We start from the raw sequence: 144,179 nt of genomic DNA on the forward strand, positions 1-144,179 counted from the left end.
CCAGCAAAGCAAGCACGTGCTTGGGGCGGCACAATTCCAGGGCGGCATTTCGGCCACCCTCTTGCCCCCTTTTTTTTTTGGCTTGGGCAGTTGCGCTCTCAGAGCTTGGGGTGGCAAAAAACTTAGAGCCAGTCCTGTATTTACATAAGCTTTATGAAGATAAGGAAACATGATTGAGAGGTGTTTTGGTTTGGTTCACCTACACAGAACAGACATCAGACTTGAAGCCACAAGCAGACATTTGCAAGTCTCCTAAAGCCTTGTCATCATATGCTGTACTAGGTTGTCTCTTTTACTGTGTAACCATTGCTCTCCTGTACCATTTCTGCCTTCTTGTGACTTGATGAACCATGGTGTAAAAGGTAAAGATCAACAGAGATTTTCTTTAAAAAAAGACAGGTTTCAGAGTAGCAGCCGTGTTAGTCTGTATTCGCAAAAAGAACAGGAGGACTTGTGGCACCTTAGAGACTAACCAATTTATTTGAGCATGAGCTTTCGTGAGCTACAGCTCACTTCATCGGATGCATTCAGTGGAAAATACAGTGGCACTGAATGCATTCGATGAAGTGAGCTGTAGCTCACGAAAGCTCATGCTCAAATAAATTGGTTAGTCTCTAAGGTGCCACAAGTCCTCCTTTTCTTTAAAAAAGAGTAGCAGCAGCAACTGCATCATACCCAGCAAAAGTAAAACCTCAGAGAAAATGTTTTCCTACAGTGCCATCTTGTGGCTCTTGATTATTCTAACATCTACAACATTTTCTAATGCCTGTAAATTCACTTGATGGAAGCTCTGTTCTTGAGGATGACACACGATTGTATTTGGGGAACTGTGCACACAATGTTTTACAGCTTCCGTCACATTCCACCACCGAGGTGCGTGTGTGGGGAGGGGGGGGAAGTGTGTGTTGGAGGGATGGAGAAAACATTTCCAATCAATATGCATGCTTTGATTGCCTCCTAACCTATGCCATACCCCCTTCTTTGAGCAAAAAGGGGTTAAACCCCATGGAGAATGGCTGGTACTGTTACAAATAGTTCTGTGTTGCACAGAGGGAGACTCAGGGATACCAGGATGGCTTAGGGTAATAAGTAAGATCAGAATCAGGCCCAGACAGGTTTACCATGTTCACAGAAATGACCTTTACAAAATAGAGTTTTAAATTTTTGATAGTCTGGATAGATAGCAAATGTGGGTGAACAATTTTTGCGACATAACAGCTGATCTAAGTATCTCTCAGTATGAGTCTGCACTGTTGTGGGTGTGAATTCATGTTCTGTAATGTGACATTCAAGTGACAGAGCTGACCCTGGATAATGAGACAGACACCATGGCATTTTTGGTACCGATAGCAATTATTTGATTACATTTTAACCTATCTTAGAGCACAATATTGGATAACTACTGATCCAATGTGGCCAAAAGAACCAAACTTGTGATTCACTTTTTGAGAACGTTAGTCTTCCCCAGATAGAAAGCAAGGGACCATTTTAGAGCCAATTTGTAGCAAAAAGTCTTAAACTATGTGAACGGGACAGAGAAACATGGTGTTTGTACAGTGCCTAGCACAATGGGGTCCAGGTCCATGTCTAGGGCTTCTAGGTGCTATCACAATACGGCTAATGAATTATAATACTAATAACGTGAATGATTAAGAGAACTACTAAGAGCTTGAGCCTGCAGATACTTCCTACCAAGTATAGTATTTATTAGCCTGAAGGGGCATGCAACCTCAATGTCTTTTTTCAAAATGTGTTGCTATTTACTAGGAGTTGGAACTCACCTGTATTACAAAGCAAAGTTGTGAACAGGGAGGAAAAAAATCTTCCAAACAAAGATTTTGAGCTTGTGATAAGTTGATGTCACTTAAGCATGGCCAAGCCCTATGACTTGACTCTCATAGATGAGGTATTTGAGAGGAAGGAGGTTTAAATACAAATTCCCTTGTAAATCTACAGGAATCATTTTACCTCTCGTAAGTTCACAAGACCAAAACATGAACTGTTAGAAAGGTTGTTGCAAATTGTACTCTGATAAAAGTAGGAGGTATTCAGCCAGTGCATGTGGGAAATGGTGAACCATCAACACACCAAAAGTAAGCAGGCATCCTGCAATGCAAGAGGCTGCGAGAGCCTGACAAATCTAAGGGCCATCAGAACATAAAAATGGCCATAATGGGTCAGACTAATGGCCCCTCGAGCCCAGTTTCCTGTCTTCCAACAGTGGCCGTTGCCAGACACTTCAGAGGGAATGAACGGAATAGGGCAATTATCGAGTGATCCATCCTGTCATCCAGTCCCAACTTCTGGCAGTCAGAGGTTTAGAGCCAAAATGTAAAGAAGGAGGACTGACTTCTTTCTAGAGCTAGATAAAGAAGAGATAACGGTGAGAGTGATAGAGTAGATTAGAAGAATCTGAAGAGACATAACTTTTTGTGGGGGGTGGGGGGGAAATCAAAGCTGACTGGGGGATTTAGCTGCACAGCTTTCAAGTTCAGTGGCAGCTGTGAGGCTAAATTCCCTACCTGGCTTTGAAAATTCCAACTCAGATGTTTATGGCCCATGACGGGTGAAGCTTTTGAAGCCATGAGGGAATACATTCATCTTGGCTGAGATGAGACAGCAGGAGCAATAGAGAATTTATGCAGACAATGTGCCATTTACAAGTTCTCCAGCATGTACCTCACTAATGTGACAACTCCACAAGTTGGGCTGTCACATCTTTTCCTTGCATTCCTAGTTAATGCACTCTACACCAGACTATAGTCAGACCAGGGAGAACAGAAGCCCAACTGTACCACGTTTCCATTCCTTGTAGTATCTGCCAGTGGCCTATATTTTTTGCTTCCATTCATTTGGGTATGGTGCTGCCAGACAGTTATTGTAGCCACACTGCTTGTTTGATGTTAAATAAAGTTATTTTATCAGCGTCTCTCGTTGTCAAGATGTTATGTGATACTGAAAGCAGCCGTACTGTCAATGATATGTAACCAAAAGGAATTTATTACTCTTCAGATCAAAATCATGGTGCACCAAATGAAAGCCTAACTTTCTCCAAAGCACAGCTCTCTATCCCATAATCAGCAGCAGCCACCAGGATATATTTGATCTGTCACATGCATATTTCAGCAATGACAGTGCCCCTAAGTTCATGGACAAGGAAATTCTTCTTTGTTTTAGTCTAAATGCAGTCGTCTGTCACGACTGCTGTGATAATGGCACGATTTCAAGTCCAAGGACTCAACAGGTATGCAGTCTCCCAGAATCACAGTAAGGGCAGAGACCACATTAATAGTTATTCTCTGGCTCGTGAAGAGTGCCCCACGCTGTCCTCTCCTGAAAAGAGCTGAGTTCTTCAAAATTCTGGCATTTTATGCACATCAAATGATGAAAATCTCCAAGAAATGGTTATGAGGGTCCACCAGTGCTTGCATCACCATGGAGCGGTAATCACTGATATTCCCATCTTCTTTGGGCTGACATGGCTGGCTCAGAATGGGCTCGGGGTTATTTCTCAATGTCACCTGCACAGTTTGGGCAACTTAAGTGTTCAAAACCCTCCAGTCACCTTAATCACACCTCCAGCAGCATTTGAAGTTTTGCCATGTACACCTCCAGCACAACACCCTGAACAATGAACTTCCCAACCCACAACTGGCGTCCAGTAAGCATCCAAGGTAGTCAGTTTCCACAGGGTGATCACCATGCTTATTTCCATTGTGATCAGAGTCCTCATTCTGGTGGCCTGGTGCTGTAATGTGGTGGAAAGTTCCTCAAACAGGCACAGAAATGTCTCCCATGCCTTGGAAATTCTGCAGTCAGTGCTACTCATTCCAAGTCCTAAGAACAACTTGTTCTACCAGTTAATGAGTCGTAGTCATGGCCTCAAAGTGTTGCTCTGCCTGGAACAGGCTAGCATGGGGCAGAGAGAGCAATGCCTGCATCCAAGAGCTGTAGCTTGAAGTCCATGAACCACTGATTTTGGTCTCTGATTGCCCACGTGCTCTACACTGTTGCCTTTGGAATTCCTTGGACAATCTGTGCTGAACTTTAAGGTCTTCAGTCACCAAATATGCTCACTTAGCAGAGAGCGAGCTCTGATCACCCCAGCCTGAGCTCCCTTTTCAGAATAAATTGCCCAAATGCCAGCAATTCTCCAAGAGTTAAGGGACTTCCTTCTACAAATCCTTTAGGATGTCAGAACACCGTGCATGACTTTCCAAAATTCAGTGCTTTAAGGAGCTCTGTCAGAATCCATTGGATAAGAACCCAATGGACTGTGCAATTGCATCAACTGATTCGAGTGCTGCGTGTGGACACAGGCGAGAACTGCACCTGAAGTAGGGTGGCTTGTGCACTGCATCACAGCTACTCACACTGGCTCAATCACATCAGTTCAACTTCTAATAGCACAATTCACTAGGGTCGGCAAAGCTCCTGAGACACAGTGATTTAAGTGACCAGGCCACTGCTACCACTACTGGAGGTGAAATGTTAAGAAAAAATGTCAGACACAACAGAAGCTTGTTCCAACTATTACACTTGGACATCTAGCAATAACTGCCCCTCAGGATACACGGGGCTTAATTAATTAATTATGCTAGTCTGAAACCCAGGCCACATCAGCTAATTTGTCCTCCTAAATCTCCTGATTTCAGGGAAATTTTACATGTAGATTTTATACTTTCCAGTAAAGGATAGTGAATTTAGCTGGTTATGAAAGTGTAAACTGCTGGCATTATAATCACATACCTCCCACTTAATCAGAGGACTTTAACTGGGATGTCACTCTGGCAACAAATGTAGTGAATGGCAACCATCACTTCTAAATTTAACTGATCTCTTCTCTTCGTTGGAGCTCTTACTTGCCTTGCTCAGGGGTATTACAGTTCAGAGGACTCTACTATCTTACTAGTGGAGGACTAACACTGACTGAGGAACTGGCCCCAGTAGCGTAAGCCTGCTTAGCAATGACGGTGCTCCTCCCAGGAGATATTTAAATGAAATGGAGGTGGATAAGCTGATAAAGCTGTAAGTTTATCAAATATTAAGAATTTCTGGTGCAAAAACTCAGCATCAGTTATCACAAGATGTTGACACTAACAAAACACAACTTGTTTTCTGACATACACTCAGGTTACACTGGCATCCTTGTCTTGCCCAGGCTGTTCAAGATCAGCTGGCATTTTCTCTATAAAGGAAAAAGAAATACCAAACACAGTGTAAAGGCAGAGTTAGGGTAGTGTTTAAAATCTCCTTTGCTCTAAACTAATGCTCTTGCTTTCAGGTTTTATCATTGACTCATGGCTCTTTTCACGCCACTGTTAAATGTTACTTATTATGGGCCAGATTATGGTATCCTCACACAGTGGGAGCAGCGCTTTACTCCACCATCAGTCCCATTCATTTCAATGAGGCTACTTGTGAAGTAAAGTGCTCCTCCGTGCAAGATAGGGTGGCAGAATCTGACCCTAAAGGATCATGCAGAGACCACAGAGTTAAATCCTGACCATCCTTCTCCATGCTGGCATGGCAGGATAGGATTTATCAGGTCTTTGCAATGGATCCTCACCTCCTGTGAGCAGGTTAACCCGACTCTTTGGTTGGTTCCTCCATGCACCCAACACGAGAGTTTTTGCAGAGCTGGGGCTGACTGGGAGGAGAGAGGGGGCAGGGCCAGTGTATCCACCAGTGCACAGATGCACCTGAAGGAGCAGTGGGGGCTATTGCAAACTCAGGGCTGCAGTATTGGCCATGGTGAGACTCATTCTTCATCCTAGGGAAGAGGAAAGGATTTTTCCTTTTCACCATGCAGATCCCCTACTTCTCCCATGCCAAAAAATTGGGGTGATACCGAATAAATTGGGCCTGTTGGCATAGTTTATTGGTCTAGAGGCTGGCTGCCAGTGTTTATTACTATACAGTTAAGGAATAGGTACTAAGGCAACAACACTAACTGAAACACCGAGGTAATACTCTAACAATTAACAGTTTAGATTAACTTTTAAATCAAATCCCTACCTTTCTTCTTGCGCTTGTGGTCCTTAGCATCTTCTCTAAGTAAATCCAGTAAATAGCCACCAATGTTTTCACTCCTATCTGTTTGCTTCTGCACAATTTGCTCAACTTCTTTGTTTGCTCTTAGCAAAGGGTTGGCACACTTACTGCAACACATTAAAACTGCAACTGAAATTGAGTCCTATACAAAGGAGGAAAGATCACAAGACCTAGGGTGAAATCCTAACTGGCATTGACTTGAGTAGGGCCAGAATTTCAGCCCTAGAAGTTAAAGGAGTTTCAGGCAAGGAAAAGCACCCGGACAAAGGCTTTGCCATCTCTGAGGTTTTCTTCCAAGGTCTTCTCTGCTTTTTCACCATATATTCCACACCTCCTTCCCAGTCTTTTATAAAATCCATTTGCATCAACTACTTTAGTTATCATATCTTTGAACTAGAGATCGTCTATTTATTTTGCATAATTTTGAACCAGCTAGAACAATGTGAGTTCAGATGGTTCACTCAAATTTATTTAAATTAAATTATTATTTAAATTTAAATTAGGAGAGACTGAACAATGGAAGCGAAGAGGAAGAAAGCAAAAAAAAATCTAATGAAAATGTAGATACTGTTGATCAAATCCTTGGTCCCATTAAATCTGTTTAAATGGCCATCTGGGATCCCCCTTGGGTAGATCACATGGCCAAGGAAACAACCATGGAATTGCACTCCAACAGTCCCTGGTTGCTGGAATGACCTGAGGGGCTGCCGTAGCCAGTGCGACTTTGACCAGTCCTGAGGATCTGGCCCTCTGGTGTTAGAATAGCATTTTGGTATTCTTCTATCCTTAACCCATAGCATAGGTTTCCCTTTTAGCTAAATTTAGTTTTGTATTTGATCACCCTTGATAAAACATGGATATTGCATGGGGGTGGGGGAGATTCTCAACCTGGAGCTACTTTTGGGAATTACCAAAGATAGTTCATGCGATTTGCAAAATTACGAACTCCATGAGGCTCAACCATCCCCAGTGTCAATCAATGATTCTAGTACGGCAAATATGGCCAGCAAGTTCTTGCATAGCTACAAAACACCAAACCCTATCTTACAGCACCCCTTTAGGAATTCTGAAGTATGAAATGAAAGGTGCTCAATAAAGATCTATACCAGTAGGACTCAGCTGTAGACTATCCATGTATTTTTCAAGTATCTGCCCAGTAGGTCACCTTTCCCACTTATCCTGGCAGGAGGTGGGACGGGTAAGCCAGAAGAGGAAACACCAGGGCTATGAAAGAGAGAAGCTCAGATACCATGGTGATGGGCATGGTACAAGAACCAGAACTCAAGGAAAGGAAAAATTATGTGAAATGGGGATGGGAACATCAAAAAAAGCCCAGGAGAGGGACAACAGAATAGAAAGGAAAAGGTAGGGGAGAAATAACAGAAGTGTATCCTGTGTAGCTCAAATTTCCCACATGACAGAAGGCAGAGAGAGAGAGAGACCATTAGTGAGGAAGTATGAAGAACAAAAACCCATTGACTGTAGTGACTAATTATAGCATTGACTAGAATGAGGCATACTGCGGGTCGGAGCTCGGCAAGTACTTTAGCTATCCAAGTGCTGGGGCATCTCCTGAGTAGACAACCAATCATTTCTAACTATGCCCAAGCGTATGGTGATCTGGAGATGTGTCTAGAACTAGGAAGACAACCAGAAAATTGGTGACCTGAGCTAGAACTGGACCAGAGGTGAAGGCTAGAGTACATATAAAGAAATCCCGCCCCACCCTTCTGCCTGTAGATGTGGAGGTCCCTAGATACAGAACTGGTGCAAGTGCTGCTGTGCAAAATGGCATAATTCGTGGCAGCTGATGAGGAGCTCAACTCTGCAGAAGCTCTCTACGTAATCTTTTATTGGGAGGTTTGAGGCAGGCCTAGGAGAAGCCTGGTGTTTCTGGTGAATCCACGGCCCGATGCTCCAAGAGTTTTGCCAGCCATCACGGAAGCCAATTTTTTGTAGCTCTAGAACGTAATTATAACTCCCACCCCACCAGCTACATTACAAACAACATTAATGTTGCATGCAGGACTCCACTGTCAACTGTTCTGCCATGTCTCTGGGATGCTGATGCAGCCATCAGAAATTCCTCCCAGATACCAAGGTATGGCCCATTAGAAGAATGTTTGTCAAGGCCCCCTCCTCTATCAGCAGCCTTCTTAAACTACCAAAACTCTATCAAAGTTACTACATTATAGGTTTGCTTCTTTCCTAGAATTCCAATATATGATGCTGAAAATAAAAACTATTTAGCATCTGGTTAATCACCAGATTACAAAAGCCCTCTTAGCAAAAGAGCACTATTCCTAGTTAAACTGTGTAATGAAAAAACCACAAAAATGAGCATTTAAACTTTAACGCGAGTTCTCTCAAAAAGAACAAACATTAATTCATTTTCAAGCAATTTTTTGAAGATCATTTTATGCTAATTTTTCGCCTCCTGGTTCCAGAGACACCGACAGCTCAGTGTAGCTCTCTGCATTCTGAACATCAGCTGTTGAGCATAGTGTAAGTTGTAATGTAGCAATTGGCACAGCAGGATTTGTCTAAATGTGGAACTCTCCAGCAAATAGCCATCTGGCAAGCCGCAGCATTAGCGGGAGTGTGTGTATGCATGCCCACACACAGCCTCCTGTTATCTTTTCAGTACAGCAAATTGCACACTTGGAAAACATTCTTAAGAAAAAAAAAGGCAGTTCTGGCACCTTAACTGAGCTATACGTGTTATATGAAGTATTATCCATTCAATATGAATGTCCACCTTAGGCGAATAAATCTTTCCCCATTACCATAACAGCATATATATTCCGAACGGCACCATAATATCAATATTGTAAACCGTTTGCATAACATTCACTTAATGTTTCATACATTCCTGATTCAGTTGCATGTCACTACCTGTGCAAAAGCCATTTTCCTACCTTAAATAACTTCACCATTTTGCAGAACTGTCCTCTAAGATTGAGGTGAAAGAAAAGGTTTTGCCCTCCCTCTACCGGTGAGGAGAGATGGCGCAAATATGGAGCTGTTTTCTTGTTTCCTTCCACTTACCCTTATATTACAAGGAACGATCAATCGCTCTTATCACTGGGGGAATATTTCCCCTCCCCCCGCTTTCACTGCTGTTTCTGAGTTTTCTCTGGATCTAGGATACCTGCTAGTGGACACCATGGTGAACCACCATCTAGACACCAGCCCATGTTGGGTTGGGCAAATGTTGGGTTGGGCAAGAGCTGGGTGGGTTACCAGGGCTGCTATTCATGTCCTCACCCCAGCTGCTGCACTGCAGCTTCCCCTGTAAATAACTGAGACACTGCCAGACTAAGACCCAGATTGGCAAAATTATTTAGGCACTTAACTCCATTGATTTCCATGGAAGTTAGGTGCCTACGGATCTTTGTGAATCTGGCCCAAAGTGGTCATGTGGTTTGTTCTACTTCTTGTTTGTCAGCTTTGCGTTCATGAATTGTACTTGTTGGTGCCCTTTTACTCTGGGTTAGGGGAGGATAATGGGGGAAATAACACAAGAATGGCCATACTGGGTGAGACCAAAGGTCCATCTAGCCCAGAATCCTGTCTTCCAACAGTTGCCAATGCCAGGTGCCCCAGAGGGAATGAACAGTACAGGTAATCATCAAGTGATCCATCCCCGTCGCCCATTCCCAGCTTCCGGCAAACAGAAATTCTGGCAAATTTCTTTTAATGGTTAAAACAATGGGGTACTGGGAAGGGCCTAGGTGGGTCGCTCCCCACTCACTCCCAGCCCTGCATGTGTCCCAGAAGCACTCCCGTTGCCGTGCTCTCACTTCTGCTGGGCCAGAACTTTTTCCAAGTCAAATTATTTTTACTTTTTACGGGGGGTTTTAAAGTAAAACTTTTTTTTTTATGTTTATACAATAGACTTGACTGCTTTCTGCCCTCTTCCCCCTTAATGGCTTTAAACAAGTCTACAGTCCACACTTCCAAGTTACTGCGGTAGTGTGATATGTGTTTAGATCAGTGTCACAATATTTTCTTACCTTCCCTGTAAATATGTACAGCAGAAAAATGGCAGACACCCCAAAATAATCATTCCTCCTATTCCAAGTGCAAACAGTCGCAGTGTCAGCTGAAGTCCTGTTGGTTCAATAGAAGTATATATTAATTATGTGTGATCTAGAGAGCTAGATTCAAGCATACTTGACTGATGCAATTGAGAAAACAACATCTAAGAAAACCAGATGTGTTTAACTAGTCCTGTTATGTGAGCAAAATAAGCAGATGTTAGAAATGAGTCCAGATTAAAAAGATCAAATCTGGAATCTGATCTGAATCCAAACATCACAGATATTTGATAGGTTCAGAGGGAAGCCTCAGTTTTTTAGAAGTAACTTTTGATTATGTATGCCTAGAGCCTAAAAATGAGGCTCCTCTAAAGGTATTTCAAATTGGGCACCCCAAAAATTAAGACACATAAAATCACCAGCCAGTCATGAAAATTTAGGCTGCTGTTCCAGTTCAGAACCACCTCCAGAGGTGCTGGAACAATTTTTATAGTAGGGCTGCTGAGAGCCATTGAATCAAGCTGTAAACTCTGCATATAATGGAAACCACTTCAAGCCAGAGTGTGCAGCAGCACCCCCAGGACCCTTAGTTCCAGCACCTCTGGCCATCTCTGCTAGAAATGACCTTTCACTGTTGCAGTATTGATGTCTCTAGCTCAGTAGTTCTCAAACTTTTGCACTGGTGACTCCCTTTCACATAGCAAACCTCTGAGTGCGCCCCCCCCCCCTTATAAAATTAAAAACTTTTTAAAATATTTAACACTATTATAAATGCTGGATGCAAAGCGGGATTTGAGGTGGAGGCTGACAGCTTGCAATGCCCTGAAGGGTCCCGACCCCCAAGCCCCAGCTTTTGCAACATTTTTCTTAAGGCCTGAGCCTGTTCCCATTAAAGTCAACAGCAAAACTCCCAAGATCAAGCCCTTGAGTCCCCTACAGAAATGTGAGTGCCCTGAGTCTAATGTCTGTTAAGTGTTTGCCTTTTGTTAACAGATTGATCTCTGCAGTTATGATGCACACAGCATGTGTTTCCAGGGCCATAAGTGTGTGTGTTTTCTTTGGACATGTGTTTTACACCCTGGAGTATTCACAGAGCCAATGAATTTACAACTAGGTAACTAGGTAAAATATTAGGCCCTTGATGCTTACCTCCAAACAATAAAAGCTTAAATTAAATGAGGAATCAAGCAGTTGCTGCTAAATAAGCATATTTAATGTTAATGTTCATTTCCGTGCATGTCCTGGAACTGAAGTAGAGAGCTGTAATTCACTGTATATCTTTTGTCTCCACTATGGCGACCGGTCTTTTTACATATAACATAGCCAAATCGTAGACTGAATATTATTAAAGACTTTATGACTGAGTCATGCCTCTCACTAATTTACAGATGCTGGTAGCTTGACTCACACTGAATAGTACCTTACTCTGTGAATAGCTCCCCCTCAAGCCAGTGGAATCACTCCTGGAATAAGATGGTACTAAACTGGAGTAAAGATATCAGAATGTGATCTTACTTTGGTTTGTTGTTTCCATTATTAGTGCTGTGTGCTCAAATAAATGGAAACTGAATTAACTTATGAATATTTCTTTGGGATTTCATGGAAATATGAGGCCAGATCTTCATAACAATACAGACACCCCCACTAAGGAAGACATCATTCAATCCATCAAATCCTTAAAAAATGGGAAAGCTCCTGGCAAGGATAACTAGCATGCAGAATTGTTCAAGGTAAATCCTGAGTTAGCCGCATCTATCCTGGCCCCTCTATTCACCTCAGTCTGGGAAAGGGAAAAAGTGCCAGGTGAGTGGACCAATGGGATTATCGTGAAGATAAAGAAAGGAACTCTCAGTGATTGAAATAACTGGCATATCATCACACTTTTATCTGTGCCAAGCAAAATATTGTGCAAGATCATAGTCCAGCGTATATCAGAGGCAATCAATAGCGTTCTCAGAAAAGAGCAAGCCAGTTTTTGGAAAGGGTGTGTGTGGATGCACAGAGCAGATCCTCACTCTACAAAACAATAGGACAATGCTTAGAATGGCAATGACAACTCTACATAAATTTCATAGACTTTGAGAAGGCTTTTGATAGCATTCACAGGACCAGGCTATGGCGCATTCTGTGGGCATATGGAATTCCTCTCTATATAATCAACATTATTAAAAGCTTCTATTCCAACATGCAGTGTTGATCACAGCAAGCTCAGTTTTGAAGTCAACTGGGTAATGTGGCGTACAACAGAAGACGTGCCAAAAGGCATTAAATGGACACCCTTCTCATCGCTTGAAGATCTGGACTTCGCAGATGATCTCACTCTCCTATCACATACTCAACACCACATACAAGAAAAAAACAACTCGACTCAATGCATTCAGCCAGCAAATTGGACTGAAAATCAACTGCAAAAAGACAGATGATTTGACCTTTAATATTGCCTAACCATCACCAGTACGGATAGAGGATTATGTTCTCACCAATGCAGAAACATTCACATATTTGGCAGCACCATCTGCCAGGACAGCAGAACAAGTCAGGACAGCCGAAACAGAATCAGTAAAGCCAGGAACACCTTCAGGAGCTTAAATACAGTCTGGAAATCATCAAAATACAACACCAAAACCAAATTCAAGATTTATCATAGCTATGTACTTTCAGCACTACTTTAGAGAGCAGAATGCTTGGGCATGAAAAAGTATGACACGTCCAAACTGTCTTCATTCCATACAACCTGCCTCAGAAAAATCCTCTGTATCTTTTGGCCCAGAACAATCTCAAATGAAGATCTATTGACACAGTGCAGCCAACAAGATATGAGCAGCATCATTGCCAGGAGGCACTGGAGATGGATTGGCCATGTGCTTCGGATGGAAACTGATTCCCTCACCAGAGTAGCAAGAAGATGGAAACCTGAAGGCAAGCAAAAATGAGACCGCCCGAACACAACATGGCAAAGAGCTGTGGAAGCCGAGCTGAAAAACCTGGGGCACAGCTGAGGAACTATTGAAAGACTTGCCAGAAAAAGACAGGAGTGGAGGAGTTTCATCACTGGCCTAAATGCCAGTGGCGTAATGGGAACATGGTGATGGTCTTCAGCTCACATAAATTGGTGTAGCAGCATTCAAGTCAATGGAGATATGCTAGTTTATATGAGCTGTAAAGTCTGGCCCACCTCAACTAGAAATTACCTTCCATTGTAATATTGATGTCTAACTTTTTCAGAGTTTTCTTAGGGCTTGATCCTGTTCCCACTGAAGTCAATGGCAAATCTCCCAGAACTACTCTAGTCTAGTATCTTGTCTTTGACAGTGCCCTGGATATAAACCCATATCCATTAGGGTTGTCAATTAATCGCAATTAACTCACACAATTAGCTCAAAAAATTAATCATGATTAATTGCAGTTTTAATGACACTGTTAAACAACAGAATAGCAAGTGAAATTTATTAAATATTTTGGATTTTTTCTACATTTTCTACATGATCTGACCCCTTTATTACATTATATGCAACCAGGACAACAAGCTATAGCTTATCTGTCAGAGTGGTACACTGAAAAGTTAGGGTAATAAACAGAAGAACACAGAATCTGAGCCGATGATGCATTTGGCTAAGAGAATTCTGCAACAATTCACAGGACTAACTTACTGTCTTTGAGTGGAGAAAAGCACTTCAGCTGACTGCTTTTTTTGGAAGAGTGACAACACCTATTTTTCAGACAAGTAGTCTTGTTAATATTCTCTCCTGCTTGGCAAGCAACTACTGTTTGATCTTCTTTGGGCCGACAAGCTTTCAAAAATTAAATAAAGCATGATGTTTCAGTTCTCAGAACAAATCTCAATCAAATAATTACATAATTATAATTTTATTCAATAATTATACAGTTGTATATTTTATAATATTATGATAATTATATATATTCAGCATGTTTTCATGGGGAACACATTCAAGGGAATGGTATAATCAATTTTTGGATATGGAACAATCACTCCATATTAGATTATAAACTTCTTAGGGGCAGGTATCATCTCTTATGTATTTGTACAGCACCTAGCACATTGGGGTCCTGGCCCATGATTAGGATGCCTAGGCGCTGTGGTGGTAATAAATAAAATAAAATAAAATAAAATATATAAATAAAACAACAACAACTAAAGCTCAAAGGAAGCTTCGATCATATAACCTAAGACACCTTGAAAGAACTGTTGATGTTTTAGGAACAGAAACCTTAATATATTTAAGTATAATCTAAATCGCACAGTGTCATGTGCTTCTAATTTTTAAAGTTTTAAAAAATAACTAGAAAAGGAGATTTAGCTTTCTGAGCAGAGATCTGCTCATAAAGAAAATGCAACACAAAAACCCTCATAAGTTTTCATTCTAGTACATGGTTTTCTGAAAGACCGACCACACGGTATGCTGCAGCTACCTATATATCTCTTTGCCTGATACTTAATGGTATGCACCTACTGGGAAGTCATTTTCAGCCAGCAGGGACAAAAAACCTAAGAAAATATCATCCAGATGGCTACAGTACGTTTGAAATATATTTAAAATTTGCTGTTTAATACCTAATTTTTTCAGAAACTCTGTATAAAGGTCTAAATGTATAAAATATTTATGAATAATGGGACATCTCCAACATGTTATGTGCAATTTACTTTTCAGTAAAACGGGTATTTGCAGTGTTCAAGAAAGTAACTGTATTTCCCAAACAAAGCATATGTACTTTCACATAAAAGACTTAGATACAAATATGAACATTAGAAATTATTAAACGGGGCGTGGGGAGAACAGGGCATTCAGTAAAACTACGACTACGTATCTTCCCTTGTCAGGCACTTACACAGCAATTGTGGGACATCATATAGATCCTGCTAAATTCACTTTTATTGCATCCTTGATCCTGTACCCATTGAAGTAAATGGCCAGTTCCGTTAAGTAATACAGGATCAGGTATTTAAATCAGTTACTCTGTTATGTCTATGGGGCTAGATCTTCAGCTGGTATAAATTGGTGTAGCGCCAATGACTTTCAGTGAGGTTATGCAGATTGACACCAGTTGAGGATCTGCATACCTATAGTGCTGCCCATAACGGTTTCCCTTTTCCTTATTGCTCTCAGATCTCATTAGGGAACTACTCTTGCAGTCCTTGAACATCTGAAAGTCCCATATTGAAATCAAAGGAGCACTGGGTGAGTGAAGACTTTTAGCATCAAGTATCATGTGGTCAATGTCTACAGCAATATTTATGGACAAATCACATCAACTACTTCCTTTCATGCACTGCTTTGCAAGTGTCCAGTGTTACATGGCATGAATATAACACTGCGAACATGTCTATAACATGTCATTAGAGTGAAGGACCTTACAGCAGGCAATAATCATGCAACAATGAAAGCAAATCTATGTTCCAAATGTAGATATAATGTCACATGGCTATAATGCCACTTCTAATAGAACCTGCTAAATGACATTGTAACAAGATTTTACCGATTGGGTTGAATGTTTCAAATACGTTGAATGCACGGAAAAAAAAAAAGAATACAATACAATGATCACAGCAACACTTACTCCCTGGATTGAAGAAATTTAATAGAGCTTCCGATATATCTTCTAGCTTCGTTTTAGGTTTGTTGGGTGCCACTTCACTTCTTTTTACAACATCCTGAAGTGGTGAAGCAAAACCTGAAAGCTCATAATGATTAGCTCATTACTATCAATATATACATAATTAATTACATGCAATGACATTTTCATACTGATTATCTTTTATTACAAAGGCATTTATAGTCATTATGAATTGTGCCTACTGATAGCTAGCAGGGTTAAGTATAAATGTCTTTTTTGGCTCTATTCAATTATATTACTTTAATTTGCTTCATGAAGCAAGATGAACAAAGAACTATCGCTTTGTATAATTTAAATTATACTAAAGAACACTTTCCATCAGAAATTGTCAAGATCTAAAGCATTACTGTTCATACACAAGCTGTAGATTACTTAAAACCTGCACCATATAACAGTAGATGTATTTCCTTTTCATTATTTATATAATAGCAGCCCTTTAAGGTCTCATCTGAGATCAGAATCTCATTGTACACTGTACCAACAACCATAAGAACCAGTCTCTGCCCCACAGAGGTCAAACTTAATAGCCATGTCTATACTTACGTCTAGCTCGACACTGCTGCAATCGATGCAGCGGTGTCGATTTAGAGGGTCTGATGAGGACCTGCTAAGCTGATGGCAGAGCACTCTCCTGTTGACTTCTGCACTCCAACTCCCCAAGAAGCATAAGGTAAGTTGGCAGGAACGCATCTCCCATTGACACAGTGCAGTGTAGACACCTAAGTCTACCTAAGTTATGTCGATGTCAGTTACGTAACTTACGTAACTGAAGTAGCGTAACTAAGGTCGACTTACAGCTGTAGTGTAGACCAGCCCAAAGGTAGGGGAAAGGAAGTATCATCACTATCCATATTTGGCAAGCGGTGAAATGAAGCAGAGAGAGATTGCCAAGGCCACACAGGAAATCTGTGGCAAAGGCAGGGGTTGAATCCAGACTGCCTATGTCTCAGGCCAGTGTCTTAACCACAAGACAATCCTCTTTCTTGGTACAACAAAGATAATAATTGAAAATGAAGAAATTCATTACACAATACCACTGAGGCAATATCAACAGATGGATTAAAAGGAGAGGTGGTGAAACCTGAGAGCAAAATGTAATGAATCACCAGGACTCATGAGTCAACACAAGGCTGAGTTCCAGCATCTCATAGCTGAGATATTAGTGGCAGATATTGCGGAAATGTTGGTTGGCTAGCAGTCATCTTACTTTTCAATAAAATTTGTGGCCATTTCTTGGAAAAACTGTGAAATTACAAGTTCCCCTCCAGAGGCTAGGCCATATAAGAGAATAAGATCCTACTATTGCTATCAGCTTATGGAGTTACTCCTGTAATCAAGTGGCAGTGGCAACTGATTATACTGCTGATGAACCTGGTCGAGCCCAGGTTTCCCCTTCTTATGGAGAACAATCCAAGCCTATTAAAGGAACATGCATGTGGCTCCATACTAAGAACAGAGAGCTACGAAGCTGCAACTACCCTGCACACAAATAGATCCCTGCACGGTTGAAAAATTTATATCTGTATCTGATCCGCAAAAATGATCCACAGATATTGAAGATTTGCAGGGCTCTAGACTTAAAATCTGGATCTGCATCCGTTAAAATGGTCTGTGGATATCTGTATTTACATCCATAGCTGTGGATATAAAGCAGATATCTGCAGATTGGCAGGACTCTATGCACAAACACAGCTTGTACTATGGAGATTCTGAGTGTGTGCATCCATGGCTGGATGTAAACTCTCCCTAGACTATTAGGAGTTGAAGGTGATTAAAAAGTAATTTCCCCTCATGTTAGAGCAACAGACTCTTCCAGATGTGTCTGAACCCTTTCAATATCACTCCTGAAAAGTACTCACAGCGGAGCAACCAATGGTTCTTCCTCTCCCTGCAGGCAAAGTGTGCTGCATTTGTGGTGTGACATCCCGAAGAGCAAAGGGTCAAATGTGAGTGTGGATCCCTCATGTTCTGTTATGCGTGTTTGACAATACAGGGTGTGCTTCTACTCATAGCACCCATTGCCTGACAACTTGGCTTGCCATAAGTCCCCTTAAGCCTTCCGTGCTATCATTGTACAGGGCCCAAATACGTCACTTAACAGGCTTTCTGGCTCTCCTGATTTCACCCTTTGACAGGCTGAGTCAGATTGTCAAATGGGATCACTCTAATTATTTCTTTATGGCAGAAAAATCTATAAAAAAGGTAAAAAAGAATAAAATTCAATACCTGGTAGAAGACAACAGACAGCTGTTTCCCATCTAAAGCCTGGACAGACAGGCAAAAGAGATGGGCTACAATTTGGGGAGAGAAATATTTTTTTAAAATTTAACATAAATCAATCTGCAGCATCCTGTGCAATTTGAAACACTGGAATTTCTATAGCACTTGGCGTACTGCAGCCAAAAATAACGTTGATGAGACAATAGCTTACTTTCCCAATAGTAAAATTACTTGCTACTTCTATTAAAATACTTTTTGCAGTACTCACTTGGACAGATGCTAGGAGACATCACCAAAATCACACAGTTCCCCCAAAAGTGAGTACCAGTCACCATTTGCATCATTACTGCAACAAATCAGAGTTATACGTGCATTTAAGTCACCATAACTCAAAAGCCTTTCTGGATTTTTCCTTTTTGTAGGTTTGTAAAAATGCAACATAGGAAGTTGGACAGAGCCACAGTAGAAGGAACTGTATCTTCCTCCATTAAAGAAACAAAGAAACAAACGAAGCACTTCCAAAATGTGATGGTCAGGGGTTTTCAAAAGTGACTAGAGATTTGGGGTATCTGAAATTTTGGGTGTTTAATGTGAGACACCTTAAAAGGGGACTGATTTTCAGAGGGAGGGCAGGGCATTCAGCACTTTTTTTTTTTTTTTTTTAAGAGACTCCCCGTTTGAGGGAATCTCAGGGTGGATGTCTAAAACTGAGATAAACCCAATCTCTAGTCATCTTTAAAAATCTTCCCTCAGAGTGTTAGTCCAGGTTAAGAGGCCAAGATTGAAAAAGCAAAGCCTTTGGGTCTTGAGATTCTAGTCATCGCTCAGCCAGTTAAGTTCTTCATCCTTCCAAGCTTGGTCAATAGAGATCCTGTCAGAGTATGAAGGGCTTTTGGATGAAGGCATTACAACAGAGGCCCTGTCCATCCTGCCTAGTCACAAAAGGTCTCATGGCACTTTAACAGTTGGTTTGACCTGGTATCTTCAGACAACATTTTCCCTCCCCACTACTCTGCAGGATGCTGCGCAACATTGATCTGGCTGTTAACTTATTTTCTCCCCTGCTGATGACTCTCTCTTCAACTGTCATACAGATTAAGCTTTTAAAGCATGCTGGGATCCTGAGGATGAAAGGCTCATCATGATTATTTGTATTGTGGTAAAACCTAGGCGTTCCAATTGAGGGGATCAGGACACCATTGTGCAAGGTGTTGGACAAACGGATATAAAAGTAAGATGGCATTTTATTCATAGTCCCCTTAAAATGGTTTTCTTTTGAGTGATCAAGGAAACCCAGTGAGACGCTGCTAAAGGAGGAGAAAAACACTTGTGCAGTGGGATGGATTAATATTGTAGAATACTATAGAAAAGGATTGGTGTCAGAGAACAGAAACAAAGAGCCAGAAGACACTGGAGGAAAATTCCTGATTTCCCTGCTCCAGACACATCTCTGCTATCTACCTTCGCCGCAGTCATAGCAGAAACAGGCAGATGTGGGATGTTATGTCTCAGCCAAGGAGTCCCTTGTGCAGGTATAATCACTGCAAAGCTGTCCGGGGCAGGAGAGGAAGGATAGTAAGGCAGCAATGTCCATGACAATAGGAACCTCTGTTACCAATGGGATAGGTCACAATAGAGAATACACAGGTGATAGCAGTGCGCCAGAGTCTTTTGTCAGAGATCTGGGGGAAAGGGAGAAGTCAAGTCAGATGCAGGATAGGGAATTTTATTCCCCGAAGAAGCCAGTACCAACTGGAACAGCATAAGTTATTGCCTAATAACTTAGACTGCTCCTGTCCTTGTGCTAGACCTAGAGGTACAGGCCTTATTTCCCACCCACCCCCAACACCGACATGGGAAACAGCAGGACATAATTTGTTTCAACTTCATTGTAAAGAGACTATATCTGAGCACTCCCAAACTCATGTATCAGTGGAGAATTGAGAGATGACTTAACAGATCTGAGTGAATTGAACTAAAACACAAATCCTTCTCTATTTTCTGAAGCCGTTTGACTAAAAGTGCCTTTCTGGAGCCTTTAAGATTTTAGGAGTTTCACCTTGGGCTGCAGGATTACGGAAATCTGTGTTTACCTGAAAACTTCCTTTGTGTAATAAGGTCCACAGATCATTTACAATAGGTACTGCAGCCTGGGGGCAGCTGCACCTGTCAGTCGCTGAGCAGTGAATGCCCAAAGCTCCTGAAGTTCCCTTCAGTTGAGAAAACTTCCATGGTCAGGAGTACTTGTGGCACCTTAGAGACTAACCAATTTATTTGAGCAGAGCTTTCGTGAGCTACAAAGTGAGCTGTAGCTCACGACAGCTCTGCTCAAATAAATTGGTTAGTCTCTAAGGTGCCACAAGTACTCCTTTTCTTTTTGCGAATACAGACTAATACGGCTGTTACTCCTCTGAAACCTTCCATGGTCAGGGTAATTCAAATCTACTTTCCTACATTACAGATTGGTCACCAGCCCACCAAACTAACTTACGGTGAGTGATCTATTTCTGGGTGTTGGGGCCATTCTGCAAAGCTGACTTCTGCCAGGCAAATTTTGGGTGTTCATCTCTGAGCACGCTGTGCACATTGAGATAGGACACTGCTCCATCCAGGTCAGGAGAATCATTTTGTTCCAACTGGTGAACACTGTGCTCTCTTTTTCTGGCACCCATTCCCATATCGCTGTGTTTGCCCTTTAACTCTCTGTACAAAACCCTAATCAAAAATTTTATTCTGGAAGAAATTAATTTCCTTCTTCCCTAAAAGCCAGTATTATTGCTATCAAGATCCTGTACAGATGTTCTAGAGGCACATGCAAGATCAAGTAGTAATAATCAAAGTTGGGACAATTAAAAAGGCTGCCATCCATCCATCTGCAAAGGTCTGAGGCTGGTAAACTGGGTATACTTGAAGACAAGACTCCTTTAGGAACTTTAGATGTTTCTGCTAGTCTCCGATTCTCTGAGGCTAGAAATAAGATTGGGAGCAGATTAAAATGTTCTGAAGTAGATGATGGATGATTTCATTCATGTTGTGGCCTTTCCATGAGTTAAGTGGGGAATGGGACAAAGCTGTTCCTGAAATTCTTGCACAGTTCCACAGGGTACCGTCTCTGGACTATACCCATGATGGACCTCATTTGATCAAAGCTATTGGTAGCCCTTTTGTTGCCTGACAGCCTGGCACTGATCAGGGGTCTAACTCCAGCTCTGGGGCAAGAGTGCAGTTACTGATCCTACATTTGCTCTAGTATCACATGTAAAGCAGTATTTTCTATTGTTGCTCTTCACACACTTCAAACTTGCCTGATCACCTCTATTCCTTTCTATAAATTCTGGCAAGGGTCAGGAGTCTAAATTGACTTTTCTGATGAGTGAATAGCCTCAGCTTTCCATAAAGCTTCCCACAGTATCACAAAGATAGCTGAGAACTGATATGCCAGAGCACCAGATCCCAAGGATCAAAGCCTCATATACATGCATGAATCAGAACTGAATCTCATTATCTCCCCCGCCCTTTAGGATGTGTGATTTTTTTTTTTTTTAGGTTGAGACAGACCATACCTTGCAATGCCATCCACTCAAGTGAGCACTGCTTCTGAAAGGATGCCTGGACCACTTAGGATATCAGCTGACAGTTCATATTTTTGTTGTTGTTGCCACTTCAGAGCTTTCATGCCCAAAAGAAGCTGCTGAGATGACACCTCCCAGAATGTAGCTACCGGGGCCCAAAGGGGATCTGAATAGCAAGGCCACTCTTTCAGTTAAAGTTCTCCCCCCGTTAGAAATGCATAATCCCTGGCCACCAGAGAAGATGGCCACATTTCTCTTTGGTAGTGACACCACATTAAATTTTGACTGCTGCACAATGAGGAACATCTTGGCCTTATAAAATGGAGACTGGCACAAAAATAAAGAAATGGTGGGCCAAAAGGACCCTTATTACTTGCCTCTTCCACATCTGGGCTGCTGTCCCTCTCATGACTCCATAGTCATCTGCTGTGGGAAGGAGGTAGAGGTGGTGGTGAGACATGGTAACCTGCAACAGAAACTGGGAACAATACTTTGCACATTGGGGCAGGGTGACCCACAACAGCTAGGGATGACAGTCTGATACTTCTCCAATCTTTTAAGTGTGGCAGGAAATCAGTCTCCCTGTATTACACCTTCCCAGGCTGCATAAGGAGGAATATGTAACTGTAGCTAGAGCAGGGCTGCTGCTGACCTAAGCATAATTTCAGAATACCATATTGAGTACTCTCTTACCTGACAGTCTATCCTCTGGTGGTTTATATTTAAACCTATTTTACTATTTGTTTCTCTAAATCTGATTTGGACTGCTGGCCTTCCTCTCGTGAGTAGAGAATTGCCTTTGTGTGGGGTGTCTGTGTCTGAGTACTTAGCATATCCCTAGTGCCTGGCAGTGATTCATCTGCCAGGCTGCACTCTGTGAGGGTAAACAGGGGAACTGTAAACTGAGAATTATACCCCAAGATGCACTCAGTGAAGGTGAGCAGGAGAACAGTGTTAGTTTTATTATTTATTTGTTTTCCCCATGGGGAATTTCCCCCTGTAATTCTGCTAAGTAGGGGGTGGTGGGATGAGGGAATCTCCTATTATACTAGATTTCTTATGATCAATAAATAGAACACCTATCCTCCTTGATGAGGCTATATGCCAACTTTCAAACCTCCCTCCCAATAAAAACTAGCTGGGAAACAAAGAAAGGAAAAGTGATTTTCTCCTTACTTTTGAAGATACATTTGTTATTTTAGAGGGTTTGTGTTTAATCCTATTGAGCTTAAATCTTTGGCATCATTCACAAATACCTTTCACTGTTTAAAAAAAAAACTTTATTTTTTAAAATAATTTTAATCCATTAGACCATACTTTATAAGTTACCAGTAGGATCTGAACCCAAGCATCAGACATGTTGCACTTTCAAGCTTTGTAACAATGCATGATTTTTCAAAATAAAATTTACATTTAGATTTACAATTTATGTTTTTGAAATTTACTAACACTTAAAAACATTGAAATTTGAATTGAAAGGGATACATGTTTAACTTTAGCACACAGAAATACTGTAAAATATGCCATTACCCCAAAAATGCATTTGAAAATGGAATGTGATTAGCCCATCAAATTGAAGTTTTAGTAATTAGTAATTCACATATAACCTAGTTAGCACCTTATTGAACTCAGCCTTTGAGTGTAAAAAAAATCTAGTGCATATTGTAATAGCTCAACATGTATTGTACAATTTCACCAAAGAGGTTCCGTTTTTTTAGCATTACCTGCCAATTTTTGAAAACTGGTAACGTTTCAGAAGCTTTCTACAACATATGGAACAATGGCTACAGTTAAACTTTAACAGAGAAATATAGGCTCTCTCTACTTGTTATAAGTGGACTGTTTTTAAAAGCAATCATTTATAAGGATTGCATCAACATCAGTTAGCAGAGGAAGATCAAACTTTATTGAAACTGCTTGCATACAAAATATATTGCACTATAACCAAACAAATGTCAACATAAAATCCAATCTGTTGTAGCTAATATGTACAGAGAATATTGCCCAAGAGCGGTTACATTACAAGGTCAGTCTACCTTGGTTAATTATCTACAGTATTTTAAACCAAACAGTTTACAGATGATGTGTGCAAGGTACCAATTTCTGTTTTCAAATACTATACATTCCCAAAATAAATAACTAGAAATCAACATTAATGTTTGGCAATACTTTTTAAGACATTTTTATATGTGTTAAATCATGTGCAGTTTGTTGCCATTTTTATATGCGTACTTGTATGCAAGGAAAAACAGTGGAATGAAAAAAGCAAAGAAACAAAACTCACAAAATACATCAGAGGCAAGATCATGTTTGTACAGTTCTGTACATAATCAGTGGCACTCCTACTGGAGTAAGTTTAATAAAAATAGATTAAAATGAAAGTCCTCATACAGTTTTACCCAGTAAATTTAATTCATGATCAGAAATAAAAAGAAAAAAAAGTACGTTTAAATCCCCCTTTATGTACTTTGCATCAAGTTCCCTAACTCCTTCCAAACCTGCTTGTGAATCAGACCTTGTACCTCAAAAAAATTATGAATTATTCCTGCCTCCAATGTTAGTTAGCTATACTACTCCCTGCACTTAACAGGTTATCACATGTGGGAATGTTCTTCTTATCTCCCTTGAGATAAGCTCCAAATTAAAATTTTGAACAATTTCAAAACTTTTGTGAGGATGAAGAAAGGTTATTTTTAATTGGTCATCTGGCCAAAAAGCAGGCACACATTATTAGCTTGTGAACAAGTTACATTTGTTCCCTCAGTAACAATGAATTTTTAGTTTCCCAGAAATGGAAAGATTTTTTTTTAAACTTCTTGTACTGTCTACAAAAAAATTACACCCCGTCTCAATAACACTATTTGCCAAATCTTCAGTGCAAAAGAAATCTCCTATTCTTATAACTGCCTAATCTGATGCTTATGTAAGGAAAAAATTATGGAAAGCATGCATTCTTCTATAAAGTACTAATGTCTGACAAGGTTTGCTACATATATTTTACATTTAGTGTTTCCAACTCATCTTCCCTGATTTCTGCATCCAAATATAATATTCCTACCTGCCAAGATATAAAAAAGGCACAGATCATACAACTTTTTTTGCTAATGAAAATGACAAATTGTTACATCACACATATTTCAGAGTCCACTAAAATACTGAAAAAGTGGACCAAAATGTGAACTGACACAGGACATAAAACGACATAGCATTTCATGAAGAACTTGTAAGTTAGATTGAAAACAGAAGCCCAATTTATTACTGCAAACACTATTTATTCTGAAAATTGAAATTGAGCAGTGATTTTTGACCCAATGCGTTAAAATGGTACAACTGAACAAAAAGTATACCAATGCACAGCTCAGTATTTTTAAAACAAACGAAAAGAATCTCATTGTTTGAAGTGCAAGATGTACTTGAAAGCATTTTTCAGAAGTTCAGATATTTTTATGCAAATATTTGTATAACTTCTTATTCTGAAAACAACTGCATACTGCTGATGTTAAAAAAGGCTAACAGAACTTTTATGTTCATTTCATGCCCTGCGCCATTTTGCCTACTATTTGTCTTTGGCCTAACAAGTTTCTCTAATGTGGAATAAGAATCACTGAAACAGTATAGGAAATATGACTTTAGAATTATGCAGTTTAGGGTACTCCATTCACCAATGGTTGCTGACCATCCACACTGTCTGATTTCTCTTTCTTCTGATTACGATCTTTACCCGTGCGCAGCCGACTACCTTCATTGGAGGTATTCTGTAATGTTTTAGCGTGGACGCTCCTTTCATTATTGCAGTCAATTCTGATCTGAAACAAGTTACAGTTATATAAAGCATACCCTTTAAATATTCCTGAAGTTAACTGTTAAGAGAGAGCGGTGTCAAATAATTTAGGTGCCATCTTTAAGATTTTATTCAAAAAGGAAGCTAGCTTTACCAAAAAGTATGAAACAAAATCCCCCTGATTTTTTTTTTTAAATATTTCAATGAACACCTGTAACTTTTAAAAATATATACATTTCATTGAGTGTTGGAAAGTCAAACACCATAATGCACTATATTAGTATAGGAGAACCAGAAAGCAAAACGGATCCATCTACTATAGTTTTGTTGTTCATGCAGAACTGAAAATATATATATCGAAAGATTTTAAGCTTGTTTCAGTTTTAATCAAGATATTCCTAGTCATACAGTGAAAGAAGGATTTTTGAAAATCGACATTGCAAAGCTGTGATGCAACTATACTAACAATAATAAAATCCACTCTGCCACCCTTTGCTAAGACTGAATTTAATCAATCAAAAAGAGCTGTGGCTTTCAAAGTGGGCAAGAAGAATTTTGTTTGAAATGCAAGATTTTTAGCTTGATGATACTAGAATACCTTTAAATCCATTTTTGGCATACTGGTTTTTTTTGTTTGTTTTTTAAAAAACGAACTTTATTTACCTCCTGATTAGCCAGTAATTACGGAGGATTCATCAACATTCTGAAGCGCTTATTTTATTAGAGTATCTCATACAGCTCTCAGAAGAGTAAGAATTCATGATATGTTGATAAAATGGAGGCTACTTACCTGTAACTGGAGGTTCTTCAAGATGTGTGGTCCCTATCTGTATTCGACCGGTGGGTACGCATTTGCACAGTATGCCTGAATCTAGCAAGTAGTGTCTTTTGGTCCACACATGCGTACTTGTTCTCCTTGTGCTCTGGACTGAGGGTATAAGGCAATGTGGACTGGTGTCTTTAGTTTCTCTTCTTACTGCAAATCCAGTCATGATCCGCAGCAGAGGGGATGGAGGGAGGGTAGTGGAATTAACTTATATTTCTTCTTTGAGTGCTGGTCCCTATATGTATTCTATATGTGGGAGATTATTAAGCAGTAGTCAAACAGGAAGGAGTGCAAGGATACAATTGGTACAGAGATCTGCAGTACTGGTAGCAGTATCAGCAGCAGCCACTGCAACCTGAAGAGATGTTTTTGCTACGAGTTTTCCCTGATCAATAAGGGCTTAGCATTGAGATCTGTCCTCCTAGGGGAGTCTGTCCTTGAAGTCTTAACATTTTGCATCGTTGATGAAATCATATTTTGCTAACAGTGCCAGGCAGTTAGTAATTTTCAATCGAAGACCAACTGAAGAAAAAGCTTGTCTTTCCAGGAAATCAAGGAGTTTGGTGCCCTTGTCTGAATGTGTTGCCTTGGGATGTAGCAGCCTAGATCTCTCAGTGGCCACTTGTCAGGTGCTGGCTGAGAAAACAGGAACTTCTCTTCTTTGGCTGGAACAAACTAATGCCTCTCAGCCCTGAAGGTTGCAAAATGTCCAACAGCTTATACTACGTCTCTTGGAACTCCTCAAGCTGGATCTGAAGCTCATATGTTAATCTTTATAGGAGTTCTTGATATTGCCTGTGATCATCAATGCAGAGATGGTGAAGATGGAGCAACCACCTCATCTGGAGGAGGAGAGGGCAGCATCTGTTGGGACTGTCGGATCTGTCTCAGCTTCTTCCTCATACTCAAACGGAGTTAGTAGGTGTTGGCTAGGAGAGTGTAAAGTTCATGCATGGATCCAAGGAGGTCTAGTTTAAGGATCCCAGGGCACCAATAATGCTAGTATGCCAGCTTGATCCATTGGGGAGGACCCTGGGGCATTGCGAGTCGCTGGTTTGCTAGGAAGTCATATCTGGGTGGATGATGGAACCCAGATCTTCTGGAGCTTCTAACCAGACTAGTCTCCCTATGTGGGGATGATGATTCACAGACTCATAGGACCGGAAGGGATCTCGAGAGGTCATCTAGTCCAGTCCCCTGCACTCATGGCAGGACTAAATATTATCTAGACCATCCCTGACAGGTGTTTGTGTTCATCTGGAACCTTCAAGTAGTCCAATGAGAAGGCAGGTTCCTGTTCAACTGGTGGAGCTACCGGTCAAATGCTCTGGCTCACGGAGGGAACAGGGTGGTGACCCAGGGTTCTTGAAGCAGATTATTCAGGAACACACCAGAGGAACAAAGTCTGACCAGAGAGGAGAGGAGACTGAGAACAGAATGACTATCTCCAGGATACCAGTGAACGAGACTGTTGGATCTGATACTTCCCTGGTTACAGCGGACATTGGGTCCTTTTAGGAACAGGCCTGTACTGGCAAAGAGTCTACTCTTGATCTCATAGACTGTGCCCAGTGGGTGCCTATCCTCAGGTTTATGCATCTGAACTGAGGTCGGTACCAACGGATCCTTACTTCTTCATGTTACTCTCAATTGAGGAGGTTTAAGTGGTCTAGGTCCTTAGGACCCACGTACAAGGAATCACCAGACTTGGATGGAGTCAGGGAAGGATCTTCTTCAAAATCTGCTCCCAGAAGTAAAGATATGCCTTGCCTGAGTGCCCCTTACTCTCATGAGAAGTCCTTGAGAGGGATTCTTAAGATTTAGAACTTGTAGCCTGGGCTCCTGAGCTCATGCTTGGAGGGGCACTGCCTATTGACTGAGCTCGGAGTACCGGGGGGTCCCCCCAGCCAAGATCCGACTGGAGTCACATGGCCTTCACCATGGGATGTTTACTCAGCCGGAGCTCTCAAACCTCACATGTTTGGGAAGGGAAGGAGTGGCAGATACTGCACTTAGCTGAGATATGAGCCTCACCAAGGCAATAAAGGCAACACTGATGTTTGCTGCTCACTGAAAAGATGTGTGTGTGTGGGGGGGAGATGGGGGGTAGGGAGGGAGGTCAGGATATGCAGTGTGTAAACCCCAAGATTCTGGGGTCCTTGCCCACAGGAAAAAGCTTCCCAAGGTGGGGAAAAGCTAACTAAACCACACTAACTATGCTAAATGGTAAAAACTATCAAAACTAAGAAATATTCACATGATATGGATTACATTGAAGAAAAACTGAAGGAGCTGTGGACACTGAAGATTCCGACTCAGGCCATGTTGTGGTAATAAGGAACTGAAAAGACAAGGTCCACAGTGCCCCTTATAACCTTGGTTTGGAGCAAGAGGAGAACAGCTGTGCATGTGCATTCTAACAAAGGCTACTTGCTAGAAATCTCTGGACTCGGACCATGGTGCACATGCATAATGAAGCGTGGAATACCCAAAGGGACCAGCACTTGAACAGGTTAAGTGTCTTCCTGATAGAAAATTTCTCAGTTTTATTTCCTTCAAAAATATTATTTAGCAAAGAGAAAATGCACACTTGTAAATCATATGTCATTGCAAAATTCCGCAAACAAAAGTTTTATTCTTCATGTTTGTGTGGGGGAGAAGGCATCAACTCTACCAACTCCACTTCACCCCATCCAGGAAATAGCTTTTTGGCCCCCGCTCTGCAAAACCTGTTCACCTTACTTAGGAGTTGGAGCCTCTCAGAAATGGCTTTTTATTTCTTCAGGGGGTCCTTCCAAAGCAAAGTTGCCACAAACTCTCCAAGCAGAGACTTCACATATCACCATGCAGGAGGAAGTAGAAGCAGCTCCTCTTTTCCTTCTGTTAAGGCAGCTCTTACTAAGTGGCAGAAGACACTCTGCACATGCCTAAGGCCTGAAGTACACTGGAGGTGCTTCCTCAGAAGACACTACATACACAGGAAAATACACATTCCTAGGCTGGTGTGTTTGTCAAACACCACAAAGGGAACATTTACTTGTCATAAAAGATTGGAAACAAAATGAACTGTAGAATTCAGTGTCCCTTTATGTGGATTTTAATTTGCTTTCTAAACAGTTACTCACTGCTTGACTAGTTCATTGGTAATGAAACATTACAAATGTTTAATTTAATACCATAACTAAATTTAAAGATGTACCTTGTCCCCTCTAGAAAGCTATACTGGTTTCTTACTAAAGGGTACTAATTTTTCATGCGTTCAATAATGCTTTTTCTAATGTTTTATAGTTCCTTCTCTTCTCCCCCCATTATAGTACTTGTGTTCTAAGCACATAAGACAAAAGGAGACAAAAGGTATTGGTGAAAACTAGGAAAAGCCAGGGAAACTAAACTGAATTTAAAATGAAGAATGAGTTACAATTTTTTTTTTTTTTTTTTTTTTACGTACATCACAAACAGCTTGCCAAACAATCAGTGGGGCCACTGGATGATCGAGGTGCTAAAGGAGCACTCAAGGAAGACAAAGCCATTGCGGAGAACCTAAATGAATTCTTTGTATCGGTCTTCACTGCAAAAGCGGTGAGGGAGATTCCCTCAGCCATTCCTTTTAGGTGACAAATCTGAGGAACTCACCCAGATTGAGGTTTCCACACAGGTGGTTTTGGAACAAAGTGATAAATTCAATAGTAATAAGTCACCAGGACCAGATGGTATTCACTCATGAGTTCTGAAGGAACTCAAATATGAAATTGCAGAACTACTAATTGTGGTATGTTACCTATTATTTAAATCAGCTTCTTTATCAGATGACAGGAGGATAGCTAACGAGACACCAATTTTTAAAAAAGGCGATCCTAGCAATTACAGGCCAGTAAGCGTAACTTCAGTACCAGGCAAATTGGTTGAAACTGTAGCAAGGAACAGAATTATCAGACAGATGAACACGATTTGTTGAGGAAGAGTCAACATGACTTTTGTAAAGGGAAATCATGCTTCACCAACCTATTAGAATTCTCAGAGGGGGTCAAACATGTGTACATGGGTGATCGAGTGGACATAGTGTACTTGGACTGTCAGAAAGCCTTTGACAAGGTCCTCACCAAAGGCTCTTAAGCAAACTAACCAGTCATGGTATAAGAGGGAAGGTCCTCTCATGGATCAGTAACTAGTTAAAATACAGGAAACAATGGAGAGGAATAAATGGTCAGTTTTCACAGTGGAGAGAGTAAATACTGGGGTACTCCAAAGATCTGTACTGGGACCAGCATTGTTCAACATATTCATAAATGATCTTGAAAAAGGGATAAAAAAGTGTGGTGGCAAAGTTTGCAGACTATACAAAATTACTCAGGATAGTTAAGTCCAAAGCCAAGCATTACAAAGGGATCTCACAAAACTGGGTGACTGGGCAAGAAAATAGAAGATGAAATTCAGTGTCGATAAATGCAAAGTAATGCACATTGGAAAACAAATCCAACCGTACATACAAAATTATGGGGTCTACACTAACTTACCACTCAAGAAATCTTGATGTCATTGTAAATAGTTCTCTAAAAACATCCACTCAATGTGCAGTCTCCGTCAAAAAAAGCTAACAATGTTAGGAACCATTAGGAAAAAGAGAGAAGACAACAGTGAATATTATAATGCCACTATATAAATCCCACACCTTAAATACGGAGAGTGGTTCTGTGCACCCATCTCAAAAAAGATATATTGGAAATGGTACAGAGAAGGGCAACAAACATGACTAAGGGAGTATGGAACAGCTTCCATATGAGTAGAGATTAAAAAGACTGACTATTCAGCTTGGAAAAGAGATGACTGTGGGAGGATTTGATAGAGGTCTATAAAATCATGAATGATGTGGAAAAAGCAAATGGGCAAGTGTTATTTACCCCTTCACATAACCAGGGGTCACACAATGAAAGTAATAGGCAGCAGGTTTTAAACAAACAAAGGAAGAAAATTTACCTGAAGAGATCCATCTGCTGTTCTCCCTTTAGAATCTCTTGAATTACGTTGACGGTTATCTGTTCGTGACTGTTCATCATTTCCTATAAAGAGGACGCAATATTCAACAAAGTTGCTTCTCAGAACTAATTTTGTAAATTTTTTCCCCTGATTTTTCTCTAAGCAGTTAAAAGTACACAGTTAACATGGAGTTACGTTAAAGCTAAATAGCATCAAAAATATTCTTAATGATTAGATAAAGTAGAGCAGAAGTTCACAAACTATGGCCCATCGCTGGTTCACAGAATCTTTTGTGGAGGTCTGTATAATGGAACAAAACCATCCTGTGGATTGGGAAAGTGATCCACAGAATGAGAAAGATGAAGAATCAATTTTTGTAGGGTATTACCTATTTAAAGTTTTCTACTGACAGCTTATTTATTTTCCAAGCTCAGCTTTATTGTTCCCAAAAATATCATATGTGGCACGATTCCCTGATCTTGATATGTCAAAGTAAACAAAAAGTAGCCTAGGGAAAAGAAATAAGAAAACCTCTATTCCGAAGACTTCATAATTATGTAAGTTATGGTACATCACCAGAGTGCTAAATATATCAAATATTATTTAAAAGTGAGAATTTGAGTTAAGTTTAGACTTCAAGCTTGTTTCTCCCACTTTACTCCTGCTAATTCTTTCCTACTGCATATATAAATTACAACACTAAGTTTTAGTCATACACGGATATAAGAAGAAAAGATGGGCGTATTTCTGCAAGAGTACTGTATGTATTAGTGTTATATGGCCAAGAGTAGGACAAACACTGATTGACTCATAAAAGGCCTGATCCAAATCCCACTGAAGTCAATTTACCTTTGAAACCTCCACGACCCCGCCCGCCTTGGCCTCGTGCGCCACCTCCACGTCTTCGTCCATCTCCTCTGCGAAGGTAATTGTCTCGTTCTTCTTCTGCTGGGGCTAACGACCAATCACTAAGCTCATCTCTGTGATCAGATTCTGTTTCAGAAGCATTCGATGCTTCAGAGTTAGTTCCTATCAAGAGTTAAAAAAAAGTCATTGTCTATTTTCATTAATGGACTATTGTAGAAAAATCAACCAACACTGCAACAAGCTTCCTTTTAGGAGTGAACTTAAAATTCTTGTTCCATCATCAGTAGAACATGGTTGACAGAAATAAAGCTCTTAGTTACAGAGTTTATGTACCAATTCACTTAGGTAACATGAATGTCAACCTCAGAAGAAAATCCTCCAGTTCCCAGGGGCAAGTCATGTTGTATATCTACCCACCGGGCAGGGATAATTAAATTCAATTGTCGTTAATGGTAAACTTATGAAGTTCAAAATTAAAGATCATACTCTGAATAGACAAAGCCAAGTTTGAATACAGCACTCATTCTTATCAAAAGGTTTTTGGGGTCTCATTATTCTGTATGTTATATTCATAATATATATAATATACTCCAGTGAAGATCAGTGGCACACTGCAATAGCCATATTAAAAGTGACCTTGAAATGTAGAACTTTGGAGAAATAACTAAAAACTAGCTCATTCACTTTTTACCTGATATTGTACCACTGAAGCTAGATTTTCAAAACTTGACGAAAAGCATATTACTGCTGAATAAAGACTCAAGTTAGTGGATGGGTGGAAATTCCATAAATCCACTTCAATTTGTCCCTGCCAGGACATCCTTCATTTAAAATGAACTTGATTTCAGTTGGAGCTGATAGGTGCACTGCACGTCTAAGTATCAGATCATTTTTTTAGGTGTGGGTTTTAGGAGTCTACCTTTAGATTCCTATTTTTGAACTTCTTGGCCTATTAAGCCCTGAATGGAGAAAGTAAAAAGAAGACCGTGTGTGGTGGCCTGATGTGGGAAGCAGAAGTGGGTCAAGGACTAAAATGAGTTTCTTAATCAAGTTTGCGGTTATTTTTTCCAACCCCCCAAACACTGGCTTGTATCCTCCCCACCCACAAAATAGTAAAAGAAACCCAAAGAACCTCCCCACTCCAAGCCTGGAAGGTATTACTAAATGAAACACAAAGTATATAATTCACTTCACTAGCGTATTTATGCTTTAAACTGAAAAAAAGCACAAATCATCCAAAGTGAAAAGTCTGTAATTCTTAACACAATAGCAACATAGAGTACTGCTAGTTAAATTTTGGATAATATGCTTTTATCAACCTATTTGCTGTTTTTCATTACCTAGCATATTATGCAATTTTGACCAAACCATCTCAAATGTGCTAAGAACACACATGACTAATGCTTTATGGTTGGACAGAAATGGAGGTCAGTTTAAAAAACTGACAAAATTCTGAATTAAACTCTCCCATCTTCCATGACTGTACTTTCACTTTTCTGCCATTTTGAGGTAAACTGACAGCCTTCTTCAAAAACAGACTCGGAGCAGAAATCTCAGATCTTGGATTCTAAATGCTACAAGAGAAGGAACAAACTCTAGATAGCTGTCCAGGTCATATGTTCTGCCTCTTCCTGTTCTGGGTTCAATATGTGATCTTCATTTGCATTTAGAATCTGAAATGCTGGTTAAGCAACTGTAAAGTTCTAGTAGAAAAGTGGTTATACATATGTACATACATACATACACACACCCCTCTATATATCTAGATAGTTCTAGATATATAGATATAGATAAAAATCTCTGTGAGGTTACAGTTCTTTAATGAGATCAAGCCAAACTTCTACAGAGACTACAACCAGCAGCCACCAGCCTGGAATCCATCTAATCATGCTAAACTTTCCCTTCTGTTGCTTTTATAAATGTAGGTACCTATTCATGGAAGCAAGTGTCACTGGGAAACGGCGACATTAATCCCCCCTTTTTCAATCAACTAATTATGAGGCTGAAGATACGGAATATCTTCTTTCTCAAGGGCTTTTAAAGAGCATACTGAACTTCCATATACCAAACGTTTGGAATGATTTCACCTCAGAAGTTCTTATCTTTTTCATTTTCTGTTAACTGTCCAAGTAAATGGCAAAGACCTGTGTTACACTTTTACTTGCATTCTTCATAGAATCTTCAGCTACTGGGAATAATATTCTGCAGTTTTCTTTTCAGGTGAACAATCAATATTAAGTAGGAAAAAAATTTTCGTTGTATGATGCTTGTAGCTATCATCAGGTCATTTATCATGTTAACTAACCTTTTGCACTAGTGTCAAGGTTGATTCTTTTATTTATCTACCCCCTTTTATTTCTTCACTCGCAGCTTTTAATAGTGGACCGGTGAGCATATCAGTCTAGCGTAGTATTAACCAGGGCAAAGTGCTTCAGTAAATGATTTTAAAAGTTAATTCTGTGCTCCACTGAAGATGTTAGTATAAAAGAAGGCTGCAATGGTCTTATCAAGTTCAAGTCTTTGCCTTTCAGTTATTATGCCATAATCACCAATTGATCTATACTATTTTCTGGGTATGAAATGAACAGATTGCTTTTGAATGAACAAGATATTAAAGAGCTGCTGGGAGATGTGGCATGTGAGCTTTAAGTATCATTCTAGTTCCACTTTGAAGATTACACTTTTCCACTGAACACACAAAAGTTCCATTCAGTGGCACATTTGATCTTAAACAATCTGAAGAAAACAACTGCATGCGCTTCTTCAGATAAGCACAAATTTGATACCTAATCTGATTAATATTTATTTTATGGTAGTGCCCAAAGCCCAAAATGAGATCTGGAATCTCATTATCCTGGGTGCTGTACAAAGGCAAAGACAGTTCCTGCCCTGGAAAGTTTACAATCTAAAGGACACATTGAAAGGTTAGGGATAGGAAAAACATACAAGCAAATGAGCATGATGATGAATTACAGTTTTTTTAGTTACCTGTAAAATCTTAAAGTTTACATTTTACTTCAAAAGGGTTCTGTTTTCAGTACTTCAGTCCATTTAATGGCTTCTTTTCTATTACCATCCTTCAACATATTAAGATAGATAACATATACAAGTTTGGTAATCACTGAACAATAACTACATGTTTTTTCCAAGTAGGACATTGGGCAGCCTTCCTATAAATAGTACTCTTGATGAATAACAATTTTAATCTAATTTTAAAAGCTCCACTACTAATCCCCTGAAACATCCAGTGCTCAAGCCCTATGTTTTACTAGATTACAATTTCAGAAAATTATGACAACAAAGTCAGTGTCCAGAAGACCAATCTTAAATTATAGACATACTGGTAGTAACTACCTGAAGCATAGCCTGGACCACGTCTGCTGTGCCCTCTGTTTCTGTAGGGTCGACTGCCTCGTCCAAGTCCTGGACCATCATCAGTCATATATCCTTTTTCCTTGTCAGTACGATTTGGTGGTGGTCTAGAAGTAGCTCCAATCTGTCGGAGCTGTTCATCGATCTGCAATCTTTCCAAACGTAGCTGGTCTACCTCCTATATAAAATAAACAATTTGTCACATAACTGCTATTAAATTACTACCCAAATGTGGAAATTAGAAATGTTTTCCAGTTTTTGAAAATGAACCACAGAGCAACATGCCATGAAAGAGGTGTGTATTTTTTGTTTATAAACTCACTCCTGAAAAACAGAGATCAGTAACCTTCAAGTCAACATACTAGAAATACCTTACTTTTTCAAAATTAGTTGTTGCTAGAAAAGTCTGCAAGGCTGCTGCTTTTTCTTTCTGGCCCTAACTATTTCACATTTAAGTTTAAGAGTCAAACAACCTATTCAAAGGCAGAGGAAGTGAGGCATGTGCTTCCTTTAGTTCAGGGGTTCTTATTTTTTCTGTACCAGGCTCCAGAAATATGGGGAGCACAAGGCAGTCACAACCAGAAGCTCAGACACCACTACTTAGATGATTTAAAGATATGATTATGCATGCTGTTCATCCACTCCTGTCAGACAAGCCAGGGTCACTGCTGTGCTGCTTTGAGGCACTGTGGTAGGATTTTGCAGTAAGATTTTGAGGAGGTAAATGTGCCACTGACAGCATAGCCAGCAAGTGGTTGAAGAAATGGCTAAAACAACACGAATAAATGTGCCCCAGTTCTTTGGGTGTCCCTCAATGCATTCCACGGTTGCAGAGTGGAGTTCTATCGACTAGGGGCTGCTAAGAGTCTGAGGGGCCAAAAAAAAAAAAAAAAAAAGACTGCTCTCTCAGTGTGTACCTACAACTGCAGGACACTGACAAGAAATGGACTTGATCAACCATCTAACGGAGGAGGCAGCGGCAAGGACAGCCTGCGACATCCTTGGTCTCTGCGAAACACAACGAAGAAAGGAGATGGAAGCGAAGTGGAAAGACGGAAGTTCCATCATGTTGGGAAAAGGAGAAGGCATGAGAACCGCTAGAAGGAATTGGTTTGATCGTCAACAAGGAATGGTCTTCAAAAATCTCCTCCTGCAAGTTCAAGTAATCATGCATTGGAGTGCTACACCTCCAACTGAGGAAGAACAGCACCCTCATGATTATCCAGATCTCCCACAAGCACAAGTGAAGATGATGATGAGAAAGAATTCTTTCAGGAGCTCGAGGAAACTCTCACTAAAAAATTCATGTATATGATTGTGATGGGATACTTCAATGCCACGGTTGGAAGAGGGAAAGAAGGCGAAAAGTTCATTGGAAGATATGGCATTGGTGAAAGGAATCCATGAGGAGAACGACTGGCAACTTTGCCAGAGACCAAAGAAATGTTCATCGGTAACACATGGTTTAAGAAGGCCAAGTAGTGGTGGACATGGATCGCACCCACTGCAAAGAACAAGAATGAGATCGACTATATTCTGATTGATAAGCAGTGAATTGTACAAGACATCTCAAGTAGTGCCATCGTTCAACACCGGCAGTGACCATCGTTTGCTGAGAGCGAGGCTCAACTTCAATGAAAAGGTGGAGAAGAAAGCGCTACAGATGGCAAATCAGAGACTAGGCAATCCTGAAAGCAAACATTTCCAAGGAAGACTTGAGTCTTATATAAATACGACGAGGACAATAAAAACTTCGCTGATAAGTTGAGGCCACGTGTGAAATTAGCCGAGAAAGAAAGACTGAAAAGAGTGAAGGGAAAAATCTCAGAAGAAATGAGGAACTTGCTACAGAAGCAGAGGAATATGAAGCAAGATGATAGTGACAAACTTGAGTACTCCCTTCTCTGCAAGCTGATGAGAAGATGACTACAGGAGGGACTTCAAGAAGTACGAACATGAAAGGCTCTCCAAGATGGCTGGAGATCGGGAATTGATGCTGTACAGGTCGACAATAACGGTGCTGAAGAACAAGGATGGAAAAGCAGTAATCAACAGAACAGGGATGGAAGCGGTCTGCAAAGATTTCTGCACCCAGCTGTCTGCATCTCAAATAAAATGTCCCACTACTAACACTTCAACAGACCAACGAGCACGTACTCCCAGTCCTCATCAGCGAAGTTCGACATGCAGTTTACCAAATGAAGGAAGGAAAAACTCCAGAAAAAGACGGACTGACAACCAAAATGATAAGAGCTGGAGGCCAAGACCTCTGAGAAGCCCTTGCTCAGAGGTTTAACTGTTACTTGGAAATGCAGAGGGTACCATCTAGCTGCAGGGAGTCCAACACCATTTAGCTGTACAAGAAGGGCGATTGTGAAGATCTGAAGAACTATTGTCCCATATGCCTGCTCTCACGTGTCTACACACTGTTCACCAAAACAATAGCAAACTGACTCTTACAGAGTCTGGACAAGCAGCAGCCGAGAGAGCAGGCAGGTTTCTGAAGGAATTTCGGCACAATGGACCATGTATTCACTATAAACCAGCTAGTGGAGCGCTCAAGGGAATACGAATGCCTTCTATGTATTTCCTTCGTTGACTATGAAAAAGCATTCGACAGTGTAGAGATCAGTGCAGTGCTGAAAGCTCTTGCAGAGCACGGCATTGACACAAACTATTTCAAACTACTAAAGGAAGCAAACTGTCACTGCACTACAGCTATAAGTCAGTTTGATACTCCCGTCGCAAATCCCAGCCAAAAAAGTTGTGAAGCCAGGAGACATGGTTTTACCAAAACTCTTCACAGCCTGCCTCAAAATGGTAATGAGGTGAATGAACTGGAATGGTGGAATCAGCATCAAAGGAGAGCAGTTAAAACACCTCAGATTCATAGACGATATCGTCTTGATTGACGGAAACACTATCAAACTACAAAACATGCTGCAAGAACTCGACACAAAAAGCAGCCATAGCGGACTGAAAATGAACTGCTTTAAAATGAAATTTATGAAGTCTGATGCCTTGCCAAAAGGCCCAAATAATAGTCAAGGGAGAACAAATTAGAAGAAGTTGAGCAATGTCTATCTGGGCCGAGAAATTAACATGCACCACAATCAGGAAGGCGAACTCTCGCGAAGGAAGAGAGCTGGTTGGTACGCACTGAATTCTATCGAGGATGTCCTCCAAGGAAAAAATCAGTAAGGCAACATGCGCCAACCTCTTCAACTCAACCATACTGCTGGCAATGTTGTACGGCAGTGAAACATGGGCACTGACAAAGACAGAACAACAACAACTGTCTGTCACGGAGAGGGCAATGGAAAGAAGAATTCTGGGGATTTCCATCTGCGATGGAGTCTCTAATGAAGTGATCAGACAGCAGAGCTGAGTGCAGGAGGCTGTTATGGAAAGCAGGTGTAATAAAATGCGATGGGCCAGGCATGTAGCTAGGCTCACTGACAATCAATGGACTGCAGCTGAGTAGTACCCACAGGAACTGAAACAACCACTTGGCCGACCTCCAAAGAGATAAGATTTTATCATGAAAAGGCATGGTCACACATGAAGAAGGAAGGCCAAGAGAAGAGAAGAATGGAAGATGTGTTGTGATCGGTGCAATCTACATGAGGGCTGAAGGACTGATCGATCTAGGTGATTTTACCCAGAAATTACAGCCATCTCTCATTCTCTTCATCCCTTCTAATTTGTCTCCCTACCTTCCTCTTCCACAAACAATCCTGGTTAACTTTACAAAATAGCAGGCACATTTGGCAAAACACTTGTGTATGAAGGAGAGGTAGTATCTGTCTTCTGCTCCTGTATCAGCTGCAACATAGCTATTAAAATTAAAGGAGCAATTTTCTGCGGTTATGTAGTCCCTCATGATATATATAGAGAGAAACAGTTTTTAAAACATCTTTACTATATTTTTAAATCATCTTTACTAGGAACCCTAAAGGTTTAAGACTTTTTTCATCTCATGTTCAAGCACTTAAGATCCTTTTTAATTGTTAAATTTCCTTGTCAATTATTACAAAAGCTTTGAAGTAGTGTAATATAATTTTCCTCACCTTTAAATAATTTAGGTGATAATCTAAAAGCACAGTTGCGTTAGTGATGCTGTCCTTGGTTCCCACAAATACAAATGGTACCATTCCCTGAAAAGCAAGTATATATTCTGTAAATCCTTGCAATGATATTTACATAATTACAGTGATCCTAGTAATAAATATTAAAGCATGACTACAAAATATATGAAGAACACCCTTCATAATGGGGACACTCATTAAATTCTAAATTTCATAAACAACTGACATATCACCTATATTAACAGCAGTAAAAACATACTTATTTACTTGTACCTATAGTAAACTTAGCCTTACAATATTCCACTCATCCAAGGATAGTAATTTTATCTTGGAGGGGAAAAGTAAATTCATATCTCATTTTGTCCATTAACAGTTATCACAATAAAGGTGGGCAAGTAAGTTCTGTAGTTGGGATAAGTAAATTCTAGACGGAGTTACATTTCGGTAGTGTGCATCATAAAGCCATGTTTTTAGATCATACTTTCTGAACCATGTTAAAAAATCAATTAGCAAAACTTTTCAGCCATCTTATCTTCCCTCAAACTCAATATAAACAATGTTTTTCCATACAGTACCAGCTTCTAGGTGCAAGGTTCTTTTAATCTACCACCTCAGGAAAGAAACCATTTAAGCACTTTAAAACATAAGCCCAACCAATCTGTGCATAAAATGGCACTTATTTCTCCTGGATCCTATAAAGTAATTTGTAAAAGGTGAACAAATAAAAAAAATCTTCATTAAGGTGAAGTTAGGACTGCAGGCATACCACCAGTGGTCTGAATGTTCATTACTTTTCAAAAACACGAATAGTTTAAACAATCATTTGTTAGAAGCTTAGGAAATTCAGTTATGAAGCTGAACACAATAATTCCAGCATTTGAGAACACTGACATTTACGGGCAAGTTAAAATACCTTAATTCTGTAGTTGTAACAAACATAAGCCTCCCATCTTCCCTTCTGTATCTTTTATAACTATTTTGTATGATGTATTATTTTTGTAACAAGGACGGTTTTTAAGGGCTTTAGGTACATATTCATAGGCAAATTCAGAGATATGCTAAGGTCCCTTAGAATTTCACAGGAAGAGAAGGTTACTCACCTTGGGCAGTAACTGAGGTTCTTCAAGATAGATGTCCCTGTGGGTGCTCCACATTAGGTGTCTTGATGCCCTGCGCTTGTAATCGGATATTTGTGGTAGCAGTACCCGGTTGGGCTGCACATGCACCATAGCACTCTCGCACCGCACCGAGTGGTTACATAACCGTGTGCAACCAACCCTCCCCGTTCCTTCTCTACCTCAGAGAATCGGCCTGAAACTCCAAAGTAGATGGGAGATGGGAGGGTAGTGAACCTTCTCTTTTTCTCTGAGGAGTGTCCCTGTGGGTGCTTCACTTTAGGTGACTGTTGAGTAGTGCCTCTCAGTGGAGGGGAGGGGCTTCCGAGTCGATCTATTGATAGTGGATAAGACTAAGTCCAAAGTGAGCATCTGATGCTGACTGTTGTTCTAAAGCATAGTGTTTAGTGAAAGTATGGACTGATGCCCAGGGAGCTGATCTGTAAATGTCAGTGGTAGGCCACAGATGCTGCCAACGGTCTGATGGAGTGTGTGCAAACTCCCGGTGGAGGTTGTAGATTGTTGTTTTGGTAGTACAAATAGATACACCCAGATATTCATTTGGATAGTCTCTGTTTTGAGATGATTTGACCCATCAAATGTTTCTGTTATGGAAACGAATACTCTAGGTGATTTTCTAAATGTTTTTGTTCTTTCAATGTAGAAAGCTAATGCTTTGAGAACATCCTAAGTTCATACCCACAGTCGCCTGTATTTTTTCCAAAGCCACATGTGGACGGGAGGGAGGCCTTCCTCTCGTCCATATGTGGCTTCAGAAAAAAAATACAGGTAAGTAAATGGGTTGATTTAAATGAAAGGGGAAGGCAACCGTGGGTATGAATTTAGGATGTGGCTGCAGGATTACTTTATCCCTTAAAGAATGTTGTACAAGGCAGGTGCGCCATTAGGGGACCTAATTCTCCCACTCGTCTTGCGGACGTGATGGCAATGCAGAAGGCCACCTTCATGGATAAGTGCAACAAAGAACAAGTTGCAAAGGTTTCAAATGGTTTTCCCATGAGTCCTCAAGAACAAGGTTGAGGTCCCACATAGGTGGTAAGGTTTCTTAGTATGGGATAAGAATTTTCAATGCCTTTAAGGAAGTGTTTAATTGTTGGGCGAGCAAACAGTGACCCCGTCCACCTTGTGGTGGAAGGAGGTAATAGCAGCCAAGTGTACTCCGATGGAGCTTGTGGATAGCCCCAATTTTTTAAGTCCTAATAAATAGTCGAGAATCCTCGGTAGGGGGGATGACTGTGGTAAGAAGATCTGTTTGCCTTGGAACCAGGTGCAGAATCGTTTCCACTTATGGATATGTCTTTCTTGCGCTTAATCTTCGATTGTTCAGTAATATATCTTTTACTTCCTCAGAAAAGGCCCTCTTGAACAGGAATGTAATTACTGTTTAAAAAGTTAACTGTTTAAACAATTAAAAATATATTTTTTTAAATGGTTAACAGGGCTGGCCAGGCTAATGCTTACCAGTTAACCAGTTAACATTACATCCCTACTCTCGACCCCAGTCAGCCATGGAGTAACCAGGCCTTGAGGTGGAGTACTGCAAGGGTGGGGTGACGGATGCGTCCTGCATCCTGGGATAGGGGAGGTACCAAGGGAAGGGTTCGAGGCAGTTTCACTGCCATCTGACGCAGGTATGGGAACCATGTTTGTCTGGGCCACGTGGGCATAATGAGAATGACCCTGGAATAGTCCTGCCTGATCTTGTGAATGACTTGGCTTAGGAGTGGAGTCGGAGGAAATGCATACATCAGTGGCACCATTTTATGAGGAGAGTGTTGCCTAGGAAGTGGTGTCCCAATTCTGCTCTGGAGAAATATTGTGGGCATTTGGTATTCTGAGCTGTTGCAAATAGGTCTATGGTGGGGAATCCCCATAGTTTGAATATCAATTTGAGAATTCCAGGATCCATCTCCCACTCGTGGGTTTGTGAGAAATCCCTGCTTAGTAGATCCGCTGTTGTATTCCGACATTCTAGCAGATAGGATGCCGATATCTCTATGTTGTTGGTAATGCACCAATTCCAAAGGCGTATTGCCTCTGTACATAGGGAGTATGATTGTGCTCTCTCTTGGCAGCTTATATAAAACATGCATGATATATTGTCCATCAGGATCTTGATGGCATTGTTCTTGATTAGAGGGAGAAAGTTGTCGCATGCATTTCAGACAGCCCATAGCTCTAGTAAATTTATGTGCAGGTTGGACTCTGCTGGGGACCAGTGGCCTTGGATAATATTGTTGAGTAGATGTGCCCCACAACCTTTTAGGGAAATGTTTGTCCTGAAATGTCTGTCGTGATTGTTGTGGTTGGAGTTCTTTGTTGGAAAGGGACTCTTGATCAGACGTTCTTTGGTTGTGCCCACCATGTTAACCACTTTGGTTCTTGCACAGATGTTCTTTGGTTATGTCCACCACTTTTACTCTGCATGGCACTGTGAGGAGTCTGTTGAGAGTGTCTGTGCGGTATATATACACTGTTCAAAGCCAGGCCTGCAAGCATCTCAGGTGGATTCTGGAATGTTTTACAACAAACATTGTCGCTGAGCTATGTCCCAAGAGTTGTAAGCATGTTCGAGCGGATGTTCGTGGGCTGCACATCACCACTGAAATTAGGCTGACTAGAGCGAGGAAGCATTATTGGGGTAATATTGCTGTTGCTGTAAGACACTCGAGGTAGGCTCCTATGAATTCCAACTTTTGGACAGGAACCAGTGTGGACTTTTGTACATTCATTTGCAACCCTAGGTCCGTGAACCCTAGGTTATCATGCTCTCAGTGGCCTTTATTGCTTCTTGTTGCATTCGTGCCCTTATAAGGCAGTCATCTAAGTATGGAAATATCACTCCTTGTCTGAGGAGACGAGCTGTAACGACAGTGAGGACTTTTGAAAAAACCCTTGGGGCAGTGGAAAGGCTGAAGGGTAGCACTCTATTGGAAATGCTGTTTCCCTAGGGTGAATCTCAAGAATCTTCTGTGTGACGGATGGATGGTGATATGAGAAAAATCACCCTGAAGGTCAAGGGCTGAGAGCCAATCTCCTTTCTCTAATGCCAGAATTATTGTGGTTAGAGTCACCATTGTGAAAATGTCGTGTTCTCACAAATTTGTTGAATTTTCGTTAATCCAGCATGGGTCTCCATCTGCTGGTCTTTCTGAGTTAGAAAGTAATGTGAATCAAAACCTATAATGGTATGGGTTCGACGGCACCTAATTGTACGAGGTGGTTTTTTCCTGTTGTAACAGGTGCTTGTGAGAGGGGTCCCTTAAGAGGGACGGGGAAGGAGAGTGGATAGGTAGGAGAGAAATAAAGGGATGGAGTAGCCCTTCTGGATAATCTCAAAAACCCATTTGTCTGTTGCGATGGTGTTCCAGACTGGGCAGTATGGTGACAAATGGTCTCCGAACGGGTGGGGGACGGTTTCTGGTTCCAGATTCAGAGTGTGGAAGTCTCGTGCCCTCGACCACACCTTCAAAATGACTGTTTAGAGATGGACCGTTGAAACATCAAAAGTTGATCGTGGTTCTGCCGACGTCTGTTTTGTCTTTGGTACACTGTTGGTCGTACTGTCTTTGGGGCTGAGAGAATTGCGTAGACTGGAATCTCCGATTAGAAAACCTGCTGTTTCTTTTTGTTTGCAGATACATAAATGTCAAGGGTTTTTAAGGTGGCCCTTGAGTCTCTTAGAGTGTGTAATGAAATTGGTTTTGTCTGAAAATAGTTTCTGTTCCTCCAAAGGTAAGTCCTCGACTGTTGCCTGGAGCTCCCTTGGGAATCCGGAGAGGCGGAGCCACGAGGCATGGCGCATGACCACGGATGTCACGATGGATCATGGTGCCGTGTCTGCAGAGACAAAGGAAGCCTGGAGGGCCGTCCTCAGGATGAGACCCCCTTCAGAAAGATTTGCCTTGTACTGTTCTTTTTTGTCAACTGGTAAATTTTCAATAAAAGTTGACATTTTGGTAAAAGAATTGTGCATATATATATTTGGCCAGCAGGGCAGCATGATTGGCTTTGAGGAACTGAAGTGTAGCGGAGGAATAAGCTTTCTGCCTGAAAAGATCTAGCCTTTTCCAATCCTTATCATATGGGATCATTTGGGAGTGGTGTTTCCCCCTTTGATTGACCGCCTCCACACTAAGGAGTTTGGTGTGGAATGTGTGAATAAAAATTCCTTTTGCTGGCACATATTTTTTGTCAGACCTCTTCCATGAGAGTACTGCAGTAGCTGGAGTCTGCCAGATGATTTTTTCAGGCTTCATAATAGCATCATTTATCGGCAGGGCTATCTTTGCCGATGGGGATGCCTGGAATATGTCCGTGAGCTTATGCTGGGCTCCTGGTAGCTGTGCCAACAAAATGTCTACAGATTCAGCAACCCTTCTGAAGAGGTCCTGAAAGGATCTGAAATCATCCCTCGTAGTAGGGGATCGTGGCATTATGGTTCTGTCTGAAAATGAGAAGTGAGTAGGCAGTGAAGTGTTATGTTCGGCTGTGTCCTCAAGTTCCTCAGTATCCTCCTCTTGTGGTTCTGACGGTGCCGGGACAGTTGGCGAAGGGGACCGGGTTGTTCTGGACCTAGGCGGGCTAGGGGCCCTGCGGTTTTGGGCCCTATACATTGCCCATGGATTCCAGTATGACCAGTTAGGTGGGAATGGTATGGGGGGAGGTGCCCATGGGTGACCATACCATCCTCGTACATCTGCATTTGGTTGGTGATGAGATGGTCATGGCTTGGGTGAGGAGTGGCAAGGAGTGTATTGCTGCATCATCCTTTTCGTCCTCATCACTGGAGACAGGAGGGGCTGATCTGCAGGGAGTAGTCAGCTGGCTTGGTACCAATCTGGTCGGGATGCCCTCGATTTGGAGTAGAAGAGATTTAGGTGCCGAGGTCACTATCAGGTCCACATGCCTCATGAATTGCTGCGGTACCGTGAGGCTCGGTGCTGGAGATGGCATAGTGGATGGCCTAGGAGCATGAGTTGAAGCTGCTGGTGCCGAGGATTTATAGCTGTGCAGCACAGGTACAGCAGGTGGCGCCATTGTACTGCTCAGTGCCAAGATCAATTTTAGCTCCATGGGTGCCACGCTGGAAGATTTCACTTCAGTATGTGAATCTGCATTAGAGCTTGCCCACATAGGATCTTTAGCTCGTCGGAAACTCTTGGTGCCAGACGTTCCTGGTGCCTCGCAGTCTGATGCTCTCGGTGCCATAGGTACCGGGGCAGATCTTTCAGTAGGAGATCGCTTTCATTTGGGTGATTCTCGGTGAGGAGATATCTGTGACTGCTTTTTTGTAGTCCTTCTAGGAGTAGGCTCCTTGGCCGTTGTTGTTGGAGCAAAGCCCGTCAGAGGCTGCCACTGGCGACTTTTGGCCAGGGGGTGACCTGGACTCAGGGTCGCTGGCTGGCCTGAGGGATTTCTCCATCATGAGGAGCTTCAGTTGGAGATCCCTGGCTTTTCTTGTCTTGGTTGTCAGCTTTCTGTACCTTTGAGTAATGTGTGTCTTGCTGAGGAAGTGCACACTGAGTGTGGCTGTCAGAGAGCGGTATGGAGAGTCTGCAAGTCAGGCAGCGTTTAAAACCAGGTGAGCCTGGCATGCCTGAGTTGGTCTCAAAGAAAAAAATGGGGTAATCCCTGTTTGATGCTAAGGCCGTATGCTTGCTAGAGAGACAGGGGAGGTAGAAGGGGAAAATTTTTTTTCCCCCAATGAAATTAGAGTAGGGCAAGGGGATAGGGAAGCTTACTACAACTAAGATAACATTACCACTATGAATTATCTACTATACATTTTTTCTGAAGTAGGAGAGGGTGCTGCTGATTGCTCAGACTCAAGCCAAAAGTGGTAGAGAAGGAACTGGGGGGGTGGTTGGCTGCGCACTGCTATGTAATCACTGGGCGCGTGTCTGAGATGGCTACAGCACGTGCGTGGCCCAACCGGGCACTGCTACCACAAATCTCCGATTACGAGCGCAGGGCATCAAGACACTTAAATGGAGCAACCCCATGGACACTCCTCAAAGAACAACAGATATTCATGGGGAGGTAGTATGCTATTTATCTGAACCAAAATATTCTTTTTCATGTGGAATGTGTGTAACAAAGTGGTACAAAGCTAGCACAGCAAGTCTGATTAAGATAAAATTATTCTAATTTTGGTGGTCACTATTAAAGTTATGATTAGATAAAGTAACTGGAGATTACAATTTTCTCATCACATCACCGGGGGCAGAGTTAAGACTAAGTACATTATCTGTGAATTCTCTTTTCATATGTTTAGGTTTCTTGTAAATTTAATTTTAGCTATGGATGCATGAGTGTACACATTTTATGCAGGAGATAGACAGCAGACGTGAGAATCCCCCTTCTCACTCCCAGGCTCTCTGCAAAATGCAGGAAGGGAAACATTCTGGCTTCGTCTTTCCAACCCTGTATCTGGAGGCACTGATGAAATAATTCATAGGCTTCTGATAAGCCATAACATGGCTCATAAAAATGTTAACTTGCATAAAATAAAGTGACAAGTAATCTTTGGTGCTGTGCGCTAGAACTTAGCTGAGATATTTTCTCCTATGAGCCATGGACCCGCAACTATAAAAATAAATTCTTTTCTTTGGAATAGTATTAATGAACTGATTCTGTCTTTAGTAATACATAAATGAGGGACTGCCAGTCTGGAGCATATAACCCAATAAGTACTCCCAATCTGCGCCAGCACCAGTGGGCCCATTGTGAAAAAACTGCTGAATTAAGTTCAAGACCTTATAAATACTTAAGGATAGACAACCCACACAGAGGTTCTGTTACTGTAACTGAGTCATTCCCTTCTACTGCAGACAAGAAAAACTTTAGCTGATTGAAGTCATGAAGACAGGCCTCAAGATCAATTGCTTGTAATGTAAATACTAGCATGGGTATAATCAGTGCAGAATCCCAGGGCATTCACAAGGTATTTCAAACAGTGGCAACTACTCATTGTGAAGAACCCTAAAAGATTACTCAGGAGATAAAAGCAAGCTACAAAGCTTGTTTAATATCCCCCTAAGTTACTGAAAATGAGTAAATTTCCAAGGAATTTAAGGATGATTTCAGTTCAAATACTCCTGATTTAGGGAGATGGGTTGCCAGGGGAGTCACCTGCCAGATAATAGGTGAAAAAAAGCATAGCAATTAGAAAGCCTTAGGGTTCATCTTCACTACCCGCCGGATCGGCGGGTACTGATTGATCTATCGTGTCTTGTCTAGACGCGATAAATCCATCCCCGAATCGACACCTGTACTCCACCTCGGCAGGAGGAGTAAGCGGAGTCGACGGGGAAGCCACCACTGTCAACTCACCGCCGTGAGGACAGCCAGGTAAGTCGAACTAAGATACTTCGACTTCAGCTACGCAAATAGCTGCCTGAGGGATTTCTCCATCAGCAAATAGCATAGCTGAAGTTGCATCTCTTAGTTTGAACCCCCCCCCACAGTGTATCCCAGGCCTTAGAAACCAAAGCCAATGCCTGCATGCTGTGTGTGTGTGTTATCACTGACAGGTTGGAAGGAGAGGCAAGTTCATAATTTGTCACTGGTTTATCAGTTTGGTAACTATTTTTAACTTACATGCCCATCACATCAGATGGGTAAATTTATTTAAATCCAAATAATTAAGAACAAAACTAGTAAGTTTATTTTGTTATCCTATCACGCCCATGCTCTGATCTAGTACCATCCTCAAACCACAAAAACAGATGATTCAACTTGACTCTCTCAGAGTCTGGAATATTTTCAAGTGTGATTATATTTCACTCTCCAATTGAGAAAGAGTAATTAATTTATATTACCTTGCCATTCTGGTTGCCCAGTAATTGATACTCCATAGTAAAATATATCAATTGACTTAAAATTGCATTAAAGATCATAAAAACTGCCAGTTGTGGCTTTCGGCAGTGCATCTCTCCACCTGCAGTGGCCTTTAACTTTTAGAAAGTAGAAGAACTGGAATCCTTTCAAACTTCTGTTTCAATACGTATAAAACTGTCACAACAGGAAGACAAGTATTTACTCACACAGCGTTCCAGACCAACTCTACTCTCTTAAAGAGACTTAGAATTTTTTTTTTAAATTAACTGAACATTGCTTCTGTATTCTAGGCAGAACCTCTACACCCTAATATTTGACATCACTGAAGGATTCTGCAGCGGGCAGACTTAAACCTACATTATTTTGTCCCGGTATTTTTGGGAGGACTACGAACTGCACGTAATCATACACCATGTATGTAATGTACTACAAAGATAAGACACCTACAGCATCACTACTTCAAAACAAGACCTGTGGCTCTTCTTTATATAATCACAGAAGTTATGAAATGTTGTCATGTAATTTGTGAACGTCGTTTTGGAATCACTGTATAAGAATGAGAACCCAAAACTGCTTTTAAAGCTTTAAAATGAACTGAAATGTTATCCTACAAAATATAAATAAAAGCTATGGTATCCGAAGTCTATTCAAGTATGCATGTAGGCTACATTACAAACACAGTTTAAAAACAAGAGAACTTAGAAGATGAAATGATTCTTACCTGCCTAGATTTGATCTCAGGTTTCTGTGTTTCCCCTGTTACAGTTGATGACACAACTAACACCTAAAGCAGTGTAAGGAATGCAAGTGTTAGTGATGTGGTTATCTATAAACAGGAGATACACAGAACTCTGAACTCAGGACTTGGCAGGTAAAAGCCTTTCAATTCACCTTTAACAGCTGTATTTTGGATTTGAAAATCATATGCAAATAAGCTTTTTTAAGCTAAAAATATACTAAACGTGGTCATAGCTACTCTCTTGCTTGAATTTTGAAGCTTCAATAAGACCTTATTTTTATACTTTATGCATCAGCCACACAGTAATGCCATTAAAGTTAAGGATGGAATTTTAGCTTGGAATAAAATATTGACCCTTTTGTTCATCCAAACAATCCAAAACTTCACACTGTAAGAAGATTTTGTTACCAGAAGTAAAATGTGAAATATATAAAATTTAAAATTACAAGTGAAACTTTTAATTCTAAATGCTGGAGGTGGCTATCTTGGGTTGCAGTCAGATGAAAAACTGATATTGCATTTAAATATTTTCATTCCATTAAATAAGTGTTCAAGCACTATTAAAGCAGGTTAGAAATTGGGCGACTGCTTCTTCCGTAACAATTTTGCTATGCTAGTGTCAGAACTGTCTCAACCTTTCAGCAAGAATGTTCAAATTAAAAAAAAAAAAAAAAAGAGATTTCACATCTTATTCTTAGTAGTAAAGGTTCCTTACGTGGTAAATTTTTAGATGCTAGGTAAATAAATGAGGGTTTAAACTGAAAAAAAAAACCTATGCTTTTCCTTTTGAAATTTGGGATGAAATCTTCATATTTTTAAAATATGGGTATTTTTGTGGTATAAATTTCCTTTGCCTGCCACCCCCTCTTCCACAAAAGTCCAATTTTCAAGTTATGCAGTTCAAGGCTTCATTGAGACCCTATATCAGGTCAAAAGTCTGTTTTAAATGTAAACAGAGTTTTACGCATTCTTCTTATAGCAGATCTGGTATACACCACTATACCAACTGTCCAAACATTTTTTAAAAACACATATTAGCTGTTGTGAGCTCATAATCTAATACCTGCAGTAAAGGATTTACAATGAAAGTGCAACCAGACTTAACTATTGCATCAAAAATATTAACATAAAAATGAACGGTGAAGATGTTCAAGATATCAAATTTAAAGCAAATTACTGAGTGTGAAAAATAGGTTTATATGTATATTTCTGGGATATCATTACACTGTGAAACCTGTATTAATGCTTCTAACAGAAATAAAAAATGATTTTAAAAAGGTGAATTTATACATCACCAACTTAGAAGACTTGGACAGAAGATTACCAATAGTGATAGGTCATAAAAACCTGCACCAATATGTGAAAATTTCCCTTTCAACTCCAGTGAGGAAAAATAAGCTCCATCAGAAAAAACACATTAATTGTATATTCTTTTTAACCACCAAGAACTTATTTTACTGCTGGATATAGCAACATCACCACCAATTAACAGAGACAGAACACATTTACTACAAACATACCTCTTCTTGTGGAATATTTTTATCGTTTTCAGCTTCAATTCTCACTCTCACAACACCCGATTTGTCCACTATCTCTTGAATCAGTTTTCCATTTTTTCCTATTACTTTTCCTACAGAAAGAGTATACAGAACATTCCACCTTAGGCTTCTTCCCCAAAATCTGAAAATATTACTATACAGTAGTTTAGTAGTAGAATTTAATACCAATACAAAGGCTTGCCAACACCGACCTAACAGTTTATGACCAAAATTTAGTCAATGAGCCATGAACTAAAATGTCTGAGTAACCTAAAATATAGATTTTGGTAACCACACCAAAGCAGCCATATCATCCTACAGGTAAACAGTATTTAATTAAGGAAGTTTAGAAATATTTAGATAGGAGTATTTGATAAACAGAAAAACAAGGAAAACTAAGAGAACAAAGGAAATTCAATCACAAAAACCCTACATTTGTGGAATATGACTATTTAGTCTTACTGCTACATATCTTAGTCAAAGTGAAAGTTCACGCTGTTTTACATTCTCATTTTTCTTGCTTCTGAGAACTTAATTTAAAATTTTTAAATTGCATACAAATATATGCTGGGGCTGAATGCAAATTTTCTCCTTTTACAATACTACAAGTTTACCAATGGCAAAAGTGGTTAAACAAGCAAAGAAAATTTGATTTGCTAGGTCTTCAAAATTTTAGTCACTATTAAGTTATATTTTTTGATATCAGAGAGGAAGTTCAGATGGCAAGACTGATCAAATCCTCAGAAGCAAGTTTTGTTTTGATATATGTTTGGCAAGATATTTCTGTTATCAGAAAGTAATTTTTTAAAAGTCAGTTGGAAAGAACTATTCAGAATTAGTCTTACACAAAAGCTTTATAACCAAAAATGTGTATCTCAGAAAAATGTGTATCTCAGATAAACTGGAGGAACAGAAATGTATCCAAGGAAATGGAAGTTTTAATTTGAAAATACTTAAAGCTAATTAAAAAACAATGGAAACAATCATTTAATGCTGCTCTTATAACTAAAATAAGAAAATAATAAACTAGATCTCCAAAGCCAGGCTAGTGACGCTGTTTTATAAAAATAATTAACAAGTTACCTACTGTTAGCCAGAATATTTAAAATTTTAATTAAAAAAAGATTAATGCAAATGAGATATTGTGTGTAACAAACAAAAGATGAGAATCTTTAACAGAAAACAGCCTTAGAATTTAACTCTATTTGTTAAATACATTCAAGACACGAGTTTTAAAAATAAGGGCAAAAAATATTCAATCCAAGACAACTATTTATTTGTATTGCTGGTCAGATTTTATCCAGAAAGAACAAGTTGATTAAAACCCACTTTTACTCACACAGGACATAGTACATATCTGACAACAAAATGGAAATTTTGCTAATATTTTCTTAAATTCCTAGATATTCATGAGGGCCAGGTTTTTACATTACATGCAAATTATAATCATTTTTATCTTAATTCAGCCCAAGTATTACTTATAAGTAATGATAATTTTAGGCTGATTTTCATATTCTCCAGTTTAATTTGAAAATATTCAGAGAAAGCTGGACATAAGTATAGCCAATTTGTTGTTCTTGACCACGATGATTGCTCTAGGCTCATTACCAGCCAAGTGAGTCAAAAGCTTCTTTTGAATATTTTAATACTTTATTTAATCTGTTATGTTAACAAGTTACCGGTAAATATAATAGATGCATATGAAGAGAGCTACAAAAAAATCTTATTGGACAAATTACAAATTTCCAAACACTATAATAAACAAAGTAATTCAAAATGCAACTGCTTATTTCAACAACTAATAAAATGCTAATCTTCCCCCCTCCTCTAAAAATTCAACAATATATATTATTAATCAGTATGAAACATAGACTTGCATGCTGAAATGGAATCTATACTTCAATCTTTAGAATTCACATAGTCCTTAAGCAGGCAGGTTGTTTTCATGTGGACCTAAACTTTTAAGAATGTTACTATAAAACCTTAGTTTAAAATTAAATTTATAGTCTAAAAAAGTTACAAAAATATTACTACATCTAATTTATATTTTACAAATAATTTGAGTGCTGACAGCAGTTTTTAACCTAGACTGAAAATTTTAGTTTTCTGTCAAGCTACTGGTAATCGAAATGTGTACTTTGAAAGAGAGGGGAAAAAAAGGAATGCTAGTGTTCCTCCAAATATCACTTATTTTGGATATATATTAATAGGTACATTAACAAATGTATATTCTTTCTGTGGGAACTAGGTCAAGAAACAAGATGTGAAGTAAAGAGATTGCTCAAATATAAAATGTAGTTTATTTTTAAAATATTTTTATTTTTAAAGTCCTGAACACATGGAGCAGGAATCAATTAAAAATCCAAAATTAAATTCAGTCAGTCGGTCTACCCCTTCTGCTTATCATTAGTGAGAACTACGGTTGCAAGAAATTCACAGTAACATTTATTAAATCAATTAAACAGATGAGTAACATCCTGGTACTTGTCTAAAATCTCACAAGATTCAGACCATGCCACTTCAGTATTGCTTCCAAAATCTCCTCAATATGCAATGAAGATGTCTGCCTTTACAAAGATTGGTACATATATGTATCTCCAAAAACATATACCGTACATACTTGTTCATTAGCCCATTCGTTTATAAGCCTATCCCCCAAGATGGATAGGTAAAAACAGTGAAAACTGTATGACCCTTTCATAAGCCAACCCTGTATTTCAGGGGCTCGCAAACTTTGGCTCCCGGCCCGTCAGCGTAAGCCGCTGGCAGGTCGAGACATTTTGTTTACTTGGGAGCGGCGAACCGCAGCCCCAGGGAGCTGAGGGGCTCCAGGCCTGCAGACACTCCAAGTAAACAAAACGACAATGTATTAGATATTCAATTCAATGATTTCATAGAGTTTAAAATCATGAAATTCTGGTGTAGACCCGTTTATAAGCCGACCCCCGCTCTTTGGTGTGTCACGTTTTTACCAAAAATATTCGACTCATGAATGAGTATATACGGTACTCTTGTTATCTGCTTCTTAAACTCATTCCAGCTAGCAAGCAAACCTAGATGACATTTTTCTGTTGGTTTACACATGTTGATATTGCTGAATTATTTTCAATAAGCTATTTTTTAGCTGGGGGTTGATACATGTTTTAGAGTCTTGACACTTTTTATTGGAAAACTGCTGTTAGATGCTGGATCTTTTGCTAGTCTCACTGCTGCCCCTATATAAAAGCTTCACAGGTAAAGGGCAATAGGAAAGGTAAGCGTAGCAGGAAGTTCTGTGAAAAAGCCATTTAGTGTGTTGCATCGTAGAAGCCATATTTCTCAACACAGTCCAAGACATGCATGGATAGCTGTGACAATGTAGAAAGCAGCCTCCTTTTGTCAGCCGTTTCCTGGTTAGCAAGCTCCGTTTTGGTTCAGAATCCCGAAACAAGGGACAAGGCATATTCAAGTAACTGAATGAGTAATTGTAAACAAAGGCTCTCCGTTAACTACCAATCTGCAAAGAGGTCTGATTTGTCCTACAATGGATTTTCACAATTGCAATCAAAAAGGGACTGTGGGAGAGTCAGTCACTTGTGACTCACTGGATTGCTTTAGCCAGGGTTTCTCAACCTAATTTCTAGTCAACTTATGTACACTGAGGGCAAGTGAATCAGGATTCAGTTCCTCAGCAAAACCAATACATTTTAATAAAACTTTCTACAAGATTCTGTAGAGAGCTGAAAACTTCTCTGAAATAAAAGAGTAACAAAAACCCAATCACAAAACAAAAAAGCAAGCATCTCCAAAATGTTAGATTGCCCTCCTTGTATTGTTTCTAAAAGTTAAAACAATTCTCATCTAATATTTTTCTACCATTTCAGAGCTAAACACCAAAATTGACATACCTACTAGGTTTCTTGGTACTTGTATAACATCTTCAGCAAATTCAAGGTAGCTTCTTGCCTTTTTCACTGCATCTTGATCCTAAGAAATAGGAAAAAAACATAAAAGGGGTTCTGTGTTTTCCAAGAGCATGTTAGTTTTATTAAATTTTATTATTTGTCTGGAAGCTTACCTCCCCATAAATATGGAATGTGCAGGTGTCTTCATCAAGATCAATAGCAGTCACACCAGGTACTTTTCTGGCTTGCTGAATATTAGCACCATGAGTGCCAATGGCCAGACCCATTAGGTCTTCACGTACAACAAACTGTTCATGAAATCGCGATGCAAGCTGCCTTGAGCTCTAAAGAAAGAATGCATTCCTAGTTAACTTTGATTTTTAAAAAAGTATAGCAATTTACATTGATTTAGGTAACCAGATACATATGTAGGCTACCTCCCTACTTTCCACATCAGTTAATTTCTAAAGTTCAAGGAGAAACTGCCAAACATGTACAATTAAAAAAAACAGACAAACTGACAGAAGCCTTTACCAAATTTTGAGCTAAGAAGGGTAGGGATGGTAATCCCAAAGATAAGGAGAAAAAGAAAAATCACAGTTAAGTCTTCTTTTCTCCAAAAATACATCTCTCTGCATGTATAATAATCCTAAAATAAATCTGGATACTGGTACTATCAGAAATTATATATATTTGAACTTGCCTTATAAATGGTTTGCATCTAACAAATGTGTCATTCAGTGGTAGAAAGTGGAATCAATCTATTTGCTTAATTGTCATTTTCAGATGCAGGTAAGAAATCAGAGGGAGAGGACGTTTTTACAAGATAGTAAAGTTGAAAGATGAGCTACTCTGGGGTTACAGAAACCCACTCCCCCGGCTCCCTCTCCCCCCCCAAAAAAACAGAAAAAGTGCCCCCATGAAAATATGAGAAAAAAAATGTTAATTGCTCAAACAGTCCCCAGCTTCAAAGCTACGACTATGACAAAATGAACTATATGGATACATACTGTCCACAAAGAGCAAAAATGAAGAATCAGTTTCTATGTAAGACAATGCAAAAATAGATGAGTTTGCAGAATTGAACAAGAATTCGACAGATGACAAAAGCCCTCGGGATTTTGGTACAATAATCACTAGGGCGGTCAAGCAATTAAAAAAATTAATCACACTGTTAAACAATAATTGAATACCATTTATTTAAATATTTTTGGATGTTTTCTACATTTTTAAATATATTTATTTCAATTACAACACAATACAAAGTGTACAGTGCTCACTTTATATTTATTTTTTGATTATGAGCATTTGCACCGTAAAAAGACAATATTTTTCATTTCACTTAATATAAGTACTGTAATGCAATCTCTTTATCATGAAAGTTGAACTTACAAATATAGAATTACACTTCTGCCCCGACATAACGCAGGTTCGCATACAACATGGTAAAGCTCTGACACGCTGCTCTGAGCTTTACCATGAGTGTTAAGGGTGACAGGCCGGGGGTTGGTTAAGGGGCAGAGGGTCTCGGGCTCCCCCCAACCAGGATCTGGGAAGCAGAAGCTGTGTGTGTGTGGGGGGGGCACTTTTGGGGGCCCCGCAATCCCAGAGTGGCCCAGCAGATTAGCGGGGGGCCGGGAGCAGCCTGCTCCGCTTCCCTCGCCCCAGCCGTGTTGCTCGGGGGAGGGGGCTTAGGGGAAGGGATTCCCTCCCACACTCACTGACAGTGGCGGAAGCTGAGCAGCCTGGCCCCAGCCCGCTCCACTCCGCCAGTTCCCAGCCGCAGGTGAGTGCAGGACCTTTCCCAATCCCCCACCCTCAGCGACACGGCTGGGGCCAGGGCAAGGAAAGTGGAGCGGGCTGGGCACAAGCCGCTCTGCTTCCCGCCGCCCGTGAGTATGGAGGGCGTCCTTTCTACAACCTCCCTGCACTCACTGGCAGTGGAAAGCACAGCGCTGCGGCTGGGAGGTGGCAGAATGGAGCGGGCTGGGGCTGCATTGCTCTGCTTCCCGCCGCTGCCGGTGAGTGAGTGCCTGTCAGGGGGTGGGCGTGTGGACAGGGGTCTCTGGAGGGGGCAGTCAGGGAACAAGGGGGCCAAAGCAAGTTCGATATAAATGCGGTATCATCTATAACGCAGTGAGATTTTGTCTCCCGAGGACCATGTTATATCGGGGTAGAGGTGTATGTACAAAAATACTGCATTCAAAAATAAAATGTAAAATTTTAGAGCTTGTATGTCCACTCAGTCCTACTTTTTCAGCCAATCGCTCAGACAAACAAGTTTGTTTACGTTTGCAGGAAATAATGCTGCCTGCTTCTGTTTACAATGTCACCTGGAAGTGAGAACAGGCATTCTCATGGCACTGTTATAGCTGTCGTCACAAGATATTTACGTGCCTGCTTCAACCACCATTCCAAGGGACACGCATCCATGTTGATGATGGGTTCTGCTCAAAAACCATCCAAATGATGGTGCGGACTGATGCATGTTCATTTTCATTATTTAAGTCAGATGCCACCAGCAGAGGGTTGGTTTTCTTTTTCTTTCAGGTTCTGTTGTTTCCGCATTGGATTGTTACTCTTTTAAGACTTCTCAAAGCATGCTCCCCACTTTGTCCCTCTCAGATTTTGGAAGGCACTTCTGATTCTTAAATCTTGGGTTGAGTACTGTAGCTATTTTTACAAATTTCACATCCGAGACTGCCGTAACATGAAATATATGGCAGAATGCGGGTAAAACAGAGCACGGGACGTACAATTCTCCCCCAAGGAGTTCAGTCACAAATTTAATTAACGCATTATTTTTTTAATGAGCGTCATCAGCATGGAAGCATGTCATCTGGAATGGTGGCCATAGCATGAAGGGGCATATGAATGTTTAGCATATCTGGCACGTAAATACCTTGCAACACTTGCGACAAAAGTACCATGCAAATGCCTGTTCTCACTTTCTGGTGTAAATAAGAAGAGGGCAGCATTATCACCTATAAATGTAAACAAACTTGTTTGTCTGAGCGATTAGCTGAAGGAGGAGGAGGACTGAGTGGACTTGTTTTAGAGTAGCAGCTGTGTTAGTCTGTATCCGTAAAAAGAAAAGGAGTACTTGTGGCACCTTAGAGACTAACAAATTTATTACAGCATAAGCTTTCGTGAGCTACTGCTCACTTCATCGGATGAGTGGACTTGCAAGCTCTAAAATTTTACATTGCTTTATTTTTGAATGCAGTATTTTTGTACATAATTATATATTTGTAAGTTCAACTTTCCAGATAAAGAGATTGCATTACAGTACTTGTATTAGGTGAATTGAAAAATACTATTTCTTCTGTTTATCATTTTTACAGTGCAAATATTTGTAATCAAAATATACATTTTGATTTCAATTACAACACAGAATACAAGATATATATGAAAGTGTAGAAAAACATCCAAAATATTTAATCAATTTCAATTGGTAGTCTCTTGTTTAACAGTGCGATTAAAATTGCGATTAATTTTTTTTAAATCAAGATTAATTTTTAGAGTTAATCGCATGAGTTAACTGTGATTAATCGACAGCCCTAGTAATCACCCATAGCACTTCCACAGATAAAGTCCAAACTTAGAGTAAACAGCTGAGTGGTGCAATAGAGAATGTGAATGAGACAATCATGTACCCTTAACAAGATAAAATGTGCACCCAGTCTCAGCAGGGCAGTAATGAGATTCTGTAGGCCAAATGGGGCCTACACCTGTGCAGTGCAACTGACTTCAGATTAACTACTGTTACATCTTCGCATGTCCCATTAGTTTTAAATGCAGCTATACAAGTGTAACTATTGGCATAAAATGGTCTGCAGAAATTTTTTAACTGGAGATTTTGCACAAATTAAAACTAAAAATCAACTTTCAGCTCTGAAGGCAAATTTGCAGGACTGGGACTCAGGAAAACTCATTTTGATTAGTAAAACTGAGCAAATCTGAGCTCAAATCATTGAAGTACAATAACCCCAATGAAACTTACAAATCTCCTTCCAGGGTAGAACTGCATTTTAAAAGATTAAAAAGCACTGTTTTGCTCTGTGACTGGGGTAACAATATATAAGGTGTAATTAAGGAAGTATCAATGGAATCAGAAAAGTTACATGGCATCCTTCTTACAAAACCTTATTTTCAAAGAATAAAATATTGACTGACAACTATCCATTACAAAGACTTCTCATGCCTTATAAAAAAATATAGATGTAATTAATTATCTTATGAGAGAGAGCTCTGCTGAAGAGTGACTGAGTGGTACAATGCCCAAGTCTTGTATTACTGCAAGCATAGTTTTTAGGCATATGCAAAAAGTGCATTTTTTTTGGGTCACGTTTATTATGAGGAAAACACATCTTCACTAGTGAAATTATCAAATTTAAGTGAATTGTTGCAAGTATCCAATTGCAGTTATGATAAAAACTAAATTTAAAATTCCAACTAAGAACAGTAAAAACAACAAGGAAGTTTTGCAATTAGATCATTCAGCATTTAATTCAACCTACCGCACAGAGGACAATTCTTAGGTAAAATTATGCACTATCCCCAAATGTCCGGGCGTAACAGAGCTAGTGAGAGTGGTAGCTAGCTTACAAAAAAAAATCCGATTTATTTGACGATTGATAACTGCACAACAATTTTGCATTTTAGTTCCTTTGTTCTCTGATGATAGAACAAATAAATACAAAATACGTAAAAAATCCAACAACAAAACTTGCTAGCCCATGAAAGTATATGTAGGAGAAAATTCGTTTTGGAAATAAAAACTGTCCCTTCACAATTTCTACCAATAGTAAATTGGCTTGGTGATCTCCTGCGGTTCACTGAATTAGTCATATTAGCATATGATGGATCTTTAAGACAAATATGAAACAAATGAAATAGTTATTATTCTTTATACATCAGTTTATTTTGAATTACTACCATGTTAATCGAAGTGTACATAAGTAGCAATCCACAAAAAAAAAAAAAAATCCCCAAATATCTATGATAAAACTGTTTTAAGTAAGCACTGCCAAGAGATAGGATATGTAAAAATGGCAAAAAAAAAAAAAAAAAAAATGCATGGAAAAAGATACATTCTGGTCACTTAAAATCATTTAAGCCATTTAAAAAAATAAACTGTTGATAGATATCACAGCCAAGTTTCATCCCACTATACTACAGCTATAGATTTATCCCACTATTATAGTGGATTCTCAACTGTTTTCCACCCAGGACCCCAAATCCATTCATGGTTTCTTGTCAGGATTTACTGAAATTCCCCAATCCTTTGAGGTTGCAAAGACCCAATGGCTGGTTTTGAGTGGAAGCTGAAGGATGTCAGTGATAGCTGGTGTATGTCAGGAGGAGAGAGAATTAAGTTTAGGAACAAGGTGTTTCTGCTTCTTATCCATACAGTTATTAGCTCTGGGGAAGTAACACTTCAAGAGGCTGTGTCCTGAAGCACCACTTCCCCAGGACTTCACATTGCAAGGGACAGAGAAAAAGAATGGTGCAGTGGGGCTCAGGAAAGATCAACAGGACGGTGAGAGTGAGTTGCTCTTTTCTTAACTCATAGCTTGGTGCTAGTGCCTTCAAAATATACTACTCTTAGTTTCTCAACCTGTGGGATGTAACTCAACAGCAACATTCGTGTAATTCACTTGAGTTGTGAAGTCCTGCACTATGTTTCATTAAACTAAAATGAGAAATTAAAACCTCTGAAAATATAGGCTCTAACGTAATAGAACAGAGGTGCCATTTCCCAATATGAAATGTTACATAGTAATAATGGTACTTGATACAATGTTCTTGTCCGTACATCTCAAAATTCTTTACAAATGTGGATATTATCTTTGATTTACACTTAGGAAAGTAAGAAAAAGTTCATTCTACTATACAGCGAAGTAAGTATTTGCTTGCCCACTCTTTTCCCACGTACAAACACAAGTGAGCTTTCCAGCCACTCAACACACTCTTGAATCATAAGAATACAGTATGTCATATTTGTTGTATGTTGATTTGTGAACATTGTATCTACCAACTATAAATACTATCCCCTTTGCTTAGCCAACATCAGTAGTCTCATCACTCCCTTCATTTTCTTCTCCAATTCATTGTTGTGCTCTCTTTTATACCACACTCTAAAGCCCTTTATATTCCAGACTCCCACTCTAAACATTTTAAAACCTCATATATAAATCTGCTTTTTCTATAAAAGAAAATGAGTACTTGTGGCACTTTAGAGACTAACCAATTCATTTGAGCATAAGCTTTCGTGAGCTACAGCTCACTTCATCGGATGCATAAAGTGGAAAATACAGTGAGGAGATTTATATACACACAGACCATGAAAAAATACACATTGTAAGGAGAGTGACCACTTAAGATGAGCTATTACCAGCAGGAGAGTGGGGTGGGGAGAGAGAAAACCTTTTGAAGTGATAATCAAGGTGGGCCATTTCCAGCACATTTCTCCCCCCTCAACTGTTCCTCAGAGGTTCTTGTTAACTCCTGGAAATGTGCTGGAAATGGCCCACCTTGATTATCACTTCTAAAGGTTTTCTCTCTCCCCACCCCACTCTCCTGCTGGTAATAGCTCATCTTAAGTGGTCACTCTCCTTGCAATGTGTATTTTTTCATGGTCTGTGTGTATATAAATCTCCTCACTGTATTTTCCACTTTATGCATCCGAAGTGAGCTGTAGCTCACGAAAGCTTATGCTCAAATAAATTGGTTAGTCTCTAAGGTGCCACAAGTACTCCTTTTCTTTTTGCGAATACAGACTAACACGGCTGCTAATCTGAAACCTGTTTTTTCTATGAGGGCTACAAACATTAACCCACATCAATGCCATGCTATAGCCACAGCCACCTATATTTAAAAACAAACATTCTAAATTATCACAGATCACTGGATTCCCCAGCATAGTGTTCTCAAATCTTGGCATTTTAGGGTCCAATCCTATGAAGCAATTATTCACTCCTACACATACCCCTGCTGACTCCAGTGGGACCAGATGCAAGATTAGACCCTTAAATTGTAAACTGCTGTCAGGGACTACATCTCTACCTGCACCTGGTAGAACACCGAGAATACTGGTACTTAATTATACCACCACCCATGTCAAAAACTCCTGCCAGCTATAAATGCACAAGTGTTTTCAGTACAGTATTCAGGTTATCTCCTGGAGAAACAGATAACATACCTCAAGCTGTTTACTAGCTTCTTCATTCCTCAATATCAGAGATAACTTGGTGCGAAGACTTCGAAAGTGCATATCAATCAGCATATTTGCTCGTTTTGTTGTTACTTCATTGATGGACTACATTATTGATAAAAAACAAAATAGTTGATAAATCCACTGTTCAAACAAACCCTTACAATAGGTAGTTAGGGAAATAGTACTTACCAAAATGATAAGCTGATAGTTTTCAGAATCATATATTACAGAAAATGCTCCAACTGCCTTTTTGAAGTCTTTGTGTGCAGACTCTTTGGCACACCTAAGAATAAAAATGTTACATATTTACAGAATGTTTATTTGATGTATTTGTGGCTCAACCATAAAATGTATCATCTTTGAAACTATTAATAGTAAAATATTTTCTTTGTAGAACACAAGGGTAGTTCTGTAAGTATGCTAAGTTAATATCTGAAAACTATAATTCCACTGGCACAAGTAGATATGGTAACCAGCACCTTTAAAGAAAATATGTGAATAAAAAGCTAGTTCAAATCTGCTGTGTGAAGAATCTGAACTTAAAGATACTCCTTTCTTCTGTAAAGGATGTAGACAATCTTTGGGGGAGGGGAGGTGGGAAACAAAGGAGAAGGCAGAACTTCCTTCCTGATTCAAATATACAAAATAGTAAAAGGAGATATTCCAAGTGTCTTTCCAGGCATGCATGCATGCATGATTTCTGAAGATGCTAAGCAAGATTAAAAGATTAGTGTTCCAAGTATTTTTTTGGTCTTCACAAGTGTGGGTATGTGCACACTAAACTTGTTTAAAGGATAATATATTTCTATTAAATGAACATTACTGATAGTTGATGGTAGAAATATAATTTATAATTTAAAGAAAAAATTAAGTAACTATTATTAATTCTAGTGGTTATAGTAGATTTAAGATTTAACACTTTGGATCCAATTCATTCACATATCAATAAAGGCTTCCCACACAATGACTCGTAACAACCATCAGAAAGTGTCATTAGAACCTTGAAACGTAGGTCATTCTTTTGGTCTTATGTAAAATATATTTTTCTTCTGCATTTCTGAATGTTAAGTTTTGTCATTTACATTTTAATTACATCTGGTTACATGTCCATATTTCTGTGATAACGACCACATTTAATTTTGAACAATTTATCATAGTTTTCACAGATTGCTCTCGCCACCTACTGTATTGGTATAAGCAAATCCTGAACTCTTCATCAAGTGATTCAGGAGGGTTCTCTTCACAAAATAGTCTAAGATAGATGGGTCTTATAATAAATAATGGTTGAATATTAAGATTTTTTTCATCCATTTTTCCCATAACCAAGTTTTATAGTCTTAACTTTGTACTTCAGAAAAATATTTACTAAACTCTATCTAAACCGTATTAAGTACAGTTATTCTGCATTTGATTGATTAGTTGAATTTTCAATTAAATTTCATAAAACAGAGAGGCTTCAAGGAACTATTTCAATAGAAGTGCTCAGGTTAAAATGTCAAAGGTTTATGATTCACCAGAAATCTGAGATGAAATTATTTCTGTGTAATTCATTGCAGCTCATATGTTGTTCCTGCACATGACAGATTCATCTAACACTGCTTTCAGAAAGTGAAATGAGAGCTTTTTAGAAGAGAAACCATTAAGATCTTCTCTTTAAAAGCCTGTTTAATCTTAAATATTTAAAAAGAAAACCAGCTGTCTTTTTTTAATGTATCTGTTAGGACGGAGGATTTCGGATTCTATATTTTGCCTGCCAGAATTGATGATACAACAAATGAAAGCACTGTAAATGCATCCAGTTCTCTACTCAATATAAATGAGTAGCAGCAGGGTGCATAGGAGTTCACTAAATGGACTACAGAACATTCCACTAAGCCTATAATTTTGAAGGTTGGGGAGTGTTATGCAATAGAATATCTTTCTATAAGACCCCCTTCTCCAGTTCTGTTTCGGGTTATCTTTTAAAGTTACAAAGGGAAGTCAGAGTTTCAGCCGAGGTTTTTGAACTACATTCTCCGCAATTTTCAGGTAATTGACATGTCAGTATTCTAGAAGAGTCTCACAATTAGTTGTTCTTATTTCAAACCAGTAGATAGTTTCTGCCATTACTGATTTACTATTCAATTATTTGATCCATACATTCATCATTAAAATAACCTAAACTTAATAGGCAGCATGGGATTTTCCTCAGCCATTAAACATGTATTTATATAGACACTTGTCATATCCAATCTGCTTATCAAGTTAAAAAAAATGTAAGTATTTTCATGTAGTTTTCAAATAACTTGATAAGATACATTCAATTCTTATCAAATTCATTTTTTCCTATTTATATCAGTAAACAGTAGAACAATGAAACAAAACACAACACATGGTTCTATACCCTTCAAGACTATGAAAACCCAAAAGAAAAAAAATTCTTTATTTCTGCAGGCTTGCAGTACCACTTCAGACATTATTTCCTGAAATGGGTCCAAACTGTAACACTGTTAATAATGTCTACATTTTCTGCACTTTCATCTGATAAATGTAGGAAAATCTCATTTAAACTATTAATGACAATTTTCAATTCCCTCTTCTCTGAGTTCTTACAGTCAAGCAAAATTTCAAAATAAATTATGTATACAAACAGATTTGTACTTACATTTGCCTTAAATCTTCTGGCACTTCCAGTTTGATCTTGTGAAAAGTATCTTTTGTTGCAGGTTTGTTGGGATTCACAGATCTTAAACGCTCAATTGTGACAATTTCATTGTATGTAGCATCACAGGCTGCATATTCTATTACATAAAACTGATATAAAAAATAATAAAATCATCCAAGCTACATGTTTAATGACAAGAACAAGAATTGTGCTATGACTACACTGAGTGTGAAGTATTCTTTAATTGTGCAAATAAACAGCACTTTTTTAGTTTTAGGTAAAAAGACACTCCTAATCAAACTTCCTACTACGGGGATAGCCTACATAGTTACTTAAGAATAAATTTAAAAAGAGAAAACTTCAAATCTGATGTCCAGACACTTGCAAAAGAAAAGAGAAATACATGTATATATATTCCTACCTCACCCTTTATCATTCTCACTTTAGCCAGCCACCAGCAACATGGTTCTTTTTCATTTGCTCTGGAATAAACCTAAACAAAAAAGTATAATGTACAACACTGCAAGATGAGAACTGCCTTATATTAATAAAGAAACTTGTGTAGAATTTGCATAAAGCACATCACAAGTCATGACTGATATTACCACTCCTGCTATGCAAGAGCTTTTCAAGCCAGTAAATTATATAAATTATATATAAAATGTAAACAAAGTGCCTAGTTCAAACACCATAGCAAATATAAAATTATAGCCCATATGAATCAGCAAAAAAGTCAGGACAATCCTGAAGTACTCAAAAAAGCAAAGGAATTCAGACTTATAGGCCAGCTAATATTTCAATTTCATCTATAACTCTTCTAATTACATACAGGTATTGTACGGGTCATGCCAGTGCACAATATTATATAGTCAGCAAATTGACATATAGAACCTCTCATATAACATCAATAAAACCAGCTTTATACTAAAAAGTGTTGCCAGGATAGCAATGTCAATTAGGGATGTGATGATTTTATGTTATTTTTTATACATCATAGCTATGTGTCAAAAGCCCTAGTGTAGATATAGTTTTATCAGTAAAGAAGTGGTTTTGCTGGCACAGTTTATTTTGCTCTCTGAACCAAAATAAGCTATATTTCCATATCAGCAAAACTTTTAATTTAGACAACATTTAGGAAAGAAGTAAGAAGTTTAAACTTGTAAAATAAGGAAGTCGGATGGGTAATATTAGAGTGACCTTAATTTTTGTATATTATATTTTCTTAATTGTAATTCTGCAAGATTGAAAGAAGAAGTAATATGTTAATTGTTAACTCTGGCTTCAAAACAACTTCTTTTGATTGTTGCTCTTTGTGCCTTTGAAAATTACCCCACCCTCAATAATACCATACTATAACCCAACAGTTCTCAAACTGTGGTTTGGACCCCAAAGTGAGTTACAACCCCATTTAAATGGGATCACCAAGGCCTGTGTTCGACTTGCTGGGGCCTGGGACTGAAGCCAAAGCCCAAGGCCCACCACCCAGGACTGAAGCTGAAGCCAGAGTGCTCCAGCCTCTCCTCCTCCAACTTGGGGCTTGGGCTCCCTCTGCCCTCCCCACACTCTGGGCAGCAGGGCTCCGGCTCCCCCATACACACTTGAGGCAACAGGGCTCCAGCACCCACCCATCCGGGGTCATGTAGTAATTTTTGTTGTCAGAAAAAGGTTGCAGTGCAATGGAGTTTGATAACCACTGCATAATCTATCACATTACTGCCAACATCCTGTGACAAAAACAAGTTTTAATTTGCATACAATTACACGAATTTGCACAAAATACTGCCCAATTGCGCAAATGGCTCCAATTTCTCCATAAACCCTGAAATGAATAGTTCTGTGCCCCTTCAGCAACAGATCTGCCTATCCCCAGCTGTAAGTCAATTATGCAATCCAAGAGCTGGCCCCGGGTCAATTAAAGGTGTGCTTCCCAGCCCCTCAATTAATTCTCAATAAATCGCACAATTATTTCTGGGGCCCCTGCCCACAAATCAACTCTGCATTCCCAGTCAATCAACTGGGGAAGTGAGAAAGACAGCTAAATCACAAGCAGATGGGTTTCCCCCAGAGATTGAAAGGAAGGTCTGAAAACCCATCAAGTTGGCAGGTATGTTATCAATGGGCACTGTAGTATTTTTTAGTACATATTACAAAGTTGCTTTTTTATCTTGAGGTTTTACTTTATACATATAGGCCCTGTCTATACTGCTGAAACAGTTCTGGCTAACATGATTCAAATCCAAGCACATACTAACACAATTTCCTTCATCAATGAAGACATGAGGATCTAATTTACAGCACTGTTTCTAAGCCAATTGCTATCATTACCATGGAGGTCAGGGAAACAACTGTAGCATACAAATCCCTCAAGTGTCAAGGATGTGGTTTACAACTGTCAAAAGAAGCTCTTAAATAGACTCAGCATTATCTTCTATAACGTTTGATATCAATGAGATGGCGTAGTGTTCTACTTATTCCCAGTAACTTAGCTGACATTCTTTTCCTGTCACTAAAAAGGTACTGTTTAAAACATAATACATACCTCTACTTCATCACTTTCATTTATATCTTTATTATAGCCTGCAGGTGGTGGAAACCTCACATCATGGAATGGAATTTGTCTCTCTGGCTGCCAGCTGAAAAGAAAAATACAGTGATAGCTTGCACCTATGTACTTTCACTTTCTTTTTAAAAGGATGACCACAAGTGTTTTAGACCTGTAAAGTTCACATCTTTACTTTTCATACATTTTCACACAAAAACTTCATGAAATTTAAATTAACAGAATCTACTATAGAAATGTTGCAAAAAAAGTTTTTAAAATGTAGTTAAGCAACTTAAAACTAAAAGTAGTATTAAAACTGTATCAGGGACCTTACCACAAAATAATCCCCTCCTCCCCCGAAAATCAGTATTTTGCTTACAATACTGTCAAACACCTAGAAATTCTATTTTTATACTAAACAAATTCCAAATTCTTCTATTTTTGAATTTAAAAAATATTCCAAACTTTACTGAGTAGAACATATCAATAAAGCTGATCATTTAAAGGTGTGCAGTAAAGTATTGAAGATTTCATCAACTTAAGAAATATGTGCTGTATGCATCTTATAACCAGGCTAACACGGATATTCAAGCACAATAGCTTAAAGAAACAGACAGCTTGGAAATCTAGCTTTTTAAAAAAAGTTAAGTTTCAGATTTTACACCTTCTCTGAATCTCACGTCAACTTATTTTGGTTTAACAATCACATTTTTCTGTATCTTTAAATAATGTGTTTTTCTCTTCCCTGTTGCCATTTGAAAGACCCAAACAAATTAATAGGGAAAGTTCAATGACTTTATAGGAGAAACAGTAAAATTGACTATACACAGAGTATTGTACAAACTAAAAACAGAAAAAGAATTCTAATTTTAGTAAACAGTGATAGTATGTAAATTATTTTTTCCACACATAAGTATAACTTATGTTAAAAGCTTCCCTTCAAAATGCACTCTTTCCTCAGGTCCTATAACACCCAGGCCTTTAACAGGAGCTAGCAAGGAATGTCCCAGCATACACTTAGTGATGTCACCTCAACCACAAATATATGCTGGAGAAAGTTTATAGAGGCACATGTGCATTGTTTTCCTCCATTAAAAAACCAACAGATACATAAATACAGAATATTACCAAGATTTTCTCTTTTACTTGCCTCTAAGTGTATATATTCTTTAAAAAATGGAAAGGGGTGGGTAGCACATGGATTTCTTGCAAGGGGGGCTGCCAGAGGCCTCAGTGTTGATGCTGCTACATTTTAAAATCAACTCAGAATAACTTGGTGAGTCTAACAAGTCTAGTAACAAGAGATACAGGTTGAACTCATAGAACTGATTTTGAGCCACCCAAACATAATATATAACATTAGTAATACGGCAATGTTTACCTCTGTCTTTAATAAAACAAATTTATTTTATTACATCTTTCCTAAATAAAATTTTAAAATGAAATACAATAATTTTTATTGTGAAGAGCAATAGCATAAGCATTCAGATTTTAAATGTATTAATTTTTTTTACCCATACTGAAAAAGGCACTATTTATGTATTACTAAGTTAGAGACACATATTAAACAAACACAGTATTAGATTTAAACATTGTAAAAAACTAACATCAGCAGTACACTTACTTGTTTTCAAATGCAACTGTTATGGAATCTTCATGTACATCCTTTACAAATGCCTGTATGAAAAAAATAGTAGAATTATGGATAGCGCCTTTATTTTAAAAATACTGCCATCTTAAAGGTTCTTTTTTCCACTGACACCACTGAAACTCAAAAATTAAGTCTGTTTTAAAATCATCTCTCTCTAATTTTGCAGTATTTTCCTAGAAGATGGGACTATAGAGACAAAGTTGCTGACATCTTTGTATTCCCCTGGTTTATGGGCACCAACCAGTACACTGATGTGCTTATGCAGTACTCAAATCATACATGCACTATTTTCTTTTCACTTTCTTTCTTACACTTCAAACAGAATATACAACAGAATGTATAAATGTTAAATGCATTATGTATAGTTACTTAATATGTTGTGTTAAATAAGGTTTACCTAAAATTCTACATTTCCTGTAGTTCTGACTGTAGAACTGTGGTGTAAATCAAAAATCCCAAAAAAATTTTATTCCCCACCCCCATATCCCAATACTCAGCTCTCTGAGCTCCCTCCCCAGCTCCCTTCTCGCCCCAAAACAAGTTCCAGTAACACCAACAAGACCCAGTTATACCCAATTCACCCAAGCTTTAGCCAGATTCCCTTCAATGCTATTGCCTGGCGCTCAGCAACTTCCTTTCTAGATTAATTGAAGTGGGACACACTATATCCTTCCCTCCATTTTCCTCCTGAGGTGGTGGCTCTGTAAATATTTCATCCCTAAGCTTCTCCTTTGGGATAATAAGGAAAAGACTTTAGAGGGCCTACTGAACAGAGAACTGAACTGTGACTCAGGAAACCTGGATTCTATTCTCAGCTCCACCACTGGCCTGCTGGGTGACCATGGGAAAGTCTCTCTGACTTCCCATGCTTCACAATGTTTACGTTTCCCTATCTGTAAAATTATGATATCGATACTCATCACTTTTGTAAAGCATCGATGATATATGTACTGATGAAAAGTGTTACACAGAAAGTTATGTGGTATTATTCAGAGCCTCCAGATAATCATGGTTATGTGGAAGGGAGAGGGGTAGAAATTTTGAAATTTCTTCCACTAACTAAATGCCTACAAAAGAACTTTTGCAAGTGTCTAAAATAGAAATAAATAAATGTAATTGTGTTGAAAAACTATGATAATTGATGATAGGTAGCATGGGTTTTCTGCTTCCACTTGTCCATATAAGAAGTTGATTCATGTGTGTATTCAGGAAAGTAGATGGGGAAGGGGGACATGAATGAAAGGACTATGCTAGTTTGTTCTACTAACAGCGATGGCATTTTTAGCACATCAGTAAAATGAAAATAATCTTGACCACTGACAATGTTCAAGATTATTTACACCAAATATTATGTGGAACATTTAACCTTCCCCCAGTTTTGAGACTTTTAGTGAAACGAGGGGACACTTTTATAATTCATATTCCATAGTAACTTCACTTTTCTTCCAAAACAGAAGCACCTAAGTGTCAAACAAGAGAATCAAGAGTGACTACTGCTAAGATGAAGTGACATAGGTGTACATGAATACAGCTATGATTCTAGCAGGAAGTTCAATACTGGCTCAATAACCTGCAATGAACTAATAATCTCTTTTGAGCTGAGGTCAAAGCAAAGTGAAAAAGAGCAAAGCCACAGTTAGTCTCTGGAGCCCCTTTCGCAGTATGTCCACCCTTTAAAACACTCAAGGAACATTAAAGGAACCATTAAAGTTATTTATATCGAAGTACCTTCAGAAAGGACACAAACTGGTTATAAAATTTGGCCATATCACTTACAAAGCCTCCCTTTCCATACATACCAAAAATACAGTTAATATTTTTCTCTGGCATAACAGAAAACAAATCTAACATCAGAGCTCAGCGTCTCACACATGCTGAGATAGGTATAGAAATAGTATTTACATAAGACAACAGAACTTTAGGTTCACATACACCCATATGGGTATTGCAAATTTTGCATACATCTCATATCCATCTTTGCTCTTGTCTTGGCTTATACTAAGTCCAGGACAGCAGCAATTAAGGATATGCATTCGACAAATCTTAGGATAGACTTGCCCCATTCTGAAACAGTGAACACATTTTCAAATGTGTGTCATGTGCAGGTCTGAATCAGCTATTGATCTAGATCAGGGGTAGGCAAACTTTTTGGCCTGAGGGCCGCATCGGGTTTCTGAAATTGTATGGAGGGCCCGTTAGGGGAGGCTGTGCCTCCCCAAACAGCCAGGCATAGCCCGGCCCCCGCTCCCTATCCGACACCCCCTGCTTCTTGCCCCCTGACAGCCCCCCGGGACTCCTGCCCCATCCAACCCCCCTGTTCCCTGATGGCCCCCCAGGGACCCCTGCCCCATCCAACCACCCCTTCTCCCTGACCCCTTGCCCCTAACTGAACCCCCCACCCCATCCAACCCCCCCTCTCCTTCCTGACTGCCCCCCCAGGACCCCTGTCCCCATTCAACCCCCCGTTCCCTGACCCCATTCAACCGCTGACCACTCCCCGAACTCCCCTGTCCTCTAGCCAACCCCCCTGCTCCCTGGAGCACCAGTGGCTGGCAGCGTGGCTGCACCAGGACAGGCAGCTGTGCCACGCAGCACAGAGTACCGGGTCAGGCCGGGCTCTGCAGCCCCGCCGCCCAGAGCATTTCCCCAATGATAAGGTGAGGCTGCGGAGGAGGAGGGACAGCAGGGAAGGGGCCGGAGGTGAGCCTTTCGGGCCAGGATCTCAGGGGCCAGGCAGGACGTGGCCCATGGGCCTTAGATTGCCCACCTCTGATCTAGATATTAACAGACATGGATGCCTTGACATCTGAAGTATACTGTAATCACTACCACACATTGTATAAACCTATCATTCTGCAGAAAGGCAAAAGAGCAGGTCTATGTACTATTAGTAATAGTCACCTATGCAAAAGCAAGGATAATCTTATCAAAATTATCTGATTACATCATGAAAATATACATCTTAAATCAAGAACCCCAAACTACTCGAGTGAAAAAGTAAGAATGACAGATATCAGTGCCAGCAGGAAGAACTTGAACTTCTTAATCTTTTTGGTTTTCATTGAACCATAATAGGATAAATGTTATATGTCTTTTTTAGTACGAAGAAACACTGAGTAGAAGCCTTTCCCTTTACAGTGCTGAGCACTTCGCCATCTTTAAGGACTCCTGAAGCTGTTCTAAACACTGAACATGGTCCATGAAAAATACAGGAAATGGCATGGAGTGAACTGGGATAGGGTTGGGTGGGAGCAGAGAGAGTAATTGGCTCTTCTATCCAAACTCAACAATTGCTAGGATGTGTTAATTCCACCACATCCAATAAGGAAACGGCTCAAATAGCCCTAGAAAGGGAATTACAGAAAGAAGGGTAGTCAAATTGAAGACAAGCTCTGTGTTCTTAAAACAATCCATCAAATGTTTTGCTTGGAAAAAGTGAAGGTCACATGAGCAACTGATTAGGACAATAACCTTTGAGGGGGATGTTTTTTCCTTTCTTCTCATAGGCTTTAGTCTGAAGTTCAGGTAGGTTGAATGGTAACCCCCTGCCATAGTTACTCTCTGTGGTAGCAGAAAGAGGAGGTTGTTGAACCTTTCTAGCTTGACTGAAGATGACTCAGAGATTGTGCAGAGGATTTAGCATCTATTATTTTCTTTGAGTCTCATCTGTTTTCTTACCATACACATTTTCCACAGAAAGGAAATTTTCAGCGTGGCTTAAGCCTCAACCAAGAGACATGAACACTTAAAGCCAGGAACACTGAAGAGCAATACCCATATGTAACTGCTCTTGCTGTGATGTCCGTATGTGTGGATGCCAAATCCGTCTAATGTCTTTCACTGTCTTCCTCTGTTCCTCTATCAGATGGCCCAGAGAAAAAAGCACCTAGTCCCAAAGCTGATATAAAGTTAAATGTTGATGGACTGGGAAAACTGGAATATAAAGATGCAGAGATATGTATATCTCAGGCTCATAGGTGTATGGGTAAGGAGGGATGGAAGACTAGCCTGAGCAAACATGCATGACAGATAGTAGAGTGTGAAACATACTAAAGGTAGAGGGAGACTAAGATGAAGGAAAACAGGGGGAAGATAAAAGGTTGGAGTAGATATAACATCAAGAGGAATGATGTTCAGAAAGAAGTCAGGGGAGCGAGGAACAGACCATGAGAAGAACATTTAGATTATTAGTGGCCACTATCAATTTTTTTTTTTTTTTTTTTTTTTTAGGAACTAATGAGCAGAAAGGTTTGCCCTTACTGCTCGAGAGCCATAGAGCACAAAAACAGAAAGCACATAATATAGAGCAGCCTCCAGAAAAATTGAAAATAACTAAAGTTGTTCACTCTCCCCGACATGAAAAACTTAATGTGGTGCACTTTCATCATGGCAACTGAACAACATTAAATCCCTGTGCTTGACATTACTAACATAAATAAATAAATAAAACCTTTCCCTTCAACATATTGATGCTACTGGAGGTCTCAAATGTGTCAACATTCACAAACTCTGCAAAATAAAGTTTTACTTTCAGTGATCCAAATATGGCCTAAATTTCATTATTAGTCATTTTACAAATGTAAAAGTTATGCTACTGTAAACACCAATATATATATTATTTCAGTGCCCAAAAGTATGCTAGGCATGTCACATGAACAATTCAAGATATGGTACCTGTCCCAAGGAGTTTAAAGTGTAAAATCAGATGTAATAACTGGAGATCAGAAAGAGGGGGCAGGGGAGGGGCAAGAAAAAGAGCAGGGATAAAGGTTATGGTAAGAAAAATGTTCAGTTACTCAGTATGGCATATGCACATATTGACCATACTATTAAATTAAGTGTTAGGGGGGTTAAATTAATCATTTAACTTGCTGCTCATGGATGGCTGAAGTAATTTTTTTCTTCAAAGGAATCAGAAAGAGAAAAGTGAGCCAATTTGGCTAACAAGCCTGGAAAAGGCATTCCACATAGAGTAGCAAAATGGCAAAACGTCACAAAGGAGCATCAGGGGAAGGAAACAAAGGGAATGTCCAGGCTGGCACCTTTAGAAGGATGGAGGGGATGGGAATTGACAGAAACGGAGACAAGGTTGGAGATATCTGTTGGGGATGAATTACGTAACCTTCAAAGAAGGGACAAGGAACTACAATAGGGAGCTGGGGGGAATTCTGCAGGATGTGACGGGACTAAAACAACAAATGACAAAGATTATTTTAACATTAGCAGTTTGGATGGAGACAAGTTCAATATCCAGAAATTGAAAATAAAAATTGCAGTCATTGAGGGAATGGACAAGCAATTTAACCATTAGGAAAGAAAAAAAAGGGGCAGATTTTAATATTGTTATGGAAGAAGAAATGGCAAGATTTGGCTACAGACAGGAAGTGGATGGAGAAGTCAAAAATGGATCCACGTTACAGACTGACAGGATGCTAACAGGTTTCAGAGTAACAGCCGTGTTAGTCTGTATTTGCAAAAAGAAAAGGAGTACTTGTGGCATTATGCAAGGTAGCCTATTTCCTCTTGTTTTTTCCTACCCCCCCCCCCAAGATGTTCTGGTTTAACTTGGATTTAAACTTGGATAGTGGTCAGTTTGGATGAGCTATTACCAGCAGGAGAGTGAGTTTGTGTGTGTATGGGGGTGGGGGGGATGTGAGAAAACCTGGATTTGTGCTGGAAATGGCCCACCTGATGATCACTTTAGATAAGCTATTACCAGCTGGACAGTGGGGTGGGAGGAGGTATTTTTTCATATTCTCTGTGTATATATAAAGTCTGCTACAGTTTCCACGGCATGCATCCGATGAAGTTGAGCTCATGCTCAAATAAATTGGTTAGTCTCTAAGGTGCCACAAGTACTCCTTTTCTTTCAGGATGCTAACAGTATATCAACGGCAAGAGATAATGGAGGTAATGGAGTGTCTTTCAGGAAAAGCAATCAGTATATTCCAACCCCACTGGCATAGGATTGATCCCATTAAACAGCTGCATACAACATTTTCTTATCTAATTCGAATAATTGAATATGCTCACAGCTAAATTTTTTTTAAGTGACCTCTTTGGTCACTTGCAACAGAAGTCCCACAGACACACCTACTTTAGAAGAAAAAGATACCAAGTTTTAATCAACATCTTATGTTGGCATCAATTTTACATGTGAGACTAGTATTATGGGAGACAGGATTAAGCTATATAGTTTTATAATGCATTTAAACATTATGAACACAGTAAAAGACCTAACACTGGTAATTTTCAGTAAAACTACATAAAACTGAAACAAGTACACTACTGAATGTCTTACTTTGTATACTGTATTGTGCCTTCTACCGCATCTGTATTCATTACAGAAAAATACTTATGGATAGGCATCATGGTTTTCAAGATTGAACACAGAGCTGGAAGTCAAGAACTCCTTAGTTCTAAATCATATTTCCATCAATAACTCAGGGAGCAGCCTTCAACAAGTCACTTAACCTATCTACAAAATTAGGATAATAAAAATTATCTACTTACTTTGTGGAGGTGTTAGAGGGCGTTAATATTTGTATAATTCTTTGAAAATATAAAGTACTAAGATATTATATTAAAATCAGTTCTCTAATATACTGTAGAAAAATAAACTATAGTTATATTATTAACAGCATCCTTTATATTCTCCCTATGCAACTGAAATGAACACCATTTTCTAAAACTGTCACTCAACTGCAATTTTTACTTCTTGAAGTACTTTGACAGGGAATAAATGTTTAGAGGGAAGGACATTAAAACATCACCAATTATTTTGTATATGAGGCTGCAGAACAAGTGGGTTAAACCCGCTTATTAATTTGTTCCCTAGTGTAAATTTTACATTAGATGTAAATTTTGTACCATGACACCCCACACTGAAACACATACCATTCAAAAACTGTAAGTGTACTTAAGTATTCCTCTCTGAAAATAAAACACTGTACAGCACATATATATTAGTGATGTCCGTGTGACAAAATGCATTTATCTTGCATCTTTGACTATTTTACCTGCACTATGCCCATTAATGCCATATCAGCCAGCACTTAAAATTTTTAACTGTCCAAAGAGATTCAGGTCCAAAGAGATTCAGGTCCAAGCCACAAAAGTCAGGCTTATTTCAAATATGCCTAAAGTTCATATATTTTCAAAATCTGAGATTTTGGGTCAGGCTCTTCTACAGCTACAAACCTCTGAACAGCTTTAAAACAGCCATTGAAAAAGAAATATACACACAAAGTAGTGTAAAAAATGTTTTCTATCCTCAAACATGGAACATTCACCCCCAGTTGAACGGGTCTGAGTGACAATGGGACCAGCAACAGTTCTAAGTTCAACATCTCATGTCAACAGGGATCGCTAGAAATAAGCGTCCTACATTTCATATGTGCTGAGCACTCTCAGCTCCCATTGCAATGTGAATAAGAGCTCAGAGTTCTCATCACTTCTGAAAAACCAGGCCAGAGAGCTTTACCCATTTGAAAGCTAGAAATCCTACCTTTTACATAAAAAGAAAAGGAGTACTTGTGGCACCTTAGAGACTAACCAATTTATTAGAGCATAAGCTTTCGTGAGCTCACGAAAGCTTATGCTCTAATAAATTGGTTAGTCTCTAAGGTGCCACAAGTACTCCTTTTCTTTTTGCGAATACAGACTAACACGGCTGTTACTCTGAAATCTACCTTTTACATGTGATTTGGTACTCGTTTCTAGCTATGACAGGCTATGAGGTATCTGTCCTTAGATTTGTGACACTAAGATTTATAAAACCTATTTTAGATCATTAAACAGTGTGTATACTGAAGTAAATATTAGATGCCAAACAGACCAAGACCCCACTGTAATAGACACAGTACAAATAAAAGCTTCCCCAATTTTAAGTTACCCTTTTTCCCTCCACTAATACAACTGGACTTACAGTATTAAAAACAACCTTGGCGTCTGGTAAAGGGATAAAAAATATCCAACATTTTTAAAAGCTCTCCATTATATTACTAAAACATTTTCTTTTAATATATATGGCATAAAAGTAGTATTACTGATAGTTGGTGTTACTGGTATGATGAGACTACTGACCTTCATTTGGGATAACCTAAATAATTCTTTGTAAGCTTTGCCACTCAAATACATGGTCATTCCCTAACTCATGCCAGTAAATGTCTTCATCCTTTGTCTTGTACTCCATACATACTAGCATGTACCCTGATTTAATGTATTTACAGTATTTTTGCTAAGGGTCTTCCAATCAGAGTGAATTAAGGTGGTTTTATAGTACTAATTGTAGGATGATCACTAGATATTAACATACCATAAAATGAAATGGGATGATGAACAGTTTTACAATATTATAACTCTAGAGGGATCCATCAAGATGCTGCTTGAAGAAATTTCTTATTTTCCCATTGGGATAGTCTTGTGTTTAAGCTGTTCTGTTCCTGGTCCCCATCAGAAATTTAGTATGATGTTAGGCAAGCCATGTAATTCTGTGCCTCAGTTTCTCCATCTGTAATATAGGGATAATCTGACATCTGACAGGGCAGCATGAGAATTAATTAATAAGTGCAAGGGGCTTGGGTATTATGGTAATATAAAAAAAGATATAACTAGAATGATAAACCATGCCTTTTTTGTTAAATACTAATCTCAGAGTATTGTTTTCTCTAAGTAACCTTTGCATCAGAGTTGATCATTTTGCTTGCCATTTTAAACCTTTCTTATTTACCCTTCCTATTTGCTAAAAAGAGCTTATATGAATTCTAAAATATAAGAAAAATATATTTTTTTTCAGAGAAATGTTGTAAAATAGTCTGGATGTACTAAATGATGTTCACATTTAGTAAACAAACTCTCAGTTTATGGAACAAATAGAGTAACTCATGAACCAATGAAACCTTCCATTCATCATCCACCTAACTTGTTCTGGGACCAGAAATGTTGGTAATAAAATAAAACGTGCTGGGTTACATGATCACCTTATTTTTTTATTATTATTATTAGTAGAGTAAAAAAAAATGGAAGGGATCAAGAAATTTACAATATTTCCCAAGCGGAGAATTTTCTGCACTGATATCATTCAAATAAAGTACATGAAATTGACTTTATATCTTCTCTGTCATCTTGTCACAGTAGTATATATTTTTAATCAATTATTAACTAGAGAGTACATGTTTTAAATGACCTCTTTCTACAAAGCCTGCCTATGATATATAATGCATTTAATTACTGGTGCACAATTAGATAAAAAGCTACTGTCATTTAAAAACCCTTTTTAATTCCTAAAATGCATACTTCATATTCTCAGTTATCTTTTGAACAATCATCATCAACCCAATAAAGAAAAAACGAAGAAAAGACAAAGAAAAAAGGGACTTATGTGAGTGTTCAATATTTTATTTCCTAGTACTTCTATACAGATCTGGGATTTCAATTGGAACACTCCAGACCCAACAGATGCTCTATTTGGCACTCATATATTCTCTCCTTACTATGAAAACACATGAGATGGCATCAAATATGAAAACATCTCCCTCCAGATATTTTAAGGAAAAAACCAAAGATTTTAAACAGAATTAACTTTTAAAAATCTGTATATACTGGTATATACATTTTAGACCACTAGAACTCAATATTATCTAGGTCCCTGACCCACCTTCCTACCTCTCACATGCTATAATACGTTATGAACTATTCAGTTCCATCCATCTCCAGTTTATTAACAAACACAGGACACAGCTGAATATTAGGCCCAATTCTTGAAGGCCCTAAGAACATCCAACACCCATATGAGCGGAGTGCTCAGCACCTTGCAGGAACAGGCCAGACCCATTCTGGTTAACTGTACTTTGACCAAGGGCCTGAATCCACGACAGCTGACTCCAATGGGAGTAGGCCCTAGCCCAACGTTTTGCTCATGGTTTTGGTTTTTTTAAATCTTCTGGATCACAGACACTGCAACCCAAATGATGTTCTACTGTAAACTGACCAATGCTCTTCATTTCATGTAACCCCAGTGGCAACAAGCAGCAGGAATAACTGGCAGTGCCCGAGGTCCACCCTCAGTGAAGGCTCTCCCCACCACCAATGCACACACGCCACCACGTTCACATCCAACAGGCTAAACCACGTTTTCAGTGGGAGACGTATTCGGCCAGTAACGTTTCCAGGACCTCGGAGCAGGCCTGAAGGCCAAGGGATGCGCCAAGCCAGGTCGGCGCGGGCATCCCTGACCGCAGCATTAACAGCGCCACCGGGAGCGGCGTTTCATCCCGAGGGCCCGGTTAACGAGCTTCCGGGGGGGGGGGCGCCCGGCAGGGGCCCGGCAGGGGCTCGCCGGGGTGCGACGCAAGGCCCCTGGCACGGAGGCTCTGCTCAGCCGCGGATCCCCCAGCGCGCTACGGGGGGAGAGGCCCAGCCGGGCCCTCTTCATCTCCCCTCGCACCCCGGGAGCGGCGAGCCCAGGCCTCCCTGCCCCCACAGAGCGAAGGTCTCATAGGCCCGAAGCCTCCGGGCCCCCGAGCTCCCTCTGTCCAAGGCGGCCTCCCTCCTTCGTCCGCCCGCCCCGCTCCGCTCCCTCCCCTCAGGTGGGGGGGGGGGAGGGACCGGCTCTCCCAGGCCGCCGTCTAGGCCAGGCCTCTCTCCTTTCCCCATCGGCGGGAGGAGCCGCCGCCGCCGCCGCCTCCTGCCCAAGGCCCCGCGCTCCCTCCCCTGAGGCCCGGCCCCGGCGCGTGGTACCTTGTAAAAGGCCCCATTGGAGCCCCGCACCTCCACCACCAGCTCCTCCATGTTGTGCCGCGGCGGCTCGGCGCGGGATGCCCAGGCCCGGCGCCGCCTCTCTCTCTCCGCGGGAGGGGGGCCTCGGTTCGCTCCGTAGCCGGACGGGCAGGGGCGGGTCGGCTCCGTTCCTCGCCCGCGGCTGCCCGGAAATGAAAGCGAAACGGTCACCACCCGGCGGCGCGCGGGGAACAGGGGAGCGGGGCGCCCGCTTAGAATGTAAACATTAAACCCGCATCACGTGACGGGCTCCGCTGGAGAGGGGGAGGGGCGGGGAATTAACTCGCGCGAGCACGCCCCGCTCGCGGCCAACTAACGGCCAGCCGGCCACACCCCGCCCTCACACACACACAGCCGCGCTAGCGGCGTGCACGCAACCGAACCTCACGGCGCTACGGCGTCCCACCCCCTCCGGCCGCGCTCTGAGCGACTGCACCGCCACCCAATGGCGGCACGCCATGGACGCGTGCGGCGGCCAATGGGAACGCCCGTCGGGGAGGCCCTGTGACTCGGGGAGGCGCGGGCTGCCGTGGGCTTTCAAAGGGGCCCCTCAGCGCCGTGACCGGCCCGGCCCGAAGGATTGAGCCGGGGGGCGGGGTGGGGCTTGTCCAGAGACATAACGGTGATGGTGGGGCCCGTGGGACGGGGGAAGGCTGGGGGAGACGGGGGCTGAGGAAGGAGGCTTCCTGCAGCCTGGGGAGCCGCACGGCTGGCGCCGCGGGGCGGTCTGCGGGGGGCGCCAGGGCCTCGGTTTGTAGGTATTAAAGAAGGCCCCTTTGCAGCTGCGTGGTAAGCTGGGTCATCAGCTGACTCGCGCGGACTAACAGCGGGGTTTGCGCTTCCTGTTTGGCCTGAATGTCAGACCTGGCAGCGGCTGAGATCTAACCCCATCTCCGTTCCTCGTGCTGGGGGGCAAAGGGGGGGGCGGGGGCTTGGGTCTGGTCCCTGCCATTTCTCAGGAGCTGTTTCCCCTTCTGGAATATTTTAAATGTTCCGCAGATCCAATCTGCAAGAGATTTTCGGGAGCCCCTGTTACCTAGAGGTGGCATTGTTGGGGAATAAAGTGTTGGTGGTATTAAGTAATTTCCACTCTCTTTGCTTGGACATTAGTCGAAAGCACCATGCAATACAACAAATAGATATGTTTCATACAAACGGCATCCCAAAATAGTATGTAAAAATGTATGCATACAGTTCAAGTGAAGTATTATCTATTGCTTCTGCACAGCTTGACTGTACACAGATGGTCTGGATGAATCTTCATGATGTATGGTATATGTTCTTGGTGCTGTTCAGTAATCCTACATCAAGGCACTCAGTCTTGATAGTACAGAAATTTCATGTTTTGCAAATGTTCCTTTTGATTCAATGGCTTCCTTTGAGAGTTACAGAAATACTGTCTCTATGTCTTTCTTAAGGCTGTATCTGATTTTACCTCCTACTAGCTGTAGGATTTATTTAAATGTGTAGTGTGTGCTGTTTAAATACATTATGTACAATAGAACCTCAGAGTTATGAACACCAGAGTTTCAGTCAACCACATGCCTAATTTGGAACTGAAAGTACATGATCAGACTGCAGCAGAGACCAAAAAAAAAAAAAAGGGGGGGGCAAATACACTACAGTACTGTGTTAAATGTAAGCTACTAACAAAAGGAAAAGTTTTAAAAAAGATTTGACAAGGTAAGGAAACTTTCGGTGCCTGTTTCATTTAAGTTAAGATGATTAAGAGCAGCATTTTTCTTCTGTATAGTAAAGTTTCAAAGCTGTATTAAGTCAATGTTCAATTGCAAACTTTTGAAAGAACAACCCTAATGTTTTGTTCAGAGTTATGAACAACCTCCATTCCCAAGTGTTTGTAACTGAGGTGCTACTGTACTGTGGATCTGCATGCACAATAGGGCCTGAAATTTGATTTATAAATATTAAATGAGACACTCCATGCACAGATATCCAGGGGAGAAGGGAGAACCCGCAGCCAGAGAGGAAATAATTTGTTTTTTTCAGCAATTCACAGCTTGTGGGCTTAGTTTTAGAGTAGGTTGGGAAAGGCACCTGCTTGCAACCTGCTTTGGACATCATAGTAACAAAGGATCTAGTATTTTAAAAATAGGCTTTTAAGGATAATTAAATCAGTGCTATTAATATCAGCCTCCAGATACCATGACGATATAGGTGAACTACAAATAAATGATATAAAACTACATTAAAAGCACACTAAGATTGCTATGTAAAGCACTCAAAAGTTAGGAAATGCCAGTAGTAAGGTTGCATGTGTGTACACATTATGATAGTCTTATTACATTGATCACATACTATTTTGGGTCATACTGTTTTTTTCTACTAAAACAAAAGAAAAGGAGAGGGGAAAACCTCAACTATTTTGATAAGAGTTTTTTCCAAAAGTTATAAGTTTGTCATGGCCATGACTTCTGTGACAAAACTTTGACTTTCTCACAAGTTTTTGCACAAAAGTCATGCATTGAAATCCTAGCCCCTCTGAAATCTGTGATAAAACTGTTGATGTCTGTAGGTCCAGGATTTCACCCATTGTCTCTTTCATCTTAACCAGCCTGTTCTTGAACACAACACTTCCATGAGTGTTTACAAATTTCTTTGTGTATATACACAGTGTATTATGCAGGTAGGGGATGGTTGTCGGAATTAAACATATAAATATTTTATTAAAAGTTTTAAACGAATTTTGATGTAAAAATGTTTAACATCTCATGAGAAACAATGTTCATCATGATTTGTCTTTTAAACTAATTTGTTTTATCATGCTGTGATGAATTTGGAATTGTTTGCAATAATTTATGAATATTAGGTCATGACCTGGTTACTGAAATGTTTACTGTGTGCCTATATTGAAGGACTTTAAAAAGAACTCTCTGGTAAGCTCATATCTCTCACCAACAGAAGTTGGTCCAATAAAAGATTACCTCACCCACCTTGTCTCTCTGCATATAATAATATTTCAGTAGCAGGATTGTTAGGAAATGCACCCAGGAAGGGAAATGCTTCCAGGAAATACTTGAGGGACAATGCAAGAGCCATTCACATTGATGCTGAGATTCAGCCCCTTCCTGATTTCTCTATGAGTAACTCTTGGGTATCAAATGATACAGGCAAATTGAAAGAGAGTGCATGAGAGGTTTAGACCCATCGGGAGGATGGTTAGACTCTACGTAAGATACGCATGCATGTAGACTTTTTGTTATAAAATCCTTTTCCCCCTTTTGCTATGCTTTGTTCCTAAGATTTAATTAACAAGACTTCTGTGTTAAGAAGGCTGTTTTGGGTCACTAAATCACTGATTATAGCCTCCTGAAAGGAAGAACTGCGAGTTTCTGAACCAGTTTGGACCTGTTTGGGTATGCAGTGTATTGTAGCCCAGGGCCTGGTCTGGGAATCGTAAGAAGGGCCCTACTGGGTCAGACCAAAGGTCTATCTAGCCCAGTATCCTGTCTTCCGACAGCCCCAGAGGGAATAAACAGAACAGGTAATCAAGTGATCCATCCCCTGTCGTTCAGTCCCAGCTTCTGGCAAACAGGCTTGGGACATTATGTGATTCTACCCCTTGAAAGGTAAAGGCACAAAGTCTTAACACTTAAGCAGGTGCACTCAGAGACAAGAGAGGGATCAGAAGAGCAGCTAGCCCTGTAGACATTACACATGGATTTTCTCATCTCCGCCTTTCACAGACAATCAGCCTCTGTCACTAAGGGCCAACTTCTGGCCTCATAAATGAGGCACAGTGGGACAAATATTTGACCTTTGCTTTAACTCTTATTTTAATAGTATAAATAAAAATTAGATGTTTATAAAGGCATTCTAAAATAAAGATTCCTTTTCAGTGAGACCTAGGGGGAATACTACATATATTCATTTTGTGTTGCCTTAACATCAGGATTCCATGGAAAGAGCATCACAGTGAGAGTCCTTAACTTTCAAGTTCAAAGTAACTTCTTATGATATGTATTTTATGAAACAACTGTATGTGCTTGGATTATAGTGTAAAAAAACTGCAATAGGTAGGTAGATATAGCACTGTATGATATCCTTTTCACTGCTGTCTTTTAATGCTGCCAGTCTGTTCACAAAAATGGACTGAAACAAAGCATGCATAGTTGGGAATAGGTTTTATGGGGTGTCTGAACTTTTGTGTTTGGCTAACTGTCACTTGCAAAGGGGAAATGTCAGGCCATAAAGACAAGAATGAGAAGTTTGTATTTACTTACAGTTGCATTACTGACTGTACTTGAACAGAGTTAGAATAAATTATTCACAGTATTGGGAGGGAGATTTGTGTGTGTGAACATGTTTTCTGCATTTGACTGGTGATTTGATATGACTACATACTTATTCTCTTATTTGCTTTTCCACTAAAAAATGTGACTTCCTTTCAGATGTGAGGGGAGGAATCTATTTTTATGAATATTGCTATTCATGAATGAACATGTGTGCAAACATTGAATTTTTGTGTGAATGAGTTTATTTGCATGATAAATGCTGTGAATCCATCCTTATGTATGTACCCACTATTCCCTCTGAGCTTAATTGTTACATATAGGACTCTGTCAAAAGAAAGTTGAAGCCAATAAAACTGGCTTGTCTTTCTTTGTTCAGGAAGGAGTCCAGGTATTTGGACCTTGTAGCCAATATCTGTACTACCTGTATAAAACAGGACAGGAAAAAGATGTTGAAATGTCTTAAATTTCTAGTCCAGTTAATCTCCACCCACACTCTCTGAAGTGCTGCTGTGTCTACCAGAAATTCTTCCTTAACACTTGCTAGCCAATAAATGTATCCTCTTGCCTTGTGAGACACTCTTTGGAAATTTCTCTTTTTTCTGCTTTTTACCACCTTTCTCAGAGAAAAGAAACTCTCCCTGCAGTTTGCAGAACACCAGCATAAGGAGCCCACCATCATTCCCATTACTACAGAACATTCAGATTCCACTCTTCCATGTCTGTGAGGGCAGGTCTTCAGTTGTTATAGAACAGTCTAGTTCCAAAACATTCCCTCCCTTTTCTTGTTAAAGGTATTTTGCCTAAAACATTCTGTTAGCATTTCCTTTACAATGAGGTTACCACCCCCTAATTAAACAGTAAACCATGTACATTGAGATATGAAAGCATACCTTCAGAAAAAGTAAACGTGTATGTATCTAAAGATCTTTCAAGTTACTCTGGAAGTGCACCATTCTGCTGCCTGTTTTGACTCCTGTTCTCAGTATTGGGTCTCAAGTGAGACATTTAAAAAATAGATGGAATGGTATAAGCCTTTAGGTGCAAGGACATCCTAACAAAGGTACTAGAATTTTTGAAAGACTTGGGAGAGGGATTCTCACTGATTGTAGTCTGTGTGGGAACAAGTGCTAGCAGCAAAGGAAGACTTGATATAATCAAACAATTACTTAAAGGACCTGTGAAGTAAACAAGAGGAGATAAATGTAGGTAATCTTTTCAGAGATTCTTCTGGTGTTAACTGTAAGCAAAGGAAGGAAGAATTTAATACAGAAATCACATCACAGTTTTCCTGTGTCTTTTAGGCCACCTTGGTTTTAAAAATGAAAAACAAACAAAACAAAAAAAAAACCACACAACCCAAACCATGTTAGTCACAATGATTTTTGAAAGCAGCTGTCAGCTATGGTTCAGTTTAACATAGTTTGTGTTTCTGCCCTGCAGACCCTTGTTCAATATGTGGTGGAGTTGATTTTTTTTTTTGCCTTAACCATCTGAATCACACAGTAAAAATGATTACACATGGCTAGTTGACAGATACACCTGTTCCTTATAAGAAAGGACAGACAGCCATTTAGATCCCAGTCTGATTCTACAGCAGAGGGGGAAAACACAATTATTGACTACTACTATCCAAAATAGCTGGTTTCATAAACAAACGTTTTGTAATTCTGGGAGGGACTGTTGTCTCTTATGTAGCACCTATTGCATTGTCAGTGCTTAATAATTCCTTCCTCTGAGTTCACACCTCTAATTCATTGTTCCAGGCTGTGAACTCACAAAGAAAAGTGTATTTGGTTACACTTGGTTTACATGTTTTCTTCATAAATGTGACAGCTAGAAACCTACTTTAAAAACGAATTTAGATTCTGTATAAGCTGTTTGTGGCACATGGGCCATGTAAATACATCAAGTAGGCTAGGTTGGGCTACGGGTTTGACACCCAGATTTAGAACAATGCTGATTGAAGCCTTTGGGTGTTATTACATTATTACTGCTAGCCATAATTTATTAGTCTCCCTTTACCATGGTGGTATTGATTTTATTGTTTCTAAAGCACGCAGAATAGATCAATGTCTAATTTAGCTCTGATCGTCACCCATAAATGATAATTTCACAACTTTCCTTGAGCTGGAACCTTGCTATACTAGTTATCTTCTTCCCGGATACCCTAAAATTCATCACTACTTCTTCGGTCACCATTAACTAGTGAGAATATTTAATCCCTATCCTCTTTATAAGCCCAAATTGTATATTTGCAGACAGTTGGTTTAGTCTTATTTTCTTCAGATGACATCTCAACCTTTCCTCATAAATCTTGTTTTCGAAATGGTCATTTTTTTTGCTCTCTTTGAACTGTCTCTACTTTGTCATTTTTTAAAATGTAATGGTCACAATAGATTAGCACTTTATCAAAACCACCTTTCAAAAGAAGACTGCTGTTTATTGACCCTTTTGAAATGTACGCATTACAAATGCACAGGGACTCTCTCAAAATAAATCTTTTACAATCATAGGGCAAAGAGTGCTTCTCCATTGACTTCTATATGTGAAGTATATTGTATGCAATGTTTTAAGTAAAATATATCCACACAATAAAGAAAGAAGTGGTAATATTTAATTAATTAAAATACACTATAGTACCCCTTTGCTTTCTGAATTCTTCCATAGCCTCTGGCAGTTTTCCAACTCATCTACCTACTCCAGATTATGGCTTAATCCTGCAAGGTTCCTCATCTTCCCTTCAAATTTGTGGATCTGACAGTCCTCACAGGAGGGTCCCACCCCTTGCATGAATAAATTCTATATTATTTATAGCACAGCACATTTGGACTACCTTGCTCTCATCTGCAGGAATGATATAAAATACACTTGTTTTAAGGAACTTCTAAAGCACTTCTTGTTCAATGGTGTAATCTCAAAAGGAGTTCTTTAGTATGTGGTGTATGTGAGAAAAGTTTCTCTTTAATCTTGCCCTAGGTTGGTGATGAGCTAAAATGCTATTTATCTTCAGACTCTGCACCTTTCCCATCATTCTTACCCTGTGGTCTGTATCAAGAGACTTTTTTCCATGGATTCAGGGTAAATATGGAAGATGTAATATTACCCCCTTTGTTGTCATTCTGAAAAGCCAGTGTTGATAGTTAGATTTTAAAGTGTTTGTCCAGTGGAAAAGTTACTATCTCTCACCTAAAGCAGAACCATTCAATAGTATCTCAAATATAAAAAATATTTGTAAAATTAGAAATAGAAAAATAAAGTTCATGGTAATGGCCATTCTCTTCCAGGAAAACTTTTAACAAAATGACTGGTACATGAAAAAATGATATGCAATAGATTTAGGTTTGGAAAAAAATACTGTGGGTTCTTCATATATGGGCCAGAGTAGATCCCACTGTTGATGTGCACTTCTCTCATGCACGCACTATCAGATTAAAAAACGTAATAGCAGTAGCCATTGGGGTTGCACACGTGTCCTGTGTTGCCTCATGCTCCAGTGCAAAGGCATGAAGGGTGGAGTGGTCATAACCCTCCCTCAGTTCCTTCTTAGTGCCTGTGACAGCAAGATAGAACACAGCAAGTGTGCAATGTGCTATTTTCTCCAACCTTCAAATGCATCTTCTCCTCTAGTTTTGTGGTGAAGGGAAAAAAAAAAACAAACCCACAACCCACTAATTTGGATGTTCTTTTTTTAAAAAAAAAAAAAGCCAAAAAACCCACATCCCCCACACACCCTGTACAGTGGGGCCTCATGCCAACTGCTATAGTGAACTCTTAAACCTGAGGGTTTAAATCCTATCTGAGCTGGGATTTACTTCTTCCCTCAGTTGATGGACATAATGATGTCTTTTTTGTCTGAGGGACAGCCCTATCCCCTAAGGCCCCTTTTGTTCTTGCTTGGGTTAATCTATTGCCTGGTATAGAGAATTTATTTTTAAAGGATCATGTCTAATGCCTAAGTATGACAAGAAGCCTGGCTTTGGTCTAGTTTGAGTGAAATGTTGTCTTAGTGACCTTGTTATTCTGTAAACTTGTTTATGACTGCTGTATAACCACAGGATGTGCTTAAGAGGGAGAATATTACATGGAATGGAGTTACTGGCAGACAATGGATATATAAAACATGATATCAAGAGGCAATTAGAGAAAAACAGGCAAAAAAGTTCCTATGCAGAGAAGCAGGTCAAAGTAACCTGACCAAAATATGTTCAATGAGTGCATAAGCAGTAGTAATAAACCAATTTTTTTTTTAAAAAAGAGAAATATTAATACGAATACACCAAAGAACAAAAAATTGTCATTTAAAGTTCACACGTGTCTTGTATGAGTTACATAATGGTGATTGGAAGAGAGCTAATGAATATCTAATTTGGATGTGCATAATATGTGGGAGATTGTAAGAGGCAGTTGGAGCTTCATAGGAGAAATTTATCATGATCCACCTATGCTCCAGGAGAAGGTAACAGGCCACTGCTCTTTTCCTCTATGTGTCATTTCTTAGTTTAATAAGAATTGTAATCAAAAGGAATGCTTGTGGTTAAAATCAAGGTTTGAATTAATAAACTGAGTGTCTCAGACCTGAGCGTGTGGCATTCTCACCCAAAACTAGTGAGAGATCTCAAACTTTGTTTATTTACATTTATAACCCATTTTTTAAAATGCCCATCCAGAGCTTTAGTCATCTTTGCACTGTATTTTTAACCATGTCAAAGAGAGAAAACCAGGAGTTTCCTCTCATGAAACCAAATGCCAGCAAGACCCTGCCTCAGTCACAAATGCCAGCCCTCATCACATTACTCCCTGGGTAAAAAGATTAGCTTTGCAGTGTTCCCTGAAAGTCAACACCTTTAGGCAATTTTGGACCAATGTGGATAACTGAGGGCTCTTCATAGAAGGGTCCCTTCCAGCAGTTCCCTCCTTTCACACTAAGGGGACTCAAGTTGGAGTGCTTCTGCTGACCACAACTATGAAAAGATACATCAGGTGATATGAGACCTGCTATATTCTGCACCAACTTCAGATGCTTTGTTTATTAGACTTAATAAATAAATAAATTATTGTTTATTATGCTTTATTATTGTTTATTAGTTTATATGTTCCCAAATATAGTCTTTTGTAGTAATTTAATCTTGATACGACAAAGGCCTAGATTATAGTAGCAAGGTCAGCAACAAAGCCACTGCAGTCTCCAGGCCATATAAAATGTGGGGGTAGGAGGGAGTGTTCTTAGACACTTAGAATACGATTATCCAATAGTACCTGAACGTTCAACAGTATTGCATACTAGTAACACAACCTTACAGACAGACAGGAAGATACAGGGTCAAAAATATCTCCAAGTATCCCCAGGGCAGCACTAGACTCAAGCAGAGAAGATTTCCACATGTTGCCCTGTATGCAAATAAGACCATTCCATCCATGTCTGTTCAATCTTATCCTCCACCCAGGTAACTTAAAACCTTTTTATACAGTATCTGACAAAATCCTAGTATAAGCACAAAAAGAGCAAAGGAAAGTTGCTAGAGTTAATCTAACCAACAATATCGAAAACAAAAATCCTACATACTCTATTTGACACATGGGTAACGATTTTGTGTTATCATTGCTCTAGGTACTCTTTAATTGAATGACTCATTGCTTCTCATGTCCACTTCTCGCCCATTTCGTACAATTACTCCTTCAATAAACTGGGGATTGGGATGCACTGGCTAGGCTTTATTTTGCCACAAATCCTTTACTTGTATAAGCATTGCTTCCCACCAACCGTTTTCAGTCTTCTTCAGTGCGCTGGGTCTTCCTGATCCAGGTGGCTTTTTAGGAAATCCTTTTGGATTTAAAGCCACTTCTGTTCACTTTGCAGCTGCAGTTTGAGAGATTTCTCTCTTTCTGAAACTGAGCGAAGAAAGTCACAGTATGAGTCTAAGAGTCACAAGATTACTGAATTCAGCAATTTATGGAAACAATATCTTTTTAAAAAATACCCTGGAAAATACCTTGACTGTTGCCTAATCTCAAGGCTACCCAATTATCCTGTTTAAAAAAAAATAAAAAATCATTCTGCCATGCTGTTTCCTTATGAAATAATTGTCTAGCTGTTTTCCTGCCTTTCTGTTTGCTCTCCATGTGTTAGAATAATGGGTCTTAATAGTTATTTCCTTCTCACCAAACAGTTTTAATATACTTCTCTGTTGATTCATTAACTCTGATTTCTGTTTTTGAAAGTTGGTGATAAGTATAACATTTAATTTTAAAAATATCACACACCATTTTGCTGGTTCCGTCCATCTCTTGGATCATTAGTACATTAAGCCTGTGTGTTATATCCGCAGCAAGCAGCATGTTGCTGTCACAAACTGGAGCCCTCTCTATACTAATAGCTAGTGTTCCTGCATTCAAATGTAAACTTTATGAGTTAATTATTCAGTTAATGAATAATGAACATTCAATTAAAAATTAACTAAATGACGATGATATGGAAATGAAGATAGTTCACGTAGTTGTGTAGCATTTGCCCATCAATAAGTAAAGTTTACTTTTCTTGCTAGGAGAAGTCAATTCCTCAGGTAATCTTCATAGCAAAGATACACTACTTCCCTCATAACAGTTATGAGAATTACACTGCAACTAAATATGACAGTGTGACGGGGTGATCTACTCACCGCAGGATGGCACCTCCTCCTGGCCATTCTGGGGATTAGCTCTGCATGGCCAATGCTCCTTCCTACAGTTTAACTCTTTTTTTCTCCCTCGCTCCAGGAACTGCAGCCTCTGCTTCATGACTAAATCCTCCAACCAGGTCACTGTGTGGTTTTCCCTTCCAGGGATGTGTATCAAAGTCCCTGCTCATAAGCAGTTTGAAGTAGTCTCCCATTCACTGCCCCAGCCGCCACTCTCTCAGTGGCTGGTAGGGGAACTGAGGTCTGCCCTGTACCCTGGGTTCTGGATCAGGGACCCTCTAAAGTTTAGAGTCTAAACAGCAGCCCAGGTGTGGTCCCCTCTTGCACCTTGCTGCCTTTCCCCGAGCCTCTTCCTTAACTACTGGCCCTTCCCATTCCTTTGGGTTTGCCAGCCTCTCAAATCCCTTCTCCCAGGGAGTAACCATGGGCTACTTGTCTCTATAGTTTCCCAAAACACCTCCCTCCTCCTAGGGAATGACTGCGATAGCCTCCTCTGCTTCCAATGTCCTGTCTTTATATAAATCCCACTTGTTCCCACACAGGTGAGATTCCCCTAATTAAGGTTTTCCTCCCAGGCCTAATTCTCCCAGATTGCAGCCCAATTCAGCTGTAGCAGGGACATTGTGGGGAGTACACTCCATCAGTGACAGGCATCCCCGGGTTACAGACTGCAACTGTGGGACCACTGTGCCCCTTTAACTCTCCAGCCTGGGCTTTAACAATGCTTTGCTAGTGGCAAGAGAAAACACCTCCAGGTGCTGTTTTCACTCAGCCACCAGCATACTCTCTAAACTACTCATGAACTATACAGAGGGAGACACCAATAAACATGCCCAACCTCCAGCTTTGCACCCCTAGGCGCCGACTCGATGGGTGCTCCAGGGTTGGAGCACCCCCAGGGAAAAATTGGCAGCTCCCTGCCCCAGCTCACTTTCACTTCCTCCCCTGAGCATGCTATGTCCCCGCTTCTACTCCTAGTGCTTGCCTTCGTGAAACAAGCTGTTGGAGGGAGGGGGGGAGGAGCCAGGGAGTGGATTTGGGGAAGGGGTTGGAATGGGGGCAGGCCCGGGGTGGAGTTGAGGCTGGGGGGGGAGTGGAGGGTCGAGCACCCACTGGCCCTAGGAGAAGTTGGAGCCTATGCTTGCACCCCAGAAATGTATTGTTTTACACTGCTCAAGACCTTCTCTTCAACAATGCAAACTCATTAGTTAGTTCACCACTTCGTCAAGGGATAGTGGACATGCACCAACCCGTGTAATCTGAACAGATTCCCCAAGCACATCAAACAAACTCACTGGTAAAGATACAACATTAAAATAAGTTCACAAATTACAGAAAGATGGATTTTAAGTTATTATAAGTGATAGGCAAAAAGGTCAGAGATAGTTACCTAAGGAAAAAAAAATAAAACCACAGTCTAAATACTAAATTTTATTAAACTAAGCAAGAGTTGACTCAAATGGCTTTTCTCACCCCACTGGAGGTTACAGGCATGTTATAGTTCCTGAAGTTCCTTCTCAGCCTGGGACCAATCTCCTCAGTTCGAAGTCTTTGTCTTCCCAGCATTCTTGATGCCTTTAGCATAGGTGGGGGAAAAGAAAGGTGGTCTCATGATGCCACTGTCCCTTATTTTATACTCTCAATTCATGTTCCAGGAAAGATACTGGCGCAGACATGTCCTGGTGGGCCTTGTTGTGTCACAGAGTTGAGCAATCGCCGTTCTGTGGTGCTTGCACAACTGTCTCTTACAGAATTGTAAATCTTTTGTTTACAATTCCCCTGCTGGTCAATGGCTCATGATGGTCGCTTAATGCCCGTTTGGATGTGGCTCATCATCTTTGTTGTCACTGGAGAGCTAGGCATCTTCCAAATTCACAACATATTTCAGAAACAGGTAGAAAAATCTCATAACTTCATACACACTAATGAGATACATATTTTGACAGAACAATGAGTTTCAGCATATGGCATTTTACATGGCATGCTTTGTATGAAATATCACAGCTATATACAAATGATGAATATGGGGGTTTATAGGATGCCACTCTGAGGTTCAGTGCATCACACCCACCACAGATAGGTTGTCACATTTCACTCCCTACTAAAAGCAGATAGAATCAGGAAGATTTGTATTTCTGCACTAAATTGTTACGGGAAACAAAGTTGTGATCTTATACTGTGGTTGTAGATAGAGAATATAAAGTAGAGTAAAGAACAAAAGAAGCAATCGAACTATTTAGGGTGCTTTTAGTCCCGATTTCAGTTTTGTTTTCAGCTACATTTAACATTCTTATTTTCAAAAACACAATTCTTGACATTTCAGTTACATGCTCATACACATACATTTATGCTGTAGATGTTTTGATCTATTTTGACCCTTCTGTGTTTTTGTGGTTTTCAAAAGCCACTTTATATGAACATTTATTTTCTGTAACTTTACAAACCACACATGAGGATTTGGAAGGTGGATCAATAGAATAGGTCCATAAAATCCATCCAGATTTTAAATGCAATAGTTGAGTCTTACCACAAGAGGACATCCAAAGACAGTTTGTCTTGTAATATACTCACTAGGTAATGTGGAAAAATGAGGAAATACGTATTTGGCTTCAGAGTGCCAATGTCTCCCATACCCATTCTAGAACATAATGAAGTGTAATATATTTTACTCTAATGTAGAATTAGCATATGATATGATGCCATAAAGGTTAGCTATAGACTTGTTTAGGACTAACAATGTTTGAGGCAGACCCCAAGTAATCTATAATCACTCCTAATGCCCTCTGCAGGAAATCTTTTCCCTGTTACATTGTGCTGGTGCACTTTTAAGCAGTATTATAATGGTTAAACATATATGAGTAATGGAAACTGTCCTAGAAACCAGGATCTAGATTGCTCTTTCATAGTACTCTTCAAGTCAGGTGAAGAATCAGAAAACTGTAAGTATATAAACACATACATTGAACCTTTACGGACTTATTAACCCTTAAAACAAACAACACTTGTGACTCTTTCACTTTAATAGATTTCTTTTTAATTCCCACAGAATTTCAAGACAGAGTCATATATTGAAAGTGGAACATTTCCTTTGTCCTAGTGAAAATTAGATTTAGCATTCCCTTTTCACAAGATTGGCTTTGATTCTATAATCACTTACTTCTCAGAGGTCTCGCTTTAATAATTCCCTTCATTCTCAAATCAAACTACATTTTCAACAAAACTATCTGACACCAATTGAGACATTAGTCGGGAAGTTTTCAAAGCGATGATCTGGAATAACTTAATCTTGTATACAGCATTAAAAAAAGATTAATAATATTTTCACAGCATATAAGACTAGAAGGGACCATTGTGATCTTCTCGTCTGACCACCTGCAGAAAAACTCTCTGAACTAAAAATATTGTGTTCCAGGCAAGACTTGCACTCACAGCCTTGGCATTGCTCCACCCTGTACTGCTTTATAAGTTCATGGACTCACCGATTATGCTGCTGGAGCACCCCTCAACTATAGAGTAATATAGAATTGCCCAAACCCTTAATCTTCTTCATGTTGGAAGTGGAACAAGCCTATCTTTCCTTTCAAACAACAGAAAACACAAAGGCAAAGATTTTAAAATGTGGGCTGCTTAGTACTTAGTGCTTTTGAAAATCAGGCCACTTACTTAGGTCCTGGAATATAGATTAAGGAGCCTAACTTTAGGAAACTTTTTTTAAATCTGTCCCAAAATCCTAAAAACACCTTGCAAAAGAGTGAGCTGTCCCTGTGGCTCCCCTGTGGTCAAGTATGGCACTGCAGTTGAATCCTGCCTTACTTTTCCCAATTGGGCATCAGTAAATTCATGTTCACATATTGGAGCAATAAGGAACCAAAACATAGTAATCAAAATAATTGTGTCTCCTTTAATAAACCCTCATGGAAGGAGAACTTGGAATAGCAGTGTCCAAAACCAAAATCTCTGCACTGGTCAGGCTAGTCTTCAGAGCAGGAGAGAGATCATCAACCCTTGCAACCTGGATGGCTTCTTCACCCTCCTTCCTGTTCCTGTTGAAATAGGCCATCCCTAGCGCAGAGCCAGAAGCCCTCTTAATTGCATCCAGGCTGCTTTGGTTGTGAGTCCCGGGCTCTCTTTCAAAGGGGCAGGACACTCCTTTATCAACCCAGCTTAGAACTTGGTTTCCAAAAGAACTAAATGTACCTGTATTTTAAGGGCCCAAAGCCCAGGTTATAAGTGTGCAGACAAAACTGGGGACTCTTACCAAGACTTCTCAGGCAGCACAAAAGTGTACATACTGTACAGTACCTGACATATCACTGAATGAGGTTTCAACCAAATATAACCCCATAGAAATTAACAAAAAACATATTTTGATACCATAAAAAACTGCAACAATCCATTCAAATTTACAGTATCAAGAAAAACATATCTTCCACTATCACTGGAACATCAAATCCTCCTAGGTGGAGGCTTCTGTAACAGCACTATGGCCAAGAAAAGCCCTAGGCCTGATGACCTACTGGTGGAAATATACAAGCAATATTCTCAGGAACTTTGCAAACCATTTTTTAGTTATTATTACCTATGTATTCACCAAAAGCACCTTCCCCAAATCCTTTGATCTGGACATTAAAATATTAGCAATATATCCTTGCAGCTAGACTGCAATGATCATTTAACCACTGACACAAAAATACAATTAGCTAGATTATTCAGTATTAGTCCGTATCCCTTTAGTAACCAGGATCATGAAAGATTAACCGCAGTCTCACTGTTATTCTCTATCCAGGAGAAATAATCATTGCAATATGAAAACAGATGGAACTGGTGAAAGCAATTGACCCCATTGAATGGTCTTAATTTTTTGCCATTTTGAAAAATGTGAAAGAACACTGCTGGAGCCAATTTAAATTTATCAAAATAACTTCCTTCCTTAATTACAATATTATACTTTAAGTGTACTCAGACCCAGCCTTTATATTTGCATCACCAAATAACAAAAATGCAGATATCCAAGTACCTGATTTGTAAGTTCATTTGCAAGCCCAAATTCAGTTATATGTTAGCATAAATTATTGCAAATGAAAAACTGTGAGAGCAAATATAAAATCTGTTCTTGAAAATGCAGCTTCAAAAATTGCTGCAGCACAATTGTTTGTTGTGTGACAGATGATCAATGATACGAGCATAATGTGATCTTGGAAATGTACTTCATTTGCAGATAGTGAACCCAGATAATATGTTAAATAACATTGATAATAGCTGTATATCTAGATTTGACACACCCAGCTCCATTATATTCCCCTTTCTTGTATATTTGACACCTTCTCTTTTTCTACTTAAGAAAATAACTTGTACTGTTAACAATTGTGTTGATCTTTAATAAAAATAGTATTTGAAATATTTGGCATATATCCGAATTGTAAAGAATGGCACTGCATTGTAAACACCATTATTGTTCTGGAAGATGTTTTTATTTACGTGGAGACAGAGAGGATTAAAAAAGGATTGTGAGAGACGGAGATTTCGTTGTCGTCTTATAGGGTATGTCTACTCTTCATGCTGGGTGTATGACGGCCATGTCAAAGAGACACAACTGTGCTAGCTCCCATTATGCTAGTGCACTACAAACAGAATGTAGCCACGGCAGTATAAGCGGCGGGAGAGGCTAGTTGCCACTGGGCCACAAATCCATACCTACTCTCTGATGGCTACACACTTGGGGTGGCTAGCCCCTCCCAGTGCTCATGCTTCCCCTGTTACATTCTATTTGTAGCACCCCAGCTAGCTAGCGCGAGTCTCCTTGAGCTGTCATACCTTTAGTTTGAGGTTACTGCATGTGGTAGCAAACCTCGCTTGTTTCTTTTCATAAAGCATCTTTTGCTTTTGTTCAAATCATTGTCAAAACATCCAGTCCTGCCCTGGAGTTAGATTAGGGATTCACACCTTTGTAAAAGGCTTGGCAAGACTCAAGTGTTTTGATGTCAGACGTTACTATTGATTTTCCTTTGAAACCAATTCCTTGGAGAATCATTCTTCCCTTTGTACTTAACATTTTTCTGTACATTTACCCTTCTGTACTGAACAAAGATGTATGTGTGGAAAAACAAACACCTAAATTTAGTTTCTGAATATTCTATTATCATTGTAGACTATTTTCATAATCATCCCTGTCCCTCGGGAAAACCAATGGAGGGTCACTTCCAAATTCTTCCAACAGGGGTAGGTGGAGGTGATAATTGAGCCATGGGAAAAGCAGGTGGTTTAGTCCTGCAAACTCATGCAATCTGCTGGACATACAAGGACATCAGGCAGAGATCTTGTGCCTCTGTACCAGCTCCCTGCTGCCCCATCTCTTCTGCCCTCCTCGCAGCTTGGCACTATTTGATACTGCCCATCCTGAATGCACCGTGGGATGATGTTAGAGAGGACAGTCCACTAACTGTAGGGTCCCTGTCCTAAGCACTAGACAATCCTACATTGTGATCACGTGAGCAGACTAGTGCACCTGTACAAAGTTTTCAAGACTTTGACCTTTCCTCATGAGTCTCAGATTATAACTGTTGTAATGCTAAGGCTAATATCTGTGTAGTAGTTACAGTGCTGGGCTGAAATCCTGGCTCAATTGAAGTAAATGGGACTTTTGCCATTGATTGCAGTGGGGCCAGGATTTCACCCCAGGTGTCCATCACTTAGGGTACAATCATGCTTCAGAGCATGTGTGCACCATTTGATGGGTCAAAAAGTAATCCCCTATGCAGTCAGTTTTCACTGAAGATTAAAAGGCCATATCTTCAGTAAAGAGAGTTAGGTGACAATCCTTGCCCTCTTTATTGAATCTTTAGCACACAGAGCAAAGCAGCTGCAGAATCAATTACAATACATCACTAGATTAGAAACCATGTCACCTGGAAGTAGGAAGAGTGTAAAAAAGTCATAAGGACCTACCACACTGACATTAAACAAGAAGAAGGGTATTGATGAAAAGTAGCTGATGCAGAGCAAGGAACAAGAAGGATTCAGTTAAGCAGAAGGAGAACTTAAACTTCAGAGAAAAAACTCCTTGCAGTAATATGAAAAAAACTGTATGTGCAGCTACTGTACAAAATGTCTAAGGAAAAGGCAGGTGTCTCAGTCAGACTTGTAGGATGCCAATTGTTCTTATATGACATGATGATAGGCATTTTCACTCCTGAAAGAACCTGTTCTCAATGAAATAGACTGGCAGTTTCATATAGAGTATCTTCCACACTATAACTACATTCTATAAATTCACATGAGCTGAAACTCTGTTGGACTTGCTTTGTGCAGCAAAATAGCTGGGAAGATCAATCCCTCTTATTATATCACCTTAACGAAGAGGAAATCAGTGAATGTTTATAGCCAATCTGTGAGCAAGAAGGCTCAAAGAGGTTGTCTGCTTATCTTCTTGGCAAGAGGAAGAATGGGGAGATTGTAGCTAACTGAAGACTGGAAAGGTTTTAAATGAGGTAAAAATGATATTGCTAATCAGTTCCTCACTTATGCCATTTGAGTGGAGTCAAAAATAACCCTGAGATTGTGGGCCCAAGTGATGGAGAGGATGGTACTGTTGTTAACAAAAATAGTGAAGGAATTAGACAGAGAACATTTGTGAGAAAAGATAAAGACTTCTGTTCTGGACATATTAAGATTAAAATTATGACATGACATCGAAGAGGACATGTCATAGACACAGGTTATGGTGAACAGATAGATTTATGAGTCACCAACATAGAGAGATAGTCATCAACACAGCTCAACATGAAGCTGTGTGAGCTTCCCTCTTTCCTTCCCACTCCAAGATAGGTTCTAAAGTAAGAAGAGCAAAGGGCCAAGGACAGGGCCCTGGGGAACCCCACAGAGAGTGAGAAAGAAGAGGAGGAAGACCCACGTGAAAGATTCTGAAGGACAGGACAGAGAGGTAGTAGAAGAAACAGGATAGGACAATATCGCTAATCTCAGTGAGGATAAGATGCCAAGAAGAGGAGAAAGCTCTTCAGTATCAAAAGCAGCAAAGATATACTGAACGATTCTATTAGAATTCTTTGAGGGTGTCAACAAGCATGTGACTAGGGGTGATCCAGTTGATACAATGTCCTTGGACTTTCTGAATGCCTTTAACAAGATCCCACATAAAAGGCTCTTAAGCAAAAGTAATCAGCCATGGGATAAGAGAAAAGGTCCTCTTGGAACAGTAACTGGTTAAAAGATAGGAAACCAAATGTAGGAACAAATGGTCAGTTTTCACAATAGAAAGAGGTAAATAGCAGGTTCTCCTAATCATCTGGCACAGGCCACTGTCAGAGGACAGAATACTGTGCTAAATGGACCATTTGTCTGACCCAGTGCGGTCATTCTTATGCTATTATGTTTTTAAGGTGAGGCGGGTGTAGAGGCCTTGTGATTTGGCCAGAAAGAGGTCATTAAGAACGTAAGAACAGCCATACTGGGTCAGACCAAAGGTCCATCTAGCCCAGTATCCTGTCTTCCGATAGTGGCCAATGCCAAGTGCCCCAGAGGGAATGAACAGAACAGGTAATCAAGTGATCTGTCCCCTGTCACCCATTCCCAGCTTCTGGCAAACAGAGGCTAGGGACACCATCCCTACCCATCCTGGCATATAGCCATTGATGCACCTATCCTCCATAAATTTATCTAGTTCTTTTTTTTATCTGTTATAGTCTTGGCCTTCACAACGAGTTCCACAGGTCACATTAGAGACATAGTGAAAACAGTTTCACTAGTGTGAAAATGTCAGAAGCCAGCTTGGAAAGGACACAAAGTCAACACATTGGTCATAAACTGCATAGTCAATGGGTGAAATCCTAACCCCCACCCCACTGATATCAATGCAGGAACTGTCATTGACTTCAGTGGGACTAGGATTTCACCCATTGAATTCCGATGTTTAGAGGTGGGAGATGGGACAATAGTAGGAGAGGCAGGTAGGACTGAGGGATGGCTTTCTGGGGATAGGGAATACCAGGACATAAATGTTTTTTGTAAAGGGAAGGAATCAGAGGACAGTGAAAGGTTGAGAGGGAAGGTGAAAAAGAAGGGAAATACAGGGGAAATTGAAATAAAGAGTCAGGAACAAATGTGATCACTGGGACAGACCAAAGGGTTGGAAGTGAAGAGAAGACACGAGATCTCAAGGTTCACAATGAGGAGAAAGAGAAAAAAAGAGTAAGATTGTCACAAAATTAAGGAGAAGGCAAGTTAAAGCTAACACTCTGGATTTGCTCTGTCTCCATCTTCAATTTGTCCTGTTGTGTTTGGAAACTGCAACACATATGGGGCATTTTTAGACTGAGTTCTTTGAAACAGAGACCATGTCTTCATATATTTTTGTGCAAGACCTAGTACAGTGGACCAATTATTCTAATCAGGTGTTATAATATTTATATCAAATAATAATGATCTGTTCTCAAAGTGGAGTTTTGCCACTGACTTCAATGGGAGCAGAATTGGACAAATGGTACTATATACACATCAATAGGTCTCCTAAGCCTCTGCCATATCTGGGCATATCATGATCAGCTGTGGTTGATGTGTAGTCTTGACTTTGAATTTGTTTGATTTTTTTATTAAAGCACAAGTTTAATATTTTGAGACAAGCAGTCATGAAAGCATGCAGGTATGATCTATGCTGGAAAAATGACAGAAAGGCTATATGCACTCTCTGGATGAAGAAATAATATATCTCAACAGAAAACAAAAATTCTCTTAGGATAGAGTTGGGGACATACTTTAAAACTAAAATGATTTATGAAGTTAGAATGACAAGCAAAGAACTGCGGTTGGTGGGTCCACTTTCATATCTTAGCCTCCCTAGCAGATTGTAAGAACCATCTCACAGTTTTTCCATTTAAATGAGGTGTATGGTTAATGAACAAGTGCTTTTCCTGATCTGCCCATTACTAATAGACTCATTGCCCTAATCTGTGTGTTACTCACTAACTAGGAAAAACTGAAGCACAGGATTTGCAAGCAGGTTAGGGTAATCAACACTTAAAGCACCACGGGACCAATATTGCGCCCATTGGTAGTTTTGCAACTGATTTCAATGGGAGTAGGAAAGATTGAGCAGAAAACAAGTTGGAAAACACTTGAGTTTCTACAAATCAAATAATATTACTTGCCTTAAAAATATTTGTACCCTAACTTACTGATCTAATTGCCTGTGCATACAAGGGAAATTCATATGCATGCCTTTTAATAGCTATCATCAACTCGGCTAAAGCCATGCTGACTTCAAATGAAGTATGGTGAGAAAATTATCTAGACTGGCAAAGACCTACAATAAGAGAACTATCAACACTGGTGAGATCAACGTAATTAAAGATGAAAATGGAAGTACGTTAATCAATGAGAACCAGATTAAGGAATGAAAGATAATTTACTTTGAAAGGGTTATGCATAAAATCCAAGAGAGCCAGGCTTTATCATAAAAGCAAACCAGAGTCTGGTAGCACCAGTCCTAGAAGAACTTGCAGGAGTATGGAGCAACATGAAAAATATGAAAGCTCTCAGCCTCATTGGCATACCAGCAGAAGTATGGAAGTGCCTGGGGAAGTAGGAGTGAACATATTGACTCAACTGTTTATTTTCGTCATGATGGCTGATGCCTGGAGAAAAATAGTCGTTCCTGGGTGCTCTAAGAGAAAAGGAGACGTATAAGACTGTGGTAACCACTGCATTGAACTCATGAGCCACACAACGAAGATCTGGGATAAAGTTATTTATAAATGAGACTACGAAGAGACATAAATGTCCGTGACAATCATTTTGGATTCATGCCAGGCACATCAACAATGGCTGCTATCTTTACATTAAGATTTATTGTGGAAAAATATAGAGAAAAGATGAAAACCCTGTACAAAGTATTCTTCAGTCTTTAGAAGGCTTATGACTGACTGTGTGCTGAGAGAAGTCATCTGGTGGCATGTGAGCATGAAACAGATACCTGAAGACTATATCAGACTTCTCTAGGACATGCACAAGGGGGCTGTTACCACAGTCAGAAGGACATGTGGAGAAACAGAACAGTTTCTAGTAAGAACCAGAGTACATCAAGGCTTAGCACTAAGCCTTTTCTTGTTCATTGGTACTTGCACCTACAGAAATCATCTGGAGAGTGGCACCCTGGTGCATGCTTTTTACAGATGATTTAGTGCTCATGGGGGAGAGCACAGATGAAGTGGAAGGAGATTTAGAGAGATGGAAGTGAAAGAAATGGCAAGACAATCAACAGAAGTAAAACAGTGTATGGTTTGTAGGTTTGATGATACCTTGCAGAAGACAAAGAGATTGTAAGTCGGGGGCAGGGGACGGGGGGTAGCCACTACCAAAGATACTGAAGTTCAAGTACTTAGGTTCGACCCGATAATGGAGAACTCAACAATGAACTTATACGCATAACAGGACACTGAAGAAGAGACAGGAGTAGATCTTGAATATGGTGGACATGAAAATGTTAAAATGGAAGCTTGCAGTTATAAGGATGGACCATGTTTGAAACAAACAAATTCGGGGAAGGGCGAAGGCTGTACCAATTATAGAAAAGCTGAGGGAATCTAGGTGTAGATTTGGGCATGTGAAAGAGGATTGGAAGACTATATAGGAAAATTGTGTTAAACCTAGAAGTGGAGGATAAGAGAAGGGTTGGAAGACTAGGTGGATGGATGTCATCCAAAAGGATTTTTAGCTGCAGAGCTTTTGAGGAAATGCTTCAAGACAGACTGGAATGGAGAAGTACTTGAAGAGCTGACCTCCTGCCAATAGGACTAGGAGGAGGACAAGGACAAGGACAAGGACAAGGAAAAGGAGAACAACAACAACTGGGTGTAACCACGATTTGAGATCCCCCACAATTGTTATGCTAACTGATCTATGCTGAATTAATCTTCATTAACACTCTTACCTGAATTGAGTGAAACTTAGCAGCCTACCTGCTGAAACTGCTGGTACTTAAAGCATGAACCTTTGTATCTAAACTCAGTATCCAGACCACTTGAACAAAAGGAAGAATCTCTATCAGATGACAGCCTAAGTGAACAAATAGCAGATATCCCCTTTTAACTCTCTGTAAGATCATACAGTAGTTTTCCTGAAGATTTGTAGCCTTCTTTGTGGATGTTTGTCTCCTAAGAGTGGTTGTTTAGAATCAGAGAATATCAGGGTTGGAAGGGACCTCAGGAGGTCATCTAGTCCAACCCCCCGCTCAAAGCAGGACCAATCCCCAACTAAATCATCCCAGCCAGGGCTTTGTCAAGCCTGACCTTAAAAATATCTAAGGAAGGAAATTCCACCACCTCCCTAGGTAACGCATTCCAGTGTTTCACCACCCTCCTAGTGAAAAAGTTTTTCCTAATATCCAACCAAGACCTCCCCCACTGCAACTTGAGACCATTACTCCTTGTTCTGTCATCAGCTACCACTGAGAACAGTCTAGATCCATCCTCTCTGGAACCCCCTCTCAGGTAGTTGAAAGCAGCTATCAAATCCCCCCCCCCCCATTCTTCTCTTCCACAGACTAAACAATCCCAGTTCCCTCAGCCTCTCCTCATAAGTCATGTGTTCCAGTCCCCTAATCATTTTTGTTGCCCTCCGCTGGACTCTTTCCAATTTTTCCACATCCTTCTTATAATGTGGGGCCCAAAACTGGACACAGTACTCCAGATGAGGCCTCAATGTCGAATAGAGGGGAACGATCACATCCCTCGATCTGCTCGCTATGCCCCTACTTATACATCCCAAAATGCCATTGGCCTTCTTGGCAACAAGGGCACACTGCTGACTCATATCCAGCTTCTCGTCCACTGTCACCCCTAGGTCCTTTTCCGCAGAACTGCTGCCTAGCCATTCGGTCCCTAGTCTGTAGCTGTGCATTGGGTTCTTCCGTCCTAAGTGCAGGACTCTGCATTTGTCCTTGTTGAACCTCATCAGATTTCTTTTGGCCCAATCCTCTAATTTGTCTAGGGCCCTCTGTATCCTATCCCTACCCTCCAGCGTATCTACCTCTCCTCCCAGTTTAGTGTCATCTGCAAACTTGCTGAGGGTGCAATCCACACCATCCTCCAGATAATTTATGAAGATACTGAACAAAAGTGGCCTGAGGACTGACCCTTGGGGCACTCCTCTTGATACCGGCTGCCAACTAGACATGGAGCCATTGATCACTACCCGTTGAGCCTGACAATCTAGCCAACTTTCTATCCACCTTATAGTCCATTCATCCAGCCCATACTTCTTTAACATGCTGGCAAGAATACTGTGGGAGACTGCGTCAAAAGTTTTGCTAAAGTCAAGGAACAACACGTCCACAGCTTTCCCCTCATCCACAGAGCCAGTTATCTCGTCATAGAAGGCAATTAGATTAGTCAGGCATGACTTGCCCTTGGTGAATCCATGCTGACTGTTCCTGATCTCTTTCCTCACTTTCCTCTCCTCTAAGTTGGGCAAAGTTTTTTTTTGGGGGAGGAGGGGAAGAAAAAGGCTGGTTTTGTGTCCTCTGAAAAAGTTCCAGGTTTAAAATTTCCTTTTCTTCTATCAGGCCAAAAAATAAAACAACTTTATAACCTTAATAAAAATAGCTCACACAAGTTCTCTTTCTCCATCTCCGCCATGGTTTCAGATGAAGTCATAAAGCTGCAACACTGATTTTCCCATCATCTGTGTGAAAACATGTAATTAACAAGTGATTATTCAATTTGGTTTTGCGTTTTCCCCAAAACCATGGCATGAGCTCTCCAATCTTTAACTCAAGTCAAACAAACTATACCTTTCAGTAGATGCAGTGTTGAAGATGCTTTTGCCCTTTTTGAAAAGAGAAGGATGACTGATGCATGAAGGTATTGCTATAGAGATGGCAGACGGACTTATGCAATTAATTGAAGATTTTTATGGAAAATTGCAATATTCAGTGCATCTAGGCATTTCTCATTGTGTCTCTATAAACTTTGGTAATAGGGGTTAGTGGAATGTTTAACCCTATTAGGCTAATATAAAACATGCAAAACAGGGATCAGTTTATATCCAGTAAGTTGTGGGGTTTGGCTTCGTTCTGAACCACAGGCTATAATGATAATAACAAGGTAGAAAATTGTGTATTGCATCATCTGCAGGAAATGTAATGAAATAGCTACCAGAGGAAATGTGTTCGGGATTATTGTATTGAACGTTTTATCTAAGATACGTTAGAGATTAGAAACAATAACATCTTGTCTCCTGTGGTAAAAATATGCTAATAAGGATGGTAACAACATTAATGGGATTGTTGCAGCCAGTCTTTGTTGTTGGAGTAGAACACATACTGCAAAGAAACAAAGGAGTTTCCTTTTAAATCTAAAAATCAAGATTCTCTCTTTTCACCATAAATTTACATTACAGTATTTGTTTGGTCATCAGGAGACTTTGTGAGGTCTCAGAATCTGGTATTGGGTAATCAATTGCTCTTACAAGAGGTGTCATAGGAATGTAATCAGGGGTGAAAGTGAGTTAGAGGACTTACCGGTATGCCGGTGTACTGAGCAGGGGGCGTGGCCTCAACCAGAAGAGGCCGGGCCTTAAATCCCCGGGCCCTTTAAATCAAGATTTAAAGGGCCAGGACTCCAGCTGCAGTAGTGGCGGCTGGGAGCCCGGAGCCTTTAAATCACCCCCAAGCTGCCAGCTGCAGAGGCGGCTGGGAGCCCCGCGTCTCGGGGGCGATTTAAAGGGCCCAGGGCTCCAGCTGTCTCTACTGCAGTGGAGCCCCGGGCCCTTTAAATCACTGAGGAGCCCTGGGGGCTCCCGGCTGCCACCACTACCGCCCCGGCCCTTTAAATCCCCTCTGGAGCCCCGCCGCCGCTACCCCAGCGCTCGGGCAGCAGGGCTCAGGCCGGGATTTAAAGGGCCCCAGGACAGTAGCAGTGGCTGGAGCTCTGGGGCCCTTTAAATCCCTGCCGCAGCCCTGCCGCCACTACCCCAGGGCTTTAAATTGCCCTCTGGGAAAGCCGGTCCTGGTACGGCACACCGGCTCTTATTGGTACGCCGTACCGGGGCATACCGACTTACTTTCAACTCTGAATGTAATGTTTTACCCTCCTGTTCAGTGTACATAAGAGACCACGAGGGGAGACAGTGATTGGATTTGTGTCATAGTGCCATGATATATGCGGATAACGCTAAGCTCTATAGGCTAACTGCCACTTTAGGTGCCTAAGTCCCCCCTTCTGAATCTAGCCCTTTGCTTGTTTCATTTCACCATTTCTGGTTGAGAGTGCAGCTTGGATGAGACTAAGTTGACTGAAGCCCAGTCGAGAACAAACCAGAGCTAGTTCTTCTTGGTTTGGGGGAAAGCAGCCAGAAGAAACAGCGTTTTTGACTGCTTTTGCACATTGAGCAGATGTTTTCAGAGAGCTATCCACAATGACTCCAAGATCTCTTTCTTGAGTCATAATAGCTAATTTAGACCCATCATTTTGTACGTATAGCTCAGATGATGTTTTCCCAATGTGCATTACTTTGCATTTATCAACACTGAATTTCATCTGCCATTTTGTTGCCCACTCACTGCAGTCTGCTTTGGACTTAACTATCTGGAGTCATTCTGTATCATCTGTAAACTTTGCTGCCTCACTGTTTACCCCTTTTTCCATCATTTATGAATATGTTAAACAGCACTGGTCCCAGGACAGAGCCCTGGGGGAACACCCCTATTTACCTCTCTCCCTTGGGAAAACTGACCATTTATTCTTACCCTTTGTTTCCTATCTTTTAACCAGTTACTGATTCATGGGATAAGAGAGACGATCCTATCATGTCTGCTTAAGAGCCTTTGATGATGGACCTTGTCAAAGGCATTCTGAAAGTCCAAGTACCGTATATTGACTGGCTCACCCTTTTTGTTGACCCCCCCTCAAAGAATTCTAATAGATTGGTGAAGCATGATTTCCCTTTACAAAAGCCGTGTTGACTCTTCCCCTACAAATCGTGTTTCTCTACTTGTCTGATAATTCTGTTCCTACAATAGTTTCAATCAATTTTCCTGCATAAATTAGTACAAAGTGTTTTACACAGGGTTACCCTGGAAGAAGCGTTGTAAAATTCAGCAGCCATAATGCCAAATGCACTGTCCTTTCTGAATGACACACATTACACTTCTTTTCTCCATAGCCTGCATTGACTTCCAATTCATTTCCAGGTACATTTCAAGATTGGGGTTTTGTCCCTTCATCAGCATGGATTCACCAAGGGAAGGTCATGCCTGACTAATCTAATCGCCTTTTATGATGAGATTATTGGTTCTGTGGATGAAGGGAAAGCAGTGGATGTATTGTTTCTTGACTTTAGCAAAGCTTTTGACACGGTCTCCCATAGTATTCTTGTCAGCAAGTTAAGGAAGTATGGGCTGGATGAATGCACTATAAGGTGGGTAGAAAGCTGGCTAGATTGTCGGGCTCAACAGGTAGTGATCAATGGCTCCATGTCTAGTTGGCAGCCGGTATCAAGTGGAGTGCCCCAAGGGTCGGTCCTGGGGCCGGTTTTATTCAATATCTTCATAAATGATCTGGAGGATGGTGTGGATTGCACTCTCAGCAAATTTGCGGATGATACTAAACTGGGAGGAGTGGTAGATACGCTGGAGGGGAGGGATAGGATACAGAAGGACTTAGACCAATTGGAAGATTGGGCCAAAAGGAATCTGATGAGGTTCAATAAGGATAAGTGCAGGGTCCTGCACTTAGGACGGAAGAACCCAATGCACAGCTACAGACTAGGGACCGAATGGCTAGGCAGCAGTTCTGCGGAAAAGGACCTAGGGGTGACAGTGGACGAGAAGCTGGATATGAGTCAGCAGTGTGCCCTTGTTGCCAAGAAGGCCAATGGCATTTTGGGATGTATAAGTAGGGGCATAGCGAGCAGATCGAGGGATGTGATCGTTCCCCTCTATTCGACATTGGTGAGGCCTCATCTGGAGTACTGTGTCCAGTTTTGGGCCCCACACTTCAAGAAGGATGTGGATAAATTGGAGAGAGTCCAGCGAAGGGCAACAAAAATGATTAGGGGACTGGAACACATGAGTTATGAGGAGAGGCTGAGGGAGCTGGGATTGTTTAGTCTGCAGAAGAGAAGAATGAGGGGGGATTTGATAGCTGCTTTCAACTACCTGAAAGGGGGTTCCAAAGAGGATGGCTCTAGACTGTTCTCAATGGTAGCAGATGACAGAACGAGGAGTAATGGTCTCAAGTTGCAGTGGGGGAGGTTTAGATTGGATATTAGGAAAAACTTTTTCACTAAGAGGGTGGTGAAACACTGGAATGCGTTACCTAGGGAGGTGGTAGAATCTCCTTCCTTAGAGGTTTTTAAGGTCAGGCTTGACAAAGCCCTGGCTGGGATTATTTAACTGGGAATTGGTCCTGCTTTGAGCAGGGGGTTGGACTAGATGACCTTCTGGGGTCCCTTCCAACCCTGATATTCTATGATTCTATGATTCTATGATCTTCTACCACTGCAGCTGATCAGCTGAGATGCTTCTGCTTACATTCCCCAGTTTATTATTTCTAGAAGGGTTTAAAAGATTCTCTACTGAGGGCCCTCAACACTGATATTCACTTCGTTCACCTCCTACACATATGCTTGCTCCAAAAGTATTCAGATTTGCTGACCTTCAGGGACCATAGGAAAATCTGTTTACTCAGGTTCTCTCTGAGGTGGGCTGAACAGAAAGGGTTTTAGTTTTTACAATTTTAGCAGTTTTTGGTGGTCTTGTCACTGTGTCAACTCTGATATATTTTGTAAAATGTTTGTAATATGGATTGTGTATGCACTTAAGAGTTTCATGAACAGTACAGTGTGTAAACACACACACACACACACACAACTTGTCAAAAAGCAGTCTGTAATTGGCTTCTGAAGTTTGAGTGTTTATAGTGTGTGGCTCCCAATTTTAGGGATGTACATTTTGGAGAGCAACTGATGTTTGTGATGCAAATTAAGTTGACCTCTGCATAAGTGATCTGCACGTGCAAAAATTTGTACTTGAAAATTGTTTGAGCATTAAAAATCCAGATGTCTAAAATTAAGATAAAAAATGTTTTTCATAAAGTCCTAAGCAGTGATTGCTGTCTCAGAGCAGCTACCTGAGCCTGGCTAGGTACTGTGCCCAGCTAAGCTTAGCTAGATATTGTGGCCAGCTGTCTCCAATTCACCCTATGGTCACGTTTTCTGAAGTGGCCACTAATTTTGTAATATACAAAGGAATGTTCAATTGTTCACATCTTCCTAGGTGAAGATAAATTTAATATGCATTTGATTAATTGTGGTGCTTTCATTCTATATACAAATCACATGTAAAATATCTAGCCTAAATAGTTACCTTTTTATTGAAAGAAAGATGAAGGACAAGCATTGTAAATGGTCTTTTCTGGCAGTTTTGTTGGAAGACAGATTGCAGTTTCTATTTCCATTTTTAAAAAAAGAACTGTAATTAGAATAAATAGGAATTATCAGTGGTGGATTAAGTCTGGAACATCTGCAGAGAGTCTCAAATTTCCAACAAATATGTTGATTTTATGATGCGATATTTCTGTTTTATTTCCCATCTAAGTTTCTTTTGGACTCCTTGGTTAAAGTGCTGTGCAGCTGTAATTTCTATGGCTGCTTTTGGCCCTCCATTCCATCTATTACTTTATTTTTCTTTTAACAAAAGAAATGGATCCAAGACTCCTTTCAGCCTTATCCCCAAATAACTTCAGTTATTCTTCCCTTTTGATTTTAGTTTTGCAGCAAATCAACTTCTTTGTGTCTCTCACTTTAGGCTGTTATTAGTATTAATCATGTTTATTATGGTAATGCCTAGGGACCCATTGTGCCAGACACTGTACAGAATAGTAGACAGTCCTTTCCCCGAAGAACATACAGTCTGAATAGACAGGACAGAAACAGGGTAGGGGAAAGGGGTTAGAACGCAAGAGGAGTGACCAATGTGATGACAGTAAAAGTCATGTTGGTTTTACAATATTTTGTGTGTGGGGGTGGGAGGGGAAGGAGATGGTGTCGGGGGGGTTTGAGCTGAGAGGGGATAGCAAATTTTTTTTTGCTGGGAGGGTTTGAGAGGTGGTTTGAGTTGAAAGGGGATAAACTAAATGGAAAGAAACGTGAAGGGAGAGGGGATTAGAGGGCTAAACCTACTCCATACCCTTTTTTCAGCAAATTGCTTCCATACGTGGGGGGCAACTCTGTAGCAGTCCCACGCATAGGGGCAGTAATTATGCCTGGCTCTTATGTGAACTGTGCATGGTGGGAGAGGAGCCCCCTTGCTACCTCTTCCTGCTGCATTGTATCAGGACTGGCCACGATCTGGCCCTTAATAGGTCTTAATCATTCATCTTCTCCCTTCTAATGACCACAATCCAGTTTTCTATCCCCTCCACATGCCTACATTATACAGTAGGCCCTAGAACTCTTACATCCCACTTCCTCTCTTCAGTATCCCTTCATCAATGTACTTTCTGTAACGTGAACCAAATATGCATGTGTCCTAAATATAAAGGGAAGGGTAAACCCCTTTGAAATCCCTCCTGGCCAGGGGAAAGCTCCTCTCACCTGTAAAGGGTTAAGAAGCTAAAGGTAACCTCACTGGCACCAGACCAAAATGACCAATGAGGAGACAAGATACTTTCAAAAGCTGGGAGGAGGGAGAGAAACAAAGGGTCTGTGAGTCTGTCTATATGCTGGTTTCTGCAGGGGATAGACCAGGAATGGAGTCTTAGAACTTTTAGTAAGTAATCTAGCTAGGTACGTGTTAGATTATGATTTCTTTAAATGGCTGAGAAAAGAATTGTGCTGAATAGAATAACTATTTCTGTCTGTGTATCTTTTTTGTAACTTAAGGTTTTGCCCAGAGGGGTTCTCTATGTTTTTGAATCTAATTACCCTGTAAGGTATCTACCATCCTGATTTTACAGGGGGGGTTTCTTTATTTCTATTTACTTCTATTTTTATTAAAAGTCCAAGAAAACTGAATGCTTTTTCATTGTTCTCAGATCCAAGGGCTTGGGTCTGTGGTCACCTATGCAAATTGGTGAGGCTTTTTATCCAACATTTCCCAGGAAAGGGGGGGTGCAAGTGTTGGGAGGATTGTTCATTGTTCTTAAGATCCAAGGGTCTGGGTCTGTAGTCACCTAGGCAAATTGGTGAGGCTTTTTACCAAACCTTGTCCAGGAAGTGGGGTGCAAGGTTTTGGGAAGTATTTTGGGGGGAAAGACGTGTCCAAACAGCTCTTCCCCAGTAACCAGTATTAGTTTGGTGGTGGTAGCGGCCAATCCAAGGACAACGGGTGGAATATTTTGTACCTTGGGGAAGTTTTGACCTAAGCTGGTAAAGATAAGCTTAGGAGGTTTTTCATGCAGGTTTTTCAACATCTGTACCCTAGAGTTCAGAGTGGGGGAGGAACCTTGACAGCATGCAAAACTCCAGCCATTTCCTCTCCAGCCTTTTACACAGAGCCTATCCCAGATACTACTCAGGTACTGGAGGATAAATGTGATTTCCAGGGAATAGAAGACATTTGTTTCCCTAAAACAGATTTTTTGTAATGGTGCCTAGTAAAGGGTTAATAGATTGCGTCTGATATCCAGACTGGAAGAAGCCATATTTTAGAAAGAGAAAATCAGTGTGCCATTCAAGGAACAAAGACCTTCCTAGCCAACAGAGTATTTTCCTACCATTTATGACTTCAGATATTATCAAAAGGAATAAGGAAAATGAATATTTATATAAACCACTTTCCACTTATGGATTTCAGAATTCACTAAAACATCAACTGTTTGCTTCATAATAGAATGACAAAGGGAAATACTATTACCTCCACTTACAAATGGGGAAATGGAGACACAGGCTAAAAGCTGTTTGCAAGTGTGGCCACTGATTGTGTATGCCCACCTTGAGACATTTAGGGACAGCTTTTCAGGTGTTCTGAGCACCCGCAGCTCCTACTTCAAATTGTTATTGGTGCTCGACATCTCTAAAGATCACAAACTAGGTGTCTCAAGTTGGATGCCCAACAACTGAGATAACCATAGTCAATAAACCCTTTGGAAAACTTTGTAGAACTTCGTCTAAGGTAACCCAGGAAGTCGGTAGCACAACTAGGAAGAGAACCCATGTCTTAGGACTGTTAGGCCTGTATTTGAGCAGACCACCATTTCCTCTGTGTTCCCTTCTTCACCTGTAGTTAAAACATATGCTGTCTGTAAAGTATCACTAATTAGAAGCCGTTTAGTATTAGAGAGAGATAATAAGAGTGGAAGCAAAAACATTTTGGCCTTGTTGCTACATTTATCTCAGAACTGGAAGCCACAAGGCTGCGTAATAAAATTAGGAAGTCTGTTAGATTCTCTGCTCATGAAGATCCAGATTCAAATGCAACAAGTCAGGCTGGCAGTTTATTTTTGGTGCCGAGTGATATGTTTTGAAATTTTCACTGTGCTGGGATAGGGGTAAGGAAAAGAAGAGACTAAAGAGTTCCCATTGACCTATAATGCAAACAAGATTTCAAACACTAAATGGCTTGCTGATTTGCGAAGCTAAAAGCTCTCTCCTTCTGGGTGCAACTTTAGATGAGTTCAAAAGAGTAGATTACCTACTGCACATTTAATCAATAGGTGTCAATGTGATTGACTATAATTGTCTATCATAATAGCTCTCCCAGGCCAGATTAGGATAAAAAGCAGCAAGGGTGAGATCCTCAGCAATCTGAAGCCAAAGAAGCTATGCTGATTTACGCCAGCTGAAAAATCTGGCCCAATCTATCCAACTGATATATGGAAGAGCTGGTTTTCTCACTGTATTTTTCTATTTTTGCACTATGCTTCTGCCTGAAAATGTACTTCACCACGAGAACCATAAGACATGATTGCACAGTCACCAGAGAAAGCATGGAAATAGACGAACAGGAACATCCATCCAGGAGAAACTATACAGCCTAATCCCCCACGAACCCACCCCAGAAACCTTCTACATCTTCCCACGATACACAAACAAGGGAGCCCAGGCAGACCTATCGTATCTGGCCATGGCACCCTTATTGAAAGAATATCAGGGCTTGTGGAAACCATCTACAAACCACTCTCCACAAAAAGGGCCAGCTTCCTCCAGAACACAACTGGCTTCCTCCAGAAACTCTGCAATATTAACACACTCCATCAGAACACTATCTTTGCCTAGATGGATGTCACCTCCCTATACACCAACATCCCTCACAATGATGGGATTGCTGCCTGCCTCAAATATCTACAAGACAATGGACAACACTCAGATATCCATTTCATCCTCATTCATAAAAGTTTACATTCAACAGCAAGCATTTTGTGCAAATTGTGGGAACAGTCATGGGCACTAGGATGGCTCCCCAACATGCCAACCTCTTCATGGGCCACCTACAATCGGCTTCAACAATGGAATCCAACAGACAACTATGTCTAAGAAACCCACGGATCACCACACCTACCTTTGCAGATCCAGTAAGCACCCCAAACACACCAAGAATTCTGTTACTTATAGCCAGGCACTCTGCTACCACAGAATATGCTCTGAGGAGAAAGTCCAGGGTACGCATCTTAACACTTTTTACATTTGTCACTTATCACCCTGCATTGGAACCCATAAGCGGTATTACACAATTACAACTCATATTTGATGGGATCACACCCTAAAAGAAATCTTTCCTGAAGCCCCTCTTTTAGCCTTCAACTCCCTCCCAACCTCAAAAGCAAGCTCCCCAAAGACCAGGACCCACCAACTCAAAGTGGCACCAGACCCTGCCAGAACACCAGATGCAAAACCTGCAGACATATCTCCACTGCCACAACAATCAACACTCCGCCCACCAGACACTTTTAAGAGCCATGGGTCTTACACATGCCCATCACAACAACATGTGGTGTACCTCATCCACTGAACTAAATGCCCCAACAACTATGTGGGTGAAACCAGACAAAACACTACACTCTCAAATGAATGCACACAGGAAAATGATAAGACAAAAACACCTTGTCACCTGTAGGTGAACACTTTCATAAAGTGATCACTCTTCCTCTGAAGATGAGGACTGAGGTCAGATATAATCTACACAACCCGTTCAAAAGATAATCTGGGAGCTTAAACTCATAACTTTGCTAGACACTAAAAATTATGGTCTAAAGACACTGGATTTATGGCTTATTACAACACTTTGTAACCCATTAACTCCCCCTTTGTCCTGTGACTGCAGATGTGTTAATCGGCCACTTCACCTTGAATGGTCTTAGAATGTGTGTTAACTCCTTCTGCTAAACAATCTGTCCCACCTTGTATTTAGCTGTGAACTCTGAGTATGTTTCCCAGACCTGAAGAAGAGCTGCGTGTTGCTCAAAAGCTTCTTGCACTAGCAGAAGTTGGTCCAAGATATTACCTCATCCACCTTGTGTCCCTAAACAGGCCAAATCTCTGTCCTGTTCTCCATTTCACAGTCCATTATACTCACCCCTATTCCATTCCCATGGAGCACAGCTTGGGGAGCAAATCCAGATGGAGCACCACGCAGTTTCAGTATTCTCCAGGCACAGTGGGCTAGAACCACTAAGGTTACTTGCTTTGGCATTGTCTCTTAGGATGTGTCTACGCTGTAATAAAAACACCTGCAGCATCCTGTCTCAGAGCCCAGGTCAGCGGGGCCAAAAGTAGCAGTATAGACATTTGTGCTTGGGTTGGAGCCTGGACTTGGAGACCTTCCTCCATTGTGAGATCTCAGAGCTTGGGCTGCAACCTGAGTCTAAACATCTACACAGCAGTTTTATATCCCTTCAGCCCAAGCCCCATGAGCCTGAGACAGCTCACCCAGGCCTGCTGTGGTGGTGCCATGGATCTTTTATTGCCGTGTAGATGTAACCACTAACACTTAGGAGGCCTTTCGGGTGAACGTCTAATAGAATGGGCCTTCTCCCTCTTTCCCTAGATAGTCAGGCTCTGCTACCCAGTCAGAACCCTAGCGTTGATTATCCATTCTGATATACGGTACAGAAACATCAGCTAGAGCCAGATGCAGCACAGTATTAAATCATTAAGGAACAACCCCTTGGTTATCATAAGGATTAGAAACACTAATTGTATTAATTCATTCTTCATGTAACATGCGTAACCATGAATACACATGGGCGCTGTATGTAAATACAAGGAATACATTAAATGTTTCCGTTTATGTTAACCACCACAGACTTTTTCCTGTTCTCTCCAGAAAATGCCATTATTCACACCAAAATGATTTTCAGTTTAAAATGTGCCAGAACCAAATCATTTGTTCTCTCTTTATACTGGTCTAACTTTATGCTCCCACAGAACTGTCATTGACATCTTTGTCTCAGTTCAACATTGATCCTCATGGGGGTGCTCTCTCACCTTAAATAAATTTTATGGCATTATATCATACTCTGAGTGCCTCCGTAGATTAGAATAAAATTGTGACATACCTTGTAAGAAGAAGTTTGCTTTCCTCTTTCTTTCCAGCATGTTCTGTTACTTTATTTCCCATAGGATCTTATGAACATTCTATAAGAAACTTGACAACTTAGGATGTCTTCTGCCAAAGAAATCCTCAAATAAAAATAAAAAAAAAAAAGAAAAAAAAAGATTTTTTGGCAGAAGTAATTTAAGACCTTTACTTGCTGCAAATTTTAAGTAAAGGTGACTTTGATTCTGGTGTACAATATAATTTTTATGCCACAAAACTTCTTAAAAAAAAGCATATTTTGGGTGGCAAAGTCTGAATGTTGCAAATACAGATTTATATAAATGATTCAGCCTTCTTCAGGTTTCATTAAAGGAAAACACAAACAATATACTGTAAGGAGCAGAGTTACACCTGCATGAGTGCAGAGTGCACCGATTTCCATGGGGTTATTACAGATTTACACTTACCTGGGTAACTGAAATAAGCAGCTGGCTCCAAGAGCACAGAGTGAGGCTTCCTGTTTCCAAAAGCTGACTTCATAGTTTCTGACTAAGGCAGCATTACTTGTCTGAAGTCCTTTTCCTGATTTGCCATTGACGCCACAACCTCTGAGTTTCCCACGTTTGCAACCAGCTGCTAAATATGGAGACCCACAAAACAACAATCATAACAATTCTTAGGGCACATAATTCATCTTCAAAGTACTATAAAGAACAGAGGATAAATATCCGAGTTATTTCCATGTTTTCCTTCACCTTTCTCACTGTGCAGAAAAGAATGTAAGCACATTGTTAGTGTAGCTTACATTTCCTGCACTATTTATGGATCTTCTTTGTTTCTCTGTGCAACTTCAGCAGGAGTATGACAGGGTTGGGACTCACCATCGCGACTCCTCCGGTTGGTAGGTCCAGGAATTAGCTCAGTCCATGTGGAGCGCCCTCCGCTGGTGGTGTCCCGTCTGTCTCCCACCCTCTGTTGGTGTCTGGACCCGCGTTGCTCCCTTCTCACGGCATCCTCTTCAGGACACTGCCCTCCTGCAGTGCCCACTAGTCCATCCTTACCCCCTTTCAGGGTGGGGGTGGTGGTGGTGTTAACAGCAATCTTTCTGCTTTGCCCAGCCGCAGTGGGCTTCGCCCAGCCGCAGTGGCCAACCACACCTCCGAAGTCTAACCCCTTCTGTCAGGGGTCGGGTGCAGTTCACTATGGCCACTTCTAATGGCTGGGTGTAATACAAGGGGGAAGGGGAGGACCCAGGCCCGCCCCTCTACTCTGGGTCCCGCCCAGGGACCCTCTGGTGGCAGCCTCCCTGCCCTCCTTCACTCCCCTTGTCCACTTCTCCTCCCTGGGCCGCTTCCCCTTCGGCCCCATTGAACCTTGTGGGCCCTTCTATCAGGGCCTGCAGCCTGTCAGGTACCAGGCTGGAATTCCTTTCTGTTCCCCCGAACCTTCCCAGCACTGTGCTGTCCCAAGTCGGCATATGCCAACAATGTTCTCCTCATGGTCCAGGACCCGGGCGACTTGGCGCGGGTGGAGGCTTGCCAGGCCGTTTACTAGGCAGCTTCCTCCGTCCGGGTCAACTGGGTCAAGAGCTCTGGCTTGGTGGTAGGGGACTAGTGGCAGGCGAGCTCCCTCCAACCTGCGCTTCAGGCCATCCGATGGAGTGCAGGTCCACTGCTCTATCTCGGCATTTATCTTTCTGCCACGCATCCGTCTCCGCCGGAGAACTGGCACGGTTTAGAGGGCAGGGTGGTAGAGCGGCTCCGGAGATGGACAGGACTGCTCCGGTGTCTCTCCCTTTGAGGGAGGGCACTGGTGCTTAATCAATTAGTCCTGTCCATGCTCTAGTACCGGCTCAACACCCTGGTCCCAGCCTTGGGTTTCTGGGCCAACCTCTGGACGGCGATTCTGGAGTTCTTCTGGTCAGGACTGCACTGGGTCTCTGCAGGGGTTCTCCATCTACCCCTGGAGGAGGGAGGGCAGGGCCTAAAGTGTCTCCGCACTCAGGTCCATGTCTTCCGCCTCCAGGCCCTGCAGAGGCTCCTTTATGGTACAGGTAGTCCAGCGTAGAGCATACTGGTGCACTCCTTCCTGCGCAGCTTCCAGGGGCTCCGATACGACTGGCAGCTCCTTTATCTCCATCCGAGCGGTCTTCCACGAGACCTCTCCGGGCTGCCGGTCTTCTACGAGGACTTCCTCCTGACCTGGAAACTGTTCACAGCGACCAGGTCTGTGGCGGCCTCCGTGGGGGAAGATCTCCTCGAGGAGCCCCTGCTATACAACCCCCAGCTCCATGTGCAGGTGGCGGAGTCCCGCTTGGTGCGCCAGAGGTTGGTCCTGGCAGAAGTCACCAGATTTGGAGACCTCCTGGACTACGACCGGGGAGACTGGCTGGATCCCATGACGCTCGCTCAGCGCATGGGGCTCTCCAGACCTCGTATTCCCCTGCGCTTACTTCAGGAGGTGAGGGCCGCTTTGCCACCCACTGCTTGGGTTTACCTTGACCGAGTCCTAAGGGAGGGCGTGCCCCGCCCACCCTCCACGCCAGGCCCTCCTGACCTTTTCATCGGGCCCCTGCCCCGTGGACCAGACCGACCCTCCTGCCCCTTCACTGTGAGCCGGCTACACGAGCTGCAGCCAGTCCGTTTCCAGACCATGCCAAGGAAACATCTATACACGCTCGTGCTCCACACCCTTCACATCCTCACCCTCGTGTCCCACCCCGACTGCCACCTCTAGAGGGTGAGGAGCCCCGGTGGGCCGGCCTATATTCCACCTTGGTCCCAAGGCCCACCGGGGATATCAGTTGGTGGCTCCTTCACGGGGCCATGAGCAGGGGCATGTACTTGGCACGGTTTACCCCAATCCCAGACAAATGCTCCTTTTGCGGCTTGAGGGAAACCCTGGCACACATCTACCTGGAATGTACCAGGCTGCAGCCCCTATTCCGGCTCCTCACAAATCTTTTGTTAAGATTTTGGTTGCACTTTTCCCCTCATCTCCTTATCTATGAACTCCCTGTCCGTTGCCCCACTAAGTCACGGGACCTCCTGGTCAGCCTCCTCCTGGCCCTGGCTAAAGTGGCCATCTGTAAAACCAGGGTGAGGAGGTTGGCCGATGGAGTCTCCTGTGACTGTGGGGCCTATTTCCGATCCTCCGTCCGTTCACACCTCTGGGCAGGGTTCCTCTGGGTAGCATCCACTGACTTCCTTGATGCCTTTGAGGAGCAGTGGGTGCTGTCTGGGGTTCTCTGCTCGGTGTCCCCGTCCGGTTCCCTACGTTTGACCCTTTGACCGCACTCCTGTCCCTGTTGTTCATTAGTTGTCCCCCATAATTATTTGGTTTTCCAGGTCCTGTAGACCCCCCTCTTAGGCTGGGGGGGGATCCTTTAGCAGGGGGTGGGCTTTGCCTGCCCACTTCCTGGATCCCAATAAGACTGCGCTGTCCCAGGTTCTGGTCTCCTCACTCAGGAGACAGACCTTCCCCTTTGAAGGTCTGGGAGAGACTCACTGCCTTTCACCTGGGCAGCCTTTATATAGGGCCTAGCCTGGCCCTGATTGGCTGCCTCTTGCTCAGCCTTGACTGGCTCTCTAACAGGCCCTCCCTGACTGGTTGCCACCCTGCGCAGCTGCTCTGGCCTGCTGTAGCCCAATCTGGCATGGCAGTGGGGCAGCCGCCCCACCACAAGAAGTACTTGTGTGCTTAAAGTTAACCAGGTACTTATGTGCTCTCTTGGGCTGGGGCCTATCATTTGTGTTCATTGAGAGCTATACTTAAGCAAGTGTGAAAAATTGGGACACTTTGGGGGGTGCGGGGGAAGGGGGTTAGTTGGGTAGGGCAAAGCCTCTAATATTGGAACAGTCCCAGTAATATCAGGATGTCTGGTCACCCTAAGTTAAGGTTTTGTGCACACGTGCTGTCTCAGAAACATTCCTTTTGGAATGAAATTTACAATGCCCGAAGATGCATTTGTTTTAGAAGACTTGAGGCACGTTCGCTTAGTGACTTTGGAACCCTGGGAGCGTTCAGAGGAAATACGGAAGTGAAGGTCGGGGAAGGGAAGGATGTTTTGCAGCCGTTACAAAACGGAAGATTTGTTTTCATGCTCTGGAAACCCCAAAATGGCTCAGGAAAAAAGGATTCCAAAACAACTTCTGAAGCTGGATTGTGGTTAAGAATCTCTGCTAAGTTAGAAAAAGAAAATGTGTTTGAAGTGTCATTTCAAAGCATGATCATTGGCATCTGCTAAGATTTTAGCAGAGACTAGTCAAGGCCCGCTTTCTCTATCATGTCACTAGGGGCTTCTTCGGATTTCTCCCTCCCCCAGCCTGACGCAGACAAGGGTTGCTAAGTTACAGGCTGTTCCTCTGACAATGGGAAAATATCTTCATCCAACGCACACAGCAAAATCCTTCAAAAGTGCCTGAGCAACACTGTGAGGAGAAAACTGCAGGTGGGAAAACAAAGAAAAACATGCAGCTCCAACAGGGCGTAGGCCTCCTTCCAGCAACTTGCGCTGCAATAGGCAAGTTTTACAATTTCTAAATTTCAGCTTAAAAAATTAAGGGCCATTCATGTCAGAGCTGCAGTAATTTAAAGCTGCTAAGGATCTGGGGTCAAATTTTCAAAAGCACCTATGTGATTTAGAAGCCTAAATCTCTTTGAAAGCCAATGGGATTTAGGTTCACGAGAGCATGTGTAACTTTTGAAAATGGGATTTTAGTGCTTTTGAAAATTCTAGACATGGCCTTAAGTTTCTCTTTCTGTTGGGGATACTGTTATAAGCCCTTTTCTCTTCTACTCCCTCTAGCGGGGGTTTCCACGAGGTTAGAAAACACCTAGCACTGAGACAATCCTAGTGGCTATCTCAGCACAGGGTTAAGGAATGTCTGTGCTTGGACGTTGATCTAGTCTTTCACTCAGAGATGTGGTCCCACTAGTCAGGGTGAGATACATTGGGAAGACTGTGCATGGTGTGAAGAACGAAATATTCGGTTTAACCACAGAATAATCATGCCATGGGCAGTAGTAGCACAGTCAACCTGTAGACTTTGTTGCACTGGGATGTTGTGAAGGCCAAAAGTATAATGGGTTAAAAAAGAATTAGATCTATCCTCCATGAACATATCCATCAATGGCTATTAGCCAAGAGGATCAGGTCCGCAACTCCATGCTAGGGGTCCGACTGCCAGAAGCTGGGACTAGATGATAGGGGATGGATCTCTCGAAATTGCCCTTATCAGTTCATTCCCTCTGAAGTATCTGGCACCAGCCACTGTCAGAAGACAGGATATGGGCTAGACAGACCATTCGTCTGACCCAGCATGCCCTTTATGTTCTTATTCTCTAGGGCTTTCAATCTGGTGCTTCTTCAAAGTAGTAAAATCTGACTCTGTCATTTACCCCCACATAAGGTTTTTTAAAAAAATGTATACATCATGAGCCAGATACTTGGTGTAAATCAACATTGACTTCAATACAGCTACCGTAATGTAATTTATGCCAGTCAAAAATCTGGCTGCATAGGTATGAAATGCCAGTTCTTCAATAGCCTGACACCAGTTTACCTAATTTGTTCTGCACATAATAGTTACCAGTCTTATTTGCTTTTCTGTAACAGGATGGTTACAGATAGATACCAGATGGTGTCCCCATCAAGCGTATCCAACAGTTCTGTATTTTCACTTTGGCCTCAGCTACATGAGCTTAATCCTAAAAGGAAAAAAGAATATCTAATGATGATGGTCCAGCAAAATTCAAATATGGTAGTTATGTCTGGAAGCAGGGAAAAGATACCTCAGAGAAACAAAAAAGAATTCAAATGAGTTTTAATAAGTCTAGATCAGCAATTACTGGCCTCTAAAAAACATAAATATAGTCACATTAAATATAGTTACATAAAAGACGGCAGAAACTCCAGAGAGTTTCTCTGGTTACTTGAAAGTATTTGGATTTCACCCTGAAAATCCTTGACCTTTGCAAGACACTGATGCAAATTAAATATCCATTTTTATGAAGTTTTCCCCTTCATGCCATTATAAATCTTGCACTCCTGTAATAAAGCCACGGGAGAGAGCTGGGTCAAAACAAGAAAAAAAAAAGGATAAGTGACTTTATATTTCACATGTGGCAATGGCCCTACAGCCTCCATAAGTTATTTGTTTTCTGATTGTTCATCCCCAGAAATATACGGTGGCTCTTCTGGACATTGGTACTAAGACCCAAAGGGCTCTGGGGATCACAACATTTCAGCCCAATTTTTAAAAGCCCCGAGCAAATGCACATTTCGGAAAACTATTAGTTGCTTTCCTTCATCTTCCCAGGAAAACAATAGTATTATTAGTTTTTTGTTGTCTACTTCTTTATTTCCCAGTCTTCTACTCTGGTCTTTTAAAAAAATTGGCTCTCCTCTGTTGTTGGAATCTTACCAATAAAATAGCTTTTTTGCACGGTGCACCAGCACAGAATGTGAAATGTCGTGCACTTTGGCATGCAGTGCTCCTCTTTTCAGGGACCAGTTTTGTCAATGGAGTCTTCTAGATATCATGCTCAGAGAAAATTACAAGTGTGACTACAGCTTTCTCCTTTCCCCATAAAAGCACCAGGTTCAGGGAGGCTGTAGCAGTTAGGGTGATACTGTTCAGTTTTATCCCTTTTTGCATTCTTGTTAGGAACACAGGATTTGACATACTGGATTAGACCATTTGTCTATCAAATCTTGTACCCTGCCTGGGGAAGTATGAATACTTTTCTTCAGAGGAAGACAACTCTCCCCACCCCAGTTCACCTACCCAGTTGGGCTATGCTATAGGTGGGGAGGAAGAAAACCCTTTTTTTGGCCTCTGTATGATGAGCTCGTTCTCAGAAGCACAAGCTTCTGTGCAGAATAGAATTACAGTTAATCCAGAAAGGTTACCAGGCAGATTGATTATACTTAATGTGTACAGTGCTTTGAAGTTCTAACAGGTGAAGATGGGTTTGAGCTGCCAAGTTTGGCTCAGGTTCCAGATTTGAACTCTCTCAAAGAAAGAGGCATTCGGATCCAGGGTTCTGGTTAGGGATCTTTAAATAGAAAGGTGAATAGGCTCTGAAGTTTGAATACAGCTACTGGAAAAGTTGAGGGGGAGAGTTAGGTTTGGGATGTGGATGTCTGGTTCTTACCCATCCCTAATTATTATTAGACATAAGCTTGAGCCAAAACGTTCGCAGTTCAGCTATTGGTGGGTATTGAGATCCAGGGATTTGGTGCTGCCCTTCATAAAGGGTGGCTGTTTGGAAAATGCAGATACAAATCCAGGTCCACTTAAAAGATGGGGTATGTTGGGGCCTGGGCTTTTGATTCTAGTTCATCTAATTATTCCTTTTTTATGTTCAGCAGATTCAGAAATGGAGTGGTAGCAGTGGGCTCACTACAACATGCTTTACCAGCAGCTTGTTCTCAGGTGCTGCCTTCTCTCATCCACCCATTTCACCAAAGCCCGGCTCTTGTGCTGAAATTCTTTGGAAAATATCTGCTTAGCAGGTTCAAACGCTAGGGTGGTTCGAAGGCCAACATTCTAAATATGCTCTAAATGTGCTAAATACCCTGCAAGAGGAAAGTGGTTTCCCTGAAGGAATTAGCTCTGGGCTAGCCTTAGGGCTCAATAGAGACACTTATTCTATTGACTCCCCTCCCATCCGCCATATGCCTTGGGAAAAGACTGCAGAGAGGAGCCAATCAGTGATTGCAGAAGCAGCCAAAACAGGGACTTTGGGACATTCAGAGAACCTCCTACATTTTTGTATGGACTTCTTTGTCATGTGCTGATTGGCTGTTTGTTCCCCCCAGACTCCTCACCTCAGCTTTACTCCATGCCTGCTCCTTTTACCCTCTCCTCCCCTGCTCTGTCCCCCCATAGCCCCTTCCTTTTTCTTTCCATTTAACTGAGCCCCTTCCAAGTAAACCCAGTTCCCCCCCTCCCCATGAAATTGTGGAACTGACATGACATTTTCTACCATCACATGGTTCACAATGGATGCTCTACCTCCTCCCCCACAATGTGTCAGTCTTATCTATTTAGATTGTAAGCTTTTCAGGGCAGGGACTTCTTGCTACTCTGTTTGTACAGCACCTAGCACAATGGGGCTGCATTCTTGATTGGTCCTTATGAACTGCTGTAATCAACATGATTAATAAAAATCAACAAGGTGGTAGCCAGCAAAAGTATTAGGAGGCTTAATCTGAAGTTGTATTGCTATTCAGGGGACATCAGAGTCTGTCTATTTCTTCCCTCCTCAACAAGTATGGCAGTTTCTGTGCTTTTTAAGGCCTCAATCCTTAAAACACTTACTCCAGTCCTTAATTTTACTTGACTGAGTAGTGCTATTATGATCAATGGGTCTGTTCATGGTAACAAAGTTCAGCACATGTGTGCTTGCGGGACTGGGGCCCAGGTGTCTGCTTGGAAGTCATTATGCAACTAGCTATGGCTGAATCCATCTCACCCAGAGTTGCTCCTTGGCACTTAGAAAAATACAAGAAGGTCCTTGAGTCTGCAGTTTGATGAGAGGACAATACATTGTTAGTAAAACCTTGAATGTCTTGGGGTTAATCTTGACCCTGTGCTTTCTTTTGCTCAGCATATGGCAGCGGCACTTGGGTCAGCTTTTTATCATCTAAAAAAAATATTGCCAGCAAAAATGGGATTCACTCAGCATGGCTGATTCTGCAACTCTCACCCAGGGTTGATTATCACAACCTTTGCCTGTCGACATATGCTCTGTGCCTCTGTCAGCCAGACTTCTGCCTAGGACACATCAGACCTGTCCTGCTCTTTTCACTAATTTCCATTTCACAAGCACATTATGTTTCAAATCTTGATCCATTACTACTGGTATGTTGTGAAATGAATTGTGATCTCCCAACCATGATCAATACCCCCAAGAGGACCTGCCAACAAATAGGGATTTCGGAGCACTCAAGAAGATGGCATGGAAGATTGTGAGAGGGAGGACACAGCGAACAAAAGTATCCTACCATGGGGGGAGTGGGGGGAAGCTTCCTCGATCTAATTGAGCTTCTATTCATTTCACCTTTTTAGAAAAAAAAAGAAAGGTGTTATACTCATTGTACCTAGGATGAACTCAGGGATATTTAAGGCCAGATCTTGATCCCACTCAAGTCAATTGTAAAACTTCCGTGAGCTGCAATGATATTAGCATAACCCCTGCTAACACGGTGTGGCCCTTTGTTCCCTCTAGTAGCTAGGCCACGCGAAGAGGTTTGAGAGTCTGCTTCTGCCTTCAAGCTAATGGAGCTCATCTTTTAGCTCCGGTAGTAAAGGCTCAGATGTTCAGCTCCAAGGGTTAGGAGTTCATTGCCCCAGATATACCAGCCAGAGGCACTGTTATGACGGGGCGCTGTGTTTGTGCAGGTTACAGTAGGAGTTAGCCTGATTCTTTTTTTTTTTTTACAATAACAATTTGTAATTGTCTTTGATCACATCAGCTACCAATAACCAGAGCTGAGAGCAGGGCTGCTCAAGGGGTTTGAAGCGTTAGCACTCTTCAGAGCATAGACTATGGTCAGTGAAGTGACAAGAGCAACAGACTCCTAGTCAATCAGGTGGAAGGAGCTACGAACTTGCATTTATATAGTTCTAGTCACTATGAAATTATTTAACTGAGCCCCACAGCACCATTACAAGGTATGTGTTTCTTTGTCCATTTTACAGATAAACTAACCAAGCCATAGATAACACAAGACTGGGATTCTCAAAGGAGCCTAAGGGAGTCATGTCTCGCTCACATTGAAGTTCAGAATGAACAGATGAGAAGGAGAATGTCTCCTGACTCCTTTAGGCTCCAGGTCACACAACAAGTCAGAAGGAGAAGCATGCATAGAACAAAGAAGTCCTGACTCCCAGTTTTGTATTCTAACCAACAGATCACACCGCCCTTCCCTTAATACTTGATATCTGTTGAGATTTCTCTCTCACCTTCTGTATCGTTCTCATAGCCCACGTGTCCCTTTCCATCTCCTACTCTTTCCCCATAAAACAAAAACAGAAATAATTTAGCATGGCACGTGGATTTTATTTGTCATTGAATATTTCTCCAGATGCAGTCACTGCCAAGACCTTCTCTTTGAATCACGAAGCATTTGCTGACTAAGACTGAGCCCTAGCAACACAAGAAACAGAATGTGATCTTATTCTACCATTCCAATCATAGACTATGTCTATACTCCCACTTATGTGGGTATAACTTATTTTGCTCACGAATGTGAATAAGCCACCCCACTGAGCAAAATAAGTTACACTGACCTAAGCACTGGTTTGGATAGTGCTAGGTCATGCTGACATAGCTACTGCCATTTGTTGGAGGTGGATTGAGTCAATGGAAGAGTTCCCTCCCATCAGCTTAGAATGGCTAAACTAGAGAGCTTACGGTGTGCCATAGCCTGATGCACATCTTGCATTTTCCCTTAGAAAAAGAACATGGCCCCAATTTTCAAGTACGTCCAACAGCAGCAGGTTCCATGGTTCTATGATGGAGCTGCTGGGTGCTGAGAGTTGTAGGAAAAGTGTTGCCCCTTCTTATATATGCCTTCATGGCTGCAGAGCATTCCTAACATGGCCGTCAAGCTGGAAGGGTATGTTGAATGGGGTCCTGCAGGGATCAGTTCTGTTCAACAGCTTCATCAATGATTCAGATAATGGCATAGAGAGTACACTTATAAAGTTTGTGGATGATACCAAGCTGGGAGGGGTTGCCAGTGCTTTGGAGGATAGGATTAAAATTCAAAATGATCTGGCTAAACTGGAGAAATGGTCTGAATAGGACAATTCAATAAGGACAAATGCAAAGTACTCCACTTAGGAAGGAACAATCAGTTGCACACTGAAATGACTGCCTAGGAAGGAGTACTGTAGAAAGGGATCTGGGGGCCATAGTGGATCACAAGCTAAATGAGAGTCAGCATAACACTGTTGCAAAAAAACAAACAAACAAAAAAACACCACACAAACCTAATTCTGGGATGTATTAGCAGGAGTGTTGTAAGCAAGACACGTAATAATTCCATCCCTGGCAGTGAGTGGCGAGCCTGGATTGGATTTCTTCCCTCCCCCAACATCTGGGGGTGAATCCTTCCTCCAGCACAATTGCTACCAAGGGTGCAAGGGAAGGCAGACTGCACCACGCTGCCCCCACCGGAGCATGGATCTGACCCATAAAATGAGCATCCAGAAACTCAAACAGCGCAGATTACAGTCATTCACGGTCAGTGGTAAAAGCTTTATTACTCTACTTAGAGTCAGAGGACTTGCCAAAATATTAAAATAGAACATAATACATATGCAGCAAAGCTTTCCAACATTAACGAAACATATTAGCATTGACAGAACAATTAGACTGATTCACCTCTTACAGGTAAGCTGTATGAACTGACTCATCTCAAAGGGTGTTAAACTGTTCAGCTAAACCATTAATCTCTAGAGGCCTGACATCAGACATTAGATTCACTTTTACATTTGTCATTGTGTTTTAACATTATTATTAAAGTACCAAAAAAAGGCAATTCTCAAGAATAATTTATAATAATCTAAGCCCATCATTCACAATAGCATCCTAAAATTTACAAGGAAGTTTTAACAGCATTAAGGGACATCATTTCTATAGTGCCATCTGTTAAGACTTGCATTGCCCAGGTACGTAGCATATAGAAAGTGGCTGTTACCAGATAGTTTTATATAAAGAACACATGATGCCAGACTTTTTTCATAAACGAGTCTAATAATCTGAGTTTCTATTGGGACTACACGACAAAGTTTGAGGCACTGATCAAATATAACGAGGATTATGTTAGGCATACAGTTTAATTGAGGCTTTTTTGGGAATTTTTTTCCCCAGGGGATACTGATCTTTATTTAGTGTTGTGAATATAAATGGCCCTTTTTCAAATAATAAAAAGCCTTCATAATTGGCTAATATAATATGTAAAAAAAGAGATTGAGGATTTCCTAATGTGAATGCACTAAAGCAAAGTGCATCAGAGCACACGAGTGAGCTACGCTCCAAACCTGCCAAAGTTAAGGGTTTTTAAAGTGTCACTTTGTCCTTGTAAGCGGGCTCCAAGTCTGATACCTACCTTCAAAGTCACCCTTCTGTAAACAGATGGTTTTATTTGTCCTCCCCAGCTATCAAAAAACGTATATCAAACTGGGGCTTTGAGGACTGCACAGTACTATGGCCACATAGAAACAAGTAGCACCGGGCATAGGGAATTGGACCTCACTGAAAATCAACAAAATGCAGAGAGTGGGACCAGTGTAACCCAGCTAGTTAGTGTTTTTATAAATTACGAGTTGTATCTTCAAAATTCTGATTAAGATGCAAGTGAAAAGGAGGTTAGTAGTCTCATTTTAATCCCCCCAGTGGCCATTGGTTCACATATTTGTATATCTGCACAATAAAAGCTTGCTATGTCTGCCAGTCCCTGCTCATCAGCCATCCAAAACTTGGTATGTCAGAGGTGCCACAGGTCAGGAGCAAGCTGCAATAGCAGAGCCGTACATAGCAATCCCCATGTCCATGGCACGTGCCTTCATTATACCTCCCTCCAGCCAGTGCTCTTTGTTTCCTATCTTTAAAAAAAAAAAACCATCCCAGAATTAGGTTTGTGTGGGGATTTTTTGTTTGTTTTTTTGCAACATTGTTACGCTGACTCTCATTTAGCTCGTGTTCCGCTATGGCACCCAGATCCCTTTCTGCAGTACTCCTTCCTAGGCAGTCATTTCACATTTTATATGTGTGCAACTGATTGTTCCTTCCGAAGTGGAGTACTTTGCACTTGTCCTTATTGAATTGTCCTGTTCAGACCATTTCTCCAGTTTGTCCAGATCATTTTGAATTTTAATCCTATCCTCCAAAGCACTGGCAACCCCTCCCAGCTTGGTATCATCCACAGACTTTATAAGTGTACTCTCTATACCATTATCTGAATCATTGATGAAGCTGTTGAAGAGAACTGATCCCTGGGGGACCCCATTCAACATATCGCAATGAAAAGGGAAAATGAAGAAAAGATTGAGACATTTCTGTAGGTAATGACTAGCCTATCCAGACGGGACAAATTCTCATGCAACAATGGGTAAGTGCACTAACCTGAGGCATCGGAACTACGGGACAGATTGTGCCTGACCATAACAGGGTCATGCATAAAAACAAGGGGTGTAAGAACCCCCCAAGTCCCCAGTGTGAATGCATTAGCACTGCCTGGAACTTGGGGCGAAACATGAGGGAGAGAGAAGGGATTTGGTGCTGTCCTCCTTTCTAGTAGGTGGGTGCAGAGGGAATTGCAGAGCGGTCTGTTGCCCATCATGGTGGTATCTAAGCACCTTGCAAAAATAAGTTGTGTAATGAACTATCCCTGCTTCTCTCCCCCACCCCTGGGCAGCGGGAGGGTCAATATATACTTACTGTGGAGGAGGGATGGAGTCACAGTGGTTGAGGCTCCACTTCCCCTCCCCCCCGAAAGGGGCAGAGCCAGAAGCAGGAGGTTGAGAAGCAGGAATAATAAATGATCCAGCGAGTTAAATCTGCTTCCCGAAGCATTATCTCTTAGTCCTTTCTGCAGCTGCTAATGCTCAGCTGTGGGGAGAGGGATCCTAGACCTGGTCCACGGCATGTAGACCCTCCGGCAGTGCAGAAAGCAGCTCGTCCACATGGAAGCTCCAGGATGGGAATAGAGTTTGGGGATGACCTTCACAGTTCATGGGCTTACCCCTTAGCTCCTCCCCACGAGGACAGCACCAAACAGAAACTCTCCTATCGACTGGGAAAGCGAGCAGTGCTTTAGTACATATTAGTCAGTTAACTCTAATGGGGACCCTTCGAATGACCACAGTCAGCTAATGTGTTTGTACACATCACTATCTTGGTCTACAAGGTACAACATGATGTTTAAAAACATGCAAACACAACCTATTTTTCTAGTCTAGACATGCCCTGAAAGGTCTGTTTCCTTGGTCCTCTGCTCCACTCCCCTTGGTTTTCTTTGAGACTGTCCGATGTGCCATTACTCTGCATCATTTTCTCATGGCCATGCTGAAAATACACAAAGAAACCCATTAGTCACAACTCCTTCTCACTAGAAGTGCTATTGAGAACAAAAGAGTAATTGCACTGTGGCTGTTATACTGTGTTCTCTTACAATAAATTCACCCCTGTGCAGAGAGCCAGTACAAACCTATGCACCACTTAAGACCATTTTGAATCTTCAAACCAAGGCTGAAGTGGTATATAGATCTTGTGCTGGCCCTCTGGATAGGGATGAGTTTCATCCTTCTTGACTATCTGTGTGAAAGTTATTGATCCTATTAGTGCTAATGGAAAAATATCTAAAATGCCAAGTCATTTTCTATAAATATTAGATTGAAGACCTACAGCTGGAATATCTATGATTAATGTTTTACTGAAGCATGTGAAATGTTTTGGCACTTTCCCTTCATAAAACTGAAATTGAAATCAGCTTCAGGGTACATGACCAAAACAAAAACAGCTGTCAAAGAACCAAGTAGCAGTCCAAAAAGCTAAACACCATATACAGATGTCCATACAACTAGAAGAAAAAAGAGTATATTTTAGCATGTTAAGCAACTAGATTTGCCTTAAAATGTGGGCTCTTACTAAAAATGTTGTGTTAAAACAATTATGCCATTTTCCAAATCACCCACCTTAAGAAAAACAGAGGAGTAATCTAGCATAAAGATGCCAGAGAGAGATTAAAAATCAATTTGCACATTTTAAACCAGAAACTGGATGATTTCTATTTTAAAATTTCAAATTAAGAGATTGAGGATTTTCTAAGCTTTGAAATGAACAGGTCTTGTTTTCTATAATGCAGATGAAGGGGTCCTGATGCTGCAATGCTTTTGTCAGATGAGGACTCCCATTAACTAATCACACAAATCAAGGCTTGCAAGGTGCAGACAAGCTGTTCTATCTGTTGTGTGTTATTCTCCAAATGAAATAAAGAAGGTCAGTTTACCCATAGTCATTTGATTCACAGAACTGTTATGGGATGTGGCTTAAGTAACTAACAAGTGCAAACAGCTACTGTTGCAGACATATGCCAATGGAATTCAAGATCGACTTTAAAACTACCAACGCCCATATCCTACTTGCGTTATCAGTTGGATGGAATTATGCAGGTGATTAAAGTGAGCAGATTTGGCCCTTCCAAGGAAATCACATTGGTTCCCAAGGAGAACTGTAAGAATGGGCCAAATTCTGTCCTCAGTTATGCTAATGCCACTTTATTGACTACATTTTCTTTTGCACAGGTGTAAAAGAGGGCAACATATGTCCCAGTATTAGGGATACAAGTATCCCTATCACTGGTAGCTGACCCTGTATAAAGTGAAAAGAAATATGTTTGAATTTCATTCATATGCAAAACAGAACATTCATAAACAGAACAGGTATTAACTTGAAGCTACCAGGAAGTAAAGGCTGACTTCTAGCAACCTGAGTGCTGTCTCAGTTCAGAGCAACTGCCTCTGTTTTTTCCTCTCAGTGGTCCAGCAAGGACACCCGCTCTCAGGCTTCCAACTCTCGACATTGCCTCTCTTGGCTGGAGACCTGAGTCTCACTCCCTTCTGACTGGAGTGTCTCCAGACTGTACAGTTTCCTGCCTTCCTTGCGTTATTCCCAGTAGAGCCAGGTGTGGTGTTCAGATGTTGCTTGTAAGTATTAGAATTGGGAGCACTGGCTGCTGGGAGTCTGAAAGGACAGGAAACAGGAAGGAGGGGGGAGGAGTTGAAGAGGCTGAGGGAAAGCTACTAAGGGTGCAGCAGCAGCTTGGAAAAGAGGTTTCCACTTTAAAAAATAAAGTTCTGGTGAAGTTTGTTAGTACGTTGCCTGGTTACTACAACATTTTGGCGACGAGGATGGATCTTCTGCCTCTGAACCCACCTGCACCCTTTCTACAAAGCCCAGGTGAGCCTCCAATTGCATTTACTGCCTGCATCCATATGTTTGAGACTTATCTGCTTGCAATCAGTGCTACAGAGATTTCTGAAGTAAGAAAGCGTGCTCTGCTAATCCACTGCCTTGGAGCAGAAGGGCAGCGTATATTTTTATACCTTTCCCCTTGCAGGCGATAAATATGAGACTGCACTCACTGCATTAAAGAACTTTTTTGTACCAAAAGTGAATGTAGTAGCTAATCGCTACAGGTATCGCCAGTGTGAGGAGAAACGAGGGGAGACTATAATGCAGTATATTGCTTCCCTGAGGAGTCTGGTTGTAACTTGTGACTTTGGGAATAGGGCAGATGAGATGATTAGAAACCAGCTCATTGAGAAAACAACCATGCTTCGTGTAAGAGAACCACAACTTATACTAGAAAAAGCAATAACCATTGCTACCCAGATTGAGTCAGCTACAGCTGAAGCCAAAATAATGAGCATGGATACAGGAGGCACAGTCCAGGCTGTGACTCCTTTGCAGAAAAGTTCACTATCGCTGCAGACAAACAATTACAAGAGGAAAACTAATGAAAAACCACCAAATCAGCAAATTCAGAATACAGTAAAAGCATGCTTTCGCTGTGGATCCCCACAACACCTTGCTACACAGGATGTCCAGCAAAAGTAATTCAGTGCAATCATTGCAAAAAGATTGGGCATTTTGCTAAAGTATGTCGCAGCAGACAGTTTAATCAACAGATGCATGCTGTTACAATACCAGATGTTACTTTGCTGAGCGTGGACAAAATCACTACTGTACATATTCCAGAACAAATAAAATGCATGGTAAACGTTTCCGCCATACCCTCAGGCAAATCACACTCTATTCAGCTAATGTTGGGCACTGGCTCAGCAATATTTATTCTACCTGATTCCATCTATTTACATTACTTTAAAGATGTGCCTCTCACTGAACCCAAGCTTCACTTGGTGTGCTATTTGAAAAACCATATTCCAGTATGTGGCTGCCTGCCAGCAATAGATACTTTTGGTGATTGCTGTGTAACTGCAGAGTTCTACATTGTCCACAAAGGAACTTCCATTCTTGACAGAGATTTATTGGCTGCTTTAAATTCAGGATAGTTAAATGGATGAATTGATCTTCCTCAGCAAAGCACTCTTGCGGTACACATACCAGTTTCAGCAGGGATCCAACACCAGGTTGAGGAGAAACTCGGCTGTGCTTATGGGTTTCTGCATAAAGTTAAAATGCGGAATAATGTGATGCCTGTACGACAGAAATTACGGCGCTTACCATTTTCAGTCAGGGAAGCTGTTTCAGAGGAACTTAGAAAACTTGTTCAAGAGGACATTATTAACTCCTCAGAATGGGTTTCACCTATAGTAGTGATGCAGAAGAAGGGTGGAGGCATTCGCCTTTGTGTGGACTTAAGGGAGCCAAATAAAGCTATTGTGATTGACAGCCATCCTCTTCCTCACATAGAAGAAGTATTTGCAGAACTCCGTGGAGCAAAGATGTTTTCTACTCTTGATTTGCAGAGCGCATACCACCAGGTTATGTTGCATGAAGATAGCAGAGACTGCACCGCATTTATTACACATGCGGGACTATTCCATTTTAAACATGTTCCATATGGTCTCACATCAGCCCCAAGTGCCTTCCAAAAATGAAGTCATTGATTTTGAAGACTCAACATGGAGTTCAGTGCTATTTGGATGATATTATCGTGTTTGGAAATACTTTGGAGGAGCATAACAATAACCTGCAGTCTGTACTAAACTGCATCAGCAAAGCAGGCCTCAAGCTCAATAGGTCCAAATGCAAATTTAGACAAACTGAACTCTCCTTTCTGGGGCATACAATTTCACAGGCTGGACTAAAACCTGATCCGGCTCATATCCTGGCAATTTCAAATGCTCCTCCTCCAACAGATTTGCAAACCTTACATTGCTTCTTGGGTCTTACCTCCTGGTATACAAAATTCATTCCCAATTATGCTGCTGTCATTGAACCGTTATGAGAATTACTACGGGGAAGTTCAACCTTAGTGTGGACAACAGATGCACAAGCTAGTTTCGAAACGGTGAAAGACTTGATTGTACATAGTCCAGTACTTGCACTATTCAGTCCTGCTTTGCCCACAATTGTAACTACTGATGCTTCTGATTATGGACTTGGGGCTGTCCTCACACAACTTCATGAGGACAACACAGAGAGGACTGTTGCATTTGCTTCAAGGACACTAAGTAGTGCTGAGAGGAAATATTCTACAGTTGAAAAAGAAGCACTTGCATGTATCTGGGCTACTGAAAAATGGAGAACTTACCTGTGGGGTCGCACATTCAAGTTGCGCACAGACCACAGCCCTTTGACAACGTTGCTCACCACTAAAGGACTGGGAAAAGCAGGATACTGTATTGCTAGATGGTGTGCAAGACTACTTTCTTTCCATTATGAACTGGAATATAAGCCTGAAAACCAAAATGTGGTAGCCGATTGCCTTTCTCGCCTGCCTTTGCCTTCACCAGATGGTCCACCGGAGGATGAGGATGTAGTAGTTGCGCTTATTACAAGCAGTCTCACTGCAGTTACAAGAGAACAATTCCAAGCTGCTTGTTCAGCATGTCCAATTCAACAAAAACTATGGGAATTTCTGACAAAGAGATGGCCCAGTAACCCTAGAAACCTTGACCCGGTTATGCTGCCTTATTTTAGAGTTCGGTATGAACTTTCTTTGCTCGATGGCTGTGTGCTACGAGGTACACACCGACTATTTGTGCCAAAAGAATTACAGTCAAAACTCATACACCTGGCACATGATACTCATCAAGGACTACGGACCAAACAACGGCTACGGGATCTGTATTGGTGGCCAGGGATGGACTCTCAAACTGAAGCACTCATAAAATCCTGTGTCACTTGCCAAATGCATGATAAGAAAGCAGTGACATGTACCCCTCCATTACAGCCTGTTCCTCTTCCTGAATCTGCATGGGAAAAAGTGGCGACTGACATTGTAGGACCCTTTGCTACTGCTTCAATTGACTGTCATTATGCCATCACCTTAATAGACTATTTCAGTAAATGGCCTGAGGTAGCGTTTACATCGCAAATCTCTTCTGCTACAGTAATTAAGTTCCTCTCTTCAGTTTTTAGCAGGAAAGGTAACCCCAAAGAACTGGTTTCAGATAATGGTAGTCAATTTACTTCCCTGGAGTTTGAAACTTTTCTAGCAGAGAGGAACATTTTACACAGAAGGTCATCCCTATACTACCCTCAAGCCAATGGGGAAATCGAATGGTTTAACAGAAGTTTGAAAGAGAGTTTGCTTTCTGGAACTGGAAGGGCGATTGTGGATAACCTTCACTACTGATTTCTTGCAAGCATACCGGGCTACACGACATGCCACAATGCAAAGATCACCTGCAGAGTTACTGCATAGGAAACAGATGAATACTAAAATGAACATTACTGGATTGTTAAAGGCACGACCTGAGGCCCCAACCGAGCATGATGTGAGAAAAACAGTTGAACAGAACCAAGGAAAGTATAAGGCTTTCACAGACAAGGGGCAGGGTGCTAAGGAACCAAAGTTTCAGTGTGATTCCTTTGTTAGAATACGAAAACCTGAAATTTTAAGCAAATGGGACCGTAAATTCACAGCTCCTCTTAAAATCATAGGTGTAAGGTCCCTTCTTCTCTATCGACTTTCTGATGGGTGGGTATGGAACGCTTCTTATCTTGTACCTGCCTATGCACCAAGAGGAGATTATGCCAACACCCAGTCTGTATTGGATGTCTTCACCGTAGTATCAACACAACAAGACATTGCACTGAAACCAGGGCTTGAGAGACGGCCTGTCAGACCCAGATGACCACCTGTCTGGACTACAGACTATGTTATGTAGTATCTATAATGTTTTTAGTGTAGTATTTCTGTCAACGGTATAGTGCCTTGTTTCCTATTTGTTCCTGTGGTTAGAACAATGTTTATTGTAATTGGGAGAGTTTCTTAAGAGTGGAGGGAATGTGGTGTTTAGATGTTGCTTGTAATTATTAGAATTGGGAGGACTGGCTGCTGGGAGTCTGAAAGGACAGGAAACAGGAAGGAGGGGGAGGAGTTGAAGAGGCTGAGGGAAAGCTACTGAAGGTGCAGCAGCAGCTTGGAAAAGAGGTTTCCACTTTAAAAAATAAAGTCCTGGTGAAGTTTGTTAGTACCCTTGCCTGGCTACTACAACACCAGGCTTCCCAAGCACACCTGCTTGCTTTCTCTTCAGAGATGGCTACAGTGTGACTGCCCCCAGCACAGAAATTTTTATGCAAGCTATTTTATTCTTAAGATAAAAAAACCCATACACACATGCTAATAAGTGTACCAGAAATCACCCCAACTCTAACATGGGCTCTGGCAGGAGCTGTCCCGCAAAACCCTACAAATGGATCTCTTCTATGGAGACAAGTTCATAAAAGCCTCAGCTCAGGATGAATACAGTCTTATGGGACCTCACTAGGCTCAGTCCTTCCAACCCTTCCCTAAGGAATGGGACCCTCCATGGACCAATGATCTTGTCCATTTACTGTGTCAGGAAGAAAGGCCCTGAGCCTGCTTAAAACCAAGATATTTATCTAAAAATCCTTTGTCTGTTGGTCTCTGGAGAATCCAGTTGCAACTGGGATATGCACTCCTCTCCAGAGGGGTGGCTTGCAAGGCCTGATAACTGGAGGAATTACATTAACATTCCCCTCCTACTAGAGGAGTTACATACAGTTCCACAATAAGAACTACACAATTTCATTTTAATACAATGGATCCCAAAAGGTATCTGTTGCGGTTCAAATACAAGACAGCACAAAGCTTTAAGCAAGCAAACAGGCTGGTCTGCCAACGGACTGCTCCTGTCAGCTTTCCACCCTCTCCTTTATTCTTTCTCTCCCCCCGCGCATTACATTCTCCAACAGATAAAAGGAATACACTGGCTTTGTTTAACATTCTTATTTACCAATTTCTATCTACTGCATTCCTTGCTCTCGGGCCTTGAGCCCAGTCCTGGGAGGCTTCCCACGGTTCATGTAATCTGGGCGAAATTCCAAGGTTCATGCCCTTGAGAGGAGCTGTGTGTGCACTGCTCCTACACAATACTCCGGGTGTGCCCTGAATGTTGCCAAGTGCATGAACCTTGTATGAATTCTACATCCCCTCCTTTTTTGTTTATTTGTGCTCGGCCATCTCATGGTAGCCATCAATTTGCTTTTGCAAGCCAATTAACTCCCGGACAGACAAGGTCATAACTCGTGGAGCCTGCCAGGGCAGGTCTCAACAAAGCCTTAACAAAAAGGAAATACATTGCACACAGCAACAGCAAAAAATAAGCTTAAGAAGGTAAAGTGTAATTGGCCAGGCCCCAATTAGCCATGCTAGAGTACTGGGAAGAGAGGTTCGCGTAAGCAGCGAGCATCATCTCATTCCCAATTTCCTCAGGGTGATGACATACCGGAATAAGGCACGTACCTAACAGTTCTTCAGCTGCTACAAAATCAAATAAACAAAAGTGGGTAACATTTGCTATTGAAGCCAATCTTTCCCATAGGTTATATGTCATTCGGGCCCGTAACAGAGGAAGCGCTCCAGAGCCAACCCCTAGCAGGCACAAAAGGCATACAATCAATACAGAATTAGCAGTAATTTGGGTGAGAATTGCCACAAACAAAGTCTCAGGAGTCTCTGGCTGTTGGTTTGCTGCCAGTCTTCGTTGAGCTGCGGCGACCAATGCTTTTACTGCTCCCCATGTCACGGGCTGGCTTGGGACGCTACGCCTCCTCCATTTCCGTCCCGCCGTTGTCGACCCGGGAGGCACCGCGTTCTCCTCCAAGGTCAGCTGAAACTTCGGTATGGGGTTCGATAGCCCCTGGTGCCACGCCATGCTGTTTCAGTGCCGGTCGCACACACCGGGCCGGAACCCACAACGGTCCTGCAGGGAGAAACACAGCAGCATATCCCCGACCCCAAGTGATTAAAGGCACTGGGCCCAGCCATTGTGGATCGGGCAGCTGACAGTAATAGACACGCGGTCTTTCCAGTACCTCGGACTTATGAAAATTCCAATCCGTGGGGGTCTGCTGATCTGCGTTCAGTGTTAAATTATTTAAAGTAAACAAAAGGATATGCATTTGTTGCTGAATGCCTCCTAAGGTTCGGAGACGCAGCTCCCCTTATTTTTAATAATTTGTTGAGCAAGGTTTTTAGCGTGCGATTTGCACGTTCAACAATAGCTTGGCCTGTGGAACTATAAGGGATCCCATGTTTGAGACGGACGTCCCATTGGGCACAAAAGGTGGAGAGGGCTGTGGAGCAATAGGCTGGGGCATTATCCATTTTTATCTGGCTCGGGCGACCCATAACAGCAAAACAGGATAGCAAATGGTGACTAAGTTTGGGAGTGGCTTCCCCACGCTGTGGGGTCGCCCAGAGGAATCCTGAATAGGTATCAATGGAAACATGTAAAAATGAATGGGGCGGAATTGTGGCACGTGAGTGACATCCATTTGCCACAGCTGATTCGCTGTGGTACCTCTGGGGTTAACGGCATAAGAAAAGGTAGGGGCGGCAGCGGCACAGTGGGGGCAGGAACAAACAATAGAACGTGCATGATCAGCAGAAATGTAAAACTGTCGGGCCAAAACAGAGGCAGACTGATAAAAAAGGAATGGCTTTCAAGGGGGTCAGAAAAAAGGGAATTTACCTGACCACGTAACGCGCGATCAGCGCGCGCATTGCCTTCAGTGAGTAGCCCAGGCAGAGGGGTATGACTGCGAATATGAGCAACAAAATAAGGGAAATTACGAGTGGTGAGGAGATACTGTAAGGACAAAAACAGGCAAAGAAGGTCCGCATCGACCTGAGGGGTGATGAGGGCAAGGGGTAAATGATCAATTACCTGATAAACATAATGCGTGTCCATGATCAAATTAAAGGGACAATCAGCAAAAAGTTAAAAGGCCAAAATAACAGCAGCTCGTTCCAAGGACTAGTGAAGCTCTCCAAGCGCTGCGCATGCAAATGTTGTTGTACAAGCGAATGAAGCGCTTTCAGCTTCTCTAGGGGGAGGGGCCACTGGTCAATCCATACGGGCTCTAAGGCTTGCCATACCAACGGTAATGTGGATGGCAAGGTGGGTGAGGGAGGATTTTGGGCCATTATATATTAATATCGAGGGTGGTGTCCAGCTTTACAAGTAAGTCACGGCCCCAAATATTGAGGTGGACAGGGAGTACAAAAGGGCAGATTGTAGCAAGGGCAATGCCTCCTGGTTTAGAGACCGTGACCCAAGACAAACTTTGGTGCCCGGGTTTGCTACCCCCGATCCCCCACAACTCTTTAGAAGGAACTGTTGGCCAACTGACCGGCCACTCTGGATCACGAATCACCGTAAGGTCAGCTCCAGTGTCCACCAGCCCTGTAAAAGGAACATTATTTAAGAGAAGTGTTAACTGAGGTTTCGAGGGGCGGACCGACATTGTTAGAGCAACAAGTGGAGAGGACGTGTTGTGAGACAGCAACTGAGACAGCGTCAATCCAAAGCCGTTCCCGCCCCGGGCTCGATCCTCTGCGGCTGGCACCTGATAGAGGACTAAAATCAATTGCGCAATTGACCATCCACGCGGGAGCGACTGCGGAAGATGGGTCCACACCTGAACCTTAATAACGCCGGTGTAATCGGCATCAGTGACCCCTGGGATGACAAAAAACCCCTGTTTTCCAGCGTGTGAGCGAGGGAGAACCAGACCCACAAAAATGGCAGGGAGAGGTCCCGTCACCTGTGTCGGTATGACGCAAACCTCCCCCGGCAACTGAAAATCAGCGTCCTCCTGCATAATCAAATCAAGCCCTGCACTTCCGGCAGTCACCGCCCTCATGGAGTCTACAGATTTTAAGGCAGAGGGACAGTTGTCTGAGTGGGAAACACCCCCGTTTGACCCTGGGTTCTGGGGAGACCCGTCGTGCGGTTTCCCGACCCGCTACAACACTGATTAGCCCAGTGATAGCCCTTCCGACACTTGAGGCACTTCTTTGAGGGGCGGACGGGTGCCGTCGATGAGCGGCTCTCCCACTGAAAGTGACCCTCCTTACCACAGCGGTAACAACGCTTCCCCTCCTTCCTGCTTTTCCGCAGGGCGGCAGCCAGAACCCCAGCTTTATGTGCTTGTGTGCCGATCTTTTGGCACGCCCACAGCATGTCCAACAGCTCTAGAATGCCAGCGGCTTGTGCCGCCTGGAGAGCACGGCGGCAATCCTCGTTCGCATTTTCAACTGCCATTTTTAACAGGATCTCCTGAGCTGCTGCAGGATTATCCACCTGTCGGAGGATAGCCTCCTGCAATCTGTTGGTAAAATCCATAAAGGACTCTGATGCACCCTGACGGATACTGGCAAAGCTTTTGGTAGGCTTGCCTGAATCCGGGACCTTCCGGAAAGCATGCTGGGCGCAGGTGGAAATAATAGGGAAGACGGCCTGAGGGAGTTGAGACTGCATCTGAACGGTAGCAAACTGGCCCTCCCCTGCCAAGTGCTCATAAATGATACCTTGCTCTCTATATACCTGGGCTTGGTGTTCCGCCATCTGCCGATACTCACTAAGCCAAATAACATACTGACTGGGTGTCAGCATCATGCGCAACAGCGCCTTCCAGTCTTCAGGGATCAGGGTGTACCCAGTACTTAGCCCTTCAATGAGACCACGTACATATGTGCTAGTGAGGCCGAACTCGCGAATCGCTTTCTTTACCTTTCTGATCACCGACTAAGGCAAACTGATCCAGTTTGCAACCTGGTTGCCCTGGCCATCATCCTGCCAGGTCACTGGACAAACTGAGACCAGATCAGCCAGCTCCTCTGCTGTAATATCTGAGCAAGTCTTCGCTGCGTGAACCATTTGTTGCACCAGCGAAAGCCCCTGAGCAGACGCAGACGACCCCCCAGGGGGCCCCGGAGCATGGGGCCCCACAGGGGGACGGTGATCACACACCGGCTCCGGTGGGGAAGGCAAGGGAGGCGGTGGTAATAGAGGCACTGGGGGTGAAGCAGGGGGAGGGATGGTTGCAGGAGCGGACGGGGGTGGCGGGATCGGCAGCCCCTCTGTTGGCGCGGGAGAGGGCCTTTCCGAGGCGACACGCTGTGTCACATCGCCAGAAGGGGGGATGACTGCAGGAGCGGACGGGAGTGGCGAGAGCACCAGCCCCGCGAGGGAGGGCCTGTCCGAGGCGACACGCTATATCGCGTTGCGGCAGAGGTGCCAGGCATGTAAAGCCTGCACGGGCGCCCGAGGCTCTTTGTGCAATGTCTGGCCCAACCGCTCCCAGTCCGCTAGCTTAAGGGTTCTGGCTTCAGGGTACCACGGGCATTGGGCACTCACCTCCTGTAGCAGGAGAGTGAGTTCTCGGGTGGGGCAGTCATGCTGAGCCTTACGCAGCAAATACTGTAGCTCATTGCGGTGTTGCACTTGCAAAGCAGAGAGGGAGCTTCCCATACTTACCACAATGAAAAATACTCACCGGGATCCGCGAAGAGGATGAGTGACGCGTCTGAAACCCTTGCCGGGTGAGGTGAGTGCTGAGGGCCCCACGTTGGGCGCCAGTTGTTGTGGTTCAAATACAAGACAGCACAAAGCTTTAAGCAAGCAAACAGGCTGGTCTGCCAACGGACTGCTCTTGTCAGCTTTCCACCCTCTCCTTTATTCTTTCTCTCCCCCCGCGCATTACATTCTCCAACAGATAAAAGGAATACACTGGCTTTGTTTAACATTCTTATTTACCAATTTCTATCTACTGCATTCCTTGCTCTCGGGCCTTGAGCCCAGTCCTGGGAGGCTTCCCATAGTTCATGTCATCTAACTCAGTATCAAACCTAACTCAATGAGGTTTAACTCAACTGAATGAAGTTGATCTTAATTCCATAAGGTTTGTCCAGGATGTTGTAGGACAGAGCCCATCTGTCACAAATACATCTTGTTATGGGCAAGGCTTCCAGGAATCAGCAGAGATTTAAACTGACAGGCGGACTAGCCTTGTCCCACTGAAGTCAATGGGAGCTTTGTTGATGACTCAAATGGTAACGGAACATGGACTTCGATGTTGCGCAAGTGTTGCCATTTGCCGATTCTTTCTCTGGAGTTAGACAATGCAGAGGAATCTTATAAATACTGCCATGTAGGGAGTAATCTGGCTTACTAACTTAGGGAACTGATTCAACACTGACCTAGGTTTGATCCTGCAGACACTTCTGCATGTGTTTAACTTTATACCCAGGAGCAGTCCTCTTGAGGTTAGTGCTGCAGGACTAGGGTCAGAGAGAGGAGAGAGCCACCTGCTGAATCCTCAGCTCTACTTCTTACAGCTCCTAGCATAAGCTTCCATAAGCTGTTGACCAGGGTGTAGCTATTCAATTATAACTGGCTCTCCTAGTTTTTTATGTAGCAGATTTCAATGTTGATTTCTCGCTCAGTTATTTTTAACACTAAGCTACAGTGTTTTCAGCTAATTGGAACATTAAGGAAAACCAATATCAATAAAACATAGTTGTTCATGTATAGTCTTTGGCACAAACAAACCGTGTTTTCAAATGTGTTTAAAAAATGCTCCTCGCAATTTTTATTAAAACAGGGTTAAAAAACCATCTCCAGCACAAAATTTGGCAGCTGACCCACAATCAAATTGCTGTGGCTGTGTCAGGTCCTGCCTTTAGGGAGCCTTTGTAAGTCTTGGTCACAATATGACAATCTTTTTGGCAAGTAAAAACAAGAAGGGTTGGGTGGTAGGAAATCATGTGATTTTTTTTAAGATGCTGCTTTCCAAAGAGAGGCACGAAACCATCATAATGAATGATAACTGCCAGGCTCCAGGGCTTCCCCGGAGTGCTGGCAGGAAGGATATCAAAGCAGTGTGTTTTAATGGGAATGCTACGATATCTTCCTGGCACAAACTAGCAGGAGCCTGGTGGCATTCCAATGACACACAGCAAAACATCACTTCCAGCATCCCCCCCTCCCCCAACTTAAAACCAATTTTGCTATTTTTTTGCTCTAGTGTGGTATCATACATTGAAACACAAAACTCTAATTATAAATAGACCAGCAGTTCTCAAACTTCATTGCACCATGACCCCCTTCTGACAACAAAAATTACGACATGACCCCAGCAGGGTCCCACCTGAGCCCTGCTGCCTCGGGGCAGGGTGGGTAAAGCTCAAGCTCCACCGCTCTGGGCAGGGGCCAAAGCTGAAGCCGAAGGACTTCAGCCACAGGCAGGAGGTCTGTAACTTGAGCCCTGTTGTCCAGGGCTGAAACCCTCAGGCTTTGGCCCTGGATGGTGTGGCTCAGGCTTCAGCTCTGGGCCCCAGTAAGTCTAAGCCAGTCCTGGCAACCCCATTAAAATTGGGTTGCAACCCACTTTTGGGTCCCAGCCCACAATTTTAGAGCTGCTGAAATAAATATAGGTCAAGCCTCTGCTGAATTTAGGCAGGGAGGGTCACCTGGTGGACAGAGAAGAGTGGAACTGGATGCCAGTGTTGTAGTCCTGACCTGACCACTGCTTTACTATGTGACCTGTGGTAATTCACTGAGCCTGTGTGTGCTGTAGCTTTCTCATCTGTAAAATGGGAGATGAATTTCTACCTCAGGCAGGTATAGTGAGATGGAGTTCATTTTTTGTAAAGAAAAATTCCTATTGACTTCACATGGTGCCAGAATTTCACCCTTTGAGTTCTTTGGATAAAGTCACTATTACTACAATGTTTTGCAAAACATTCTTGTCATAAATATAAACGGAAGGGTAAACCCCTTTAAAATCCCTCCTGGCCAGGGGAAAGCTCCTCTCACCTGTAAAGGGTTAAGAAGCTAAAGGTAACCTCGCTGGCACCTGACCAAAATGACCAATGAGGAGACAAGATACTTTCAAAAGCTGGGAGGAGGGAGAAAAACAAAGGGTCTGTGTCCGTCTGTATGATGCTTTTGCCAGGGACAGAACAGGAATGCAGTCTTAGAACTTAGTAAGTAATCTAGCTAGGTATGTGTTAGATTATGATTTCTTTAAATGGCTGAGAAAATAGCTGTGCTGAATAGAATGAATATTCCTGTCTGTGTGTCTTTTTTGTAACTTAAGGTTTTGCCTAGAGGGGTTCTCTATGTTTTGAATCTAATTACCCTGTAAGGTATCTACCATCCTGATTTTACAGAGGTGATTCCTTTTTACTTCTATTAAAAGTCTTCTTGTAAGGGAACTGAATGCTTTTTCATTGTTCTAAGATCCAAGGGTTTGGGTCTGTGGTCACCTATGCAAATTGGTGAGGATTTTTACCAAACCTTCCCCAGAAAGTGGGGTGAAAGGGTTGGGAGGATTTTGGGGGGAAAGACGTTTCCAAACTATGTTTTTTCAGGAACCCAGATAAAGTTTGGTGGTGGCAGTGGAAGTCCAAGGGTAAAATAGTTTGTACCTTGGGGAAGTTTTAACCTAAGCTGGTAAAAGAAAGCTCAGGAGGTTTTCATGCAGGTCCCCACATCTGTACCCTAGCGTTCAGAGTGGGGAAGGAACCTTGACAATTCTCTCTCTGCCCCCCAGCTACTGAGGTTCTGCAAAACTAAAATTGTCCCAGGGTTTTGCTCAGTATAAAACAGTAGAAGTGAGGAGTTGTGTGAAAAAGGTAGTGATAAGAAACTGATAGCACAAAGCAGCCAGCATGGAGAGGTAGAGAATCTTTGTCAAGAATTATAACATTCAAAAACCAGTCAGAGAACACTTCAATCTCTCTGGTCACTCGATTACAGACCTAAAAGTGGCAATACTTCAACAAAAAAACTTCAAAAACAGACTCCAATGAGAGACTGCTGAATTGGAATTAATTTGCAAACTGGATACAATTAACTGAGGCTTGACTAGAGACTGGGAGTGGATGGGTCATTACACAAAGTAAAACTATTTCCCCTTGTTTAACCCCCCCAACCCCCCACTGTTCCTCGGACGTTCTTGTCAACTGCTGGAAATGGCCCACCTTGATTATCACTACAAAAGGCTCCCCCACACACCCGCTCTCCTGCTGGTAATAGCTCCACCTTAAGTGATTACTTGGTTACAGTGTGTATGGTAACACCCATTGTTTCGTGTTCTCTGTGTATATAAATTTCCCCACTGTATTTTCCACTGAATGCATCCGATGAAGTGAGCTGTAGCTCACGAAAGCTTATGCTCAAATAAATTGGTTAGTCTCTAAGGTACCACAAGTCCTCCTTTTCTTTTTGCGAATACAGACTAACACGACTGCTACTCTGAAATTTGTCAAGGTCCTAATCTAGGTCTTTGCTTTGGGAATGACCTTCCATCGGATGGTCCACAGCCTGCCCCAC

General features: G+C 41.4%; 2 protein-coding genes and 1 long non-coding RNA gene across 5 annotated transcripts in view; all 3 read right to left on the reverse strand.

The window, feature by feature from the left end:
• Positions 1-5,129: 5,129 nt before the first annotated feature.
• FMR1NB (FMR1 neighbor) lies at positions 5,130-15,894 on the reverse strand (the record flags this gene model as incomplete). Its single annotated transcript, XM_084639228.1, has 6 exons — positions 5,130-5,188; positions 6,019-6,161; positions 10,071-10,167; positions 13,745-13,885; positions 15,672-15,785; positions 15,840-15,894. 6 exons carry the CDS (start codon positions 15,892-15,894, stop codon positions 5,130-5,132), a joined length of 609 nt encoding a protein of 202 aa, XP_084495354.1.
• Positions 15,895-22,777: 6,883 nt separating this feature from the next.
• On the reverse strand, positions 22,778-79,758 carry FMR1 (fragile X messenger ribonucleoprotein 1). 3 transcript variants are annotated; one of them, XM_084639666.1, is made up of 16 exons: positions 79,364-79,756; positions 68,597-68,649; positions 66,970-67,063; positions 64,852-64,923; positions 64,431-64,579; positions 61,976-62,069; positions 61,772-61,888; positions 54,741-54,911; positions 54,571-54,649; positions 50,666-50,775; positions 49,128-49,190; positions 39,411-39,497; positions 35,323-35,518; positions 31,951-32,130; positions 31,102-31,184; positions 22,778-25,326 (listed from the first exon to the last, which is right to left on the reverse strand). In XM_084639666.1, exons 1-16 carry the CDS (start codon positions 79,412-79,414, stop codon positions 25,165-25,167), a joined length of 1,761 nt encoding a protein of 586 aa, XP_084495792.1. In that variant the 5' UTR covers positions 79,415-79,756; the 3' UTR covers positions 22,778-25,164. The 3 variants fall into 3 exon arrangements, with proteins under 3 accessions (XP_084495792.1, XP_084495793.1, XP_084495794.1); XM_084639668.1 differs by having other exon boundaries at positions 25,191-25,321; positions 79,364-79,758; XM_084639667.1 differs by lacking the exon at positions 49,128-49,190 and having other exon boundaries at positions 79,364-79,755.
• Positions 79,759-137,527: 57,769 nt separating this feature from the next.
• LOC311526548 overlaps positions 137,528-144,179 on the reverse strand; it is a 7,102-nt gene continuing 450 nt past the window's right edge. The window contains exons 2-3 of the long non-coding RNA XR_014713048.1: positions 138,190-138,242; positions 137,528-137,595 (exon numbers count right to left, since the gene is read on the reverse strand). This is a non-coding gene — a long non-coding RNA (uncharacterized lncRNA). The remainder of the gene's footprint in view (positions 137,596-138,189; positions 138,243-144,179) is intronic.

Source organism: Lepidochelys olivacea (assembly GCF_965140295.1).
Source record: "Lepidochelys olivacea isolate rLepOli2 genome assembly, chromosome: 9".
In the NCBI taxonomy this organism is placed as follows: Eukaryota; Metazoa; Chordata; order Testudines; family Cheloniidae; genus Lepidochelys; species Lepidochelys olivacea.

Excerpts from the sequence above, each read along its gene's own strand:
- FMR1 (XM_084639666.1), bottom strand. The coding sequence starts at position 79,414 with ATGGAGGAGCTGGTGGTGGAGGTGCGGGGCTCCAATGGGGCCTTTTAC. Across the intron at positions 62,070-64,430 it reads CCAGAAGATTTAAGGCAAAT|GTGTGCCAAAGAGTCTGCAC; the intron begins GTAAGTACAAAT and ends TTTTATTCTTAG. Across the intron at positions 32,131-35,322 it reads TGGTCCAGGCTATGCTTCAG|GAACTAACTCTGAAGCATCG; the intron begins GTAGTTACTACC and ends AACTCTTGATAG.